Raw genomic sequence first — 128984 nt, forward strand, 5'->3', positions numbered from 1 at the left:
CTAATGCTACAGACATTGCCCAGTTAAGAAACACTGCAGGACTGAGGCTCTAGCTCAGTATTACAGTGCTTGGTTAGTATGCACAAGGCTCTGGATTAAATCCAGCACTCATTTTTTAAAAATAGAAACACAAATACTATGTATAAATATTTGCTTTTTTAAAAATTGATTTTTCCATGGGCTTTTTTTTGTCTTTTTTGTCATTTTTTCTTTTTTTTCTGGTGCTGGTATGGGGCTAAACTCAGGGCCTTGCTTACTCTCATACCCTTTCTCTCCCTCCTTCCCCTCCCCTCTCCTCACCTGTTTCCTTCCCCTTCCTCCCTTCCTCATTCTCTGTCTTTTTCTCCACCTTCTTACTTGGGCAGGTATACTACCACTTACTTGAGCCACACTTCCAGCCCAGGATTTTACTAGTTAATTGGAAATGGAGTATTTTGGACTTTTCTGCCCAGGCTAGTTTCTAACCTTGAATCCCTAAGGTCTCATTCTCCTTCTAAACTAGGACTACACACAAGAGCCATATATACCTGGCTCTTTCAGTTTAAAAAAAAAAACTATGCCACAAATTTTACAGCAAGGTTTTTATAGAGTGGAACCTTCTGTTATCCTTTTTTGTATTAATCTTCAAAATTCTGTTTATCTTAAAGGCTTTTGTTCCCATTGTAATGTTCATTATCTATCAATGTAACTTTGTCTTAAACTGTCATTCTCTTTAGAATTATATTCCTCTTCAGTACAAATTTTGGAACATAGTGATTAATCCTTGTATTCTGCTACACCAGTAGGCTCCTATTCAGATAATATGATAATTTTAAGAGCACACATTCTGTTAGATAACTTCCTCAACTTTTACTTCTTGAAACTTTCATATTTTCACAGAGCCTTTAATTCATAAAGGGGAATAAAATCAAGACATTTCTTTATAAGAAAAACGTACATATTCATATTCTTGGGCCCTGTAGTAAAGGTATTCAATGAGAATTGGAATTGGATGTAAGCTTTACTCTCCTGGTATTCATTGGAGATATGCAATGTGAATGTATATGCCAGATCACCATTCTCTGCCAGTGGTTACAATAACTTCATGTTCTATGAATCCACTGACCACCATCATCAAAAGATTTCCACTCGCAGGGTCAAATCGCATACTTCTCAATTAGGCTTCATCCTGACTGGCAACTTCTGAAGTAGCTCGAATGAAGAAAAAGTAATGGAGGAAAAAATGCATTAAATGTTTTTAAGCAACTGAAAATTCTAAATGCAAGCAGAGCAGGACTTGGTAGTGCTTGGCCCTTATGAACTGAAGATACAGAAAAACAGGTCAGAGAAAGTGAAAGTACTAAAATGCCAAAAGAAGTATGCCAAGGTTGGTACTACTATCAGTTTACATGATGCAATTGGTCAGCATGTCAAGTTGTTGCCAGTATGTCTTGCTGCGTTATAAACCAACTTAATGGTGCTTTCCCCATCAAATGAAAAGATAAAATAAAATTTTGTACAGAATAGATATAAGCTGGACATTAACGACTCACAACTATAATCATATCTCCTCAGGAGCCTGGGATCTAAGTATCCGGTTCAAAGCCAGCCCCCAGCAGGAAAAAGTCTGTAAGACTCCTATCTCCAATTTGAAAAAAAAAGCCAAAAGTGGAGCTATGACTTCAGTGGTAGAGCCTTAAGCAAAAATACTCAAAGGACCGTGCCAATGACCTGAGTTCAAGCTCCAGATTGCCGCCACTCCCCCCAAAATAAATAGATCTGTACATACAGACATGGCTGTTTTTATAGATTCACCAAGAAGCCAAGAAGTAAAATGTCTGCTTTAGTAACATACAGATTTAATTTGTTCCTTTAAAGAGAAAAATATTTTATAACCCTAGGTAGAAGTAAATAATACTAAATATTTGGTATTTACTATCTGAGGGGAGTGGGTTCACCAACAAGATATATTGAGCATAAAACAAAGCCAGGTGCTGGTGGATCATGCCTTTAATCCTAGCTACTCAGGAGGCTGAGATCTGAGTATCACAGTTCAGTTCAAGTCAGCCTGGGAACCAAAGTCCGTGAGACACTTTTTTTTTTGCCAGTTGTGGGCTTGAGCTCAGGCCCTGAGCACTGTCCTTGGACTTTCTCAAAGTTAGAGCTCTACCACTTGGGCCTCAGCACCATTTCTGGCTTTTTTTCTATGTATGTGGTACCAAGGAATCGAACCCAGGTCTTCGTGCATGCTAGGCAAGCACTCTACCACTAGGCCAAACTCCTGGCCCCAGTCCGTGAGACTTATCTCCAATTAGCCACCAGAAAACCAGAAGTGGCACTGTGGCTCAAGGGGTGGGGTGGTAACCTTGAGCTGAAGAGTTCAGGGACAGTGCCCAGGCCCAGCGTTCAAGCCCTCTAACCAACCAAAAACAAAACAAAACTCCAGGGCTGGGAATATGGCTTAGGTTAGAGTGCTTGCCTACCATGCATAAAGCCCTGGGTTCAATTCCTCAGTACTACATAAACAGAAAAAACCAGAAGTAGTGCTATGGCTGGAGTAGTAAGAGTGCTAGCCTAGAGCAAAAGAAGCTCAGAGACAAATGCTCAGGCCTGAGTTCAAGCCCTAGGACCAGCAAAAAAAAAAAAAAAAAACTAGCTACCCCAGGCTGGCTGCCACAGAGATGCCAATGGACTTCACACTGGTTCAGGGATCAAGGTAGTGGAAATTTCTAGGGCTCTTCATGAATTCTTTCACTTCCACTAGGTGTCCTGAAACAGTAGTGTGTTTTGCCAGTCCTTGGAACTCAACTTAGGGCCTGAGCACTGTCCTTGGGCTTTCTCAAGGCAAGAGCTCTACCACCTGAGCCACAGCACCACTTATGGCTTTTCTATATATGTGGTACTGAGGAATCGAACCCTGGGTCTCTGTGCATGCTAGGCAAGCACTCTACCTCTAGGCTAAACTCCCGGCCCCACAGTAGTATGTTTTTATTCATTGATATCTCCAATCCCAGTTATTACTTTGTGCTGACTCTCCTTGCCATGCCGCCAAATTTAAGATGACCTAAAGTCGAGGACAGGGAAGAAGTATTTTGTGAAATCAGGTATTTTTTTTTTTGCCAGTCCTGGGCTTGGGCTCAGGGCTTGAGCACTGTCCTTGGACTTTCTCAAGGCTAGCACTCTACCACTTGAGCCTCAGCACCACTTCCAGCTTTTTGCTATGTATGTGGTACAGAGGAATCAAACCCGGGTCTTCATGCATGCTAGGCCAGCACTCTATCACTAGGCCAAACTCCCGGCCACGAAATCAGGTATTTCTACAACCATACATTTCAAACAAGAATGGGCATGGCCTGCTAGTATGGCTGTGTACTATTGACACCACACATTTCCAAGGACTATGATTTCTATGAAATGTAGTCAAGGTTCTCATATCCCTTTTCTGTGGTACCTTAGCAGCCTTGGAGAGCCAATGGACCTTGAAGTGATAAAGCTTGTGTCTGACATGGTTGCAATGAACTCAACTAAAAAGTCAACTATGTTTATTTGTAGTTGAAGTTTATGTAGCAAGCAATGGCTGTCAGTCCCAAACGAAAATTGTAGCATCCCATCCCAACACCCAAACTCCTTTGGGAAAGTGGGAGATGTCAGTTGCTAACTTTTGTATGTGTATTCTAGTCTGGGGTCTTGTACTCAAGATCTGAGTGCTATCCCTGACCTATTGCTCAAGGCCAGCACTCTACTGCTTGAGCCAGAGCTCCAATTTTGGCCTTTCTTTTTTTGGGGGTGGAGTAGTTCTTTGGATATGAGTTTCATGGATTTGCCTACCAAAGGCCACCTTTGAAATTAGCCTGGCACTAGTGGCTCATGTCTGTAATCTTAGCTACTAAGGAAGCTGATATCTGAGGTTTGGGGTTTGAAAAAAAAAAAGAAGTATCTATCTAGAAGGCTGTCATCCCCATGCCAGTTTGTCCATGCTCTCTTCTTTTTTTTTGCCAGTCTTGGGCTTGGGCTCAGGGCCTGAGCACTGTCCTTGGACTTTCTCAAGGCTAGCACTCTATCACTTGAGCCTCAGCACCACTTCCGATTTTTTTCTATGTATGTGGTACCGAGGAATCAAACCCGGGTCTTTGTGCATGCTAGGCAAGCACTCTACCACTAGGCCAAACTCCCGGCCCCATGCTCTCTTCTTTAGGTGATTGCCTGTATGTCTATCCAGCTCCATCTTTATTATTCTCTGTGGCTGAATTTAGGGATTCGTATACGCTAAGCTGTGTTCTTATTATAATTAGGTGTTTTGGAAAGTAAGACTTTATTGGTCAAGTCCATTGTAATTGGTTGTTAATTCCAATCAGTTCTCATTTCTAGGATCCTTGGAAGGTTCCAAAACTAGAGGGGATAGGGAAGGGAAGAGGAAAGATGTTCTGAAGCAGTATTTTTTTATTTTATTTTCATATATTTTTATTGTAATTAATAGAAGGGTTACATGATATTTGTCAGATAGATGGTGCATTAATTCCCATACATTGATACCCTTTCACATGTCTTGGTCCCCATTTCCCTCCCCCCCACCCCCACCCCTCATCTTGTTTTCCCCCCTTTCCCTATCCAATTTCAAATAGCCAAATACAAATATATCCAATATATCAGGTAACAAAGTGAGATACTGTAACAATATGAGATAACCAAGGGACAGCAAAAGAGATGAGAGAGAACATAGTACCTTAAGAACAGCAATCATTCATTATATGGCTTATGGTTCTATATCCTAGAGATCCTTTCATTTAGCGTCCTACTATATGGCCTTTTGTATCAAGGTTTTGCTCTATTGCAAATCTCTGCTAGGAGAGCCCAAGGTTTCTACTGATTATGACAAATGAGGAAAACCATTGAGCCTAAGTTCCTTTGAGTCTGGCTGAAGCAGTACTTTTTTTTTTACTCTGGGCCTGGCAATGTCCCAGAGCACTTTAGCTCAAGGCTAGGACTCTATCACTTTGAACCACAGTGCCACTTCTGGTTTTCTGGTGACCATTAGAGGTAAGAGTCTCATAGACTTTCTGCCAGGCTGGCTTTGAACTACAATCCTCTGATCTCAGCCTCCTGAGTAGCTAGGATTACAGTTGAGAGCCACTGTTGTCCTGGTTGAAACAGTATCTATTTTGCATCTGCTTTCCACCTGTGAGGCCAAGATTCTATCCAGGGGCACTGAATCCTAAGTAACTTATTCTGTGATTGCTAAGAGGGGCCATGCTGCTTGCTTCCTGGGAAGTGGCAATCCCAGGGGACCTTCTAAAATTAAATCCATGCATCATTTAGATTTATTTTTAGCACCTGCTTTTGGTATGGGTATGGAGAGCAAGGCATGCCAAACAATGTGGATCTGTGTCTCAAGTGGTAGTCTTGAGCAAAAAAAGCTAACAAAAAGTATACAAGCACTGAGTTCAAGCCCTGGAACCCTGTGCACACATACAAAAAGAAAAGCTGAGAACTACCCACAAACCCCACACCAGGATCTTAATTTGACCTGGTTATGGCTGCTCCTTACCATGGGGTCCTATGCAAGTATTTTAAATGATGAATTCCGCATGTACAGTGGTCAAAAATAAGTTCCTAGATACATGAAATAAGGATGTTGCTATTGAGAAAAATATTTGGTGAATGACAAGCCAGACATCGGATTTAAAAAAAAAGAATATTACTATTCTGTTAGTGAGAGACTGTCCTAATCTCTTTGGGAAAAAGTCAACACTGGTATTACAGAGATGAAAGGTGAATGTTCTTATCCCTCTCAGTGTAAGTACAAAGTGGTATAACCACTTATGAAAATACCATTACTTAGTAAAGTTGAAGATAAATATATCCTTTGGCATCCCCTACCAAGTGATACTTGAGAATAATGTCCTTAACAATGGTTGTTCTAAGGACCTCAGGTTATACCCCAGCCCAAAAGTCAGCCAGCAAGTGGAAATTATAATTCCACTGTTGCGAGGCACAGAATGCTGGAGGAAACAACAGCCACACACTGTGCTGTGAAGGAGGGAACACGGTCAGAATGAGAAGTAGAAAAAGCAAAGCCTGGAAAGACCGATTTGACCTCTCCTACATAAACTTCCAGCTAAAGTGTGTGAGAATAGTACCACTCAAAGGCATGGCTACCATCCAAAGTATTACCTAGAAAAAAAAATCCTTCCATGGTAGGGAAGCACATGTCATAGGTAAGAAAATGAACATGAGAAGTTAACAGCTACAGCAAGTAAGAAAGATAGGAGGTTTGCCAGTCTCCACAAAAGCTGGAGCACAAACTTGTCCCGAAAGCTTTACTGAAAGACAAAAGAGCTGCATAAGCTTAAAGGAAATCTGTACAGATTTAAGCCAAGTAACTGCTACTCCTGGTTAAGTTTGAAGAATTCCTGCTTCAGTCTTTCTAGTTAAATATGTAGGGGCTCCTTTTACGAAATAATGCCTTAAAGGAAAGCTGCAGCTTTTAACTTGAAAATCAATTGCTTGCTGAGCACTATGGTTATGCAAATGAGAAGCTGAGTCATTGCCCTTCAGATTAAACCCCGCAGCTCCCAAGCCTGGCAGGCCGAGGCCTAGTAAAAGATTCGTTAGGGGGTAAAAGATTTTCTTTAGTGCTTAAAATGATGAATCTGTGCTGTACAGCTGGGGACATAGCTCAGTGGCACAAAGTGGATCTAGCATCCACGAAGCCCTGAGTTCAGTTCTCAGTACCAAAAAAAAGTTAAATATAAAAGGCAAGTTATTCAAATGACTGAATATGGTGATATATTTTTCCTCCCCAAATGCATCCTATGTAGGTATGTGTTACAATGAAACAGAATGTTCTGTTGTTACTCTTGGTGCCCAGAGCTCACACAATCTTTCTGGCTCAGCAGCTAGCAGAGACCACTAGGGCTGTATCCCTGTAGCAGGCAAAGGCCTACTTTGGGTTGTAGCTCAGCAACCATGCATGGCTGTATTGTAGCTCCACGGCCAAAGCTGCTGACCTACCTTGGGTTTAAGAGTTGTAACAATGAAGTCCAGGACAGCAAAGGATGGATGTGACACCTTTTTATTTTCAGAAAAAGAACAATCAGCTCTTCTTCAGGTGTGTGTGTGTGTGTGTGTGTGTGTGTGTGTGTGTGTGTGTGTCCACCCCCACCCCACCCCTACTCCCAGACCTAAAACCCTGAGCTGTATACTCTGCCTACTTGCTCCTGTTAGTGTTTTGGAAGATAGCACTTTATTAGGCTGGTCCCAATTGGAAATGAATGGGAGGGTAGTTTGCACCTGGTTTCTGTCTGCTAGGCAATGCTGTCCCTGGGAACCTGGGTGTTGTCCCTGCACTTTTGTGCTCAAGGCTAGCACTCTACCACATGAGTCACAGCATCACTACTGGCTTTTTCTGTTTATGTGGCACTAAGGAATCGAACCCAGGGCTTCATGTGTGTTAGGCAAGCACTCTACCACTAAGCCATATTCCAAACCCCATTCTACCTCTTGAACCACAGCTCCACTTCTGGCTTTTTGGTGGGTAACTGGAGATAAGAGTCCAAAGGACATTCCTGTCCAGGCTGGCTTCAAACCACAATCTTCAGATCTCAGCCTCCTGAATAGAAGTACAGGTATGAACCACTAGGGCCAGCCACAAATGTTAATTTAAAGAAAATAAAAGTTATTTTAGAAGATAAAACATAAAAGTGTATCACAGGCCAGGAGTTTGGCCTAGTGGTAGAGTGCTTGCCTAGCATGCACAAAGACCCAGGTTTGATTCCTCAGTACCACATACATATAAAAAGCAAGAAGTGGTGCGGTGGCTGGAGTGGTAGAGTGCTAGCCTTGAGGAAAGCCTAAGAATTGTGCTTTGGTCCTGAGTTCAAGCCCTAGAACTGGCAAAAAAAGTCAGTGTATCACCACAAGAATGCAATAAATCCTATCAATAATTCTATATCAAATATATGAGCTGATATATTTAATATATTGACTTGAAAACCTACATTATTAAAATTAAAAATTCGGAGCGGGAGCCGGGCGTGGTGGCTCACACCTGTAATCCTAGCTACTCGGGAGGCTGATATCTGAGAATCAAGGTTTAAAGCCAGCCAGGGCACAAAAGGACCTGAGATTCTTATCTCCAATTAACCTCTAGAAACCAGTAAGTGGGGCTTGGCTCAAGAGTAGGGGGATAGCCTTGAGCTGAAGAGCTCAGGGACAGAGCCCAGGCCAACTTCAAGACCCATGACCCACAAAAAAATATTCGGGGTAGGGAGTTTGGCCTAGAGATAGTGTGCTTGCCTAGCATTCATGATGACCCAGGTTTGATTCCTCAGTACCACATACATAGAAAAGCCAGAAGTGGTGCTGTGGCTCAAGTGGTAGAGTGCAGGCCTTAAGGAAAGCCCAAGAACAGTGCTCAAGCCCTGAGTTCAAGCTTCAGGACTGGCAAAAAAAATTCACCCTAGGGCTGGTAGCTTGGCCTAGTGGTAGAGTACTTGCATAGCATGCACGGAGGCCCTGGTTTGATTCCTCCATGCCACATACATAGAAAAAGCCAGAAGTGGTGCTGGTGGCTCAAGAGGTAGAGTTTTAGCCTTGAGAATGCCCAAGGACAGTGCTCAGGCTCTGAGTTTAAGCCTCAAGACTGGCAAAAATAAAAAAAAATGTTCACCCTACAATGTGTACTCCCCCTTTGTTCTGGAACCTAGTACATTCCATTATTCTTTCTATTACATTGTTTTATTATTTAGACCCAGACATTTCAAGGTTGGCCTTTTCATTAAATATAGCTCACTGATATCTGAGCATCCCTTCAAACAAAGGATGGATTCTGCTCACACTCTCTTCAAGACAAGTCTCTATCCATGAGATAAGTATGTTCCTTTGCAAGTGCTTTGTGTGCCCAGAAGATTCATTTTTTCTAAGCATTTTTTTCTTACCCCAGGAAAGTTTCCTTTTCTTTTCTTTCTTTCTTTTTCCTTCCTTCCTTCCTTCATTTTTCTTTCTTTCTTTCTTTCATTCTTTCTTTCTTTCTGTTTTTAAAGCTATCTTTGCTCAAACTCTAAATATGCTAATCAGCTGGTCATACTGACAAGGTCAGGAGAGAACTATTCTTTTTTTTGCCAGTCCTGGGCTTGAGCTCAGGGCTGAGCACTGTCCTTGGACTTTCTCAAGGCTAGAGCTCTACCACTTGAGCCTCAGCACCATTTCCGGCTTTTTTCTATGTATGTGGTACCGAGGAATCGAACCTGGGTCTTTGTGCATGCAAGGCAAGCACTCTACCACTAGGCCAAACTCCCAACCCCGAGAACTATTCTTTTTTACTTTACTTTTTTCCCTGCTGTTTACTAAATGTTGCTGTTATACAAAGGTTAAAGCAAAGAAAGTAGTGTCTATGGGGTTTTTTTTGATTGGCTTATGGTCATTATATAGGAGGAACTTTTTGTGTCATTCCTGGGGCTTGGACTCAGGACCTAGGCCTTGTCCCTGATTTTTTGTTCTCAGGGCTCAGAGCTGTATCACTTGAGCCTCAGCTCCACTTTCATCTCTTTTTTGATGGTTAACTGAAGATAAGAATCTCATAGACTTCCCTTGCCTGGGCTGGCTTCAAATCTCAATCCTCAGATCTCAGCCTCTGGAGCAGCTAGGATTACAGGTATTAGTCACATGCACCTAGCTCATAGTTGCAAATAATGTATTTGGGCAGTATTCAACCTCCTTTATGCTCTTTCCCCCAACCCTTCCTGACACTTCCAACCCCCTATTAATCAATCATTAGCTTTTGTTGTTTCTCTCTGCTGCTCACATATATATTTGTACTGTACAAAGTTATTCTCTATGCATTCCATTCTCATGTCTTCCTCTTGAGTAGTGTCTCTAGCTGTCTGTACTTCCACTCAAGCTCTTTGTTCGCACAGTATTTGTCTGGGCTGGCTCCTGTTTTCCCATGCTTCATTTTCCTTGATGTATCAGGCCTCAAGAGTCTTTGGTTGCTTTCTTGCTTTGTACATGTGTAAGTCATTTTCATTATCAGGACAAAATGCCTCAGACAAAGAGCTGAAGGGAAGAAAGATTTCTTCTGACTCACAGGATTGAAGGCTTGTCTGCTGGTTCTATTGCCTTTAGGCCTGAAGCATAGCAAAGCATAGAGGCAGAAGGACATGGTGTAGGAAAGCTGTCCATGTCACAGCAGCCAGGGAGCAGAGGCAGAGGTACTGAGGCATCCCTTTATGGCATGTCCCCAGTAATCTATTTTCTCCCACTAGATCATACCTCCTATTAGTCCGTTCAGCCATGAACATAATAGTGTCAAGCATGCATATGTATCTACACATATATACGCATGAGTCTAAGATCGTCTTTTGCATTTCCTTTCCTCTGAGTTCAAAACAATCACATCTCTAATCCTAGCTACTCGAGAGGCTGAGTGAGATCTGAGGACTATGGTTCAAACCCAACTCAGGCAGGAAATTCTGTGAGACTCTTATCTCCAATGAACTATCCAAAAGCTGGAAGTGGAACTGTGGCTCAAGTGGTAGAGTGCTAGCCTTGAGTGAAAAAAGCACAGGAAATGTCCAGGCCCTGAGTTCAAGCCCCCTCCCCACCACACACAAAATGTGCAGTACTGAAATAAACAGCATTTGAAGGTGATTATTTAGAGGGCCAGACACACCCATGTTGTGGTCCAGGACAGAAATAACCAGCTCTGTATCCATCAGCCAGCTCTCATCCTTCCTATCCCAGCTGTCTTTCTACTCTGGGCCTACAGAGCTGAGTATCCTATTTAAGGGAACAGCTTCCAAGTGGAAAAAAATATATATATATATAAATAAATAAAAACAAAAGTTTGGCTTGAGGTGTGTTCTCAGTGGTAGCATTCAGAAAGCTCTATGATCCGCCTACACCTGTGCACACAAGCACACATGCACACGCACACACACAATTAAATAAAAAATATTTAAAACTTTTTAAAGTTGAAAAACTCTAATATCTCCAGTAAGATATTAGAAAGCATATCCTCATGAAATACAATGTAATAGAACAAGAACATTCAGACAATAAGAAATTGGCCTAGAGTAATTTTAATTACAAGTAGAGCAAAGGAGGCTGAGAAACTGGAGAATGTCGAGCTTGAGGAGTCAGCCTGGGTTAGGTAGCAATAACTTGTACCAAAAAAAAGAATTAGGGCTGGGAGTTTGGCCTAGTGGTAGAGTGCTTGCCTAGCATGCACAAAGCCCTGGGTTCGATTCCTCCATGCTACATACATAGCAAAAGCTGGAAGTAGGGCTGTGGCTAAAGTGGCAGAGTACCAGCTTTGAGGAAAGTGCAATGACAATGCTCAGGCCTTGAGTTCAAGCCCCGGGACTAGAAAAAAAAAATTTAAAGAAGAAAGGCAAAGAAAAACACAGCAGAAAAAAAAGAGAAATTCATGTATTCTAGTATGAAAATACAATGGCAAGTAAAAAAGACTAAGTACCTGAAAATGGGGGCCTCTAAATAGTAGTTGAGGAATGGGATGTGTGAAGCATGGAGACTCCTGTTTGAAACTTGCTTTTGGAAAACAAAAGTAGATCATTGGGCCAGGCCCTGGTGTCTCACGCCTGTAATCCTAGTTACTCAGAAGGCTGAGATCTGAGGACTGTGATTTCAAAACCAGCCTGGGAAGCAAAATTCCTGAGGGTTCTATCTCCAATAAGAAGCCAGAAGTGGAGGTGTGTCTCAAGTGGTAGAGAGCCAGCTTTGAGTCACAAAGCTCAGATGCAGTATCCAGTCCCTGACTTCAAGCCCCAGGACCAAATTATACACATAAAAAAAGTGGAACATTAGGTAAAACCAGGTGCATCTGAACGTAAGTATTCTAAAGTGGCCCAGGAAAAGTGGTGCAAAGCAAACATTCTGGTAACCACAAAGCAGATCAAAAAAATAGAACTTTGCTACCTACTCAGGCCAATAAACCATGCCCTAGAGGTCAAATGTAATTCATTGAACTTCCCTCACCTTTGGGACAGTGACTGCCACATGGGCGGGTTCTACGGAAGGCCTTAAAGCTCCAAGTCCCTTTATACTGCAATGGAATTGTGCTGAGGAAAAGAAAGAAAAGAAGGGATGAATGAAGAGGGAGGGGACGAAGAAAAGAGAAAGAAAGAGAGAGAGAGAGAGAGAGAGAGAGAGAGAGAGAGAGAGAGAGAGAGAGAGAGAGAGAGAGAGAGAGAGAGCTTTTCTAATGAACCCCCTTCTTAGGCTGTTCAATATCATTGCTTCCTAACTCTCCCAAAAGAGCACAATGACTTTTATTTATTTATTTATTTTGCCAGTCCTGGGGCTTGAACTCAGGGCCTCGGCACTGTCCCTGGACTCCTTTTGCTCAAAGCTAGCACTCTAACACTTGAGCCCCAGAACCACTTCCAACATTTTTTAGTCATTAATTAGAGATAAGAGTCTCACAGATTTTCTTCCCCAGGCTGGCTTCCGTCAGCCATCCTCAAATCTCAGCCTCCTAAATAGCTAAGATAAGGCAAAATCTAATGGCACACAGCTTGATGGCTGCTTGTTTTTGTTGTTGTTTTTAATCAGAAAGCATAGAGTGGCTTTTATGGACTGTAAACTTGTATTATTCTCATTCTAAATGATTAAAATGGTAAAACTTGCAATTATACTTTTTTGTGTATGTGTCCTATGTACTGATGTATATAGAAACAAAAATATTAATGATACCTTTCATTTATAAGTGATCATTCTGGTGTTTTGTTTTGCTGGTCCTGGGGGCTTGAACTGTTGGCCTGGGCACTGTCCCTAAGCGTCTTTTTCCTCAAGGCTAGCACTCTACCCTTGAGCCACAATGCTATTTCTAGCTTTTCGGGATTAGTTTATTGTAAATAAGAGTCTCACGAACTTTTCTGGCCCGGCTGGCTTTGAACTGCAACCCTCGGACCTCAGCCTCCTGAGTAGCTAGGATTACAGATGTGACTATAAATCTATATGAAAATCTGTCATTTAGTATGGTCATTTAATTTTTTTTATTTTCTTGTCAGGGTGATGTACAAAGGGTTACAGTTGCATACATAAGGTAGTGAGTACATTTCATGTGGAATATTATTATGCCCTCCCAAATTTTTCTCCCAATTTCCCTCCTCCTAGTATGGTCATTTTTATACTAGGAAAAAGCAATTAAGCAGTTTCATGACAGACAAAAAAATAGAAAGAAAATAAAAATGGTAGCAGAATTGAATTAATGAATATAAACCAAAATGAGGCTAAATGAATCACAAAGACTGATCAAGAAAGAAAAGAGAGAGAAGGCTTAATGATATTAAGAACAACAAAATGTCACAGTAACTGCTGGCTGCCTTTCCAACATCAGTGATGTTATATCTGTAGATGGCAAAAACATTATGCTAAGTGAAGAAGCCAGACACAAAAGGTCACATGTTGCATGATTCCATTTATATGAAATAGTCAGAATAGGTAAATCCACAGAGACAGAATGAAGGTTGATAGTTTCCAGGGGGTGAGGGAAGAGAAGAGGGAAGAAGGGAAAAACTGCTTAATGGATTTTATTTTAGAATGATGGTAATATTTTCAAACTAGACAGAGGTGGTAGTGACACGAATTCAGAATATACTAAATGCCATAGAATTATTCAGTGTAAAATGGTGAATTCTTATGTTCTGTGAATTTCACCTCGAGAAATTAAAAAACAGATATGATTCTAGCTAAACAAGTAATATATCTAAAACCATGTATATGCACATCTGTACTCTAGATTTTCTTGAGACAATAAAGTACATTTTATAAATAGACTGGGCATTTAACATCAAGAATTGCTGTGAGCAGGGCATTTGATGATAGCCTCGTAAGCATCATTCAGGTCCCCTCCTCTAGGACTTCCCTCCATACCAGCCCAGTATCCAGCCTTAGCGAAGGGTCACCAGGATAGTTCTCTTCCGGCTAGGGCTGTCTTTGAACTTCATTCAGCCCTCAGCCTCCTGAGTAGCAAGGATTACAACTCTGAGCCACCAGAGTGCCTTGTTCAAGGGTTTTCCAAATGAAATCTTGGACTAGGTCCTGGGATCTATATTTTATCATCCGTGTGTGTCCACACATGTGCACAAGTACCAGGATTTGAACTCAGGGCCTCGAGCTTACGCTAAGCTTTTTCTGTTCAAGGATGGAGTTCTGCCAAATGAGACAAACTGTGACTTCTTTAGGATAGTTTGTACATTTTAATTATTAATTTTTTATTAAAGAATTTATTAACATTAATTTTCACATCATATTTCAAATGATGTATTTAACAAGCAAGTATTCAAGAGGGAATCTCTATATACAATCACTGGCACTTAGATTTCAGAACATAATTAAAATTAGGCTGAGGGTTTGTATGTCATAGATACATATTAATCTATGTAATAAAACATTATGTCTACAGAGTCATAAATTTTTATGTCTATGTAGTTGTGTTTATATTTCCATACCATGTCCATAGCATTGGGTACACAAATATTGAGTCCTTGCTCTTATACTGTTTGGATCTAATAGCCACATATTAAGGATACCACGCACTTTTTTTTTTTGGCCAGTTGTGGGCTTGAGCTCAGGGCCTGAGCACTGTCCTTGGACTTTCGCAAGGTTAGAACTCTACCACTTGAGCCTCAGCACCATTTCTGCCTTTTTTCTATGTATGTGGTACCGAGGAATTGAACCTGGGTCCTCGTGCATGCTAGGCAAGCACTTTAACCACTAGGCCAAACTCCCGGCCCCACCACACACTTTTTATATTATTAAATTTTTATTGTTATCATAAAGGTGATGTATAGAGAGGTTTCTATTTCATAAATCAGGTACCGAGGATAGTTTCTTAAGTATCCTCTTCTTGCTAGAGCTGGCACTCTGACAATCTGTAGTATATTTCACAATCTGCCATCAATATGCCTGAATGATGTGTGTATAAAGTAGAATCATTTCTCAAATAGTTCAGTGTTTGCCAGAAATACAGACATCTATAACAAATATAGAAATTGGCCAAACTCCTGTAAGGACTAAATCAAGGTTAGCTCAGAAGAGTATTGGGTAATCAAATTAAACAATAAATTATTTGTTCTATGAAAAAGCAAATACTCCTTTTCACTACCTACAACCCCAATAATACGCAACAAACATGAAATTCAAGTCTTGATGAAGTAATACTCCTGACTGATTTAAAGCTTAGGATCTTTTCTTTCTCTGAAAATACTTGTAGGTATACAAGTCAAACTAGTGTGGTTAACTTTTGTTGACCTGCTTAGAGGAAGCTCAGCTGTCACTTGAAACCTGCTTTAAGCCTCCAAATTTAACCCTCAAGTGGTTATGCAGTGGCCAAGAGCTGGTGGCGCATGCCTGTAATCCTAGCTGACTGCAGAGGCTGAGATCTGAGGATCCCAATTCAAAACCAGCAGAAGATAGTGAAATACAATTAACCAAAAAGCTGGAAGCAGAGGTGTGGCTCAAATGGTATTGTGTCAGCCTTCAGCAATAGGACTACAGCTATAGGACTGTGACTGTATTCTACCCACACCCCCCTACACACACCCCCCCACACACAATAGAAGTTTGTACTTGATTGATGTGACCTAATGATAGAACTCTTGCATGAGTCCTGTGTTTTCCCCCAGCAATAGAGGGGAGTGGGAGCCATTATATTCATAGCCTTTGGTGTGCCTTGAGATAATTCCTTTACTGAATGAGGAGCTGCTGTTCTCCTGGCCTTTACCCTATTGTCAAGCACAGTTCACAGGCACAAGTCTTAACAGAGATAATACTTCCCAGAGCAAAGGTGAGAACACTCTGTGTAGACAGGACAAGGGGTGCCCTTAAAAGCTTAGAAATATCAACAAGAGATAGCCTTTGAAGACCTAAAATATAAGTCCAACAAAGGATTCCAACAGAGAGATAAGGTAAAGGCTTTACAAAGCCTGAGGGCAAGGTTTGACTGTTACTTTTCCAGAGACATTAGAGATAAAAATCTCCAGAAAGAATAGGTCAATTTGGGGGCACTGGTGGCTCCTGCTTGTAATCCTAGCTACTCTGGAGGCTGAGCTCTGATGATCTGGGTTCAAAGCCAGCTTAGGCACCCCAGGCTTGGAAAGTCCCTGAGACTCTTATCTCCAATTATCACCAGAAGACTGGAAGTGGCACTGTGGCTTAAAGTAGGTAGAGCACTAGTCTTGAGCTGAAGAGCTCAGGGACAGAGTCCAGGCTCTGAGTTTAAGTCTGAAGACTGACACCCTCCCCTCCTACAAAAAAGAGAATAGGTCCATCAAAATATCTGATTCCTGTCATGTAGGGAAAAAAGAAAAAAAGTACCCTTTCATCAGCTTTGGAAGATGCTTGTCTGCTACATTGTATTCAGAAGTAAATCACTAAATCTGGCTCTCTCTCAAGGAAAGGGAAACATTTAGAAGAAAACTTTTGTGGATAGATTGAAAAACCACCAGAGCTTACTCTGGAGATGTTTATAAAATGCTCTTTTTGAACACAAGCCTGGGTTCAATCCTCAACACCACAAACAACAAACAAACAAAATGCCACATGTAAGAAACAAATTTCTAAATTTCATTTTCTCACAGGACCAGGAATGGGTTTTGTTTCTCTTGAGCAATCAGTTTTTTTATTTTGTAATTCTATGAATCAATGTATAAATTATGTTTTCCTTTTTACTCCACTGTCAAAAGCTCAAAATAAAAATTTGACTAGCCTTTGGCTATGTGTGTGTGGGGGAGGGGTATGTGTGTTGATATTAGAGATTGAACTCAGGACTTCATAGTCCTGATGGGCTCTCTTTATCCACTTGAAGCTGGTGCTGTAACACTTGGTTAATTTGGAGATAATATTCCCCAGAATCTTCTGACTGAACTGATTTCAAACATTTTCCAGTACTCCTCAGTAGCTAGGATTGCAGAAGTGAGCCACTGGTAATGGGGCAAGATAAACTAATTTTTTGATCTATCTATCTATCTATCTATCTATCTATATCTATATTCTTAAAGAACTCATACAATGAAGAAGTAAAAATACTCCAAATTTGCCATCTAGGAAAAAATATTACTAATATTTGAAGGAATACTTTTCTAAACTTTCCAGGCTATTTATTCCACAAATTTTTGCTAAGTCAATTTTTAAATGCTTATAATTTTAGCAGCTACTTGATACTCTACTGTACTATAATTATGATGCATGTTGTCACTATTCTCTGGAGAAATGCACTACTGAGGAATTTATTTTACATCTTGCTGGGACTTTTTTCCTTCACAAAAATGAGAGGTGGTGGCTGAAGCCATCCTTTACCTGGAATCTGGAAATGGGTTCATTATCAACTGCCATCTATGTCTCAAACTATGCTTTAATGTGGAAATCTTAAATTTGGACTGAGGAATTTGGTTCTGCCTTGTAAAGCAAAATGATGATCCTGTATCAAAATTTACTAAATAATTGAAATTAATGGATGGAATTTCCTTTATACTGAATTTTTTTGTCGGTGGTGTGACTTGAACTCAGAGTCTGGGCGCTGTCCCTGAGCTCTTCAGCAGAAGGCTACTGCCTTACCCCTGGAGCCACAGGGCCACTTCCCGTTTCCTAGTAATTAATTGGAGATAAGAATCTCACGGACTTTTTAGTGCCAGTGGTGGCTTTGAACCGTGATGCTCAGATGTCAGCCTCCTGAGTAGCTAGGATTACGGATGTGAGCCACGGCGCCGGCTATACTGAAATTTAATCTTGGGAATGCTATTGAAGTTTTGGCGCCTGCGATCAGTTTTGTGTATTCAAAAGTAATAAGACATGCTAAAGGATCGTCACATATTTTGATTATGAATCTGTTAAAACACTATATTTGGGAGCCAGGAGTTTGGCCTAGTGGTAGAATGCTTTGTCCTGGCATGCATGAAGACCCGGATTCGATTCCTTGGTATCCGGGTTCTACCTCGGTAGAAAAAAGCTGGAAGTGGTGCTGTGGCTCAAATGGTAGAGCTCTAGCCTTGAGAAAACCCAAGGACAGTGCTCAGGCCCTGAGGTCAAGCCCAGGGCTGGGGGGGGGAACCCAATATATTTCGTGACAGTCTGTGCTTTTCAGAAAAGCTCGGCCATGGGAGATCTGGTTGGAAACAGGGAATATTCCCAAGGTTACCGCCCTTCCCCCATCATATCGAGAAAAGTATCTTTCAACAAAGCTAGTTTGACGATTTTACGTGAAGATACAAATGAAGGAGAAGGCATGATACAGTCATTCCATTAATTTAAGTGCGGAGAACCAGTTCAGTGCAGATGAGTTCCTACACTTTAAAGGAGCTTCAGTCAGGTAAGTGCAGTGAGAACTCTGGCGGAGGCTTTGAACTTGGGGCTAGCATCAGAACCCAAGGCTCACATAGAGAGCCATTACACCCCCTACGTGGAAAATAGCTAAGTACTGCCCCTCTAGGGTCAAACCATTCATGCTCAATTCCAAAGAACAACAACCAAAACAAGAACACAACAAAGTGTTCCCGATTCTCTTCCTTCTCGAACATGGAATGTTTTCAAACTTTTCCAGTAGGATAAGAATGACTCCCTTTCACTACAGAGACAGCGCCTCCCTAAACTACAAATCCCAGTAGGCTGCGCGCGTAGCACAGTGGGAATTTCACGCTTCACAATGTGGTTTAACACTCGAATCCCCCCCAATCCGGGCCTGCAAGCGGTGGCCGTGCAGCCTTCTGGGATTTGTAGTTCCCTTCCCAGTCTCTTTCCTGGTTCGCGCAGACTCGTGGGGCCTCTGTCTGCCCTTCGGCCCTAAAAGAAGCCCAACCCAGCATTCAGTGCTCCCCACCCCCATCTCGCGGTTTTCCCTTGGGGGCAAACCTCCTCCTGTCACGTGGAAAAACTCCCATGCAGTGATTGGTTGTGGTGCATCAGGGGCGGAGCGCAAGGCCCTGCGAGGTTCCTTGCCCCTGGTCCGGCCGCTTGTTTGGCTGCTGCCGTCACCTCATGGCGACGCGGGTTGAGGAGGCAGCGCGGGGAAGAGGCGGCGGCGGTGAGGCGGCTGTGGAGGCCGGACGGGGTGGACGACGACGCAGCCCTCGGCAGAAGGTCGGTCAGAGGGATCCCTTCATATTGTGGAATCGGGAGGCTACGCGGGCTACCTTTTTCGGGGTCCACCTCCTCACTCTCCGGGGTTACCTCTAGCCGCGGGACGAACATCCGGCCCTTTTCCCTCCGGGGGGTGACGACACGGGGAGCAGGTGGGGGGGAGCGGCTGGGATGGATGGGGTGGGAAGGGATGATGGTTGGGGCTTGGGGATGCAAGGCAGTGGTGGGGGGGCTTGAAGGAGAGCAGTGTACACCAGCACTGAGGGGGTATGTGTGCAAAGCGGGGGTGCGCCAGGTGTGACAGCCACGTGCGGCCGGCCGGTGCCGCGGGGCCCGGCCGCCAGGTGTTCTCTCTCTGTGTGTCTCTCGTAGCCCCTGCGGTCATGATGCTCCCGGCGCTGGACGCCGCTGTCTGGGGCTCCCTGAGGTTCTAGGTGCGCCCACTTCGCATCCGGCAGGTGCGCAGGGTGCGCTGCGGGGTGCACCCTAGCTGTTGAGGCGAGGCTGTTGCGCAGTAAGATAACAGAGCGGGAGCCAGGACTGCGCTGCGCCCCCCTCCCCCCGCCCCTCTCTGCTCCCCTCCACTGCGCGGGCGGACAGGCGGTGAAGGCTGAGGGACTGGGTGTGGAGTGGGGGGCCCTTGGCCCTTAGGTACCTAGGCCCGGGTTCGTTCGTCTCTGGACACTGTGGGCCTTCGTTACACGTGGGGTCGGGGTAGGGGAGATGATGCTGGAGAATGTACTGTCCCTCACAGTCGGGAACTGCATCATCTATTAGCCTTCCCTGTCCTCCAACTCCTCACCTTTCTTTTCTTTTTTTCCTTTTTTTTTAATCCCCCCTCCTTTATAATTTGGTAAGCGGAAACTTGAGCACCACCCCGACTTGGCCTTTGGTCTTTCTTAATCTGGGTGGCAGGCTGGACGGTTCCCCTTGCCTTACTTGACTCTTGTCAAGGAGTTTTCAATGTCTCCCTGGATACAGGAAATCGAGACCTCTTTCAGAACGGGAGAATTCCACTTGTTCTGGAGCTCAGTGGGTGGAGTTTGCGAAAGATTGCACAAGGAATGGGGTACTGGGCTTTTGGAAAGCCCTGGGACAGAGATCCACAGGGAATGGGGCTAAGAAAGTGGAACCCCTGTCCTTTTTCCTTCCAAGTGAACATTAAGAGGTCTTGCCTGATCCCTCAGGGCTATTTCATATTACCTAATTATGTATTTGGCTAATCTTAGAAATCATTCCTGTATGAAATTACGAAATAATATTTTTCCTAATGCGATTCATGGACTTCAAAAGGGAACAAAGGTCTGGTTTACATTTGAACAAAGTGTCAAAGAATTGGCTTTTGGGGCCAGGCCTGTTTCTAAGGTCAGAGATTTTCATGTCTCTGCATGAGACGTTGTTACTATTCAGTTATCTCCCTCTCCTCACTCTCTCCCTTCTTCCTTCCTCCTTCCTCCTGTCCTCCTTACCTTTCTCTCCTAAAAGAAAGATCTAATACTTGTAAAACTCAAAAAGCCAGGGACCAAATGTACTTTAGGGATTCAACACTGTGGTTCTGGACACTTGTATTCCCTAAGGGTAGAAAGCCAATCTCAGTGTTTGATTTCATAGGTTCCCCAGGGGAGAACTCAGATAAAAGGCTATTGCAATTGAGGACATAAGTTCCCTTTTATGCCACTGGGATAAGGACAGAAAGTCATTGAATTAGGAACTGAGGTTTAATCAACTAGTATTTGAAACTACCCCATAGGAGGTAATGACCCTTGAAGGTACAGAGCTTTATTAGTATTGAGATATGAAGTCCTATGTATCTGTTGTCTTGTCTGGTTTATTTACCTTGTACTCCTTTTTTTATTTTCTCATGCTTTTTTGAGACTTTTTCACTTCGGCTGACTTTGATGTAGAATTGAAATGCACAGCTAAATGTCAGTTTTTGAATTTTCACTAAATAGCAGGATGTTGTATCTGCAAAACTCATTTTTGAGTTACTCTTTATGGCCTCAACCTCCATCCCTCCAACCCACACATGGAGCTTGAACTCAGGGACAAGGGAATTAGGACAAGGTGGGTTTGCTTGCTCACCTGGCTCTCTTCCACTTGAGCCATGCCTCCAGTCCAGATTTTTGTTGCTTAATTTGGAGATAGAGTCTCCCAAATTTGTCGGCCTGGGCTGGCTTCAAACCTCTAATCCTCCAGGTCTCACCTTCCTGGAGTGGCTAGGATTTATAGGCATGAGCCTCCAGTGACCAGGAGATCCTTATTATTATTTTTAATTTATTCTTGGTCACTACCTTGAGAAAATATTCCTAATTCTGACTTTTACCCTTTGTTTTTCAGGAAACAGAAATTAGATTTCTGAAATATTGAAGGGGATTAAAAGTGTGACAGTCATTGATTGAGTCTATTATGGGACTTGAAATGAGGAAAATTGGAGATGGGCTTTCTTCATCTTTGGTTGTTGTCTTGAGACAAGGCATCACTGTGTAGCCCAGTCTGACCTTGAACTTGGATTCTCTGGTCTCAGCCGCCTGAATCCTGGGATTGCTGGATTACAAACCTGTATCACCACACCTTGCTTTTTTGAAACAGGTTCTCTCCATGTTGTCCAAGCTGGCCTTGAACTCCTAGGCTCAAGGGCCTAGTCACTCTTGACCTGCTCAGTTAGTTGGCTTCATTTCCTAACTACATCCACTTGAATGGTCTCTTAAGGTAACTTGTTTTCCTAAAGGTAATATTACAGTACATTTTTTAGAGGTCTCTTGAGGGATTTCTACCACTGTGCTGGTATAGTAACTATAAGCTATATGTAGCTAAGTTGGTTAAAGTTAAATAAAAAGTAAGAATTCTGTTTGTCAATCATACTAGCCACATTTCAGCTATTCCAATAAACAGTATGGCTAGGTATCTGTATTAGAGCAGATCAAGAACATTTTCATTATTGCATATAGTTATATTGGACAGCATTGGTCTAAAAATAAAAATCGATCACTATATTATCAAGTATTTGGGGGGAATTTTTGTTTTAGAACATCAGGCACATTTATATTACTTTCTAAATTCCTGTGTAAAATTTATTTTCTAGGTTGATTTGTCCATCTGCTCTTGTGTGTGTGTGTGTGTGTGTATGTGTGTGTGTGTGTGTGTACACACTGGTGTTAGGGCTTGAATTCAGAGCCTGGGAATTTTCCCTGACCTTTCTTGTTCAAGGCTGGTGCCCTACCATTTGATCCACTGCACCACTCCCAGTTTTTTGGTGGTTAATTGGAGATAAGCGTCTCACGGACTTTCCTTCCCCTGACTGGCTTTAAACTGTGTTCTTTAGATGTCAGCCTCCTGAGTAGCCAGGATTACAGGTGTGAGCCACTCATGACCAATGTATATATAGGTTGAGTTTTAAGAAAAACAGCCCTATAATTTTAATTGATTTTTTTTGCCAGTCCTGGGCTTGAGCTCAGGGCCTGAGCACTGTCCTTGGACTTTCTCAAGGCTAGAGCTCTACCACTTGAGCCTCAGCACCACTTCCAGCTTTTTTCTATGTATGTGGTACCAAGGAATCGAACCCGGGTCTTCGTGCATGCAAGGCAAGCACTTTAACCACTAGGCCAAACTCCCGGCCCCTTAATTGATTTTTATGTGTGTGCATGCTGGTACTGGGGCTTGATCTCAGCTTTTGGGTCCTGTCCCTGAACTTTGTGCTTTGAACTTTTGTGCTCAAGGCTAGTGCTCTACCACTTGAGCCACAGCTCTACTTTTGGGGTTTTGGTGGTTAATTGGAGATAAGACTCTCATGGCCTTTTTGCCCAGACTGGCTTTGAACCATGGTCATCAAATCTCAGCCTCTGGGGGCATTCAGCTTTTTATTTAAGGGAAAAACATACTTCACATTTAAAAAGCAGTTTTTAGGTTCACAGAATAATTTAGCAAGAACTATAGAGTTTCCACATATCTCCACACATATTCCTTTCTTTTGTTTTCGTCTTGGACTAGCATGATAATTTTGTTGATGTTCTACAGGTAGCACTGGTGCCTTAGCGCTAAGCTTGGAGTTTACAGGGCTACTCTGCTGTTCTAACATGTATACCTTTTGGCAAGTGCATCATAATATATGTTCCACCTAGTCATCCCTCTTTTTCCCTGAAAGACTGGGCCTCCCAATTGGTTGCTTCTCTTTGTTTCTTTTTGAGATAAAAGTCTTGAAATGTGTCTTCCAAAAAGTAGCCTGCAATCTTTCTATTTCCACTTCATGAGTGTTATCATAGATTAGCTAGTACTGATCTTTCCCCTGAATCTATAGTTTTGGCTCCTAGAGTATCTTAAGATTGATTTTTTTTTGCTAGATTTTTTTTAGCTTGGGAATGTTAAAAACTATTTATTAATTATTTTTATTTTTGCTAGTCCTGGGCTTGAGTTCAGGGCCTGAGCACTGTCCTTGGGTTTTCTCAAGGCTAGAGCCCCACCACTTGAGCCACAGCAACACTTCCAGCTTTGTCTATGTGTGGTACAGAGGAATCTAAACCAGGTCTTCATGCATGCTAGGCAAGCACTCTACCACTAAGCAAAATTCTCAGCCCTAAACTTATTTTTAGTTCTCTATAAACCAATCAGAAGGATAAAATATATGATAATTAAGCTCAGCTTAAGAAAATTATACATTTAGTCCCCTGTAGCTTTTTATGGCACATTTGTACATACATTAATTTGCATCATTAGTCAGATGCTATGGAGAAAATTGGGCAACTGTCATTGCCCACATTTACTGATGACAAACTGCTCAGTAAGGTCAAGTGATTTGCCCAAGGGGTGAAGCTGAGTCTGGAACTCAGTACCCTTTCATCTACCATACAATAATAAGTAGTATAGCAGTGGTAAATAGTATAGATTTCAGAGTCAAGACTCTTGGCTGTCTGCCACTTAATAGCTGTGAAATCTTGGTCAAGCTTCTTAATATATAAGCATCAGTTGGGTTATACTGAAGGTGGAGATGATGCTAATGCTTATCACATTAGCATTGTTCTGATGAATAAGAATTGATGTGACATTAGGCATAGTGCAAAGCACATAAAATTTTACGTGGCTTGGAGGAGGGGAATACACGAGATATATCTGTCTTGCTTTTAGGGTGCCATTAATTTTTTTCCAGCTTTTTATATTCTCCCCTCTTTCCAGACTCTATGCTTGATATGATGAAGAAAAATCAGTCAGGATTGGCAAGAGTGCGGGGTAGGATGAAACTATTTTATTGAATTTTGTTTTTCTGTTTGTCAGTTTGTTGAATTTCAACATTTCTGCTATACATATTGATAAGTAGCAACATGATCTTGTGTTTACAACACTGTTTTCCAACTGAATTGCCAAGCTTTGATAAAATTTACTTTTTATTGGAATCAAACAACAAAAGTGATGAAAACAAATCAAATATAGCACATTCTTCTAACAATCTCATGGGTTCTTTTTACTATAATAAACCACATTCTTTTATTTAGTTATTTTGGAGGCAGTACTTGGTTTTGGACTCAGGGCCTCATGTTTGCTAGGAAAGCACTCTACTACTTGAGCCACAACTTCAGCCCTATCTATTGACTTACATATATATATATATATACATATGTGTGTGTGTGTGTGTGTGTAAATATATATATATATATATATATATATTGTTTGTCTGTCTCTTTGAGTTTTGTGTCTGTACCAGGGCTTGAAATCCACATCTCATTTTGCTTAGATTTTTTTTTTTGCTCAGTAACTGGCACTCCACCACTTGAGCCCATGCATCTAGTCCAGTTTGTATGGTGGTTATTTGGAACTAGAGGCTCTCAGATTTTCTTGTTTGGGGTAGCGTTGAACCTCAGTCTTTCAGTTCTCAGCCTCCTGAGTAGGTAGGATTATAGTCATGAGCCACCAGTTCCTAGCTTCCTCTCTCCCATCTTTTCATATTTCTTTTTTTTTGCCAGTCCTGGGCTTGAGCTTAGGGTCTGAGCACTGTCCTTGGAGTTTCTCAAGGCTAGAGCTCTACCACTTGAGCCTCAGCACCACTTCCGGCTTTTTTTTTATGTATGTGGTACCGAGGAATCGAACCTATCTCTTCGTGCATGCTAGGCAAGCATTCTACCACTAGGCCAAACTCCTGGCCCCCCATCTTTCCATATTTCTTGAGCATAGTAAAGGTCAGTAATATTCAGTGGGAGCAAACTTTGTGGTAGGTAAAAGGAGTAATAGTTTTTGGTAATGAAATTAGTCTGGGTTGGTGGTGGTGGTGACATTTGGTTGGTTGAACTTCACAAACTTAATACCTCTTGCTTCATTTACTGAGCCTTATAATATATGATTTATGAAGTCTGCTTTGCAGGTAGCTCCCTCCAAAGGTACCTGCAAATGAAATGTGAAAGGTAGAGTTTAAAGTGACATTTTGAAACTTCAAGACCACACAGCCTGGTTAACAAAGAGCGGAAATTGTGTGAGTAAGTAGGACACGTGAAAAGAAGGCCTGGTGTTGTTTTTAAAGGTACATGGGGATTGGTCTATGTGGAGCTGAGAGTGACTTCATAAAATTGGGACAATGGTGTTCCACTTAAGTAACCCATAAAATAGAGGACCATTTTTACATCTAGGAGTCTGTGGCTTGAAGATGCCATAGACAATGTAACCTAGGCCCTGCTCCTCTGGAAAATGGGTCAGGCCTAAGCATATATCAATTGCTTTGGTCATTAAAAGAATCAAACTTTGTGTTTTGTTTTGTTTGTTTGTTTTTGGCCTGTTGTGGGACTTGAAAGCTGGGCCTGGGTGTTGTCCATGAGCTCTTCAGCTCAAGGCTACTGTTCTGCCCCTGGAGCCACAGTGCTACTTCTTGTTTTCTAGTGGTTAATTGGAGGTAAGAGTCTCACAGACTTCAATGCCAAAGCTGGCTTTGAAACTGCGATCCTCAGATCTCAGCTTCCTGAATAGCTAGAATTACAGACATGAGCCACCGGTGTCTGGCTATCGAACTTCATTTTTATTTTTGTTGAAACTAGGATAGGTGTTTAGGCTAACTGCAGAGAATCATTGTGTTACAAGAGTTTTAAAGCTAGAAATTATTTGTAAGTGGAGTCCAGCAGTACCCATGGTTTTGTGTATTTATCTATTTTTGCTAGTCTTGGGGCTTGAACTCAGGGCTCAGTCACTGTCCTTGGACACTTTTTGCTCAAGGCTAGCTCTCTGCCGCTTGAACGACAGCACCACTTCCTGATTTTTCTGTATATGTGGTTTCAGGGAATTGAACCCAGGGCTTCATGTGTGCTAGGCGAGCACCCGACCACTAGGCTACGCTTCTTGCTCTGTTTTGTGTATTTACTTATTTTGATAATCTTTTTTTTGCCAGTCCTGGGTCTTCAACTCAGGTCCTGAGTACTGTCTGTGGGCTTTCTCAAGGCTAGGGATCTACCACTTGAGCCACAGCACCACTTCTGACTTTTCTATATATGTGGTACTGAGGAATTGAACCTGAGTCTTCATGCATGCTAGGCAAGCACTCTACCATTAAGCCAAACTCCTGGCCAATAATCTTTTTTTTTATGGTGCTGAGGACCAACTCCAGGGGTTTTGGACAATCTAGGAATGTTATAATGTTATGCCACAGAGCTATATCACCAGCCCTTTTTTTCCCTTAGGTTTTAAGCATTTTTATAGAAACTACTGTCGTATCCCAGCCCTTTTATTACTCTAGTTATTCTTAGATTGGGTCTCCTATTTTTCACTATAATGATACTTATGTTTATGTATGCCTCCCCTATAGCTGGGATTATAGGTGTAAGCCACTAAGCCTTGTCTTTTTTTTTTTTTGGAGACAAAGTTTTGCTTTGTAGCAGATGCTGGACTCATCTTTTCTTTTTTTTTTTCTTTTTTTTTTTTGGTTGGTTATAGGGCTTGAAATCTGGGCCTGTGCACTGTTCTAAGCTCTTCAGCTCAAGGCTAGTGCTCTACCACTTTGAGCCACCTCGCCACTTCCAGTTTCCTCGTGGTTTATTGGAGATAAGAGTCTTATGGACTTTCCTGCCTGTGCTGACTTTGAACCAGCATCCTCAGATCTCAGCCTCCTGAGTAGCTAGGATTACAGGCGTGAGTCATGGCTCCTGGCTGCAGGCTCATCATCTTATAAAGGCAAATAATGTACACAGTCTAATACAGATATTATCAGTAGGCACACAGCATTATTACCCACATCCATTAGAGAGATGAGTTTTTTTCAGGAAGCTGTGCCCTAACTACACCTTTTCTAAACCTTTTTGTACATTCTGGCTTCTTTACTAGTGCAGGAATTCGGGCTCTCTGGTCTGTTGTTAAGTACTGCATTGCCCCTCTTTTCTGCTTGTTAACTTGTTAGTGCTTTCTTCTGTGGTATTGATCCTCTTATTTACTGTGATGATTACCCTGGATCATTTAAAAAATTTTTCATTGTAATTATAAAGTTGATATACAGAGGGGTTAGAGGTTAGATAAGTCAACTGAAGAGTGCATTTCTCTTTTGGACAATGTCACTCTTCCTTCGTCTGGATCATTTTTGGTACCAACAGATAGTAAATTGGGCAACCCCAGAACTTATGTTACCTTCAATTTATTTATGTTTCTTTAAAAATTTTTTTTTGTCATGGCGATGTATAGAGAGGGGTTACAGTTACATTTGTAAAGGAGTGACTACATTACTTTTTGAACATTGTTACCCCTTCCTATGTTTTTCTCCCACTTTCCCTCTCCCCACAACCTTCAATTTATATATGTATCTATGCATGCCTGTGCATATCTTCTGTATTAACTTGTTGCTGTATAACGAGTCATCCCAAATCTAGAGGCTTAAGTCAACAAGCACCATGTTACAACCTTGTATTTATACACATAAGGAGTGTCTTAACAGGTGCTTCTCCTTTACAGTCTCTCATGGGCTACAGTCAAGGTGTCCAGTTGAGCCCTAGCCATTCCTGAAGGTCTGATAATGAGAGAATCTTCTTTTGAGCCTGCTCACAGTGCTGGTGGAAAGACTTCCTCATGAGAGGAATTAAGTTTCCAAGGCCTCCTTGAATTTCTAGCCATGTCACTTCACAGTCAACCTCTTTTCTAAGTAAACAGGGTCAGGAGTTTGGCCTAGTAGTAGAGTGCTTGCCAAGCATGTGCTATGACTCAGGTTCAATTCCTTGGTACCACATACATAGAAAAGCTGGAAGTGATGCTGTGGCTCAAGTGGTAGAGCACTAGCTTTGGGAAAGCCCAAGGACAATGCTCAGGCCCTGAGTTCAGTGCCTGGGCCTGACCTTTTTTGCTCAAGGTTAGCATTCTATGAGACACACCTCCATTACTGGCTAATTTTGGTGACTAATTAGAGTTGAGAGTCTTCATGGGCTTTCCCACCCAGGCTGGCTTCAACCACAATCCTCAGATCTCAGCCTCCTGAGTTGCTAGGATTATAGGCATGAGCTATCAATGTCTGGTTATATGCTTGTGTGTGTGCAATCGTGTGTACACACGCTGGTTCTGGGACTTGAGCAGGGCCTGAATTCTGTCCCTGAGCTATTTTGCACAATGCTAGCATTCTGCCACTTGAGCCACAACTCCATTTCCAATTTATTTTGGTGCTTAATTGGTGTCTCACCAGCTTTCCTACCCAAGCTGGCTTTGAACTGCAATCCTCAGATGTCAGCTTCCTAAGTAGCTAGTATTGCAGATGTGATTCATCAGCCCCTGGCAAAGTTCCATCACTTTTGTCACATTTATGCATAAGAAGCAAGTCATTATTTCTTAGCACACACTCAAGGGGAAGAGATTGCACAGATAGGACTATGGCAGGTGAGGATTTGTGGTGGCTATTTAATAGGCTGTCTATAGACCCTTGAACTCAATAGCTCCCAGTTTATAAAAGGGAAATAATCAAGCCTAAGGATGTAGCTCCATGATGGTTGATTAGCATTCATGAGTCCCTAGGTTCAACTGTCAACACTATATAAAGGTTTTGTTTGTTTGTTTTGTTTTGTTTGTTTGTTTTTAAATAAAGGGAACAGGAAAGCCAATGTAAATAGTTCGTGGAACATAGTGGCTTACACCTGTAATCATAGAATTTGGAACTTGGGTAGGAAGATCATGAGTTTGAGGCCAGCTAGCCTAAGCCTGAGCTACCCTGTCTCAAAAAAAAGTCAGATGAGGGCCAGGAATTTGGCTTAGTGGTAGAGTGTTTGCCTAGCATATATGAAGGCCTGGGTTTGATTCCTTGGTACCACATACATAGAAAAAGCTGAATGTGGTACTGCTACTCAAGAGCTAGATCTCTAGCTTTGAGAAAGCCCAAGGACAGCCGGTGCGGGTGAGGCCAGTGTCTCCCACCTATAACCCTAGCTGCTCTGGAGGTTGAGATCCAAGGATCAAGTTTCAAAGCAAGCCTGGGCACAAAAGGACCTGAAACTCTTATCTCCAAAGACTCTTATCTCCAAACGGGAAAGTTTTCTTATCTAGAAAACAGGAAGTGGGGTTTGGCTCAAGGGTAGGGTGGTAGCCTTGAGTGGAAGAGCTCAGGGACAGCACCCAAGTTCAAGCCGCATGACCTACCCACCAAAAAAAATTGCCCAACATCAGTACTCAGACCCTGAGTTCAAGCCCCAGGACAAACAAAAAAAATATCAGATGAATACAATGATGCACAAATAATATTGCTCATTAAAATCACGTACAGAGCTGGGTGCCTGTGGCACAGAGCTGGGTGCTTGTGGCTCACACCTGTAATCTTAGCTACGCAGAAGGCTGACACCTGAGGATCAAGGTTTGAAGCCAGCTGGGGCAGGGAAGTCTGAGAGACTCTATCTCCAGTTAATGATCAGAAAACTGGAAGTAGCACTGTGGCTCAAAGTGACAGAGTGCTAGCTTTGAACAGAAAATGCTCAGGGACAATGCCTATGCCCTGAGTTCAAACCCCACAACCACCCCCAGCCCCTACCAAAAAAATTGAATCATGTACAAATCAACCCCATCCTTGCTGGCTAATTTGATTACTACATCCCACTCACTAAAACATGACCTAGAAGAATGTGTGTGTGTGTGTGTGTGTATATGTGTGTATACACAGTCCTCTTATTTCTGTTTCCCTGAACCATGGGGGATAACAAGAATGCATCACCAACCTCAGCCGTCATTGGTTAAGATGGAGTATAATGAACTTTTTTTTTTGCCAGTTCTGGAGCTTGAACTCAGAGCCTGGGCTTCTTTTCCTATACCACTTGAGCCACAGTGCTACTTCCAGCTTTTGCTGTTTATGTAGTACTGAGAAATTGAACCCTGGGCTTCATGCATGCTACGCAAGCTACTAAGCCACATTCCAAGCCAAGCCACATTCCCAACCCCTCTGATGAATTTCTTGTCTTGGCTACCCTTGAACCACAATCCTCTGATCTCTACATCCCAAGCAGCTAAGATTATAGACTTGAGTCATTACACCCAGCTTCATTTCCTTCTTTATGCTTCCATGCGTCCTCATGATTTTATATGTTACATGCATGACTTTTATTAGAAAGGAGACAAGAAGATGCCTTTAAAAAAGTTTTAAAAGTGTTTCATTCCTTGAATGGTGATGGTGTTAAGCTTTCCTTGGCAAAATAAGATGAAAGATGGAAGAGCACCCATCTTATTTATGTGAACTGAGGAGCTAACCAGTGGTGTTCTGAGCCAGAGGAAGGGAAGTGGATCAGACTGCAGGTCACAGACATTGTGCCACTGTGCTTGAAGATAATGTAGCAAGTAGCTACTCTTTGGTGTAACTTTGAAAAATGATGTCCCCCTCTCTGGGCAGACATAATCCAAATCCAGGATGCACAATTTAGTCCGGACACTGTGAGTTAGATGTCAGATCCATTCTTTTTTTTTCTTTTTTGATCAAGCTGCGAATTTTATTTTTCACACAGGGGTTTATATGCCTCTTCAGAAGAGGCAAAAGGGGGTTGGGGTACTGCTCAGGGTAGGAGGTCAGGTGGAAGGATGTTTACATATCAATACAAGCAGGCATGAGTTGCTTAGTGACCTTAGGGCAAGGAACTATGCAGGCATATTCTTACACTAAGAATTCAGGTAAGGGGAGAATGTCTCCACATATCCTCCCTCAACCTTAAAATAAGTGAGGGGCGAGGATTTAGGCAATATCATGGTAGGCATTAATCTGAGAGGGGAGACAGAGGCCCTGATCCCTAGAAAGGAGGCCATGTGCAAGAAGCAAGACACACTGGCTGATGTGTCTGTCTTTCTGCTGAGGCCAAGCATCTTTTTGCGGGGGGAGGATTTTAATAGGTGCCAACCTCCGTGCTATCGGGCATGTCCCACAGGAGACCCCGAAACTGATGGCCATTTTAGGCCGTCTCCTTGCAGTCTTAGCTGGACCTCATGCAGATGCCTACCAGATCCATTCTTCAGCCAAGATCCTTTGTCCTTTTTCTGTGGGTTTATGCCTCAGAGAGATAACCCAGGTAGAATGACCTCAGATTCTGAATGTGAAAGGCCAAATTTGAGCTTGCTCATGCTGGACTCGCTTATCACCTTTCCACAGCTATACCCACTCCTGACCATGGACAGTCTTTATTAATGTGACCACTTCTTAGAAAAAGACACACCCATTATGTCTCCCCTGGCCAAAGAACAAAGATGGAGAAGGCAAGGCCTGGAAAATGAGTCTTTGGAGACCTCTTTAGGACTCTGACTTTTTTTTTGCCAGTCCTGGGCTTGAGCTCAGGGCCTGAGCACTGTTCTTGGAGTTTCTCAAGGCTAGAGCTCTGCCACTTGATCCTCAGCACCACTTCCGGTTTTTTTTCTATGTTTGTGGTACTGAGAAATTGAACCCAGGTCTTTGTGCATGCTAGACAAGCATTCTACCACTAGGCCATACTTCTTGTCAGGATTCTGACTTTCTTGTTCATACCTGGCCTTGAATAACAATCCTGACGTATCCCATATTGCTCCTTATCACCTATTCAGAGTTTTCCTGACTGAGTATTACCAGAACTTCTCTCCTACCCACCTCCTCTATCCAAAGGACAACTGGCAAATAGGCAGGCCAGTGGCCAGTGGCAGCATTGGTAGGGAGGCTTTGTTTCCTGGGCATTTGCTCTTTGCCAGGTGCAGCTGAGACTTTCATACTTGTTGTTAGTGGTTTGTCCTCAGCAGGCATTATTAGGCCTTATTTTCTGATAAGCATGAGGCTTGGCAATGGCAATAATTGGCTGTACAGCCAAAAGAACAGCAAGGCTGAGATTCTGAATTGGTTCAATTAGTTCACAGTGCTTCTGGCCACTCCCTCCTGCCTTGCCCTGTTCACAAAGCTTAGGACACAGGACCAAGGCAGTTGAGCTGCCAAGGCCTGGGTGAAGCATATAAATGCATTCCTTCCCATGGGCAGGCAGGCAGGTTCAGGTAGGGGCAATAAATACTGCCTTCTGAGTTTGCACTGGTGGCTCACACCTGTAATCCTAGCTACTCAGGAAGCTGAGATCTGAGGATCATAGTTCAAAGCCAGTACTGGGGCTTGAACTCAGGGCCTGGGCACAGTCCTTGGGCTTTCTCAAGGCTAGTGCTCTACCACTTGAGCACTTTTTTCTGTGTTATGTGGTACCAAGGACTTGAACCCAGAGCTTGTGTATACTAGGCAAGCACTCTACCACTAGGCCATACTCGCAGCTCCCATTTATTTATATAGTTGTTGTTGGCCAGTCCTGGGACTTGAACTCAGGAGGACCTGAGCACTGTCCTTGGGCCTTCTCAAGGCTAGAGCTCTACTACTTGAGCCACAGCACCTCTTCCAGCTTTTTTCTATGTATGTGATACCGAGGAATCAAACCTGGGTCTTCGTGCATGCTAAGCGAGCACTCTACCACTAGGCCAAATTTCTGACTCCCATTTATATATTTTTAACATCACCTGGGAATGTTGCAAAGAAAGATAAGAATTTAATCTGTGCTTCCTGTGTCCAAGAGTCATGACTGTGGGCATAGTATTGTATTCTTTAATGAATGGCATAATAGAAACAGTTATCTGCTTCTGTGTTCAGTCTGTTGCGATATGCCATTTAAGTTGAAGTAGATGAAGACAGTCTCGGCTTGCATAAATATGTGGTCTAAAGAGAGGATTATTTTAGCCTTTTTGTGTAATTGTGGAAGCTTTTTGATTTGACAGATCTGTGTTGTACATTCCTAGCCCCCGCCAACTTTATTCTTTTCTTTTTTCTTTTGCCAGTCCTGGGGCTTGAACTCAGAGCCTGCACACTGTCCTTGTACTTTTTCAAGGCTATCACTACTACTTGAGCTACAGCACCACTTCTGGCTTTAATCTTTGAAATCTAGGTAAAAATGCTGCTTTACTTCAATTGTCGTTCTTATTTGTGTTTCTTTCATTAAGAACGAGGTTGAAAATGTTCTTCCTATATTGGACATGATTAGGGTTTTTTTTTGCCTGTCTTGGGCCTTGAACTCAGTGACTGGGTACTGTCCTTCGGCTTTCTCAAGGGTAGAGCTCTACCACTTGAGCCACAGCACCATTTCTGGCTTTTTTCTATGTATGTGGTACGGAGGAATTGAACCCGGGTCTTTGTGCATGTTAGGCAAGCACTCTACAACTAGGCTAAACTCCCAGCCCCATGATTAATTTTTTTTTTGCCAGTCCTGGGCTTGAGCTCAGGGCCTGAGCACTGTCCTTGGACTTTCTCAAGGCTAGAGCTCTACCACTTGAGCCTCAGCACCACTTTCCGGCTTTTTTCTATGTATGTGCTACTGAGGAATCGAACCCGGGTCTTCGTGCATGCTAGGCAAGCACTTTAACCACTAGGCCAAACTCCCGGCCCCTCCATGATTAATTTTTAAATTGTGATCTACCTGTTAAGAAATGATTGAAAATTAGGTCTCTTGTCTTATTTGTAAGGGCTTCTTGTGGCCTCTGGGCCAGTCTGAAGTTTCAGTTACTTTTTAAATTTCATTTTATTTTTATTTTTTTGTCGGTTGTGGGGCTTGAACTTTGGTCTTGGGCTCTATCACTGAGCTCTTCAGCTCAAGACTAGCTCTCCACCACTTGAGCCACAGTGCCACTCATGGACTTTTATGCCCAGGCTGTTTTTGAACTATGATCTTCAGACCTCAGCCTCCTGAGTAGTTAGGATTACAGGTGTGAGCCACTGGCGCCTGGCTACCATTTTTAATATAATACATTTCCATGAATCAGTTTATGATCTTCTCTCTCTTTTTTTTTTTTTGCTGGCACTGGGACTTGAACTTCAAGCCTTTTGTCCGTGCCTGGCTTTCTACCACTTGAGTCACACCATCTGTCCAGCTTGCCTTTTTTTTTTTATTTGCCAGTCCTGGGCTTGAGCTCAGGGCTTGAACACTGTCCTTGGAATTTCTCAAGTCTAGCACTCTACAACATGAGCCTTAGCACCATTTCTGGCTTTTTGCTATGTATGTGGAGTACTGAGGAATCGAACCTGGGTCTTTGTGAATGCTAGGCAAGCACTGTACCACTAGGCCAAACTCCCGGCCCCAGCTTGCCTTTTGTACTAGTCCCGGGGCTTGAACTCAGGACCTGGGCATTGTCCCTAAGATGTTATACTCAAGGGTAGCACTCTGATCACTTGAGCCACAGCTCTACTTTCAGCTTTTTGGTGGTCCATTCAAGATAAATATCTGAGGGACTTTGCTGCCAGGCTTTGAACCATGATCCTCAGCCTCCTGAGTAAGCTAGGATTCATTAACAAAAAAAAAAATTTCCCTTAAAGGATTATTTTTTTTCCTCCAGACAATGTGAGGAATGCTTGTAATTCCAGCATTTGGCAGTTAGATTTTGAGATCAAGGCCAGACTTGGCTATATAAGACCCTCTCAGAAAAGTAGAACAAAATTATAAATAAATCAAAATATTTTCAGGCACATTATTTTAAAAAATGAAAAACATAATCGCTTTGTTGTTATGCCAGAGATGGATGCCAGGGCTTCATGCATGATGAGCTAGGTAAAGGTTTTACCACTTGGCCTGTGAAAAGCAATGTTGCCTTATTTGTGTGCCAGTAGTACCAGGGCGTGAACTCAGAGCTTCATGCTTTTGTTTGGCTGTTTTTGCTTTAGGCTGATGCTTTTGCACTTGAGCCATGTATCCACTTCAGCTTTTTTGCTTGTTAATTGGTAATAAGAGTGAGATTTATGGCCGGGAGTTTGGCCTAGTGGTAGAGTGCTTGCCTAGCATGCACGAAGACCCGGGTTCGATTCCTTGCTACCACATACATAGAAAAAAGCTGGAAGTGGTGCTGAGCTCAAGTGGTAGAGCTCTAGCCTTGAGAAATACCAAAGACAGTGCTCAGGCCCTGAGCTCAAGCCCAGGACTGGCAAAAAAAAAAAAGAGTGAGGGGGCCGGGAGTTTGGCCTAGTGGTTAAAGTGCTTGCCTAGCATGCATGAAGACCCGGGTTCGATTCCTCAGTACCACATACATAGAAAAAAGCCGGAAGTGGTGCTGAGGCTCAAGTGGTAGAGCTCTAGCCTTGAGAAAGTCCAAGGACAGTGCTCAGGCCCTGAGCTCAAGCCCAGGACTGGCAAAAAAAAAAAGAGTGAGATTTACCTGTCTGATCTGGCTTCAAACCTTAATTCTCAGGTGTGTGTATGTGTGTGTGTGTGTTGGGACTTGAAATCTGGGTTTGTCTACTCTAGCTGGCTTTGAACCTCTTATCTTCAGATGTCAGTCCCCTGAGTGTCACGAACCTGGACTAATGCCTGGCCAAAGAAACCTATCTGTAATCTTTCTCCCTTCAGGAAAAAAGTTCTCGAAATATTAGAATTGTAATTAATTATAATTTGTGAAGTGTATGTATACACACACACACTTGTAACAATAACCTTGTTAAAATATTTTGAAATTGTATGTAGATTGTAAGTATATGAACTGAATGAATTTTTACAAAGTGAGCAGATCAAGAATTAGAATTTCATCAAACATCCCAGCAGGCCCTATCCCCAGTGATTACCATTCCTGATTACATAGACTACTTTGATATATAAATGGTTTCTTCCAGTGGTTACTATTAGCACAACTTTCCCACAAAGATAGATCTGAAATTTATCTGTGTTGCTGCATCTAGCAATAGTTTATTCTCAGCCAGGTGGGCGTGGTGGCTCACACCTGTAATCCTAGCTATTCAGGAGGCTGAGATATGAGGATCAAGGTTCAAAGCTAGCCTGGGCACAAAAGGACCTGGGACTCTTATCTCCAACTACCCTCTAGAAAATGGGAAGTGGGGCTTGACTCCATGGGTAGGGAGGTAGCCTTGAGCTGAAGAGCTCAGGGACAGTGAGCAGGCAGAGATCAAGCCCCGTGACCCACAAAAAAAAGTTCATTTTCATTGCTGGATAGTATGGACATAATACCATCTATCCATTCTTCTCTTGATAAAAATTTGAGTTGAATTCTTTAATACTTGTTTGTTAAACATGGCATTTGAATGTGCTATAAAACAGTGTTAATAAAATCTTTTAATAAAAAAAACCAGAGGAGAAAAATTGAATTGAAGGATTAGGAATATGGCCTAGTGGTAGAGTTCTTCCCTAGCATGCATGAGGCCCTGGGTTCAATTCCTTGGTACCACATACACAGAAAAAGCCAGAATTGGTGCTGTGGTTCAAGTGGTAGAACACTAGCTTTGGGAAAGCTCAAGGACAATGCCCAGGCCAAGTTGAAGCCCCAGGACTGACATCAAAGAAAGGGAGGGAGAGAGAGAGGTGTGGGGGAGGAGAAGGAGAAGGAGAGGGAGAGGAAAAGAAATTTTCATTGATTGCATTTTGGGGCCATTAGGAATACTGTTGCCTTATTTTTTAATTTAAATTCAGTGTTTTGGTGAGGGTGACGTAGAAGGGGGTTACAGTTACATACCTGAGGTAGTGAGTACATTTCTTGTTGAATATTGTTATCCCCTTCCACGTTTTTCTCCTATTTTCCCTCCCCCCCAATAGTATTGCTTTAAACATTCTTGGCCTTTGTATGCACACATGTACCCACTTGGGTAAATTCTTAGGAGTAGTGTTAACTGGGTTAGAAGGCATTCATATTACCAAAGGGTTTTTAGAGTGGCACTGCCAATTTGTTCTTCCAGAAAAGCAGAATGGCTTGATTTAAACATTCAACTGTAGATGGTAATGTTTGTTTCCTCTCCATCCTCTCTTCCTCTCATATGTTCAACATTTTTTTTTGCCAGTCCTGGGCTTGAGCTCAGGGCCTGAGCACTGTCCTTGGACTTTCTCAAGGCTAGAGCTCTACCACTTGAGCCTCAGCACCACTTCCGGCTTTTTTCTATGTATGTGGTACTGAGGAATCGAACCCGGGTCTTCATGCATGCTAGGCAAGCACTTTAACCACTAGGCCAAACTTCTGGCCCATGTTCAACATTTTTATTCAATTGAATGTGTTATAGCTTGAAATAATATCTGCTTTCCCAATGAGTAAATGAATACATAAATAATTTGGGGCCACAGGCCAGCAGCTCATGCCTGTAACCTTAGCTACTCAGGAGGCTCAGATCTAAGTATCATGGTTCAAAGCCAGCTTGGGAAGGAAAGTCCATGAGACACTTACCTTAGAAAAAACCATAATTGGTGTTGTGACTAAAGTGGTAGAGCCTTGAGCAAAAAAAGCTCAGAGACAGAGCCTATCCCCTGAGTTCAAGCCCAGGACTGGTAATCACACACAAAAAGAATAAGGTAGCATTAGATTCAAGGAACTCACACGTACACACATACACCCCCCCCACACTCATGTACATTGAAATAAAAGCAACTTGGGCTGGGACACACACACACCCTACACACATGTAGATTGAAATAAAGGCATCTTGGGCTGGGAGTTTGACCTAGTCGGAGAGTGCTTGCCTAGCGTGCATGAAGACCTGGGTTTGATTCCTTGGTGCCACGTACATAAAAAAGCCAAAAGTGGTGCTATGGCTCAAGTGATAGAGTGCTAGCCTTGAGGAAAGCCCAAGGGTAGTGATCAGGCCCTGACCTCAGTCCCCAGGACTGGCCAAAAAAAAAGGAAAAGAAGAAATAAAGGCATCTTTATCATGATACCATTTATAATATTCATGATTGGGTAAATTAAAATATCAATTCAAAATTTCTTTTTTTTTTCTTTTTTACCAGTCCTGTGGCTTGAACTCAGGGCCTGAGCTATGTACCTGAGCCTCTCTGTGCTCATAGCTAGAGCTCTACCACTTCTGACTTTTTCTGTTTATGTGGAACTGATGAATCAAACCCAGCCAGAGCTTCATTCATGCTAGGCAAAGTCCTCTACCACTTAGCAACATTCCTAGCCCTCAGTCTCAAAATTTCAGTGACTTGAGAGAAGAGTATTACTTGTTCCTTAGTAGTCCAGCTTGGGTTTTCTTTGTAAGCAGGGTAGTTTTTCTATGTGCTTTGGGACCCAGGTTACTATCATCTTTTGGCCTGCTATCTTACAAATATGTTATTGGCCTCTGCATTCAGCCATAGTAGGTAAGAGATGGTAGATGCTTCTAAGTATTCCAGTTAAGAAGTGACAGTTATCAACTCTGCTCACACTTCATTCTGTTTACATTCATGGATATCATGTATGGGACTCTCACCTAGACATTGGGACTAAGAAATGTCCTTGACTGGACATTTGTCCTGTAGGTGCCAGCTCCACAACATATTAGGGGAGCTAGCTTCTGGTGAAAAACTAGCTTTCTGTCTCTGCTGTCTTAAGCTCCTTGAGGATAAGACTAGAATGAGGGACAATTTAGCTTTGAAATGGTACTGATTATAGTAGTGATTTTTTTTGCCAGTCCTGGGGCTTGGACTTGTGGACTGGGCTCTATCCATGAGCTGCTTTTGCTCAAGACTTGCACTCTACCACTTGAGCCACAGCATCACTTGGGTCTTTTTCTGTGTATGTAGTATGGAGGAATTGAACCCATGGCTTCATGCATGCTAGGCAAGCATTGTACCACTAAGACACATTCCCACCTCCCACAACGAATTTTTGTAGAGAAATAAGACTACATTTATAGCTAAATAACATTGCTTGCCTCCTGGTACTGTTTAAAATTTTTTTGTGTCTGTTGGGGGAGCCCTGGGGCTTGTACTCTGGGCCTGGACGCTGCCCCTGAGCTCTTCAGCTCGAGGTTACCACCCTAACCTTTGAGCCACGGCCCCACTTCTCATTTTCTAGGGGTTAATTGGAAATAATAGTCTAAGGTTCTTTAGTGCCCGGGCTGGCTTTGAACCTTCATCCTCAGATCTCAGCCTCCTGAATAGCTAGGATTACAGGCATGAGCCACCTCAACTGGATTTTAATGTTATTTTTTGGTGGTGCTAGGGATGGAGCCTAAGGGCATGAACGCTAGACAAGTGTGTGTGTGTGCGTGTGCGTGTGCGTGCGTGCGTGTGCGCGCGCGTGCCTGTATCCATCCATCCATCCATCCATCTATTCCCAGCCTTATATTAACTTTATTACCCTTATACTAAGCAGTTAAGTCACCAATCAGTAAACTTAGAAACTTCCATAATTCCACACTACTAAGAAAGAAAGAAAAAAGCTGTTAAGCTGTGATGGACCGTTGGTTCTAAATATGGACTATATTTGATTTAACCCCCTCTTTCATCTTTTCTCTTCTTCCCCTTCTAGCTTGAAGTTGGCACAATGGAAGAAGCTGGAGTTTGTGGGCTAGGGGTAAAAGCGGATAGGATGTGTAACACTCAGTCAAATGATATACTTCAACATCAAGACTCCAGTTGTGGTGGCACGACTAACAAGCATTCACTGGAAGGAGATGGAGGCAGTGACTTTATAACAAAGAACAGGAATTTGGTAAGCCCAGCATACTGCGCACAGGAGTCAAGAGAAGAGATTCCTGGGCAGGAAGCTCGAACTGGTCCTCCTGATGGTCAGCAAGATTCAGAGTGCAGCAGAAACAAGGAGAAAACCTTAGGTAATAATCTCTGCGTACTAGTTGGAAATGTTCACATAGTGCTCATTTTACTCATTTTCTGCAGCACAGACCATGAACATGGTTAGTTTGGAGATGCTTAGCTAATGCACTTAACTATCTTTGATGCGGCCAATATGTGTATCTGTTTTGAATATGGATAGGAAGTGAAAACAGCAGAGTATTAAGCTTAGTTGATTTTCTCAATAACCAAGCATTATCTTCCTTCACAAAGTTTGGGTACAACCAGACAAGTGGTATTTGACTTGTCCTGTTTGTATCTGTACTATATTCTGATAAAAAAATATGTGAAAATTATTTGATCAGTTTGTTTAAAGACTAGGCACAGATTGGGAGCTGGTAGCTTATACCTGTAATCCTAGCTACTCAGGATCATGGTTTGAAGCCAGCCTGGGCAGAAAAGACCCCGTGAGACTCATATCTCCAGTTAACCGCTGAAAAACCAGAAGTGGCACCGTGGCTCAAGTGGTAGAGCATTGGCCTTAAGCACAAAGAGTTTCAGGAACAGTGGTTAGGCCCTGAGTTCAAGCCCCACAATCAATAACAACAACAAAAAGATCAGGCACAAAACATTAATGGCAAAATAGATATCTATAGTCAGAAAGTGGGTTAACTAGCTTTCCAAGAATAGTTCTTCACTCCTTATGTAATTTGTGATTTAGACCAAGATTGTAAAAAGTTGTTTGTTTGTTTTGTTTTTTTGCAACTTGGACTTAGACTCAGGACCTGAGCACTGTCCTTGGGTTTTTCTCAAGGCTAGAGCTAGCTCTACCACTTGAGCCACAGCACCACTTCTGGCTTTTTTCTATGTATGTAGTATTGAACCTGGGTCTTCGTGCATGCTAGGAAAGCACTCTTACCACTAGGCCAAACTCCCAGCCCCAGTATGTTAAGTCTAATGGAATTTGAAACCCTCCTACATTTTAGTCTTACTTTGCTACTCAGGTTTTTATGCTTATTAAATACCTAAGATTTATAGTGTATCATTTGCATACTTTTATATATGACTATAAATTGGAATTATCCTTATTAAATGAATTTTCTACTATCCTAGAAAATGAAAAAATTATAGAAATAGTAAAAGTGACTAATTTCTTATGCATAGGGCGTATTTCTTAAATTAGTATCCCTGATTATGTGTATAAAGCCAATATATTTTTAAAATGTAACATATAAGGGGCCGGGAGTTTGGCCTAGTGGTAGAGAAGTTGCCTAGCATGCATGAAGACCTGGGTTCGATTCCTTGGTACCACATACATAGAAAAAAGCCAGAAGTAGTGCTATGGCTCAAGTAGTAGAGCTCTAGCCTTGAGAAAGTCCAAGGACAGTTCTCAGGTCCTGAGCTTACTCAGGACTGGCCAAAAAAAAAAAGTAACACATAAGCCAAGCTTGGTGACTTATGTCTATAATCCTAGCTACTCAGGAAGTTGACACCTGGAGGATTGTGATTTGAAACCATTAAGCCGGCCTATAGGCAGAAATGTCTGCAAGACTGTTTCTAATAATTCAACAAAAGGCTGGGCTGGAAGCATGGCTCAAGTGGTAGCTTACCAGCTGAGCAAGCAAGCCAAGCATGAACATTAGGCTGAGTTCAGGTTCCAGGACTGGTACAACAAAATAAATTAAAAAACAAAACAACAACAATAAAAAAAAACAGCTGGGCGCTGTGGCTCATGCCTATAATCCTAGCTACTGAGGAGACTGAGATCTGAGAAGCGAGGTTCAAAGCTAGTCCAGGCCGTAAGGTCCGTAAGACTCTTATCTACAATTAACAACCAGAAAACCTGAAGTGGTGCTATGGCTCAAAGGGTAGGGTGGTAGCCTGGAGATGAAGAGCTTAGGGACAATGCCCAGGCCCAGAGTTCAAGTCCTACAACCAACAAACAACAACAACACAATGTTACATATGACTAAGCACTTTTACAGCTACGTATATTCAGGAGGATTGAAAATTTGTGTGCACAAAAGCTTATATAGGATAGTTTGTGAGAGTTTTATCCATAAAGTACCCCCAAAATGGAAGCAACATAAATATCTATTGGATAATGAGTGGATAAGTAATGTATGGTGTATCTACATGGTAGCATGTTAGCCACAACATGGAATGAAGCATTGATCCATCCTACACGAGTGAATACTATAAAATAAAGCAATCTGTAAAGTGAAAGAAGCCCGACACAAAAGTCCACACATTGTATGATTCCATTATATATGAAATGTCTAGAATTGGCTTCATGGAGAGAGTAGATTTATAGTTGCCAGAGCTAGGAGCATAGAGGAATGATGAGTATCTGCTAATGGGCAAGGGATTCTTTTGCCGGTGGTGAACATATTCTGAAATTAGAGAGTGATGATGGTTTTTAGACTTTGGGAATATATTAAATTATATATATTTTTTTTCCTAGAATGCTGGGGATAGGGCCGGGAGCGTGGCCTATTTGGTAGAATGCTTGCCTAGCATGCACAAAGTCCTGGGCTTGATTCCTTGGTATCACATACATAGAAAAAGCCTGAAGTGGTGCTGTGGCTCCAATGGTAGAGCTCTAGCCTTGAGAAAGCCCAAGGACAATGATCAGGCCCTGAGTTCAAGCCCCAAGACTGGAAAAAAAAATAGAATGCTGGGGATAAATGGCATACATTATATTAAGTAATAAAAGGAGCTGGATATTGGTGACTCACACCTATAACCCTACCTATTTGTGAGGCTGAGATCTGAGAGTCAAGGTTTAAAGTCAGCTCAGAAAGGAAAGTCCAAGAGACTCTTATCTCCAGATAACCACCCAAAAGTGGGAAGTAGATGGTGACTCAGTTGGTAGACCTCTCGATTTGAGTGAAAAAAAGCTAGGGAGCAGCTTTCAGGTCCTGATTACTACTGACACACATACACACAGACATACCACATGAATTAAATTTTAGCTAGGTGTGCTGTGGGCCTTTAGTCCCAGCTATGTGGGAGGCTGTAGAGCAAAGTCATCCGACCCAGGAGTTCAAGGCTGACTTGACAAGACAGTAAGGTCGTGTCTCTGAAGATTTTGTTTTATTTTTGGTCATGGAGCTTGAACTCAGAGCCTTGGCACTGTGCCTGAGCTTTTTGCTCAAGCATAGTGATCTACCACTTTGAGCCACAGTAACACTCCTGGTTTTCTGGTAGTTAACTGGAAATACGAATCTCATGGACTTTCCTGCCTGCATTGGCTTTGAATTGTGATCTTCAGATCTCAGCCTCTTGCTAGGATTACAAGCTTAAGCCACTGACACCCAGCTTTTCTGAAGATTTTTTAAAAGATGAATTGCATGTTATGTAATTCCCTCTCAAAGGTAAATGTCCTGGCTAGGAGCATGGCCTAGTGGTATAGTACTTGCCTAGCAAGCATGAAGTAGCATGCATGAAGCCCTGGGTTTGATTCCTTGGTACCACGTACACAGAAAAAGCCGGAAGTGGTGCTGTGGCTCAAGTGGTAGAGCTCTAGCCTTGAGAAAGTCCAAGGACAGTGCTCAGACCCTGAGTTCAAGCCCAGGAGTGGCAAAAAAGTAAATTCTCTAGCATCCTAAAAACCAAACAGAAAGTTTGAGGGTTTTTTTTTTTTTTTGCCAGTCCTGGGCTTGAGCTCAGGGCCTGAGCACTGTCCTTGGACTTTCTCAAGGCTAGAGCTCTACCGCTTGAGCTTTAGTTCCACTTCTGCCTTTTTTGTATGTATATGGTACCGAGGAATTGAACCCGGGCCTCATGCATGCTAGGCAAGCACTCTACCACTAGGCCAAACTCCCGGCCCCAGAAAGTTTAAGTTTTAAAGTTCATACTCCTCATCCCCACACCAATAGCAGCATATATACCAAATACCAAGACTGGCAAAAAATAAAAAAAAGCCACGCATGCTCAGGATGTGGAATTCAGTACTGTGCTGAAGATGTTTGGTTCATTTTTTTTTCTATAGCACCCAACTGATATGACTACTTTCAGCAAATTTGTAGTTTTACTTTATCATTTCAACTACGCTTGTTTATTTTTTTCAAGTCCTAGGGCTTGAACTCAGAACCTGAGCACAATCTCTGAGCTACTTTTGCTCAAGGCTAGCACTCTACCACTTGAGCCACAGCACCACTTCTGGCGTTTTCTGTTTATGTAGTACTGAGGAATGGAACAGGGCTTCACACATGTTAGGCAAGCACTCTACCATTAAGCCACATTCCCAGCCCAGCATATTTATTTATTTATTTGCCAGTCCTGGGGCTTGGACTCAGGACCTGAGCACTGTCCTTGGGCTTGCCTCAAGGGTAGCACTCTACCACTTGAGCCACAGCACCACTTCCAGCTTTTTCTGTGCATGTGGTACTGAGGAATAGAACTCAGGGCTTCATTCATGCTAGGCAAGCACTCTACCATTTGACCACTCTCCCAGCCCAGCATATTTATTTTTAACTTTGCTTTTTGGGCACCTTTTGCTTTTCTTCTCTTTGGTACTAGGACTTGAACTCAGAGCCTAGACACTGTCTTAGCTTTGTCAGCTTGAGATTGACACTCTACCATTTGAGCTACAGCTCCACTTCCAGCTTTAAGTGGTTAGTTGGAGATAAGAAATACATGGACTTCTCTGCCAGGGAAGGCTTTTAACCATGATTCTCAGATTTCAGCCTCCAGCATAGTTAGAATTACAGGTATGAGCTACTAGCATATGGCTCATCATTGCTTTTGGGGAGTCACATCTTCACAGAAGTAAGGCTAGGGAGACATTTAGCAGATTATATAGTGGCTTCAGCACAACTAATGATGAGGGATTGATAGAGGGTCTCTGCACCCACTAATGTGCAGAATACTTCTGGTGGAATTGATGTTTTTTGTCAGTTGTGGGACTTGAACTCTGGGCCTGGGCACTGTCCCTGAGCTCTTCAATTCAAGGCTACCACCCTACCCTTGAGCCACAGCCCTGCCTCTGATTTATTAGTGGTTTATTGGAGATGAAAATCTCAAGGACTTTAGTGTTGGGGCTGTCTTTGAACCACTATTCCCAGATCTCAGCCTCCTGAGTAGCTAGGATTAGAAATGTGAGCCACTGTGCTTGGCTTTGGATTAATAATTTTTGTTTTTGATTTTTTTTTTTGGTGGGGGCGGCTTGAGCTGTGGCCTGGGCACTGTCCCTGAGCTCTTCAGATCAAGGCTACTGCCCTATCCATGAGCCACAGCCCCACTTCCCATTTTCTAGTGATGATTAATTCGAGATAAGAGTCTCAGATTTGTATCCAGGCTGGCTTTGAACCAGATTCTCAGATCTCAGCCTCCTGAGTAGCTAGGATTACAAGCATGAGCCACCTGCTCCTGGCTTTGATTTTTCTTTTATGGTGCTATTCTTGGGATTTGAACTCAGGGTCTGGGAGCTTTCCCTGAGCTTTTGAGCTAAAGGCTAGTGTTCATAGTAAATCATCAGAATCTAGGGTATTTAGATTGTTCATAGGAAAGAATACTCTATCACCAGTATTTGTCAAATTATTCTCTGTCCTTTGTAATTTGCCCTTTGTAAACTTGGACATCAGTGTTTAGGCAAGGGAATTTTTAAGTCTTAAATGAGAGTTCTTAGAAATCAGTGAAGGAGTTAAGAAATTTGGGGTTAGGATGGGGAGCAGAAAGGGATGCCTGTGATAAGAATTTTTTTTCAAACTATACATTTTTTTTGCCAGTCCTGGGCTTAAGCTCAGGGCCTGAGCACTGTCCTTGGATTTTCCTCAAGGCTAGAGCTCTACCACTTGAGCCTCAGCACCACTTCCGGCTTTTTCTAAGTATGTGGTGGCAAGGAATCGAACCCGGGTCTTCGTGCATGCTAGGCAAGCATTCTACCACTAGGCCAAACTCCGGCCCCAAAACTATACATTTTTTATTAAAGAATTTATTAACATTGATTTTTACATCATATTTCAAATGACGTATTTAACAAACAAGTATTCAAGAAGGAATCTATATACAATCACTGGCACTTAGATTTCAGAACATAATTAAAATCAGGCTGAGGGTTTATATGTCATAGATACATATTAATCTATGTAATAAAACATTATGTGTATAGAGTCATAGTTTTTTTTTGCCAGTCCTGGGCTTGAGCTCAGGGCCTGAGCACTGCCCTTGGACTTTCTCAAGGCTAGAGCTCTACCACTTGAGCCTCAGCACCACTTCCGGCTTTTTTTGTATGTATGTGGTACCAAGGAATCGAACCCGGGTCTTCGTGCATGCTAGACAAGCACTTTAACCACTAGGCCAAACTCCCGGCCCAGAGTCATAGATTTTTATGTCTCTGTAGTTGTGTTTATATTTCCAATACCATGTCCATAGCATTGGGAATGCAAATATTGAGTCCTCGCTCTTGTACTGTTTTAATCTAATAGCCACATATTAAGGATACCGTGCACCTTTTGTTCCTTTGGTCTTGACTTGTCTCATTCAACATGTTTCGCTCTAGATTCATCCACTTCCCTGCAAATACCCTGGCTATGCAGAATTCCATTGTGTGTGTGTGTATCCATTCATCTGTAGTAGGGCATCTGGATTGTTTCCATCGCCTGGCTATTGAGAATAGTGCAGAGATGAACATAGCTGAGCAGATGTCCTTATCATATCCTGGGTTATGATGTTCAGGATAGATGCCCAGGGGTGGTTTGGCGGGATCATAGGGAAGGTCTATTTTTAGTTATTTAAGATACCTCCAAATTGCTTTCCAGAGTGGCTGAACTAGTTTACAATCCCACCATCAGTGGAGTAAGGTTCCTTTTCCTCCACAACTCTGCCAGCATCTGTCATTGTCTGAGTCGTGATCAAAATTTTAAAATAGTTTTCTTTTTCTTACCCTCCTCTCTTATTTTTCTTCTTTTTTGGGGATGAGGATCAAACTCTGGGCAGGCTAGTCAAGTACTCTACCATTGAGCTGTACCCTCAGTACCCCAAATAGCTTTCTTTTACCTTTTTGATCATACTGGGGTTTAAACTTAAGGTCTTATGCTTGGCAGGCAAGTACTGTAATAATGAGCCATTCCTCTAGCCCTACTTTAGTAATTGGGCTGGTAAATAGGGTATATCTAGGTCTCTTTTACTCTGGATTTAGGAACATGAGAAGTGTTGGTAGAATTTACAAGTTAGATTTGATCTCATTCTTCTTCTGGGACTTACTTCTAATCTTGTTACTCATCAGGAAAAGAAGTTTTGTTACTGATGCAAGCCCTAAACACCCTTTCAACCCCAGAGGAGAAGCTGGCGGCTCTCTGTAAGAAATATGCTGATCTTGTGAGTATTAAATCAAGGGTATGAAGGCCACATTAAATATGGCAGAATGTGTGTATGCTTGATAAACTTTTGCATATATAATTTTGATATAGCTTTAAAATGTAAAATTAATATTTGATTCCAAAACTGAAGAATCTGAAGAAAAGAGTCTTTGGAGTTTTTTATTGGTTACATAATTAGGTTTTATAAGGTCATATGTAGACAACATAATAGTGCTAAGATATGCTATAGATTTGCTTTTTTACTCAAGGTTGTGGTCTCACTTTGTTGCTTACATTGGCTTCCGATTCTCTCCTGAATAGTTGGAGACCCAGGCTTGTGCCACCAGGTCTAACGTGACTGGCATAGATTTTCTTTTGTGTGTGTGTGTGTGTGTGTGTGTGTGTGTGTGTGTGTGTGTGTGTGTGCATGTGCATGCGTGCATGTGTGCATGTATATACATTAATCTGAGGGCTTGAACTCAGGGCCTGGGTTTTGTCACTGTGCACTTTTGCACAAGGCTATCATGGTGTCACAGTTCCACTTCTGACTTTTTTAGAGGGGTGGTTAATTAGAGATAAGAGTCTCATGAATTTTTCCTGCCCAGGCTGGCTTTGACCTCAGATCTCAGCCTCCTGAGTAGCTAGGATTACAGGCAGGAGCCTCCAGTACCCCAGATTCCCTAAGTTTTTTTGCTCAAGGCTATCATTTTACCACTTGAGCCACAATTCTATTTGTGGCTTTTTGAGGATAGTTAATGGGAGATGTGAGTCTCATGAACTTCCTGCCCAGGCTAGCTTCAAACTGCGATTTTCATATCTCAGCTTCCTGAGTAGTCAGGATTATAGGCATGAGCCTGTGCCCAACTCTGGCATAGATTTTCTAAAACTTAATTATAGAGTTCTTTCAAAGTAAGCATTTTAATTTCAGTGTGATGCCTTGAACATTAGAATCTGTTCTCTTGCTTGGCCTTTTTACTTATGATTGGCACTCTCACTTGAGCCATATCTGCCTCCCTACTTTTTTCTAGTTTTGAGATGGAGTAAATTGAATTTTTCTACCTGAGCTGTCCTCAAACCATTGTCCTACAGATTTGTATCCTAAGTAACTAAGATTATAGATGTGAGCCACAGATACTAGGCTGTATTCAACGTTTTCTTACAGGAATTCTAGAGTTAAAGATTGGTTATTTTGATTGAAATTATGAGTTAGATGAAATGATCTAATAAGACAATACTGTGTCTCAAAACACACACATATACACTATGTATTTTTTGCTGATCCTGGGCCTTGAACTCAGAACCTTGGCACTGTCTCTGAGTTTCTTTTGCTCAAGGCTAGCACTCTACCACTTGAGCCACTACACCACTTCCAGTTGGTTTGTTTGTTTTGTCCGTCAGGGGGTTTGAACTCTGGCCCTGGGCACTGTCTTCAGCTCAAGGCCACAACCCTACTCCTGGAGCCACATCCCCATTCCCAGATCTCAGCCTCCTGAGCAGCTAGGATTACAGGCTCCTGCCATTTGCACCCGGCAAGATTATATTTATTTAACATCTACTAATTGCTAGGCTATTTTTTTCTCTGCCAAAAAATTTACCTCATCATTTTGTCCTGTCCTGCATTTCTTTCAGATAGCATTAATTATCTGTGAAATTGTAAAAGTAATCTCAGTGTAGAAGCCATGCCCTCCTATTTAAATTAAAGAATGAGAACAGTTGAGCTGGGTGAGTTTTTTTATTTTTTTTCCCAGTCCTGGGCCTTGAGCTCAGGGCCTGAGCACTGTCCTTGGGCTTTCTCCAGGCTGGAGCTCTACCACTTGAGCCTCAGCACCACTTCTGGCTTTTTTTCTATGTATGTGATACCGAGGAATCAAACCCGGGTCTTTGTGCATGCTAGACAAGTACTCTACCACTAGGCCAAACTCCTGGCCCCCCTGGGTGAGAGTTTGAGGCCAGCTTGGGTTATGTTGTAAGACCCTGTTTCAATAATCCAAAATAACGGAACTATGGAAAAGGAACAGAACACTTTGAAGGAAAAGTTGTGGAAACTTTTACAATAAGTGGTTCAAATATAAATTAATTATTAGAATTATAATTTTTATGCATTTTCATCTCATAGAGCAGTTGCTTAATATTATAAACCATTACTTTTGTTTGCCAATGACTACCTCAAAGAAATGACTTATTACTCAACAAATGACAGTTAAGAAAATGATCCCCATCTGCACTGTTGAGCTGAGTCTCAGAAGTCTGGCACCTTCTACTATTTGGAGTAGGAACTTTAGTGGCCCAGACTCTTCTGGGCCACAGGTTACTGCAGTGATGGCAATAACTGTGTTTGCTAGCTTCAGGAAAGGAATGCTTCTATGAGCTATGGCTGTAGGCCAGTTCCTGTTGGTACAATTTGTATGAGAATCATGCAAGAAGAGGTGGGAAAAGGATAAGAACAGGAAAGGAATAAAAGGAGGAAAGGAGGAAGGGTGGGGAGAAGAAAAGGAAAGAAAGCAAAACTGTAAGCTGGGAGCTGGTGGCTGAAGCCTGTAACCCTGGCCACTTGGGAGCCTGAGACCTGAGGGTCACAGTTGAAAGGCAGCCCAGCCATGAAAGTTCATGAGATTCTTATCACCAGTGAACCACCAAAAAGAACTGGAGTTAAAGTCTTGGGCCAAAATCGCACAGAGACTGCACCCAAGTAATGAATTCAAGTCCTAGCAAAACAGTAACAGTATAGCTGCTTGATGCAGTACTTTAAGAACATTCATATTCCCTGAGTTTGAATTAAATTTTTTTTATTGTTATAAAGGTGATCAGGTAAAAAATGCATTTCTTTTTGGACAGTGTCACCCTTTCACTCACTCTTGAGAAAATGCATTGTTTTGGCCAGTCCTGGGGCTTGAACTCAGGACCCCGGCTACTGACCTTGAGCTTTCTCAAAGCTAGCATTCTACAACTTGAGCCACACAGCACCTCTTCTTTTCTTTTCTTTTCTTTTCTTTTCTATTCTTTTCTCTCCCTCCCTCCCTCCCTCCCTCTCTCCCTCTCTCCCTTCCTCCCTTCCTCCCTCCCTCCCTTCCTCCCTTCCCTCCCTCCCTCCCTCTCTCCCTTCCTCCTCCTCCTCCTTCTTCTTCTTCTTCCCCTCTCTCTCTCTCTCTCTCTCTCTCTCTCTCTCTCTCTCTCTCTCTCTCTCTCTCTCTCTCTCTCTCTCTCTCTCTCTCTCTCTCTTTCTCTCTCTTTCTGCCAGTCCTGATGCTTGAACTCAGTACCTGGACACTTTTTTTTTACTCAAAGCTAGCGCTCTGCCACTAAAATCACAACAGCACTTCTGGCTTTTTTCTGTGTATCACATGATACCTAGGAATCAAACCCAGTGCTTTGTGCATGCTAGGCGAGTACTCTACCACTAGGCTATGCTCCTGGCCCCTCTTCTGGCCTTTTCTATATATGTGGTAGTGAGGATTCAAACCCAAGGTTTGGTACATGCTTGGCCAAGCACTCTATCACTAGGCCACAGTCCTGGCCCTGAGGATCTGCAGTTTAAGAGCTGATGCTGCCAAGCCTTGCACTATACCTGTAGAAGCACGGGTTCTAAGATGTTTTTGTTTGACTCATGTGGTATCTGTCACTTTGCACCATTACTCTGGCTATTACACTGATGTATAGCGCTCCTCTGTGGTACTCAGATCAATGTGATTGGGGCCATTCATTGAGGAGATCTTGTTTCATGTTGACCAGGTCATATGGATTCAAGAAATCATGGCATTGGATGGGTGAATGCTATTAATATCCTATAACATTATTTCATATTGTTGTTCCTGCCATTCCGTAGTCAGTTTGTTTAGATTTATATTCTACTAGTAATTAATCATAAGTATGATTGCGTAGGTGTATTTCACTCTTATTATGTGGATTCTGGGGTTTGAACTCAGGGCCTCAGCGCCATTCCTGAGCTTTTGTGTTCAAGGCTAGTGCTCTACCACTTGAACCACAGCCCCACTTTCAGCTTTTTGGTGAACCTCAGATCTCAGCCTCCTGGATAATTGCGATTATAGGCACAAAAACCACTGGTACTCAGGTTGTTCTTTTCTTTCTGTTTGCTTTGTGGGTCATGAGGCTTGAACTCGACCTGGGTGCTGTCCCTGAGCTCTTCAACTCAAGGCTATCATCATACTCCTGGGCCTGGGCATTGTCCCTGAGCTCTTCAGCTCAAGGCTACTGCCCTACCCTTAAGCCAAGCTCCATTTCCTGTTTTCTAGAGATTAATTGGAGATAAGAGTCTCAGGTCCTTTTGTGCCCAGGCTGGCTTTGAACCTTGTTCCTCAGATCTTAGCCTCCTGAGTAGTTAGGATTACAGGCGTAAGCCACTGCACTCCCTCCCCCAACCCGGCTTCTTTCCCTTTTTTTAAACTGGACCTGGGGCTTGAACTCAGGGCCTGGGTGCTATCCCTGAGCCTCTTTGTGCTCAAGGGATTCATTATTCTACTTGAGCCACAGGTCTACTTCTGGCTTTTGGTGATTAATTGGAGATAGGAGTGTCATAGACTCTCTTGCCTCAGCTGGCTTCAAACCACAATCCTAAGATCTCAGTTTCCTGAGTAGCCAGGATTACAGATATATGCCAGGCTCTTACTATTATTTCTGATCCTGGGATATCAAAGAGCATTTCCTGCAGTTTATAGATGTGTTTAGAGAAGAATTGACATCTTCAGAATATCAATAGAATTTTTTTGTCAGTCAATAGAATTTTTTTTGTCAGTCATGTGGCTTGAACTCTGGGCCTAGGTGCTGTCCCTGAGCTCTTCTGCTTAAGGCTAGAGCTCCACCACTTTGAACAGCTCCCTTTCCAGTTTTCTGGTGGTTAATTGGAGATAGGGTGTCATGGACTTTTATGCCCTGGCTTGCTTTGAACCATGGTTCTCAGATCTTAGTCTCCTGAGTAATTAGAATTACGGGTATGAGCAACTGGTGCTTGGCTCAATAGACTTTTTTTTTGTTGGTCTTGGGGCTTGAACTCTGGGCTTGGGCACTGTCTCTGATCTCTTTCTGCCGAGGCTTGCTTTGAACCATGATCCTCAGATCTCAGTCTCCTGAGTAGCTAGGATTACAGTTGTGAGCCACCAGCGCCTGGCTAAATTTTTTTTTTATTTTTTGCTAGTCCTGGGGCTTGAACTCAGGGCCTGGGCACTGTCCTTAGATACTTTTTGCTCAAGGTTAGTGCCATGCCACTTGAGCCACAGTGCCACTTCTGGGTTTTTCTGTGTATATGGCTCTGAGGAATCAAACCCAGGGCTTTATGCATGCTAGGTCACGCTCCTGGCCCCTAGAACTTTTTTTAGAAGTGTTATACTACAGCTTGGCATACTAGCATTTTTGTAGTCCTAGCCATTAGGGAAGGCAGAGACAGGAGAATTATTTGAGCCATTATGTTTCCAGGGCAACATAGTGAGAAACCCTGTCTCCAAAAGAGAAAGGGAACACAAAAGTGTTACACTTATGGGAAATAATGGATTTAGTTCTTTATACACCATGCCCAACATGAGTTCTAAATGGATTAAATTCTTAAATGTTAAGCTTTCAAGTTCTTAAGATACCATTTAGATTGAAAATCAGTAATTTTCCAGTCCTGTCTCAATAAAAGGTTTCTTTCAATATGAAAAGAATTACCAGGGAAAGGATTGTACAAATTAACTTTATTGAATTTAGACTTTTCTTTTTTTGCCAGTCCTGGGCTTGAGTTCAGGGCCTGAGCACTGTCCTTGGACTTTCTCAAGGCTAGAGCTCTGCCACTTGAGCCTCATCACAATTTCTGGCTTTTTTCTATGTATGTGGTACTGAGGAATTGAACCCGGGTCTTTGTGCATACTAGGCAAGCACTCTACCACTAGGCCAGACTCCCAGCCCAGAATTTAGACTTTTCTTTAGCAGAAAATTCCTTAAGAAAGTTAGACCTGGGTGCAGTGGCTCATGCCTGTAATCCTAACTACTCAGGAGGCTGAGATATGAGGATCAAGGTTCAAAGCCAGCCTGGGCACTAAAAAGTCATGATACTTATCTCCAGTTAATCACCAACAAATCAAAAGTGCTATGGCTCAAGAGATAGGGTGGTGGCCTTGAGCTGAAGAGCGCAGGGACCACGCCCAGGCCCAGAGTTCAAGTCCCATGACGAACAACAACAAAAAAGAAAATTAGAACATATTACAAACTAGGGGAAATATTTCCAACAAATAAAATCAAGAGAAGTTTAGTGTCAAGAATACTTAAGGCAACACTACAAGTAGTATGGAAATGACAATGAAATGGAAAATTGGCAAGGGACATATAACAGACACTTCATAGAATTGGAAGGACACAGGAATAACTTAGCCTAATGACCCATGATCACAAGGGAGGTGTTTTATTATATTCAATGTGGTCTGGAGAATAAATTAACACCACAAGGAGATTCCTTAATGTCTATTATAGTGACATTACTTAAGAAATGTGATCTTGGGGCCGGGAGTTTGGCCTAGTGGTAGAGTGCTTGCCTAGCATGCACAAAGACCTGGGTTCGATTCCTCCGTACCACATACATAGAAAAAAGCTGGAAGTGGTGCTGAGGCTCAAGTGGTAGAGCTCTAGCCTTGAGAAAGTCTAAGGACAGTGCTCAGGCCCTGAGCTCAAGTCCAGGACTGGCAAAAAAAAAAAGAAAGAAATGTGATCTTATGTTTTGAGGAGGATGTGGCTTTGCCTGTTGTCCTACACATTGTTGTTGGGAATTATAACTTGCCAGCTATTATAGGATAAGTTTGGCAATACCATATGAACTGCACATTTAGAAATTATTTCCCGGCAACCTCATTTTTAGGTTTACAACCAAGAGAGATTCTGGAATGTTTATACCAGGAAACATGAGAATGTTCATACCACTGTAAGTAGTAACAAAACCTGGAGATGGTCCAAATGCCCATTAAAAGTGTTTTAAAATAAAGAATATATGGCAGAAGCCATATGTAGCTCACCATTCCTAAAATATGTACTTTCTTGGACATTAACTGAAAAAAAATGACAAGTCTTGCACATAGCTATATATCAGTAATATGAATCAGTCCTATCAATTTATATAAATGATAAAATATTTACTTAAAAGAAATAATCTCGAGCTAGGAGTAAGGCTTGGTGGTACAGTGCTTGTCTTGCATGCATGAAGCCCTGGGTTCGATTCCTCAGTACCACATACACAGACAAACCTGAAAGTGGCTCTGTGGCTCAAATGGCAGAGCGCTAGCCTTAAGGAAAGTGTCCAAGGACAGTACCCAGGCCATCAGTTTAAGCCCCAGGAGTGGCAAAAAAGAAAGGGCAACAATCTCAAGTTTTGCTGTATAAGACTCTGACCACATGAGGCTATTTGAAGTGAAAATGTATGTCAATTATTAGAGATGTTTAAATTTTCTGTGCCTTAGCTTCACTAGTTACAATAAAGTCACAAGTAAAACCAAAAAGGTGTGTGTGTGTATGTGTGTGCATGTGCATGCACGCACCCACATTGGTGGTCCTAGAGCTTGAACCCAGGACCCAGGTACTGTATCTTTGCTTTTTTTTTGCATAAAGATTAGTGCCTTTCCACTTGAGCCACAGTGTCACTTCTGGCTTTTTGGAGGTTAACTGGAGATAATAGTCTCACAGATTTTTTTGCCCAGGAAGACTTTGAACCATGATCCTCAGATCGCACCCTCCTGAGTAGGGAGGACTGCAGGTGTGAACCTCTGGCATCTGGCTTATTAGTGGGGTTTTTTTTTTGCCGGTCCAGGGGCTTGAACTCAAGGCCTGGGCACTGTCCCTGAACTTCTTTAGCTCAAGGCTAGCACTCTACCACTTGAGCCAAAGCTTTTTCTGTGTATGTGGTACTGAGGAATCGAACCCAGGGTTTCATGCATGCTAGGCAAGCACTCTACCACTAAGCCATATTCCCAGCCTGTTAGTATTTTTTTGCCAGTCCTGGGGCTTTCTCAAGACTAGAGCTTTACCACTTGATCCACAGAACCATCTCACAGACTTTGTACCCAGGCTGGCTTTGAACTATGATCCTCAGATCTCAGCCTCCTGAGTAGGATTACAGGTGTGAGCTACTGTGCCTGGCTCAAGCAATGATTCTGCAGGAATTTCAATGAAGATTTTTTGTCTTCTTTTTCTTTTTTGCCAGTCCTGGGGCTTAACTCAGGGCCTGAGTATTGTCCTTGGGCTTTCTCAAGGCTAGTACTCTTACCATTTGAGCCACAACACCACTTTTGCCTCTTTCTATGTATGTGGTAACAAGGAATTGAACCTGGATCTTCATGCATGTTAGGCAAGCACTCAACCACTAGGCCAAACTCCTGGCCCCTCTAAAATTTTAAGATAAGGTTTCACTGTGTAGCTCAGGCCTACCATGAATTCACCATGAATCTTCCTGCCATAGCTTCCTGAATGCTGGAATTCTACCTGTGTGCCACAACATTGAGCTTAGTAAAGGTGTGCTTACACATTGTCTGAAAGATACTTGTGTGCGTGTGTGTATGTGTATGCACGCACAGGAGCATGTACATGTTTGGGGGTTAGTACATGAGTTTAAAGTCAGGGCCTTTGGGCTTTCTAGGCAAGCTCTTGAAGTATACACCTCTAGCCTGCTTGCTATATTTTGATAGACCACAAGGTGGCACTCCTGTGCTTCAAGTTATGACTAAGCATCGTTTCCTTCTTCAGTACAGAAAGATCAGTATAGCTGCCATCTTAGCTATACTGTTGCTTTAACCTTGAAATAATCATTTGCTTTGAACTTACAATTACAGTTTTCACAAAGAACTTTTGAGTGCTGCTTACTAAGTTACAAATCAGTATTATAGTCCTTGAGTAGTATTTTAGGAAAATAAAACAATATTGTTCCCAAAACAACAGTTTTTTAAAGAAAATAATGAGCCATAAAGTACCAATAAATCTATGTTTTAGGTTGGGAGACATGGCTCAGTAATAGAGCAGTAACCTAGCAAGTGCAATGCCCTTAGTTCAAACCCCAGTACTGCAAAAAAAAATTCCATAATTTATATTTGGATTTCAGCCTGTCTTTTAACATGCAGAAAATCATCTAGACAGATGCTTGTTCCTCAGGAAGCAAGTTAGGACATATCTGGCCTTGGTACTGTACTAAGTTAGTGTTGGCTTTCAGCATTGGCAGAAGTCTCAGCGAGAACACATCAGTTCATTTTCAGAAGGGTAAATTAAGCCCAGAGTATGAGTAGTGTTGTCAGTGGGCCTTCAAAAACCTGTGGAACAGGAAGTGTCCCTTTCAAAACCCAGGATTATACCTGGAAGTTGGAGAGCTTACACTGCCTGGAAGGGGAAAAATAACCTGTGCTTATTAGCCTTTGGGGTAAGGCAGTGAATCAAGGACCCAAGGTCAACATGGAAGTCAGTGTGGCAGTTTTGAGGTTTAATTTGATTCTGAAAATCACAAAAGTATTGAAGGTCATTTTTTCCCATGCACCTTAAAGTTTCTTGCTTTTTTATTTCATCCAGAATACAGAGGAGGTTGGACGACATAAAACAGTTTAAATAAAACTACACTATTTGGCTTTTTGTTGTTATTTCTTGGTTTCTTTTCTTATTTTTCTTTGTTGGGGATTGAGTCTAGGGATTTGCTCATGCTAAGCAAATGCTTTTACTGCTGAGCTGTAGCCCAGGCCAGAATTTGGCACTTTAAAGACTATATAGCTCATACTGTAATTCATCCAGCTTTAACTCTCAGGTCTTTGCTATATGTCCTAAATATAAAGTTCTTAATTTTAGCTGGAGGAGAGCAGGAATGTCCAGAAGCAAATGAAAATTCTGCAGAAGAAGCAAGCCCAGATTGTGAAAGAGAAAGTTCACTTGCAGAGTGAACACAGCAAGGCTATCTTGGCAAGAAGCAAACTGGAGTCTCTCTGCAGGGAACTTCAACGACACAATAAGACTTTAAAGGTTAGTTGGTTGGTTTTTCTATTTTTGAAGAGGAACTTACTCAACTGGTTTTATAGCTACCTTACACCTATTTGAAATGAAGCCATGTCTCTGCTTGGGCTGGTGTATTATGTTTTTTCCTAAGTTGCACTACCCCATTAAAGAAACAGCCCCTTAGTTAGTTTCCTCATTCTTGGTTCCAGATAGTCTACATCCTGATGTTTATATCTGTTGGTCTCAAGAAGTTCAGAGTTGCCAGGTTTCTGCTGTGTATCAATAGAGCTCATAACCATGAACATAAAGCTGCGATGAAGTGAGAAACTAGTAAGGGGCTTGAGTCAGTGAGTCTGGGCAGGGAGAAATGCTGAGAGATAAAATTGCCTTTGTAGGGCTGGGAGTTTGGCCTAGTGGTAGAGTGCTTGCCTAGCATGCACGAAGACCCGGGTTCGATTCCTCGGTACCACATATGTAGAAACAAGCCAGAAGTGGTGCTGTGGCTCATGTGGTAGAGCCCTAACCTTGACAAAACCCCAAGGACAGTGCTCAGTCCTTGAGTTCAAGTCCCAGGACTGGGAAAAAAAATTGCCTTTGTCTCCTAGCCTACATCTAGCTCTTGGATGCTGAGTACTTTGATAATACAGCTATACTGTATTATAAAGGAGGAGTAGGCATATATCCTGAGTTCAGTTAGTATCCACAGGTAATGAGAAACAGAGAGAAGAACCATGAGAAGGAATCTGCCTTTAACAATGGGCCAAGCCTGCCTTCGAGTACACCAAGTAGCACTTTGAGGAGGTCCGTCCTTCTTTCTTTCTTTCTTTCTTTCTTGTCTTGGTACTTGAACTCAGGTCCTCGGCACTGTCTTTGGACAATTTTGCTCAAGGAAAGTGCTCTGCCACTTGAGCCACAGGGCCACTCCTGGCTTTTTCTGAGTATGTGGTACCAAGGAATCAAGTCTAGGGCTTCATGCATGCTAGGCAAGCACTCCACCTCTAGGCTACCCTCCTGGCCTGAGTTTTTCTTTTCTTTCTTCTTTTTCCTGTGCTGGTCCTGGGGCTTGAATTCAGGGCTTGGGCACTGTGCCTGAGCTTCTTTTGCTCAAAGCTACTGTTCTACCATTTGAACCGCAGCTCCATTTCTGGATTTTTTTAGTAGTTTAGTAAGTTTCACAGGCTTCCCTTTCAGCTGTCTGCAAACTGTTGTCAGCCTCCTGAGTAACTAGGATTACAGGCATGAGCCACCAATGCCCAGCTCTTTTTTACATTTTTTTGCCAGTCCTGGACTTGAGCTCAGGGCCTGAGCACTGTCCTTGGACTTTCTCAAGGCTAGAGCTCTACCACTTGAGCCTCAGCACCACTTCCGGCTTTTTTGTATGTATGTGGTACCAAGGAATCAAACCCGGGTCTTCGTGCATGCTAGGCAAGCACTTTAACCACTAGGCCAAACTCCCGGCCCTGACTCGGTATATTTAGCTCTTAATTAAAATAGATGGTATTTTTCCTTCACAAAACGTCATTTTGAGTGAGCACAGTGGCTCATGCCTGTAATCCTAGCTCCTCAGGAGGCTGAGATCTGAGGATCGTGGTAGAGTGTTTAGTCAAGCTGAAGAACTCAGGGACAACGCCCAGGCCCAGAGTTCAAGCCCCATGACTTGCAAAAAAAAGTCATTTTGAGTAGACACTAAAGGTCTTGACACACACAGATCCTAGCAAGAATTAATGTTAGGATTGTGTGTGTACATACCAGTCCTGGGGCTTGAACTGGTTGTTATCCCTGAACGTTTTTGCTCGAGACCAGGGCTCTACCACTTGAGACACAATTCCATTTTCAGCTTTTTGGTAGCTAATTGGAGATAAGAGTCTCAAAGACTTTCTTGCCCAGCTGGCTTCAAACTGTGATCATCAGATCTGAGCCGTCTGAGGAACTACAATTACAGTGTTGGACTACCGGTACTCAGCAGGGTTGTATTATTGATACATTTTTGTTTTTTGGAGTATTGTGTTTAAACTGAGGGCCTCAGGTTTGCTAGGCTGTGCTCTACCATGTGAGCCATACCATTCTTCTTTGACTTTTAGTTACTTTTCAAGTAAGGTCTTATGTTTTTGCCAGGGTTTGCCTGGGCCCATGATTCTACGCATGACCTTCTGCATCGCTGGGATGGAGTCTAGTTGATGGACTTTTCTGTATAGGCTTGCTTCCAACTTTAATCTTCTAGAACTCAGCCTTCTCAGTAGCCAGGATTACAGATGTTGAGCCGCGGGCACCCAGCTTTTTTTTTTTCTGGGTATGAGGCTTGACCTCTGGTTTTTGAATGGTTAACTGGAAATAAGAGCCTTATAAACGTCCTGCCTGGGCAGGCTTTGCACTGTAATCCTCAGATCTCAGCCTTCTGAGTAGGTAGGATTGCAGGTGTGAACCATTGACCCGCAGCTTTGTGAGCTCTGTCTTTCTCTTGCCTGTACAGTGAAATTAATCTGAGGAGGGGCTCTTGGGCCGATTTAAAGTAATGTTCTATGTGCTCAGTGAAGAGGGGGTTGATAGCATGAAGAAGCTTTAGATAGTTGTATCACCCTTGCAATGATATAAGCAAGATGGTTTGTGTCACTTGTTTTTATTTTTAAGTTTTTTTGTGTGTGCCATGCCTGGGCTTGAACTCAGAGCCTGGGTACTGTCCCTAATCTTTCTTGCTCAAGACTAACACTAAACCACTTAAGCCACACCTCCACTTCAGGATTTTTTGATGCTTAATTGGAGATCAGTGTGTGCTGAACTTTCCTGCTTGGGCTGGCTTTGAACCTTAGATCTCAGCCTCCTGAGTCACTAGAATTATAAGCATGAACTACCAGCAACCGATGTTGTGTCTCTTAACTGTTTGGGAAAAGTGGCTGGCTTTTTTGTGGTACTAGGGTTTAAACTTAGGACTTTCATGGTGCTGGGTTTGTGCCATCTGTGCCACAGCTCCAGCCCTGTTTTGTTGTTTGTTCAGATTGCAGACGTGATCCACCAGCACCCAGCTTTTTGCTAGTTCTTTTTTTTTTTGCCAGTCCCGGGCTTGAACTCTGGGCCTGAGCACTGTTCTTGGGTTTTCTCAAGGCTAGAACCCTACCATTTGAACCACAGCATCACTTCTGGCTTTTTCTATGTATGTGGTACAGAGGAATCAAACCTGGGTCTTCGTGCATGCTAGGCAAGCAGCACTCTACTCTAGGCCAAACTCCTGGCCCATGGCTTGCTTTTAAATGGGAACCTTTTAGTCATAAGGAAAAGGAACTAAAGCTCAGAAACAATATGTCAGGACAGCAATAGCGAAACCTGCATTACAGCTGCTGCTTCTGTGAGTATCTTGTCTATAGATCTTCACTATTAACAGAGATTATTTTGGGAATTAAGGAAGAAAATATACAGCAGGCCCGAGAGGAAGAAGAACGCCGCAAAGAAGCAACAGCCCATTTCCAGATTACTCTAAATGAAATCCAGACCCAGCTGGAACAACATGACATACACAATGCCAAACTCCGACAGGAGAACATCGAACTGGGGGAGAAGCTGAAGAAGCTCATCGAGCAGTATGCACTGAGGGAAGAGGTAACAACTCTCTATTGGTTTAGGCATCTGTGCATCTAGCAAAACCCTCTTCATTTACTACCACAGTAAAACTACTGCCACAGGACCTTTTAGAACATAAGGGAAGTTACTAGAAAAAAAAATGACCAAGAGGATTAGTTAGAATGATCGTTTAATGCCCTGCAAGTCTATAGATTAGGCTAGATGACATTATTTCTAGCAGACTTGTTATGAACTGTATTTCTTCCACATGATACTGTAGGATGACATTTTGCACATATATCTGATACCCTGTATCAAACCCAGGGTTTTCTGCATGCTAGGAAAGCATTCTGCCACTAGGCCACCCTCCCGACCCCTCACCTTACTTGTTACAAAAGAATTTTGCTTATTCTCCTGATGCTTCACTTTTGCTTGTTTTAGTGGTGCTGGGAATGGAATCCACGGCTATCTTGCACTTCCTGAGCATGCGCACTACCATTGACCTCCAACCCTACAATTCTTTTTATTGTATGTGTGCCAGTATTGACGTTTGACCTCGAGGCCTTACACTTGGCTTTTTTGCTCACGGCTGCTGCTCTACTGCTTGAGGCCGTGCCTCCACTTGTGGCTTTTTGCTGATTAGTTAGATTTGTCAGTCTGAATTGGCTTTTAGCTGCAATTTTCAAAGCTCAGATTTTCAGATCTTAGTAGTTGGGATTATAGGCATAAGTACCGGCACCAAGCTCTTAGTGTGTTTTGGCTCCTTAAATTATCCATACATGTTTATTATAGAGATATATGCATATATGTGATATATATTATGTATACATGTGCATATAGAATACATATAATATATAATTATGCACACACACACTTAGAACATTATTCTAACTGTGGGACCAAGTAAGAGGTTGAAGGAAGGGGGGAAAGGGAAAGGAAAGGTGAAGGGTGAATAATTTATTCAAATACATGGTAACTATGTATGAAATTTGTATAAAAATCTCAATGCAGGGGCCCGGAGTTTGGCCTAGTGTTAGGGTGCTTGCCTAGCATGCACGAAGACCCGGGTTCGACTCCTTGGTACCATATACATAGAAAAAGCTGGAAGTGGTGAAGTGGCTCAAGTGGCAGAGTGCTAGCCTTGAGAAAAGCCCAAGGACAGTGCTCAAGCCCCACGACTAGCAAAAAGAAACAAAACAAAAAAAGATCTCAGTGCAGCTGGATGTGGTGGCTCATACCTGTAATCCTAGCTACTCCGAGGCTGAGATCTGAGGATCATGGTCCAAAGCCAGCCTGGGCACAAAAGGACCTGAGACTCTTCTCCAGTTAGCCTCTATAAAAGGAAGTGTGGTTTGGCTCAAGGGTAAGGCAGTAGCCTTGAGCTAAAGAGCTCAGGGTCAACGCCAAGGGCCAGAGTTCAAGCCCCGTGACCCACACACAAAAAAATATCAATGCAAGCTGTTGATCAATAGGGGATTGGGGTGAAAAAGAGAAAGCGATAGAGAAGGATATTCTGAACAACACATAATAGATGTATATCTGAAATACCATAATGAGCCCCTTGGTGGTCATTAATACATACTAAAAAAAAACCCAATAGTAAATGATAAGAGAGTAAAACAGGATCAGACGGGGAGTGAGCATCACCAAGAGAGGAAGACTAAGGAAAATGTTGGAGATGAATACGGTCCACATAGTTTGTGTGTATGACAATGGATAAATGGAACCTGTTGGAATTGCTTTAAAAAGGAGGAGTGGCATGGCAAGAGATGGTAGGGTGAGAGTGGAAAGGTCACTGTGAAACCTCCATTGAATAACTTGCTACTTGCTAATAGGAAACAATTTCAGCAAAATGATAGCTTTAAAAAAGAGAATAGGCTAAGTGTGGTGGCTCATGTGTAATTCTAGCTTTTCATGAGGCTGAGATCTGAGGATATCAGTTCAAAGGCAGCCCAGGCACTAAAGAACATAAAGAATGTGAGGCATTTACCTCAAATTAACCACTAGAAAACAGGAAATGGGGTTGAGTCTCTAGGGGTAGGGCGGTAGCCTTGAGGTAAGGAGCTCAGGGACAGCTCCCAGGTCCAGAGTTCAGACCCCATAACCCCCCCCCAAAAAAAGAATAATTTGTTTTCTTTTTTTTGCCAGTCCTGGGCTTGAGCTCAGGGCCTGAGCACTGTCCTTGGACTTTTTCAAGGCTAGAGCTCTACCACTTGAGCCTCAGCACCACTTCCAGCGTTTTTGTATGTATGTGGTACCAAGGAATTGAACCCGGGTCTTCGCGCATGCTAGGCAAGCACTTTAACCACTAGGCCAAACTCCCGGCCCCAAGAATAATTTGTTTTCTGTGCAGATCCTGGGGCTTGCACTCAGGGCCTGGCACTCTCCCTGTGCATCTTTGCTCAAGGCTAGTTCTGTGTCCCTTTAGCCACAGCTCCATTGGAGCTTTTTGTTTTCACTTAGAGATAAAAAGAATCTCACACATACTCCTGCCCAGGCTGACTTCAAACTAAAGTCCTCAGAGCTCAGCCTCCTTAGTAGCTAGTTTTACAGGCTTCTGCCATTGACGCCCAGCTAAGAGCCCTTTCCCCCCTCCTCTTTCTTTCTTGCACTCTGCTACTTGAGCCACAGCACCACTTCCAGCTTTTTGTGTTTATGTGGTTTTGAGGAATCGAACCCAGGGCTTCATGCATGCCAAGCAAGCACTCTACCATGAGGTCACGCTCCAGGCCCTCCCTGAGCTCAAGGATAGCTCTACTTCTCTCTCTCTCTCTCTCTCTCTCTCTCTCTCTCTCTCTCTCTCTCTCTCTCTCTCTCTCTCTCTCTCTCTCTCTCTCTCTCTGTCTCTCTCTGTCTCTCTCTCTCTGTCTCTGTCTCTCTCTGTCTCTGTCTCTGTCTCTCTCTCTCTCTCTCTCTCTCTCTCTCTCTCTCTCTCTCTCTCTCTCTCTCTCTCTCTCTCTCTCCTCTCTCTCCCTCTCTCTCCCTCTCTTTCCCCCTCTCTCCCCCTCTCCCCCTCCCCCTGCCTCTCTTTGGTGGTTAGTCGATAAGAGTGTCATAGACTTTCTGGGCTAGCTTTAAACCACAATCTTTAGCTGTCAATCTCCTGAGTAGTTAGGATTACAGACATGAGCCACTGGCACCCAGCTTCTTTGAGAAAGTGTGTTTTGATTATTTTTGTGTACATGTGAGGATTTTGTAGGGAAATACAATATTTTGCCAGATGTCTAATACATGCCAAGTGCCAAACATGGTTCCACCATTACATTCATAGTAGAATCACAGTTCTGCCAAGCGGGTGTGATCAGATGCATATACTTAGGTTCAGCAAATTACAAGTTTGTCCAGAGCCACACACCAGAAGTGCCCTAACCCCTTCCATTCATATCACATACTGCCACCAACTGAAAACTTTGGAGTATCTCAAGGGTAGAAGAAAGAAATGGATGTCCATGTTATATGAATTTAATGACTTGATCTTCCTTTCTTTTTTTTTGTGGGTCATGGGGTTTGAACTTTGCCTGGGCACTGTCCCTCAGCTCTTCAGCTCTAGGCTACCACCCAATCATTGAGCCAAGCCCCACTTGCAGTTTTCTAGAGGTTAATTGGAGATGAGTCTCAGATCCTTTGTGACCAGGCTGGCTTTGAACCTTGATCCTCAGATCTCAGCCTCCTGAGTAGCTAGGATTACAGGCGTGAGCCACCCAGCCTGGTTCTTTCTTTGTTTTGATGTAGTTTGAGTCTTATCTTCAGCCTTGAGCAGAACTGGGATTGCAAAGCTAGTGATGGAGATTGCCCAGTTTTGATAATTGGCAACGGGGCATGGCTCCTGCAGCTGAGGGTGCAGAAAGCCCTGTACTCTTAGCTGCGCTGGTGTTATTAACAAGAAAGTAGAGCAAGCAAAAGGTTGTAACTGCAGTTTCTTTTGCACTGTGTGCTACTTTGTTCATGGAGTGATGGAAGGAATTTTGCTTTTCCTGTAGCATATTGATAAAGTATTCAAACATAAGGAGCTCCAGCAACAGCTTGTGGATGCCAAACTTCAGCAGACAACGCAGCTGATAAAAGAAGCTGATGAAAAACATCAGAGAGAGAGAGAGTTTGTAAGTTTTCTTTAAAAAATGTGGTTAAAAAATCATAAGCCAAACGATAAAACATTTAAACTTACTCTACAACCAGTGTTATTGCTGGGACATGCTACTTGTTTACTTACTTTATTTTATTATTATTATTTTTTCGCCAGTCCCGAGGCTTGAACTCTGGACTTGGATGCTGTCCTTGAGCCAATTTGTGCTCAAGGCTAGAACTCTACCAGTTAAACCACAATACCACTTGTTTTTTTTTTCCTGAGTAGTTTATGGAAGGTATGAGTCTCACAGACTTTTCTGCCAGGCTGCCTTCAAATCCCAGTCCTCAGATCTCAGCTTCCTGAGTAGCTAGGATTACAGGTTCGAGCCACTGGCTCCTGGCTTTTTTTTCCTCCTCCAGAAAACATTTGGCTTGTTTCTTTTGTTTTTGCTGATGCTAGGGTTAACTTTTTTGTGTGTCTGCAGGTCTTGGGACTTGAGTTCAAGGTCTGTGCACTGTCCCTGAGCGCTCAAGGCCAGTGCTCTATTACTTGAGCCACAGCTCTGTTTCTGACATTTTGCTAGGTAATTGGAGATAAGAGTCTCATACACTTTCCTGCCTAGGCTGAATCATGATCCTCAGGTTTCAGCTTCCTAAGTAGCTAGGATTATAGCCTTAAGCCACTATCACCTAGCATTGGACAGAATTTTTTTTGCCAGTCCTGGGGCTTGAGCTCAGGGCCTAGACACTGTCCCTGAGTCTCTTTTGTTCAAGGCTAGTGTTCTACCACTTTTGTCCCATCATTCCTTCCCACTTTTTCTGTGTTGTGGTACTGAGAAATTGAATCTGGGGCTTCATGCATGTTAAGCAAGCACTCTAACATTGAACCACATTCCTGGCCCCTGAACATATTTTTTTTTAATTTATTTTATTTTTTGTGTTGGGGTAATGTATAGAGGAATTACAGCATCGTGTATTGGGTGCATTACTTTTTGTACATTGATACATCATCTCATGTTTTTGTTCCTGTTTTCTTCCCCCCCACCCCCTTGAACATAATTTTTAACAGATTTTTTTGGGGCCAGTCCTGGGGCTTGATCTCAGGGCCTGGGCATTGTCCTTGGACACTTTTTGCTCAAGGCTGGCATTCTGCCACTTGAGCCACAGTGCTACTTCCGACTTTTTCTGTGTGTGTGATTCCACGTTATCAAACCCAGGGCTTCATGCATGCTAGACCACACTCTCGACCCTTAACAGAATTTTCGTTAAACTAAAGGCTAACTATTGGTCTCAGATTATATGTTCTAATTATATTGCCAGTTGATAATTATAAATTCAATGGCATCTTTTTGTCTATAGATATTCACTATATGGAAATTCTGCTTTATGCACTTGTTTAATACAAACCAGTATCAGAACTGAGAAATGATTGTAATTGTGGACTCTTCCATCCAGCACTCACCCAAGCAGCCCATGACCCAGATGGTTATGGTGTGAATGAAGACTTGCTTCTGTACTGATCTCATATCATCAACGTGGCATGCTGTTCCAGTCTAAGATTTAGAGACATATTTTTTACAAAATGTCATCCTTCCACATAAGTTCAAAGTGTGATCCAGCGCTCAACTGTTATTTCTCAAGTTGGAGTATAAATTTTGCACACAGTCACACGTGTTTTAGGCATGTGGTTTTTTAGTTTCAGTAGAAAATCTTCAGAGTTCTTTGGGTTGTATGTGATACTGTATTTCAAAGCCTCAGTTTCACAATTGCCTAGTGTGTAATTTATTGTCTTGAAAACCTCAGTGCATAAATGAAAGGTCCTATTCTTTCTTCCTATGCTTTTTTGTTGTTATTGTTTTGGTTGTAGGGCTTGAACTCAGGGCTTGGGCACTGTTTCTGAACTCTTGCTCAAGAATAGTACTTTACCACATTGGGCCACAGCAGTTCCACGTACTGGCTTTTGGATGCTTAATTGGAGTTTCACAGACTTTCCAGCCTGGGCAGGCTTTGAGTCATGGTCCTCAGATCTCAGCCTTCTGAGTAGCTAGGATTCCAGGCGTGAGCCACCAGGGCCTGCCTGCCTTTTTTTTTTTTTGCCAGTCCTGGGCTTGGGCTCAGCGCCTGAGCACTGTCCTTGGACTTTCTCAAGGCTTAGCACTCTACCACTTGAGCCTCAGCACCACTTCCAGCTTTTTTCAATCTATGTGGTACCGAGGAATCGAACCCGGGTCTTTGTGCATGCTAGGCACGACTCTCCTACTAGGCCAAACTCCCGGCCCCTGCCTTTTTTTTTTAAAACAAAGTAAACAGAAAAATGTTTCTTGGATTTCATTGCTTTGCCTTTTGCTTTTACCTTTTATTTTGCTTTTGGTCTAGACTGTTTTTCCATCATGTGAAAGATGTTGAGACTCCTAGCTATGGTTTTTGCTCATATTACACATGCAATTATTTTCTCTTAAAACATAACGATTTAATCCTGAATGTTGTCAGTCTTTTTAGGCCTTCTGTGTACTTTTCCTACTTAAGCAGTAAGACTATTGAGTGTTGTTTTAAGTTTTCAAGGGAGAGACGGAAGATACTGGTAGCTGGAGCATCTAGCCAACTGTATGGTCATTTGATGTTGTTTTGTCAATTTTTTTCTGTTCTCTAGCTCTTAAAAGAAGCAACAGAATCAAGGCACAAATATGAACAGATGAAACAGCAAGAAGTACAACTGAAGCAACAGGTAAATGAAAGCAAGTGATAGAATTCATAAGAAAAACCTATGATTTTGAGTGTCCTCTGATGTGGTTTTGCCTGTTCCAAACCAGAGCTGACTGAGATGAAGGAAGAGATCACATTTCCTCTTCCATGTGTGTGTGTACGCGTGCTCACACATTTGTGTTCTGGATTTGGGGATGTGCTTTTCTTTTTTTGCCAGTCCTGGGGCTTGAATTCAGTGCCTGAGCTCTGTCCTTGGTCTTTCTCAAGGCTGCTGCTCTACCACTTGAGCCACAACACCACTTCCGGCTTTTTCTATGTATGTGGTAGGGAGGATTCAAACCCAGGGTTTCATGCGTGGTAGGCGAGCACTTTCCCACTAGGCCACGCTTCCAGCCCTTCTCTGAACTTTTTATTTTCTCAAAGCTAGAGCTTTATCCAGGTGCAGTAGCTCATGCATGTAATCCTAGCTACTCAGGAGGCTGAGATCTGCGGATCAAGGTTCAAAGCCAGCCTGGGCACAAAAGGACCTGAGACTCTTATCTCCAATTAACCTCTAGAAAATGGGAAGTGGGGCTTGGCTCGAGGGTAGGGTGGTAGCCTTGACTTGAAGAGCTCAGGGACAGTGCCCAGGCCTAGTTACTGCCCCATGACTCACAAAATAATAAATAAAGCTAGAGCTCTACCAATTGACTCACAGTTCTATTCCTGGCTTTTGTTTTATTTTTGTATTTATATAATGATTATTTATTTATTTTGGTTAATTGGAAGCAACAGTCTTTCAGATTGCCCTGCCTGAGCTTACTTCAAACTGCAGTCCTCCAATTTCAGCCTCTTGAGTAGCGAAGATTATCAGGCTTGAACCACTCACACCTGGCCTGATTTCTCTTGTCTTTGCTAACTTGAGTCTGGTGGAGGTGTGGCTCACATGGTAGAGCCATGAGCATGCAAACTAAGTAAGCAGAAGGTCCCGAGTTCAAATCCTGTAGTCAAAAAGTAGTAATTTCTCTGGCTCTGCTTCCTCATTCTGTAAATAATGTAATATGACATTAGATGATCTCTAAGGAGTTCCCTCTTGGTCTAAAATGAAGTTTTTCAGCCCCCTCCCCTGAGGCCTCTGGGCTCGAAGCTTTCCTTCATCTACCACACTGTACTTTGCTCTTATCCTTCTCTATGGGGGAGAAAAAAAATTGACTGTGCTTTATGTTCGGCTCACATTGGGGATTTTGAGTTTGACGACAAATTTCTTGAATCTCAGAAGGAGTTTAAAGAAATAGTGGTGCCCCTTTTTGTTCCTTTAGTACTGAAGATTGAAGTCAAAGGTAAACACTTGCTGGGCAACTTCTCTACCACTTAGCTATTCCCTAGCCTAGAAAATGGATGTTTCTATTTTCTTTTATCCTTTGCTCTAACTCTACTCCCACTGAATTCTTTTTCCCCAGCCCTTCCAATTCTTTGGCTTCTGTTTCATTGTCCTGCCAGCATTTACGGAAGAGATATCTTGATAGCAAGTTAAGAATTATGTGGGTGGTATGTTAAAAGAATGATCATTTCCCAGAAATGTTTCCCACACTTGGGATCAATGCAATGATGGTACAGCCAGATTGCTCTCATCCCCCCAACAGTTTTTATATGTAAGATGAGACGGTTTACAAAGCATTAGAAATATATGAAATTGGCCAGGAGTTTGTCCTAGTGGTTGAGTGCTCTCCTAACATGCACGAAGACCTGGGTTCAATTCCTCGGTACCACATACATAGAAAAAGCTGGAATTGATGCTGTGGCTCAAGTGGTAGAGTTCTCGTCTTGGGAAAGCCCAAGGATAGTACCCCACCTAATCCTTTTTGCCCAAGGCTAGTGCTCTATCACTTTGAGCCATAGTATCACTTTCAGTTTTCTAGACTTGCTTGCCCAGGCTGTCTTTGAACTGAGATTCTCAGATCTTAATGTCCTGAGTTCCTAGGATTACACGTGTGAGCGCCAGCACCCAGCAAATGTTTAACATTTATATCTACATCTATGTATAAAATGCCAGTCCTGGGGCTTGAATTCAGGGCCTGGGCAAGTCCTTGAGCTTCTTTTGCTCAAAGCCATTGTTCTACCTATTGAGTCACAGCTCCACTTCCAGCCTTTTGGTAGTTAATGGACTCTCCCAGACTTACCTCCCCCGCCTGGCTTCTTACTGCAGTCCTCACATCTGAGCCTCCTGCATAGCTGGATTACAGGCATGAGCCACTGGCACCCAACAGATACCTACATTTATACACATTGTAATGCTATTAGTGTGTGTATTAATATTTATGTGGGGACATGAATGCAAACATACAGGTACAGGAGCTTAAACTCAGGACCCTTCTCTTGCTTAGCGGTTTTGTCCAAGGCTAAAACTCTTCCACTTGAGCCACAGCTCAATTTCTGGCTTTTTGATGGTTGGTCAGAAATGAGAGTCTCATAGCATTTTCTAGCCAAGTTCGCTTTGAACCTGAATCCTCAAATCACAGCTTCCCGAGTAGCTAAGATTACAGGTATGAGTCACCAGTACCTGACATCAGAGTTACATATTTCTGTAAGTTAAAATTTTAGTCATCTTTATTTGGTATCCAAGCATTGGCTGTGGGTTTACTTGTGTTCTTATCACTTAAATCAAGTATGTCATCTTTAAAAGTTTTTTTTTTAAGTTTAAGAATTGGTATTTTTTGTGTTTCTGTGCTGATACTGGATATGAACTCAGGGCCTCATGCTCTTGCTTAGTTACATTTTTTTAACTTAAGGCTGGTGTTCCACCATTTGAGCCACACGTCCACTTCCTAATATTTGCTAAATAATTAGAGATAAGAATCCCTTGGAAGCCAGTACGTGGCTGACACCTGTAATCCTAGCTACTTAGGAGGCTGAGATCTGAGGGTCATGGTTAAAAACCAGCCTCTGCACGAAAAGTCTGTGAGATTCTTATCTCCAATTAATCACCAGAAAACCAGAAATGGCACTGTAGTGGCTCAAGTAGTAGGACGGTAGCCCAGGCCTAGAGTTCGAGTCCCACGACTGACAAAAAGAAAAAAAATCCCTTGGATTTTGCCAGGCAGGCACTGGTGTCTCACGCCTGTAATCCTAGCTACTCAGGAGGCTGACATTTGAGGATCCCAATTCAATCAGCCAAGGCAGGAAAGTCCATGAGATTCTTATCTCCAGGGGTTATCAGAAAACTGGAAGTGGTGCTGTGCCTCAAGTGGTAGAATGCTAGCCTTGAGTGAAAGAGCTCAGGGACAGCACCCAGACACTAAGTTCAAGCCCCATGACCAAATAAACAAAAAAGAATCCCCTGGTTTGTCTTCCTATGCTTCCAATTGGAATCTTCAGGTCTCAGCCTCCTCAATAGCTAGGATCACAGGAGTGGAGTCTGGCAGGAATTTGCATGTTTATCTAGAACTTAGTATTGATTTCCTTTCTTTTTTCTTTTTCTTTATAGCTTTCTCTTTATATGGATAAATTTGAAGAATTCCAGACTACTATGGCAAAAAGCAATGAACTATTTACAACTTTCAGGCAAGAAATGGAAAAGGTATTTGCATATTTTTAAGGAATTTTATAGAAAAGTGAATTTATATAGCATATTTCAAACATAATCAGTATTACTTTTAAGATTTGTATTGTGATTACTGTCTTCATTTGATCTTTTTTTTTGGCCAGTCCTGGGTCTTGAACTCAAGGCTTGAGCACTGTCCTTGGGCTTTCTCAAGGATAGAGCTCTACCACTTGAGCCACAGCGCCACTTCCAGCTTTTTTCTATGTATGTGGTACTGAGGAATCGATCCAGGTCTTCGTGCATGCTAGGCAAGCACTCTACCACTAAGCCAAACTCCCGGCCCTTATTTGATTGTTTATAATTTTTCAGAGACTTATTTTGCCCTCAGTGTACCCCAAGTAACTAAGCGTGCACACAGTTATTGCCATTGGAACAAAGATTTCTCCCTCTCCCTGTCCCTCTGTCATGAGTTTTGAACTCAGGGTCTGAGTACTGTCCATAAGACCTGAGCTTACCTGAGCAAGGCTAGCACTCTACCACTTTCAGTCACATGTCCACGTCTGGTTTTCTGATGGTTAATTAGATATGAGTCTCACTGACTTTCCTGCTCAGGCTGGCTCTGAAGTATAATCCTTAGATCTCAGCTTCCTAAGTATCTAAGATTGCAGGTGTGAGCTCGCAGTGCCTGGCCTCTTTTTTTTCCCTCTTAAACCCACAGAAGTCTTTGACCTCTAACCAAACTTAATTTTTTGGCTTCTATTGTATCTTCCTGCATGCATTAAGAAAAGATATGTCTTAGATACAAAGCTTAGAATCAAAATGTCTACTCCTAGGTAGGTGCAAGCCTCAGTTTGCCAGGTAGCTAGGACAACAGGTGCATGCTGCTCCACCCATCTAAAATGGGAGGTTTTAGTAAAATGTTGAAGCGTAGTAGGGCATGACACTTAGTTTTCTAAGAGTTCAGTAGATATCAGCCATGACTATTATTTGAAAGGATGGAAAAGAATTTTCCACTCCAACACACCTGGTAAAAAAGCAGGAGTAGCGATCTTAATCTCTGACAAAATTAACTTCTCAGTAAAATCAGATAAAGATGGCCACTACATATTTGTAAAGGTCACAATCTATACCCAGAATATTACAGTTATAAACATTTACTCCCCCAACATGGGGGCATCCAGATTCGTCAAGCAAACTCTTAGAATTACAGAACAAGATAGACTCAAACACAATCATAATGGGAGACTTCAATATGCCACTCTCACCAAATAACAGGTAAATTCAACAAAAGATAAGTAAATACAACATCGGCTTAAACGATACCATAGCCCAGCTGGAATTAACAGATATATACAGTCTTCCATCCAACGGTGAAACTTTTATACATTTTTCTCAGCAGCACATGCAACATACTCCAAAATAGATCATATAATAGTTCATACAGAAAACTTAAGCAGATACAGGAGGACTGATATAATCCCATGCATTATATCTGATCACAGTGCAGTCAGACTAGTTCTGAACAACACAGTAAAAGTCAAAAAACATTCAAACACTTGGAAGCTGAATAACTCCTAGGTTACAGAACAGATCAAAGAAGAAATTCAAAACTTTCTTGAATGTAATGACAGTCAAGATACATCACAAAGGAACTTATGGGACACAGGAAAGGCAGTTCTAGGGGGCAAATTTATCACACTAGGAGCCCATATTAAAAAGACAGAAGAGGAGAATATAAATAACCTAAAGAAGAAATTGAAGCACCTAGAGCAGCAAGAAAAAGTTAATTCTAAAACAACTAGAAGGACAGAAATAACAAAAATAAAATCAGAAATATCAGAGATTGAAATAAGATCCACTATACACAAAATGAACAAGTCAGAAAGTTGCTTCTTTGAGTCAACAAAATTGACAGACCCCCTAGCAAGATTAATCAAAAAAAGGGGAGATCAAATAAACAAGATTAGGGACCCCACAGGAACAATCACGACCAATATTCAAGAAATTCAGTCCACTATGAATGAGTACTACCAGGGCCTATATTCAAAGAAACAAGAAAATCTAGTAGAAACGGATAACTTCTTAAATAAATATAGTCTACCCGCATTGAACAATGATTAGGTAAACAAGTTGAACAAACCAATTTCATACAATGAAATTGGGGAAGCAATCAGGGAAATGCCAACCAAAAAGAGCCCAGGTCCAGACGGTTTCACTGCAGAATTCTACAAGATGCTTAAAGATGGAATAACACCTATACTCTTGAAACTCTTCTGAGAAATAGAAGCAGAGGGAGCAATACCAAACTCATTTTATGAAGCTAATATTACACTCATCCCCAAACCAGGGAAAGACCTAATTTTAATTATGTTCTAAAATCTAAGTACCAGTGATTATATATAGAGATTCCCTTCTTGAATACTTGTTTGTTAAGCATGTCATTTGAAATATGATGTAAAAAGCAGTTAATAAATTCTTTAATAAAAAAATAAGAACTAGGGAAGGGGGGAAAACCAAGACAGGTGGGAGGTGTGGGGGGAGGAGGGAAATGGGTACCAAGACATGTGAAAGGGTATCAATGTATGTGAATTAATGCACCTTCTATCTGGCAAATATCATGTAACCCTTTTACTAATTACAATAAAAAAATAAGAACATCAATGTATATGAAGTAATGCACCTTCTATCTGGTGAATATACTGTAAACCTTCTCTTAATTAAAATAAAAATGTATGAAAAAATAAGAGAAAAAAATGACCTGCCCTTCATAAAATAGGAGTGTTTCAGATAGTATTTGGCACATTAACATATGCTCAATTACCATGAGCTGAACGGTGCTCAAATTACTTCCTTGAGGTATTTTTAGACCTAGTAATCTGGAGAATTCCATGAGCAGCAAATTTGTTCTGCCTGTCATTCCCTTTCGTTGAGGATCCAATCAAAGGGAGACTGTTAAGCACATTGAAGTGTTAGCTACACTCCAGTTCATGCTTACTGTTGAGGTAGAATATAATTCAAGACAAGAACTCGCCAAATTTGCTGTCTTAGGGAATCCTGTGGACTGAGAAGACAGAAAAGAACGGTGGGTTAGCACCTTAGCGCTTTTCCAGAAGCTTTCTCCATGGCCTTTGTCCTTATTTAGCTTTACCATACCACAGTGCCCTGACTTGGATCAGAACTCAAGTGCAGTCAGCAGTGAGTAAAGGAATGTTGGGAACCTAGTGAATTGACAGGCATCCATCAGTCTTAGTCCAAATTTCTATCAAATTAGGTTATTGTAGCAGAGACCCAGGAATGCTTCCCTCTTTTTTTTTCTGGTCCTAGGGCTTGAACTCAGGACGTATGCACTGTCCCTGAGCTGCTGTTGCTCAAAGGTAGCACTCTACTACTTGAGCCACAGCACTACTTCTGGCTTTTTCTGTTTATGTGGTACTGAGGAATTGAACCCAGGGCTTCATGTATTCCAGGCAAACACTTTTCCCCTAAGCCACCTTCCTAGCCCTGTTTCCCAAATGCTTTACCACTTGAGCCACAGCACCACTTCTGGCATATATATATATATATATTGCTGCGAAATCGAACCCTGGCCTTCGTGCATGCTAGGCAAGCACTCTTACTACTAGTCCAAACTCCCCACCTGTGTTTTCCTAATTTTTGAACACACTTTATCTTTAGCAAAATCTGAGTAGAACAGTCTTGAGAGTTCTGAGGATAATCAATGTTTAGGTGTTTACTACTTTCTTTCTCCCTGGAATCTTCTAAATCATGTTGCCTCTGAGCTTTAAAGTCATGGTTTGGGAGTTGTGGTAATACAAATTCTTAATCTTTTTTTTTTTTTTGCCAGTCCTGGGCTTGAGCTCAGGGCCTGAGCACTTGGAATTTCTCAAGGCTAGAGCTCTACCACTTGAGCCTCAGCACCACTTCCAGCTTTTTTCTATGTATGTGGTACCGAGGAATCGAACCCGGGTCTTCATGCATGCTAGACAAGCACTTTAACCACTAGGCCAAACTCCCCGCCCCATAATTCTTAATCTTTTGTAGGACTGAAACTCTGTCCTTTCTAGAATATGAGGAATTCAGTTGACAGAATGCACACGTACGGACCTTTTTTTTCCTACAGCTTGTTCTTCCCAGGTGGAAAAGCAGCACTCCAGCCGTAAAGAGAGCTATGCGCATACTTCTGTCTCGGAACACATTAATCTTTTTTTTCCTCATGAAACCATCACCTGGGTTCTATCCTAGGAGCTTCTGTTTTTTTTGTTGGTCCACGGGGCTTGAACTCAGGGCCTGGGTGCTGTCCCTGAGCTCTATATGCTCAAGTGTAGTACTCTGACACCTTGAACCACAGTGCTATTTCCAGTTTTGAATGGTTAGAGAAAAGTGTTTCACAGACTTCCCAACCAGGCTGTCATTGAACCGTGATCCACAATCCCAGCCTCTTTTTTTTTTTTTTGCCAGTCCTGGGCTTGAGCTCAGGGCCTGAGCACTGTCGTTGGGCTTTCTCAAGGCTAGAGCTCTGCCACTTGAGCCTCAGCACCACTTTCAGCTTTTTTCTATGTATGTGGTACCAAGGAATGAACCCAGTTCTTCGTGCATGCTAGGCAAGCACTCTACCACTAGGCCAAACTCCCAGCCCAGATCCCAGCCTCTTAAGTAGTTAGGTTCACAGGAGTTTCTGAGATAAGCTCTGCTACCAAAAGAAAGGACAGCTACTTAGAAAACACACAAAGCTATCAGGGGGGACAAGAAGTAGAGATAATATATGCAGGTTTGAATTTAAATTTGTGACTGTGTTTATTTACAGATGACAAAGAAAATTAAAAAGTTGGAAAAAGAAACAATAATATGGCGTACCAAGTGGGAAAATAATAATAAAGCACTTCTGCAAATGGCTGAAGAGGTGAGCCAGTTTCCAGGGCTAATGTATGTTCTTCATTAATGGGGATTCATCACATTCAGGTGTCTGTCAGGACAGGGGCCACGTGCTGGGGCATTACTGTGATAATTGCTGAGTAGACTGCTGTCTTTCCTGGCAGTAAGGTGGAGGTGGAAGAAGAGCTTGGGGAGTTCTCCTAGGTTTGCATTGGAGACCTATCTTCTCTAGAAGCAATTTCTTTCTTTTTTTTTTTTGTGGGTCATGGGGCTTGAATTTGGCCTGGCCACTGTCCCTGAGCTCTTCAGCTCAAGGCTACTGTCCTACCCTTGAGCCAAGCCCCACTACCCATTTTCTAGAGATTAATTGGAGATTAGAGTCTCAGGTGCTTTTGTGCCTGGGCTGGCTTTGAACCTTGATCCTCAGATCTCACCCTCCTGAGTAGCTAGGATTACATGCGTGAGCCACTGTGCCCAGCTAAAAGTAACTTCTTAACCTTTCAGTTTGAACCCAAATCACATTCCAAGATGAAATTTCTAGGCCCCAGCTAGAGGCTTTCACTCGCTAGGTCTAGGGTAGATCAGGACCCCTTTTCTAATAAGCATGTGGTTGATGGCCTTAAGTGCAGGCCTCACATCTTAGCACAAGCACTGTTTAGATTTCCCAGTGAATACAAAAGCCAGTACTGCTAATGCCAGCTTTTCCACCTTAATGTGGTCTTTTCGCAAAAGCAGTAAAAATGCTTTCGTTGGGCCAGTTTTATAATATGACATGTGGCCAGGCACCCGTGGCTCATGCCTGTGAGCATCCTAGCTACTCAGGAGGCTGAGATCTGAGGATCTTGGTTCAAAGCCAGCCCAAGTACTAAAGTCCATGAGACTCTTATCTCCAATGAACCCCCAGGAAGTGGCACTGTGGTTCAAGGGGTAGGGCGGTAGCCTTGAGCTGAAGATATCAGGGACAGTGGCCAGGCCGAATTCAAGTCTCATGACCCACAAAAAAAATATGTATTAAATGACATGTATTGTTTGCAGTCACCAAATTTTACATCTCCTGAAATTTAACAAGACTAATTTATGTAAAATAAAGTAAATCATTGGAGCATAAGAATCTTGGTTAAAACTGGTAGTAGAGAAAGCTGTAGAACTGAGTCATGTTTTGAGTCCTGGAGGTTTTTTTTTTTACCTAGATTCTGATAAATGTCTTGACTTTATTTATTGCCTGTTCTTGGGCTTTTTCAAGGGAAGGGCTATCCCACTTAAGTCACAGCACCATTTTTAGCTTTTTATGTGTATGTGATACCAAGGAATTGAACCTGGTCTTCATGTGCATGCTAGGAAATCACTCTGCCATTAGGCCAAACTCCCGGTCCTTTGACTTTATTCTTTTTTTTGCCAGTCCAAGGTCTTGAACTCAAGGCCTGAGCACTGTGCTTGGGTTCTCTCAAGGCTAGCGCTCTACCATTTGAGCCTTTGCACCACTTTTGGTTTTTCCTGTGTATGTGGTACCAAGGAATTGAACCCAGGTGTTTGTGCATGCTAGGCAATGACTTTATTCTTTTGTGCTGGTCCTAGGGCTTGAACTCAGGGCCTGGACACTGTCCCTGAGCTGCTTTTGCTTCAACCCACTACTATACTTATGGCTTTGTGGTAGCTCATTGGAGAGGAGTCTCAGACTTCCCTCACCAAGCTGGCTGTGCACCTGACCTTGACTTTTTAATAGTTCTTCAATATGTGTGTTTTAGAAAGTGGATTTTTGTCAGGTTTTACAGATAAGGCAAAGGAAATTTAGTTACCATAGAATAGTGTTAGGGTAAATTGCTTTCCTATACTTAAATGTGTATATATGTAGTGAAAGCTACCTTGCCATACTGTTAAGTGTCTGAAGCAACTGAACATGTTCTGTAGGTGGCAAGACAGATGAATTTCCAATTTGCTCCGCTCATTTGTTTTGCATGTGCATAATAACCTCAATCGTACTTTATAACAAGGTTACTGAAATATTATTTTTTCCTTCAACAGAAAACTGTCCGTGATAAAGAGTACAAGGCCTTTCAAATAAAGCTGGAAAGGCTAGAGAAGCTGTGCAGGGCTCTTCAGACCGAAAGAAATGAGCTCAATGAGAAGGTAGAAGTTCTGAAAGAGCAGGCCTCTGCCAAAGGGACTGATGGGGACTTGGTGTCACCTGCACTGCCACCGTGCACTGTCCTGGATTCTCACAAGGAGCTGAACACTTCCCCAGGGGCTGCCGGAGTGAGCCTGGAGGCCAAGGCTGCTAGCGAGAGTGCTGCACCGAAGCTGCTGTCGCCAGCCTCTGCCCCAGGCATTGAGTCCGTTGACTAAGGTGAAGTGTGATCACTGTACTGAGAGATATATTTTGTGTATAACTTTCTGTTAGTAGTAACTATTGGTTTTGTGGTGAAAATTTTCTTACTTTTTCTACCATATCTGTATTTTCTTAGAACTACTGGACTTATGTGGTACAGGAGGCTGCTTAGCAGTTTGAATAGTTTTAATCTATAAATTTCCCTCAGCTATGTTGCACATCTGCCTCATTTTCCCCTTCGTTGGGAGTGCATGTGGTCACCGCCTTGTCCGTTCTCTTCCCAGCTCCCTGCATATAAGGTTCCCAATTAAAACATCACGCAGCAGGGCTGACCATTGCAAAGGATTCTGTTCCTGTGATAGTTCCCTGATGTAAAAACAATACGAATCTAAAAGCATCATAGTATTCAAGGAAGGCTGATTAGTTGTCTAAGAGCCATCTGAATGTTGAGGAAAAATCACCCCTCAGTGTTGGCCTAGAAACAAGCATATTCAGATTAATGCTGAGATAATATTTATGTAACTTGATGAACTGAGATGGCTATAAGCCTTCACTGCCAAGTTTGGCACTTGTGAACAAAATCCTATATATTGCCAAGAACACTGGACAATAAGCTTCATGTAATATGTGGCTGAAAACAGAAATGCCTTGATTTCTGGCTAGAACCCATGTGGAATTTGGGCCACTTGATGCTCAGTTTAGATAATGTGGTGTGATTTACTTAGGTTCAATTCCAGTTTGAGTACATAGCCTCCACTTCCATAGAAAGCTAATTCTCTGAAGTATTTGGTCTGCAGATCCTTTTCCAGTGAAGGGTAGTAAATTATCATGTAGCTTTTATTAGGCAGAAGTCTGCCATTGTCTTCTGCCTGTGTATTGGTATTCAGCTGTTGTGTTGCAACAATCAGGGGCTGTGTAACAAGCTCATTGGGGGTGTAGAGGGCTTTTCGAGTAGGTGTGAGGCCTTGGGCTCTATCCCCAACACACACCAGCAAAGAACTGGACACTTGCTGATTCACAATTCAAATTCTCTCTGAAATGGATTTCATTTACAAACCAGAAACACTGGAACTAGCATTTTCATGTTGGGAAAACTTGGCAGAGTGTGACCTGTAACTTATGCTTTCAGTCTCATTTCTTGATGTTGATTTTTTTTCTTTTGAAGAGAAATTCAAGTATTGTCAACTTCTCTATCCGTGGAATTGGGGACGATGTGAAATTTGCCTTTTTCTTCCTTCAGTGTTTAAGGCTACACTGATGGCAGTGTCTTTACTGTCTCTGGTATTTGTATTGCGAAACTATGGAATAAAAAAGGTCCTACTAGGATTGTGTTAACACATTTCACTGAGAAAACTATCAAACTGACACTTGTTAAATTGCTTACTAGACTGAATAAACTTGTTCTCTTATATTTGTAAACTCCTGTCACATTCATGGTCTAAACTGCGTTGAAAGAACTGAAAATTATCCTATAGAAATTATGCTATAGTAAATAGTGCCTGACGTGGAGGAAGTTTATTCTAAGTTTCCACCATCAGTCATGTATGTGAATTAAGGGGTAAGGCAGTGGAGAAAAAAAAATCTACAAAGTAGATCATCTCAAAATGAGTCAGAAGCAAACAACTCCAACAGCCTTGTGGAAATAAATATACCCTACCCCTTTGGCTACTAAGTGGTATTGTTGACTCAGATTTCCCCTAGGGGAAATGGAGGTATAGTATCAAATATTATCTACCTTGAAATTAGTACTAATGATCATGTTTCATGAGAACTGCTGGATGTACAGCTGTTAACATTTTGTCAAATCATGTGTGTAGCCCACCACACTTCTTTGTGGTGCTTGTCCTGTGTGGAAGACTGTAAATCTTGGACCTGTCTCATATTTTCAAGGGCGTTATAAAGCAATGTGATTTAACAGTACTTGGCCTGCTGCTTTTGGCTTATGTGTATTTTTAGCTAGATGCTGTCGTGGTGTTTTAAAGGCTATGGATTCTGTTTGGGATGCATTCAGAATCTCTTCCCATTACCCTGTGAACAAAAAAAATGGGACCCTCCCTGACAAAGAACATCCTCCCCTAAAGTAATCAGTCACCAGCCTCGTGTTGTGGCTTTGTAGCACGCCCTGTATTTATCATATTCTATAACACTGTAATGCTAATGACTTAGACTGGCCCAGAAAAGGTTTCAATGTTGAATTCACTTAAATTGCACCACCATACAATCTTGATGTATATTATTTATAGTGGCAGTAGACATCCAAGGTGTAGAGAAAACTTGGGTCTTGGATAATGGACCGTTTCATCCTCAGACTTGTAGTACATTTCTTGGTCTTGAGACCAGTATTTTTTAGTTATGTATGCAACTGCCTTTATTACACCTGGTTATCACAATTCAATTCTCAGGTGTTGCAGAAAAATCTACCTCTTTCAGACTGTAGATGGAAATAACTGTGAAAAAATGATGCAGATTATCTTCTAGTTTGTGCTAAACACACTGCTTTATTTTTACAGCCCACGTCTTTCATGAGGATACGAATTGTTAAGAGGCAGTCTTGTTTTGCTTTTCAAAGACATTTTGTAGAGATTTTTCACTAATGTGAATCTGATTTTATCTACTCAATTCTGTATAGATTAAGTAAATATGTATGAGAAATTTACCAGCTTCTGTGTATTCTTTTGGTTATTCATGTGGCCTTCATTGTAGAATAGCAAAGGCAATTTTATCCATTCCTACATTAGAGGGGATACAGGCATGCGCACGCACGCACACACACACACACACACACACGCACGCACGCACGCACGCACCCCTCCCCCCAGCTTCTGAATGAATGCAACAGAATTTATTTTAAAACTTTATTTCTGCAAAGCCAATCAAGAAGTGTCGGAAGGAAAAAGTGAAAAAAGTTATCTTGCATATTTGGGAACTTGAGCAAGCACTTAAGTTTGGGAAAATGAGGACTTAAAACATCTGAATCAAAAGGCAGTACCCTGCAACTTGTACTTTAAAACGATGATGTTTTCCTTTAAGCAACATTCCTTTTTTTCCCTAATAGCTACAAATATGATACAGTACGCAACAGCTCACTTGAAAGTGCTAGAATCAAGAGGGTAAAGAACGCCATAAGCCATCCCACTTACATTTTCTACTATACAATGCCTTTTGGCGCTTGACAAATCAAGCATTCTTGTAAGCATTACATTCAACAGAAACATATTTTGCTTTGGGGTTTAAGATCCTTGTCCCTGCAGTTCCGATGTTGTGACATCTGCCTCTTCATCATTGTAAATGTTTTCAGCCTGGAGATAACAACAAACCAAATAAAGGCACAGGTAAAACTCCCAAGGTGTTCCCCAAATCACCTAAGAATGGAATTTTCATCTGTCAATCTAGATTTTACAATTCATGTCAATGTGTCTCAGTGTTGGAAATTAAACATGACATGTTCATAATCTATTGACTACTTTGTTTTGTTGTTGTTGCATCTTCTAGACTTCAAGGAAGGAAAAAGGCTCAAATGAAGTTATCTATCAATATGTAATTGCACATACATACCCGTACCCATGAGTGATTCAGAGAAAGGTGCTCATTGTATTTCAGGCATCACTTACAGGAAGTGACATGAAAGGCTTAGTTTTAACTCAGCACCTTAGAAGTATCAAGTATTTACTGCTTGAACCTTGCCATTTCCTTCTTGTATTCTTCTCGCCTATGGCACAACAGAGACACTGAAGACAGAGCAGTGATGCCAAGATGCCAGTGGACAGCAGGGCACAATGAAATTTTGAGCACATAAGATAGGTTGTGCATCTGTCTACATAGATGTGCAAAGATTTTCCCCACTGGACTGGTGCTGCATGCAGCACAGTAGACAAAGCACCTGTATGTAGCAGAGCTCAAATCTTTACTTTCCTTGATAGAAATGTTTAATAGGAATTGCATGCTATCCCAGCTCACCATTTGCCATATCTGCATGATGTTATCCTCTGACACAGAGCAGATGACCCAAGGCTCATTGGGGTTCCAGCTGAAGTCAGAAATCTTGGCAGTGTGTCCTCCGTGAATGAACTGTGGAGAAAGTCTTGGTTTCAAATCCTCTCCTGTTTAATCCTGATACACATTTTTAATGGTATCTTGGTCACTTTTTCTGGAGGGGGAGAACTGCCCACAGTTTAGGTCAGGTGATTCTGACTCCTGAAATCCCTAATTCCATTATTTTGTAAACCTCAAACACTTGGCACATGAAAGTACTGTTTCTTTTTAACAAGAACAAAACATACTGTTTTAATTTGGAAATTGACTCTTTTGTGTACACTGTTAAGGAGCTTTAACTCAGTCTGGGTTTAGTCTTTGAGAGCATCTTTTGGCTACTACCTGAGCCACAGCTCCACTTCCGTTTTTGTAAATTTGGTACTTTATTGGAGAAGTCTTATGGACTCTTTTACCTCAGGTGGCTACAAAACAACTCTTAACATCCCAGACTCCTGAGCAGCTAGGATTACAGGTGTGAGCGCCGGGCTCCTGACTTGAGAAAGCCCGAGGTCAGAGCTCAGGCCCTGAGTTCAAGCACCAGAACAGGCAAAAAAAAAAAAAAAAAAAAAAAAGAATGGAAGGCTAAAGATTTGGCATAAAATGTCTAGGACTTACTCTGCTTACCCCTTAGGACTTGTGAGTGAAGCACAAGTGTACCCAAAATTAATATTATCATCAGAGCAATATAAAATGAGTGATGAATAACTGGAGAAGACAAATGTTGAATGCAGAATAAAGACAAAGAATTATTGCTAAACTTGTCAATGTCTCATACAAAAATGATGTGGACTTTTAAAGCAGGTTATTAAAATGCTTTCCACAAATTATGTATTGCTAATTAATTGAAGAACAATGCCAACTTTTCTCACTGACAAAGGCCTTCAGGAAATATCACAACTAGAACTAATAAGATAGCAATAATTACTAAATTAAACAGTTTTGATAAATGTGAAGGCCAATCACAGTAACACTGAGGACATTCATCTTGAAATCACCTGTACAAGTACAAATAGAAACTTTTCTAGCAAGAGGATTTAAACCCAAGGTCTCATGCCTTTTCAGTTGGCATTCTACTATTTGACTCATGGCTCTAGCTCAGCTTTTTTTTGCTGATGTTTTAAGAAATGGACTCTTGCAAGGTTTTTTTTTTGCTTTAGTTGGCTTTAAACCCAGATTCTCTGGTTCTCAGCCTCCTGAACACCTAGGGTATTACAGGCAAGAACGGCTGGCTCCTGGGTTGACACTTTATAATCTCAGTATTTCATGTTAAATAAGAGCTAAGGATATACCAGGAGTTCCGGGGGTCCATCCTCTGCATCTTCTGCGGATTGCTCTTCTCCAATTTTGCTATTAACAAAGAACATAATGCTTTTGTTATGGAATCTTAAAGCATATGAAGGTACATTAAAGCAGTACCAGGCCAAAAAGTTCATCTTACAACACAGATGTGCACTCTCTAAAAACAACTTATTTTTATATGATAATCAAATTAGGTTTACAATATTACTTGGTGAGAAGGTAGGATGCCTACTTTCTGGATATGGTTAAGAGCTATTCATAACTAAACTGCAGAATGGAAAATTGTTTTTCACAATAAAAATCAACTCAAAATTCCTTCAGTATTTTACATCAGGTGTTTATTAGAATTAAAAAGCTAAATACATGAGTGACACTAATCAGGCAAGATGCACTATACTTATCACATACTTGTTGAAATGAAACCCTTCTGTTCAACTACTTAAAAGACAATACGCCTTTTGCATTTCAGGAGTGAAATATTATACACCAGTAACATGGATATAAAAAAAAGCCTTTTCTTCTTTGGTGGAGGTGAAGTTTAAACTTATGCCTCACTATTTACTTAAAGCAGGCACTCTAGCACTTGAGCCACTTCAACAGGCCCCAGTGAATAGTTTTTTTGTTTTGCAACGTGTAAGCAGGAGAAAAGTGTTTTGGGGGCTTTTTGATGCTAGGATTTGAACTGTGGCCTCACATATGCTAGGCATAGTCTCCTATTATTCAGCCCCAAATTAAAGGATTGTTTTTCAAACAATCTCACACTGAGACCTGAGCAACTTATTTCTTTCTGTGGAAAGTGTATCTACTACAATCATCAGGATGTAACACACATACCAAAAGCTTCATATCTAAATTATCAAAATTCACATCACAGAAATGTATTTCATGTCCATCTCTCATACTCACAAAAAAGGCTCTTTATGAAGGTACTTAAATGTCAATATTAGATTTCATGAAATTGGATTAAGGTAATGTGCTTTCCTAGTTTATAAACTATCACATAATCTACCACACTAGCATATTTATACAGTATCTTGCCCTGAGAGTCTACGTTACCTTAAATCCCACACATTCAGGCGGCGATCAGTACCACTTGAAGCCAGAATGGTTTCATTATGTGGAGACCAGTGGACCTAATGGCACAAATTTTGAAATCACAGGTTAAAAAATTCTCTGTTCACAGGTTTGTAGCTACTGCTCTAATCGATAGATACTTTATTTCACATTCTGTAACCACCTCTCAGTATAGTTTTCATTATCCCAGTATTTCAAGAATTCTTGGAGGGCCTACCACCCTAGCACGTGCCTAGTAAGGTCATACTGCTCATTATGACACCCTCAACGGGGGATACCAATCTATCTATTAAGCCCAGAAGCTCTACTTTCACCGAACTCTGCCCTAACTCATTCAAAGTTTACAAAGCCATGTACAAGTTATTTTTCATTACTGACACACCTAACTGAAGAATCCTTGAATTTAGCAGGTTCTGCAAAAGTAGAATTACTTTTGGACGAAGGGCCTCTCAGAAAGCTCTTAACATTTCCCACTCTCTTACTTATATTGCAGAATCAAGAGCCTTAAGAAACGAGTATCTCAGCTGGGAGTTTCGCCTAATGGTGGAGTGCTTTCCTAGCATGCACAAAGACCCGAGATTCCTCAGTACCACATATATAAAGCCGGAAATGGTACTGTGGCTCAAGTGGTAGAGCTCTAGCCTTGAAAAAGCCCAAGGACAGTGCTCAGGCCCTGAGTATAAGCCCCAGGACTGGTTAAAAACAAAGAGTATCTTATGCTCATAATATAAAAGGAAACATTAAAACACAGACACCAGAACGTTGTCACATACCTGGAAAATCTCATCCTTATGCGATTCAAAGGTATGGAGTTTTAACTTTAAGTTACGCAGGTCCCACAAAGCTACAGTCTACAGATGGGGAGAGGAATGATTTTTGTAACTTAAGACATTTTACATATCCAATCAAAACACAAAACAACTGGGTTTTTGTAAAAGATAGAATAGGCAAAAAAAAAAACAAAAAAACTGAAACCTTATCCGCAGAGCCAGTTGCTAGAATGAATTCACTGTAGGGATTGAATGAAAGGCAGTTGACCTCAGCAGTGTGCGCATCCACCAAGTGGCTTGGCTTAGAGGTGGTGTTAGACCTAGTGTCCCATCTAAAAAACAAAGATACAAGGCACACAGCACTCAAAGAGCATGTAGATACTCCCCACCTTCTCACACATTCATGTTTCTGGATCAGAGCAATTCTGCTCTGCTGAAGATTCTGCTATGCTCACCTTTCTGCAAAAACCTCAACTATACAGCTGTCAATTTTGACTTAGACCACGGATAGTATCCCACACATTGAGATAATAAACAAGTGCTATAATTTTTGGTCCCGAAATTCTTAGATCCTGTCCAAATAATTTCAAGCATACACAATACATAGAATAGACTTTGTAGAGAACAAGATGACAATTTGATACCCACAACTAGATTCCTTGGTACCACACACAGAGCCAGGAGTGGTGCTTTGGCTTAAGTGGTAGATTATTAGCTTTGAGAAAGCTCAAGGACAGTGCCCAGGCACAGAGTTCAAGCCCGAGAACAGGCAAAAACAACAAACGGTTTATTCAGATAGCAGTTGTGTTATGTGTGAAAGTGTCACGTTGGTTCCTGCCCAGGATGGCCTTGAGATCCTCGGAGCTCAGCCTCCAGAGTATCTAAGGTTACAGGCATGGACCCCTTGCATTCAGCCTGCATAACTTCTTTGAAGAGCAGTCAGAGTGAGACTGATTGGAACTAGTATAAACATGTGTGGAAAAATAACAAATCCCTCATTGTATAATTAATGTAAGCCAATTAAGTATAGAGTTTTTTTTGCCAGTTCTGGGCTTGAGCTCAGGGCCTGAGCACTGTCCTTGGACTTTCTCAAGGCTAGAGCTCTACCACTTGAGCCTCAGCACCACTTCCGGCTTTTTTCTATGTATGTGGTACCGAGGAATCGAACCCGGGTCTTCATGCATGCTAGGCAAACACCTTAACCACTAGGCCAAACTCCTGGCCCCTAGAGTTTTTTTTAAAAAGGAATCAAACCAGTCTACATTACAATCATCCCACCGAACTTTCCACCTTACATCATAAGTTTCTGATCATCAGCAACAGATCCAAACAGTGACTCATGCAGCAGGTGCCAGGCCACATCCTCGACCACAGCAGAGTGGCCAGTAAAGATGGCCTTGGCATCCACAATTTTGCCTTCCTTTGGTCCTGCATTTATATCCCACAGGCAGACAGTCTGAGGAGAAGAGGGGGACAAAGAACATGAAACAATATAAACCATCAACTTCCATGATAGGCAATTCATTAAGTAAGGAAACTAAACTGGTGGTGGGGGAGAGACTGGCTATATTAGCATGAAAGGGACATTTATTTTGAGTTGAAGTCTCCCTCTAAACACATTCAAGTATTCAGAACTCAGCCACATAGCACAATAAATCAAGAACATCAGAATTCACTTAAAAAATCACACCAGATTTGAATAAAAACTAAAACATGGCTGTTACGAATATGCCTTTGAACAAACTTCTCAATGGCAAAAAAAAACCCCAAAACTGCAGACACCAGCAAATATAGCCAGAAAGTCCTACAAGGTCAAATCTTGGAGTTTGTAGACAAATCCCAAATGGTGTGATCTTTGGAACAACAGAAGAGTTCAAGGAGAGTACTTCAGGCCTCAGAGATCACAGAAGGACACATCATGAAGCTTTGTGATCAAACTTCGCTTCTGATGTGCAATAAAGTATTAAAATATTAATACTATAATTCTAAATTCATTGTATATGTATTGGCTTCATCTTTTTTGTCAGTCATAGGGCTTGAACTGTGAGCCTGGGCACTGTCCCTGAGCTCTTCAGCAAAAAGCCCTACCCCTTGAGCCACAGCGCCACTTCCAGTTTTCTAGTGACTAATTGAAGATAAGAGTCTCATGTACTTTTGTTTTGCACAGGCTTCAGAACTCAGCCTCCTGAGAAGCTAAGATTATAGGTGTGCCTAGCATGCACAAGACCTCGGTATCACACACCAGAAAAAGCCAGAAGTGGTGCTGTGCCCCAAGTGGTAGGGTTATAGCCTTGAGAAAACCCAAGGACAGTGCTTAGACCCTGAGCTCAAGCTCAGGAATGGCAGGGGGAAAAAAAGGAAGGCTTTTGCCCACCTCCTCTCTATTCTTTTCATTTATCCAGGCCAGTGGCTCACACCTGTAATCCTAATCAGGAGGCTGACATTTGAGGATCACGGTCAGCCCGGGTACTAAGTTCGTGAGACTCATCTCCAATTAATCACCAGAAAACCAAAGTGGGGCTGTGGCTCAAGGGGTAAGGGAGTAGCCTTGAGCTGAAGAGCTCAGGGACAGTGCCCAGGCCGAGTTCAAGCCCCATGTCCGACAAGAGGAAAAAAAAGAAAAGAAAAATTTTCATTTATATAATGCTCCTTAAGTGCACAGCTGCCCTGTGACACCTGAAGTTTCAGGAGTTGAGAGCAGGTAAAAATAACATGGTTCTCACATGGTCATCGGATGCACTTAGGAGATGTCCGCTCAAATTAGAGTTCCAGGAAAGACCATAGCCTTCCTTCTGGTGACCTCTTAGTCTAAGATCAGGATTACACTCTCCACTTGGGTCTAAGAGAAAAAGAAATACATTATGTTTGTTAAAATTGGTAAGAGTAATTTTGCACTCCATTAAGTGAACTTAACGGACATTATACATAAACGAGGACCTTGGTCTGATCCACAATAGCTTTGAAAAGCTGTCCTCTACAGTTGATTTTATATTATATACACAGTGTAAAGTGAATCTCATGACTATTACATATTTTCCTTAGAAAACCTTTCACTATTTCCATACTGAAATGCTAAAACTATAGCCCTAGGGCACCTTTCTAAAACAGCAGATCTGACCACTCAGCTGTAGTATGTTTCTAGGGCAGCATGTAACCATAAATGACCCATGCCTAGTGCCTGATAATGTGACCTTCAGAAAGCTTTTTAAGTCACTGACAAAACTGTATACATGCCCAGAGCAATGGGATATGCTGTAGCAACTTGTTAAGACTTGCAGAACTGTTTAGCAAGAAATCACAATATATCTAGCATCATTGTTGGATGCTGAGTTTTTATTACCACAGCCGGTCATAGAACAGGATGTGTCTGTGACCAAGACCTCCATAAAAACTCCAGTTTCTCAGACTCAAAACAGGATCTTCTGGGCACACATTCAACACATGTTCCTGTGCTTTGCTGGTATAGAAAAAAACGTGTCCTATGTGTCCCAAGAGAGGAAGGCTTTGGAAGCCAATGCCTGACCTCTTTAGTGGGTTATCCACTTAGATCTTTTTAATCCTGTTATGCTCTGGACCTTTTCTTGTAGTAACGCTCCCTGTGATAACCGGTTGTTAGGGCCTTCTGGCAAATCACTGACCTGCATGATATCTATGGGACTTCCCAAACAGTCTGCAAACCTATAAATGACTTTTAAAGGGCAGGGATGTAACTCAAGTGTTACAGGGCTTGTCTAGCATTTATGAGTCTGGGGATTAAATTCCAAAATCCCGGGGAAAAAAAAGATCTTAAAAGCATTGCCATTTTAAAGGTTTTAAAAAACACTCCCGTAATGAATGGTCTAATGGTCTGCTAACTTCATTATTACATACCTGGCTTAGCAGGATGCTTCGTATAGTCAAAAACCAACACATCAGAAGATGGAGTTTTCGTAGCAATGATGTGAGGATTCTGCGGCATGTAACGAGCACGGTTCACTTCTCCTTCATGGTTAATCTTAATCTCGCATTCAATTTTTCCTGTCACAGAACCAAAGCCACCAAACTCTAATATGAGGGTAGAGAAAGAAACATATAAAGTTCAGATTAAAACTCACAAGTCACTCTGTTTACTCAATCCAACAGAATTTATACTTATAGACTGTAACACAAATTTAAAGAAAGGAGAAAAAAAACAATGTGGGTCACCTGCCACTTGGAATCAATTTATTCTCAAAACCCATCTGCATGGGGCCAAGAGTTTGGCCTAGTGGTAGCGTGCTTGCCTAGCATGCACGAAGACCCGGGTTCGATTCCTCGGTATCACATACATAGAAAAAAGCCGAAAATGGTGCTGAGTCTCAAGTGGTAGAGCTCTAGCCTTGAGAAAGTCCAAGGACAGTGCTCAGGCCCTGAGCTTAAGCCCAGGACTGGCAAAGAAAAACACAAAAAAACCTATTTGCACTGGAAAATACATTATTAATTCAGTTATTTACAGCAATTAAAATAGCCTTTTATAGTTGTGAAGGATGGTTATTCATATATACATTTCAAATAACCAGTGCATGATCCTGATCTCACACCCCAGTCCTATTTTGGTGGCTCACACTTGTAATCCTAGCTACTCAGGAGACCAACCTTGATCCCAAGGTTTAAAACTTGTGGCTACCTTGAGCAAGAAAATCCATGAGACTCATCTCCTCCTATTGACTACCAAAAAAGCGAGAGAGAGGTAGGGCTGTGGCTTAAGGGATACAGTGCTTTGAGTAAAAAAGCTCAGGTAGCCAGGTGCGAATGGATCACACCTGCAATACCAACTAATCAGAAAGCTGAGACCTTAGGATCAAAGTTCAAAGCATGTCTGGGCAGGAAAATCTGAGACTCGTCATCTCCAATTAACTGCTCAAAAGCTGGAAGTAGTGCTGTTGGCTAAAAGTCGTAGAGGACTAGCCTTGAGCACAAAAACTCAGGGGAGCCAGGCGTGGTGGCTAATGCCTGTGATCCTAGCTACTCAGGAGGCTGAGATCTGAGGATCGCACTTTGTTTCAAAGCCAGCCTGGGAACCAAAGTCTGTGAGACTTATCTCCAAATAATCACCAAAAAACTGGAAGTGACACTGTGGCTCAAGCGGTAGGGTCGTAGCCTTGAGCTGAAGAGCTCAGGGACAGTGCCCAGGCCCAGAGTTCAAGTCCCACAACCGACAAAAAAAAGCTTAGGGGAAATGCCCAGATATTGAGTTCAAAGCCCAGCACCTGCACACACACAAAAAATTTACATCTCAAACTATTCAGAGTTAATAGAGATTTAGTTGCTTAGCTCTTACATCTCTCACCACTACTGACCCATGGCCATTTCTTAGGAACATGGATCTCAAAATGTTTTCCACATCACTGATGGACTGATGAGTTTGTTTTGTACACTAGGAGCAAGAGACCATGATGTTCTAGTTTGCCAGGATTGCTCTGCACAAATATCAAGGCTGGTATCCACCAACTTTTATCATTGGGACCCTGAGTTTTGCTAGTCCTGGCTGCTGCCCAGCAGGATATGCCAAGCAGCTATCTAAGAAAGCCTTAGATCCACAAGAGGCACCTCCAATGGTCTCCCCGGGCAGATATACCACATATGTCCTTAGAGCTTGCTGCCAGAGAGAAAGCACATCTCGTGTGGCCTTGGATGAGACCATGCCAGACCTCCCTGGACTTGCAAATACTTGTTCCCGTTGCTTTTGTTTAGCAGTCTTTTAATAACACTTTAGCCACAAATATAATTTGTAATTGAAATGTTTGGAGTCCTACTAGCAAAAATCATCAGACTTTAGGTGGTCATGAGAATACTAAAATGGAAATATTTGACATTTTTAAAAAGTCAATTGCTTCCTAAATGAGTGCTTCTCCCCTGACAAACAAAACTATTAACTGAGTTTTTTTTTCTTTTTGTCAGTAACGAGGCTTGAACTCTGGGCCTGGGCACTGTCCCTGAGCTCCTCAGCTCAAGGCTATCACTCTACCCCTTGAGCCACAGTGCAACTTTCAGTTTTTCTGGTGGTTAATTGGAGATAAGCATCTCATGGACTTTTTTGCCTGGCCTGGCTTTGAACAATGATCCTCAGATCTTGGCCTCCTGAGTAACTAAGATTACAGGTATGAGCCACCATACCCAGAACTGAGTTTTTTCTATACATATACAAACATTACTTTTACCAAAATAGGCATTAGGATTATACATTCCAGTCACTAACTTAATATCTTGGACATCTTTACTCATTTATATCCATTTATTTCCCTCACATTTTTGTTGCTCATGTGCCAGTAAAGGGACTTGAAGTAAAACCCTCATGCTACTTCCTGGCCTTTTTCCTGACAGCTGGTACTCTAACACTTGAGTCATGCCTCTGGTTATGACTTTTTGCCGGTTAAGTGGACAAAATCTTCCTGATTCATCTGCGTAGGCTTTGAACTGTGATTCTCAGAAGATTACATGGGCACCCAGCAATTTTTCACATTCATATTTTTCCCCAGTATTTGGGCTTGAACTCTGGGCTAGGCACTGTCCCTGAGCCCCTTTTGTCAAGGGCTGGCACTCTACCACTTGAGCCACAGCTCCACCTCCTGCCTTTTCTGTGATGAACTGGAGATAAGAGTTGTACTACTTTCCTGCCCAGTCTGCGCTTTGGCTGAGATCCTCAGAATTCAGGCTCCTCAGTAGCTAGGATTACAGATGTGAGGCACCAACACCCAGCTGAGTAGTATGTCTTATCACTGTGCTTATCAATTTCTCATGAACACACATCAGTTTTACTGATTCCATTTTTTTTTGCTAGTCCTGGGGCTTGAACTAAAAGCCTAAACATTGGCCTACTTCTGGCTTTATGGTGGTTAATTAAGAGATAAGGGCCTCATGGACTTTCCTGCTCCTACACCTGACTTTGAATCAGGATCCTCAAATCTTAAGTCTCCCGGGAAGCTAGCATGAGCCACCTACACCTACATAATCTCATTATTTCAATCATATAAACAATATCAATGTGAAATCCTTGCACATGTGAGAAGCACTTTAGAAATTACACTATTGAGTCAAAAACTAATAGCATAAAATTTTAATAGTATATGCTTAAAAAAAGGCATATTCAGAAGTTTGGCCTAGTAGGAGAGTGCTTGCCTAGCATGCACTAAAAGCAAGGACAGTGCTCAATTTGAGTTCAAGCCACAGGACTGGCAAAAAAGGACATATTAATTTTGACAGCAAATTGGCAAATGTAGAATACCTACCACCCTTGTCACTGTCACAGTGAGAAGCATCAAACTGCGCATCATCATTAGGAATATGAACTCGAGCAACCACCAGATGATTCTGCTCATCAGATGTATGAGTTCCCAGCACCAGCCAGTGAAGTGCATAGTCCTTTCCTTCAGGCCTGTTTAAAGAAGAAAACAAGTGACACTAAGCCTACAGGAAATCTTCACTTGTTTACAATTTAGTCTATTCCCTCAAAATAATTAAAATGTATGAGGCAGGTATGTGCTGAGGATCAACCACAAACCTGCTCCCTATTATCTAAACAAAACTTCTGAATCATCACATGTCCAAAAGAAATATTCAAATCACAAGTGTAGAGTTTCTTTCTTCTTTTTCAAAGCTCCACACTCCTCTGCCTAAAATATGAATAGTACCTTTTCTAGAACAGCACTCTGGGGAAGGCAGACACACAAATCATTTATGTAAGAGTCCATCATTCATGCCTATACTTGGTATTTTGAATTCCCACCTAAAAACTTCTGCTCATGGTCTCATTTTAATATACTAGATATTCTAACATTCCTGCTATCTCTATTCTTTTTTTTTTTGCCAGTATTGGGGCCTGAACTCAGGGCCTGGGCAATGTCCTTGAGCCGTTTTTTGCTCAGGGCTAGTATTCTACTACCACTTGAGTTATAGCACCACTTCTGGCTTTTTCTGGGTATGTGGTACTGAGGAATCAAACCCAGAGCTTTGTGCACGCAAGGCAAGCACTCTACGATGAGGCTACACCTCTGACCCCATTTCTAATTAAGAGATAAGGTATAATGGAAATAAAGTGTGGTATCAAAAAACTGAGTTCAGCCAAGCACTGCTGGCTCACACCTGTAATCCTAGCTATTCAGGAGGCTGAGATCTGGCTCAAAGCCAGTTCTGGCATGAAAGTCTGTGAGACTCTTATCTCCAATTAACCACCAGAAACTGGAAGTGGCCCTGTGGCTCAAGGGGTAGGGTGGCAGCCTTGAGCTGAAGAGCTCAGAGACAACGCTCTGGCCCAGAGTTCAAGCCCCACAACTGACCAGAAAAAAAAGAGAAAAAATGAATTTAAGGGCCGGAAATGTGGCTTGGTGGTAGAGAGGTTGCCTCATATCCATGAAGCCCTAGGTTGGATTCCTCAGTACCAAATAAACAGGAAAAACCTAGAAGTGGCACTGTGTTTCAAGTGGTAAGAGTGCTAGCCTTGAGAGGGTGGGGGAGGGAAATGGGGACCATGTATGTGAAGTAATGCACCTTCTATCTGGTGAATATAATGTAACCCTTCTATGAATTACAATAAAAATATATGTATTAAAAAAAAGAGTAGAATGCTAGCCTTGAGCAAAAAAAAAGCCCGGGGACAGTGCCTAGGCCCTGAGTTCAAGCCCCAAAACTACAAAAAATGACAAGTATAAATAGCATAAACACAGGTAGTTTTACATTATGCCATCTATAGGTTATGAAATAGACTGTCTTTAAAAGCATTTTTGTTATCTTGCTCTGTGAAACTCACCTTGAAGCTGAAGTAATTGGTAGTCTTCTTGGTACTTTGGTCCAAACAATGATTTTACATTATCAACAATGCTTTCCCCTTTGTATAGTCTACAATTGTCACTTTCAACTATGCTCCATGGTCCTACCCCAATAAAGAAGCAATACTGAGAAGTATGACTCTAGGTTCAAAACACCAACAATTTAGGCCATTTGTCTGTTCTTAAATTCTTGTGTGCAAAAAGGATCAATTTTTTTAAAGGTTGGAGGCATGTAATTCTGTAACTTGCAAAATTAAACAATAGAATTTTTTCAAGTTCAGATTGGGCCTATCATAATACAGAACAGATAGCTCCAAAATCAGAATAACCATTTAAGAAACAGCAAGTTGTTTTGAGGAGAAAAAACAAAACTAACTAGTCTAAGGTTGATGCATTCACACTACTGGGCTGAGATTATGATGTGCCTATTAAAACAGATTAATATTAGCTGGGTGTTGGTGGTTCCTGTCTGTAATGTTAATTTCAAGTGGTTGAGATTTGAGAATCCTTGTTCAAAAGCCAGCCTGCTCAGAAAAGTCCATCCATGACATGCCCAATTGGGGGAAGAAAAAAATGCCCAAGTGGAGGTACAGCTCAAGTGATAGACCACCAGTCTTAAGTAAACAAAAAAAATCAAGGGTAGAAACCAGGAGCTCATGCCTGCAATTATAGCTACACAGGAAGCGCAGGTCTGAGGACCCAAGTTCAAGACTAGTCAAACAAGCAAGCCCGCAAGATACTCATCTTCAATCAACCATCAGAAAGCCAGAAGTGAGCTGGGCACAGAGGCTCATGCCTGTAATCCCAGCTATTTACTCAGGAAGCTGAGATCTGAGGATTCCGGTTCAAAGGCCCTAAAGAACGTGAGAATCTTATCTCCAATGTATCACTAGAAAATAGGAAGTGAGGCTATGGCTCAAGGCGTAGGTCAACAGCCTTGAGCTGAAGAGCTCAGACACAGGGCCCAGGCCCAGAGTTCAAGCCCCATGATCCACCAAAAAAGCAAGCCAGAAGTGGAGTTGCGGTTAAAGTGGTAGAGTGCCTTGAGCACAAATGCTTAGGCACAGCACACAGGCCCTAAATTCAAGCCCCAGCATAAGAATAAAAGGTAATTCTGAATGGGAATGTGACTCTCATGATACAAGCAGGCGACTCCATGTTCAAACCCTAGTACTATACAAACACACAAACACACACACACACACAAAGGTAATTCCACCTTAGTCTTATTCCTGACGGGGTGTGGGGGAAGGTATTCTACTCGGAATCGCGCTAACAGTTCCTAATAGTTTTAACAAGGCAGGCAATGTTCATGAGCTTATGTCAACATTGTTTTTTTTTTCTGGGGGGGGGGGACGGAGTCCTAGGGGTAGAACTCAGGATGGGAGGAAAACTATCCCTGAGGTATTTTCAACCCCTGCAGGGCTAGTATTCTATCTTTTGGGCCATAACTCCATTTTCAGCATTTTAGTGGTTAACTGGACTTCAGAGTCTCATAGATTTTTCTTGTCCAGAGTGGCTTCAAACTGTTACCTGAGTAGCTAAGATTACAAGCGTGAACCACTGGCACCACTTTTTTTTTAATACTTAGAAATCAGAAAAAATTGTTAAGAGAGAATAATGGCTTTAAGTGAAAAGATTTTAAACATTATCAAAAAATATTAGAAAAAAACCAGGAAAGGAGGTATACTACAAAACAATGTCAGAATTGATATCAATGGTTACGGGAGGGGAGAAAACCACAACAAAAACTTGTTTTCAGGCTGGGAGTTTGGCCTGCTAGAGTGCTTGGCCAGCATGCACGAAAATCCAGGTTCAATTCCTAGGTACCACATATATAGGGAAAAAAAAGCCAGAACTGGTGCTGAGGCTCAAGTGGTAGAGCTCTAGCTTTGACAAAGTCCAAGGACAGTGCTCAGGCCCTACGCTCAAAACCCAGCACTGGCAAACAAAACAAAACAAAACTTGTTTTCAGTGGAGTTAAGTAGTAAAACTCCAGGTAAAAGTGACAGTTTATCATAAAACTTTCCCAAGTAGCACTGTCTCAAGTAGACGACAGTATTAAAAAAGTCATCTAACCTAAATGCAATCATTCCACTTTGTGCTATTACTACTATGCATGGACTTCTTTCATTATAAATCCCAGCTTAGGGCTGGGAGCAGGACCTGGTAGTAGAGTGCCTGCCTAGCATGCACGAAACCCTAAAGGTCCCTGAATTCAAGCCCCAGTACTGGTATTAAGAACAAAATACCCCACAGCCCACTTTTTAAAACTATTCATAGGCAGACACGGTGGCACAAGCCTATAATGTTAGCTACTCAGGAGGCTAAGATGTGAGGATCAGTTCATAGCTAGCCGGGGCACTAAAGTCCACGAGACTCTTATCTCCAATTAACCGATAGAAAAGTGAAGTGGGGCTGTGGCTCAAAGAGTAGCCTTGAGCTAAAAAGCTCAGGGACAGCGCTAGGCCCAGAGTCCAAGCCCCACAACTAATCAAAAAATAATAATGAAAAATACAACTAGTCAACATATTTTCCTTTAATTCTAGAGATATAAAAGTTGCAGAAGCAATAATGGTAAAACGAGCTTATTCGGGTGGGCACTGGGGTGCATGCCTGCAATCCTATCTAGTCAGGAGATCTAAGATCTGAGGTTCAAAGCATATCTGCACAGACTAAATCCATGAAACTCATTTTTGTTGGTCATGGGGCTTGAACTGAGCCTGGGCACTGTGTCCCTGAGCTCTTCAGCTCAAGGCTACAACTCTAACCCTCGAGCCACAGTACCACTTTCAGTTTTCTGGTGGTTAATTGGACGTAAGAGTTTTATGGACTTTACAGTGCCCGGGCTGGCTTTGAGCCATGATTCTCAGATCTCAGCCTCCTAAGTAGCTAGGATTACAGGTGTGAGTCACTGTTGCCTAGCCCATAAGTTTTTTTATATATGAATCACATAATATAAAATTTAACTGATATATTCCTTGTTAAATTTCTAAGTATTAATAAATGCCTCAATATTGGAAATTTGCTGATAAACATGACACAAGTTGAAAATGCCACACCTGATCTCATGTGATTAGTCACAGCACAACTACACTAAAAATACTATTTAAAATTAACTTTTAGGGCTGGGAATGTGGCTTAGTGGTAGTGGTAGAGTGCTTGCCTAGCATGCATGAAGTTCTGGGTCTGATTCTTCACTACCACATAGAAAAACCTGGAAGTGTCACCTGGCTCAAGCTCAAGTGGTAAGTTCTAGCCTTGAACAAAAGCAGCTCACTGACTATGCCCAGATCAAGATAAGCCCCAGGACTGGCAAAAAAATATATATACTTTCAGGCTATGTGTAGACTTGGGTCCCAGTCCAGGATATCTTAAGTACATGCATATAGTATGCCAAAATAAAAAAAAGTTGCCAAACTTTGAATGCTTCTAGTTCCAATCATTTTATATAAGGAATACTTAAGTCTATTATATATTTAAAAATTAAAACATTATAGATAGCTTTTTCAAAAAGCAGTTTTCTTAAAAAAAAAAAAAATTTGTGGTCAGGAGCACAACCTAGTGGTAGAGTGCTTGCCTAGCATGCACAAAGTCCTGGATTTGATTCCTTGGTACCACATACACAGAAAAAGCTGGAAGTGGTGCTGTGGCTCAAGTGGCAGTGCCCTAACCTTGAGCAAAGTGTCCAAGGACAGTGTCCAGGCCCTGAGTGCAAGCCCCAGGACTGACAAGAACAAAAGAGTAGTTTTGTACAACTATGTAAAGATGATAAAAAGTAGTTTTCTTAAAAAGCCTACAACTTGTACAAATTATTTTTTAACAGACACGGGTGGGAGAATCAGCACATTTAGTCACCACTTTTGCCATCTTACTCTGCCAAATACACACTAACATGTGGGACCTTATTTAATTCCCTCAAATATAAGCAGTTGGCCACTACTATTATCTATTCACTACAGACCAGACAATTCAGAGACAGAAATGCTAAACAAGGGAGTTTGGCCTAGTGGTAGAATTCTTGCATAGCATACATGAAAGACCTGGACACCACATACATAGAAAAAGCCGGAAGTGGTGATGTGGCTCAAGTGGTAGAGCTCTAGCCTTGGGAAAGCCCACGGACAGTGCTCAGGCCCTGAGCTTAAGCCCAGGACTGGCAAAAAAAAAAGCTCAACAACTTGCCTTAGCTCATACAGTTAACAGGATTAGGACTTAAGGCTAAGTCTCTGACCTTGAAATCCCTTCTCTTTGCTATTACACTAATTTAAAAGATCCAAAGAGCTTGAAATTTGTTCTAGTGGAAGAGCATTTACCTAACATGCACAAAGACTCATGTTCAAAAAAAAAAAGCTGAAAGCAGTGCTGTGGGTCAAGTGGTAGATCTCTAGCCTTGAGAAAGCCCAAGGACAGTGCTCAGGCCCTGAGTTCAAGGCCCAGGACTGGAAAAAAATGCCTAGGAGCTTACCTCAAGTGTAAAAACATGCCAAAAAACAAAACACCTACTCAAAAGCAATTACTTCTGGCTTATTCTTTGATGGTGAAATGGAGATACAAGTTTCAAGGACTTTCCTAACTAGGTTGGCAGCTTCAAACTATGATCCTCAGATTTCAGGCACCTTAGCAGTTAGGATTATAGGCATGAGCCACCAAGCACCCAGAAAATCAACTGACCAGCAAAAAGCTAGAAATGGAGGTGTGGGTCCACTGGTAGCGCACTGGGAGAAGAACAGGACTAGGTGAAGAGTACAAAGCCCCAGTTTAAACTGTAGTAGTGATGCGTGTGCATATGTGCATGTAGGTACAGTCATTACCCACAGGAGTCCATTATTTACCACTCCCCGATTCTTTCCGTGCCCGTACATCTAGATTTTTCTAGAACAGCTTTGTGCAGTGGCAGTTATCATACCCACTGAGGTTTATATGAGAAGTCAATGTTCACATATGAAATCTGGTCATCATGCATCATTTTATGTAACATTAGCTCTTATTTTTTGTAACATCACACATCTGCCTTATGTGAGTATGATTTAATCTTTAAATTGTAGGTTCCACAACATGCAACTTCCATATATGTCGATATTAGAAAAGGTGCAAGTTTGAGAAAGGTGGGTAGCCTGATGAAGTGCTGTCTTCCTTCTAGAGAGAACTGGTTTTGGTTGGCTAAGTTAGTTTTTGTACATGGCTAAACCCAAGCAATCACTTACCAGTTGCCGCATGATTTTGGTTACAGTACCAACCTCTCAACGTTATGAATACGAACCTCAAATTCCTCACTGGAAAATCAACGATGATGGGGCCGGGAGTTTGGCCTAGTGGTTAAAGGCTTGCCTAGCATGCATGAAGACCCAGGTTCGATTCCTCGGTACCACATACATAGAAAAAAGCCGGAAGTGGTGCTGAGGCTCAAGTGGTACAGCTCTAGCCTTGAGAAAGTCCAAGGACAGTGCCCAGGCCCTGAGCTCAAGCCCAGGATTGGCAAAAAAAAAATCAACGATGATTAAAATGTACCTACATCACAGTAGAATTAAACCACATAACCGTCATAGAACTCCTCAGATGTCAAGATCTGTTCTAAATGTGCAATTGATGTCAACAATTACCAAATATAAATTTATTTTTGTGTTAGTACTAGGAAGCTTGAACTCGGAGGCTCTCGCCCTCGCTTGGACTTTTCTGCTCAAGGCTGGCACACTACCACTTAAGCCACAGCTCCACTTCTGGCTTTTTGCTGATTAATTAGAGATAATCTCTAGGATTTTTTTCCTCCGAAGCTTTAACTGTGATCTGGAGATCTCAGCCTCTCCAGCAGTAGGACTGTAGGCGTTGAGTCACACACACAACTGATACAGACCAATAGTGTTTCCTTAAAGATGAACAGCAATTGTGAACTGTAAACAAATAGCACTTTTATTTTGTTGTCAACTGTTGCCAAATTATTTTCCTTTTACTATTAAAACATTCATGGAAATAGGGGTGTGGTCCCAGTGGTAGAGCTCCAGCTTTGAGTTAAAAAAAGAAGCCAGGCAAGAGTGCAAAGCCCTGAGTTCAAACCCCAGTACTGGAAGGCAAGAATGTAGGTGTGTGTGCACGCATGCATGCATGCACACACCCCAAAACAAAAAGGGAAAACAAAAAGCATTCATTTGGGGTATCATTTACATTTGTGTTCATTTTACAAGAATTTGTCAAGCTCTTAAGCTTTTTATGTGTTTTACCTTTCTCAATGTATTTTTCCTGTAAAGTTTTATTTTTTTGCCAGTCCTGGGCTTCTGCTCAGGGCCTGAGCACTACTGTCCTCGGACTTTCTCAAGGCTAGTGCTCTACCACTTGAGCCTCAGCACCACTTCCGGCTTTTTTCTATGTATGTGGTAACTGAGGAATCGATCCTGGGTCTTCGTGCATGCTAGGCAAGCACTCTACCACTAGGCCAAACTCCTGGCCCCTCCAGTAAAGTTTTAATGAAACACGTTCGGTCTAGTATCCAGAGATGCAGCTCTGCACTTAAATCCAAATACTTTCCAATATATTCAGTATTTCCTCCTACAACCATCAGGAATCTAATGATTTTTTTTTCTTTTTAATGCCACACTTACATGTAAGAAATCTCATACATCACGGTAAGTTTTGAAGATGAAAACCGCAGGCCCCCTTATCTAAGGGCTGAATCCATTGTTATATGTAAAAAAAAAAGTCAAAATTTAAAACGACAGCTAAATTTATGCAAAATAAGTTGTCAGAAACCCTTACTTAGTCACTTCAGGAAGCCACTGAACAGTAAGACTGGGCCACTGAAGAGCATGGGTCATAACCAGGTCATACAGAAACGGTGTATTCTTCTTCCAGATTTTATATTCTTCATTGATGACACGCTCCTCCACGGTATCTTCAAACACTGAAAATTTGGAGAAAGCCCACACAATTAAATAGCTGAGAGGGATCAAGGTCCGAATCCGTACTCAGGTACTGGAGGTCACCTCGAAATAGCCACACCTATTCCTTCATTTTACTTATAATATGGACACGGATAAAACTAACTGGTCTTTGAGAACATGGAGAGAATACAAGGCACCAGGAAGCTTCTATTTTTCACTTCTGGGATCACTGTCTCCTGTGTAAAAGGAATTGGGATTATTTCTTAACATGGAAAATTTGTTTGGCCTGTTAGAGCCGTCTGCACCTGTTCTAAAATGACGACCTGTGCGTAAAGGGGCTGCACAACCCACTAGGAAAAGGCAAATCCACGTGCAGCTGAAATCCGTAGGTCTGCTTCCTCCATTCCCTCCCCCACCCCCCACCAGGAGAGGCCTCAGCTTGCACGACGCCAGCGTCGGCAGCCATAGGCTGGCAGGATCCAGAACCCCACCCCCCCCGCCCCCCCGCTCCTGGACAAGGGCCGCGACCCCGAAGCGGATGACGAGCGCGCGCACGCGCGCGCGGAAAAAGCCGCCGTGATCCTTTTTCAGCAGTGACCGCCTCCGCCCTGGGGCCGAGGGCGCTGGAGAGAACCCAAGCTGCCGAAGGGAGGGGTGGGGGGGAGGGGGGCCTACCCTGGGCCCCGCGCCCGGCTCCGGAAGTGCTCGGGGCCCACTGCAAGGCGGCCCTGTCCGGCGCAGGCCCCTCGAGGCGCGCGCCCAGCCTCGCGCCCAGCCCCGCCCCCTCCTCCTCACGCCAATTCGCGCCTTTCAGCGGCGCGTGCCGCGGCCTCCTGCGCCCGCTGCCCCCCACAGCCCCGGCGCGCGCCACCAGGATGGGCCTCTTACTCTCTTTACTCGCCATCTTGCGTCGTGTTGTTTGCCCCTCGTTGCCGCCTCGGACTGTTTTCGCTAGCCGAGAGCAGCGCGATTACTGGCGTTCTTCCGTTTCCCAGGAGCGTCACACACTCCCAGCTGTGGAAGCCGGAGCTCTGTCCCGTCTGGGTGCTCCCCAGACGCTGCGTCCTTCCCTGTTGCCTCCTCCCCGGTCGCGAGTACCGAGGTCTAAGGCGCTCTCCTCTCTCTCCCTCTCTCTCCAAACTTGGAACGAGACTTTTCAACCCGCGCCTCAGCCCGCCCAGGCAGCTGAGCGCAGGCGCAGCCGTCCTGGGAAAAATGAGAGGCGGTGGAGAGGCGGGCCTGGGAGTCAACGACTCAGCCGTTTCCACCAATCGTAAGCAACCGGCGGGCTTTACGCACGGCTTGGGGGCGGGGTTTGGGAAGGATGGGTGGGACGGTCCGCGGCCGGAAGTTAGCAAGGCGCAGGCGCGAGGATTCGCCTGGCGCTCCCAGGGCTGGCCGCGGGGGTGGATGGGGGCGCGCGGGGGTGGGGCGGATGGAGACTCGCTGTGTGCAGGCTGCGCGGGGGCCGTGAGCCCCAAGGCCGGCCAGCCCTGGGGCCCACGGGGCGTGGTTGCTCGAAGCAGCCCAGCAACAGCGGTGGGGGTTGAAGGGGGCAGGGAAACTGCTGCAGCTTAGCCAAGCAAAATCTCTGAGAGAGGAAAATGGTGACTGTTTTCGAGAGATTACACTGTCCTCTCTCCATGTCATGACCAAGTCTCCCCGAAAATCACCGACGCACAATTCTCTGTCCTCACGTTCCTCCCCCCACCCCCCAAAAAAGGTTCCCATCCAGAGGCTGGTCAGAGCGGAGGCGATGTTGGTTTGGGGCCCAGGGGATCTTTTGGAGAGACCGTGGGCGTTTTCTATCTTGAGAAGCTGCCTGCCTCCGTATTAGGCTAAACTAGCAGCCTGTGGTAGCTGAGGCTTCCAGAGTCAGAAAGCCTAAAGTCGATTTCAATTCCATTTCCCTTTGTTTCCATATTTGAGTGTTTCAAATGTTGGGTTTCGGCCCTGGTGCTTTAGGGGATTTTGCTACTGCTCAAGCATTTCTGTCTCGGTTCCGGGCCCAGACCCCTGCTGAGTCATTCTTTATGTTTTTCCACCTACTGGCAGTTCCTGGGTGATCTCGCCCCAAGCTGGGCTAGCTGTGGGTAGCCCCACACCTGGACTGACCAAGAAGCTGTTGGAGTGTGTGTGGGTGAAGAGAAACGGGGCTGTGAGACTAAAAGGGAAATGAAGAGAAGAAAAGGCCCAGAACTGAGGGGAGGCGGCCCACGTGCCTATGAGCAGAGAGAATGGCAATCTGCATTCACAAAGAGAGGCACCCCTTGCAAGTGCACCCCCGGAAACATTTACTGTCTTGATTGGTTTCTAAAAGTATGTTCGTGCTCAAATGCAATCGGGCGGAAGCCGATGTGATGCCCGCTTCTCTGACCGAGAAAACAAATCCAAGGACTCCAGTCGTGGCAGAACCAGTCATATTCCCTTATATAGAAATTCACTGTCTTAGTGTCTCTGGTTTTCTATAAGGTACAATTCGTTATTACAATGTCCTCTCTCCATGTCAGGTCCAGGAATCTTGTTAGTGACTAATGGCCAGGCGATAGCTTGGAGAAGGAAAGAGAGTTAAGTTAGAAAGGTGTCCCAATTAGCTCCCTCCTGTTAGAGAATCCTGATAGGTAAACATTGTCTAAAAGGAGCCTGATAGTAAATACGTTTGGTTGTTGGGGGGAGGGACAACCTAGCCATTGTCCAGTAAAGCTATACACACCGAAATTTGAACTTCATATACTTTGTACGGGTCACAAAATAATTTTTCTATTTTTTTTCCAGCCACTTGAAAATTAAAAAAAAAAATCATGCTCTCCTCAAAGCCCACACAAAAACACGCGGTGGGTAACGCGTAACCAAAGGACTACTATTGGTTTAGTGCTGTAGTAGAACAATTCTCTTTGTATAGTTTTGCTTCAATGAGAACTTTATATGCTCAGCAAGAAGAGGCTTGGTAAATAATTTTCTGTCTCCCTTTAATGTAACTTACTTACTTTTGAGAAGTATAATTTCGAAAATGTATCAAATGTATAAAACACTTGAGGGAAAAAAAATCTTCCTAGGGGTTGGGGATTTAGCCCAGTAGAAGAATGTTTGCTTGGCAAGTGTAAGGCCCTGAGTTCAGTTCTCAGCTCTGTAGCAAGAGAAAGAGAAAAGGAAAAAAAATCTTCCCAGACAACATGACTTTAATATATTTATTAATATTAATATTTTATATTGTAGCTCATTGAGGATCAGAGTAGACAGTACCCACAGATATTTTAGAAGTTTCTGAGACTGGCACCCATTTTCATGCACTTCCCATAAGGTGCTTTTGGCATAAAAATATAATATCATTTTTCTCTTTTGAACTGATTAGCTTTTGATTTAGTTTTGTTTTGCTTGTCTTCCCAAACTCCTAGCTGTATGTTTAGTCTTTGTTTTTGGCACTCTTTCTGTTTGTCTCCTTGTTTCTCCTGTATTAATTGAGTTAGGTAAAATCAGTGCACACAGAAGGCATGGATTATCTTAGTTAAGTGAGGCCTTCTGAAGGGGGTCCACCAAACACAAGACCCTGAGAAAGAGAGGTAAGGCAGAGGGAGAGTGAGAAAAAAATAGGCTTTTTTAAAGGTACCTTTCCCCAAGATTGCTTACCCCATTACCGCATAGTTGCCATAGCATTAACCACCACTTTCTGCAAGTTTCTCTGTTTTGCAAACTAGTAGACAGGTATATAAGCTGAAGCAAGTTAAGCAAAACAAGTGCTGACCTTTATGCCTTGCTGCATTCTGGTATTTTATTTCATTTTTAAGTGTAGATTAATCTCTTCAATGTATTTCATCATTGTATTTAATCACAACCTGAAGTTTGAAAAACATTAGGATATGTTTTAAACCTTTAGCTGTTCTTACCTCTTTTTTTTTTTGCCAGTCCTGGGGCTTGAACTTAGGGCCGAGGCACTTTTTGCTCAAGGCTAGCGCCCTCTACCACTAGGTCAAACTCCCGGCCCTTCCTAACTACTCTTTATAAAATAGCAGCATATCCTCATCTGCCTCCACAGGTTAATAGTTTTCTATCCCTTGAATTTATTTATTTATTTTTTTTGAATTTATTTATTTTTGTTCATAGCACACAACCACCACTTGACAAATGTTTTGAGCATAGGCTTCCTTTATATAAGACTAAATTCCACAGTGAAATCTTTGTTTTGTTACATCCTCAACAGCTGGAGCAGTGTTTAACAGATGTGGAAGCTAAGGCAGAGTGATTTTAAGTTTCTTGCTAAGGTCACATAGGTAGGGAGGCCTTGGAATTACAGTTTCAATTCAGTCTTTGGGCAGTATGACTCAGTGTTAAAGCACTTGCCTAACAAGCACAGGACCCTGAGTTCACACTCTCAGTACCACCAAAAACTGTCCATATCCTGTTCACAACAAAGTGTTTACTAAAAAGAGTGGGTGAGAAGCCTAATACTGGGACACAGCTGCAGAGTGTTTGTTAGTAATCACTTTACTCCAGCTCTGGGGTAAATATGTTAGCTATGCAAAAAAAATTTTTTTTGAAGTACCTACCAAGTGCTGGGCCAGTGTTCTCAGAACTAGAGATATTTGGATGAACAAGATATATAGAGATCCTATTGTTTCATCTTTATCTGTTTTACTCCTTTGAAAAACAATCCTCCTATGCAGGAAAATCTACAAATTAATCAACAAACAAAAATATAATGAGTGTTAATTTGATTTCGGTCTCAACTGTTTTCATCCAAATCATTACGAGTAGATAAAAATGTTAAAATATTAATAGCCATTGCCGGTACTGGTTTATCTTAATATTTTCATATTTTAAAATGTTCTCCATGGATACATATTTTTTTGCCAGTTGTGGGGCTTGAACTCAGGGCCTGAGCACTTTCCTTGGACTTTTGTCAAAGGTAGAGCTCTACCACTTGAGCCACAGCACTAATTCCAGCTTTTTTCTATGTATGTGGTACCAAGAAATCAAACCCAGGTCTTCGTGCATGCGAGGCAAGCACTCTACCACTAGGCCAAACTCCTGGCTCCTACATAATATCTTTGTAAACAAAAAAATGCCATACATTTTAGAAAAAAATAAAGAAATGGTGCAGAATAATATAAATGAGAAGAGTTGCATTAGTGTGATAGATTGAATACTATTTAATGAATCAGTGCAAGAGGGAGTTGAAAGAAGATTCTTATAATAGGAAACACACTGTGGTTGTTTGAATTTATACTTTTCACTTTTTATTTTATTAGGTAAAGTGAAGTGATTCATATTTATACAAGCATTAATATTTAACTATTGTTGGATGTCCCTCTGGATTCTATAGAGCCAAGCAAAGACTTTCTCCCTTGTACTGTTAATGTTAAGCAACAAGCCCTTCACATTGGTGACAATGAATAAAGGAAATGACCTAAACCAGACTCACTGGGGCTTAGATTTTGACTCACTGGGGCATAGTAAATAAGCATTTGTCAAATGAAAAATAATGAATAAGAAACTTCTGGGGGCCGGGAGCATGGCCTAGTGGTAGAGTGCATGCTTACTGGGCATGCACAAAGCTCTGGGTTCAATTCCTCGTTACCACAGACAGGGGAAAAAAGCGAGATGCAGTGCTGTAGCTCAAGTAGCATAGTGCTAGTCTTGCGCAAAAGTGCTCAAGGACAATGGCCCTGAGTTCAAGTTCCAGCACTGGCAAATAAAAAGGACACTTCTAAAGACACTTCTGGGCTTGTCTGAACCTATAAGCAGTGATTAGAAGGCATTACGTGTAAAATATTCTTCTAGTTTTACTTTTTAAATCACAAGTAATAATTGCATGCTAGATTAAAAATATGATATTTCAATAAGTGCTTTATTGTGGAATGATTAAAGCAAATTAACATCTATTATCAGATACATTTTTGTAAACAAAACTTTTTAAATCTCAGCAATTTTTAAATATGTAGTGAATCATTTTTGTTTTTATGTACAATAGATCAGTAAAACTCATTTCTCTTGTTTTAAACTATTCAACCTTTAAAAACTACTGCTCTGAACTGTCTAACCTATGCACAGCCTCTACAGTAATTCTTTGTTTTCAGTGCTGGGAATTGTACCCACAGATTTGAACAATGTAGACAAATCTTCTACCACTAAATAAAGCTTAACCCACAGTCCCAATGCATTTATTTTGTTTGTTGGTTGGTAGTCTTCAGGAAGAAACTCAAGTCCTGAAGATTGCTGTGCAAAGGCTCTTCCACTTAAGCTACACCCACAGCCCTGACATTTCTACTTTGTTTTTGAGATAGGGTCTAGATAACTTTGTCCCAGCTGGCCTTGAACTGAGAATTCCCCTACCTCTACCTCCAGAATTGCTAGAATTCCAGACATGAACCACAGTTGCTCCAGTACATTCTTATTTAGTTAACGAACTCTTCTAAAGTTCACTGTAGTTAAAGTTCGTTGTCACTGTTGGACACTATCCTATTTCTCCAGGAAACAGTGTGCTATATTTCTTTTGGGTGAACTACTCTTCTCCACCCAGTTACAGTTTGAGAAGACTGTCCATCAGGATGTCCTGCTCTGTACCAGCCAAAAGGTAAGCACTTGACCCAAGCAGTCCACACCCTTTCTAGAATATGAATGCATTCAGGGCAATGTGAACCATTGCTTCCTGCTCTCTGCTAAAGCTCCTTTGGGTCTGTGGGTTCCAGAGATTCACGATTTTCCTTCCCTAATACCATTTATTGCTTACTACCAAAGAGCTCTGCTATTTGCCTAGCCTTAGTCTCTTCCCTTTCCAAGTCTTGAATTCAACCACAGATTTCTGCGTAGGGAACAGCACCAGTGTAGTTGGAGAAGATATGTACATAAGAATGCTAAAAATGTGTGGGGCAATGGTGGCTCACACCTGTAATCCTAGCTTCTTCAGGAGGCTGAGCTCTGAAATAGCCATTCAAAGCTTGCCCAGGCACTAAAGTATGTGAGACACTTATCTCCAATTAACCACCGGAAAACAGGAAGTGGCACTGTAGCTCAAGTGGTACAGGGTTAGCCTTGAGCTGTAGAGCTCAGGGACAGTGCCCAGGCCCAGAGTTCAAGCCCCATAACCCTCCCCACACAAAAGAATCCTAAAAATGTGCTCTTAGCTAGTGCCAGTGGTGGCTTACCCCTGTAACCCTAGTCACTCAGTGGCTGAGAGGTGAGGATCGTGGTTCAAAGCCTGCCCAGGCAGAAAACTACATGAGACTCTTGTCTCCAGTTAACCAGTGAAAAGCACAAAATGGTAGAGCTCCAGCCTTGAGCAAAAAAGCCAAACAAAAGCACGAGGCCCTGAGTTCAAGTCCTGTTATAGGCAGATACACACCATTGCGCGCGCGCGCGCACACACACACACACACACACACACACATCCACGTAGACCACCTTAGTGCCTAATCTTTTTTTGTGTTAGTACTAAGCTTGAACCCAGAGCCTGGGTGCTGACCCTAAGCTGTTTTGCCCATGGCTAGTGCTCTACCACTTGAACTATAGCTCCATTTCTGGCTTTTTGAGTAGTTTTTTAGATAAGAGTCTTATGGACTTTCCTGCCTGTGATCCTTAACTTTCAGCTTGCTGAGTAGCCACCAGCATCCAATTTCTTAATATTCTGTTGAGTTATGCATATATAAAAACATTGTGATTTGTTCTAATGGAAACATTTAATCCCTAAAGAGTCAGGACAATGAAATAATGAGCCCTGACCTTAAATCTACATTAAATACTATTTAGTACAGTATAGGAACTAATGTTACTTTTCTGGGGAGTGACTGTTAACTCTAGTTATTTTTGCTGTTATATTAATTGTTCTATTTTAATCAAGAAAGAACAGACTTGTGCTATGTACCACTCCATTCCCTTTATAGAAAGGAATGTATAACTATATATTTAGATTGCTTACAGCAATGGCTTTTAAATATTTCTTGGCTGCAACTTGCAGTAACACATACATTTTACATCTAGCTAGCTAGCTAGCTGATACTGAAATAAATTTCCTACCAAGTAGGTCCTCTCTTTGCTCTGTGTATAACATGCTCTGCTCTGATCTATTATATCTATTTCAATTTTTAAACAATGCGAGTCATGACCCTCTAATTTAATTACACCAATGGCTTACACTGGTGGTTTGACAAATGTCTCTAGAAGAACTCCAGATGAAATGTGTGCCAAACAGGCTAATTTATCACATGTAATAAGAAAAATGCACAAAAAAGGGATTTTTCTCACTTTTCCCTCACATAAATATAAAAATTTAGACCAGGTAGTGGTGGTTCATGCCTATAACCCTAGCTACACAAGAGGTCATGATCTGAGGATCCTGGCACCAAGACAGTCAGGGGAGGAAAGTCCATGAGACACTTATTTCCAATAAACTAACCCCAGAAAGTCGGAAGTGGAATTGTTGTTCAAATGGTAGAATGCTGTCTTTGAGCGAAATAAGCTAAGGGATAGCACCCAGGATCTGAGTTTTCAAGCATTAGGACTAGCAAAAAAAAATTAAATTGACATTCCATAGTGTATTTCTAGGGGGCTGGATGAAAAGATAGAAACTTATCACCCAAAATGATGGAAATGTTTTAAAACTTTATTATCATAGTGATGTATAGAGGGGTTACAGCTAAATTCATTAGGTAGTGAGTACATTACTTTTTCATTTTAATAGGTAGTTATTTATTTATTTGCCAGTCTGGTCTTTGTGTATGCTAGGCAAGCACTCTACCACTAGGCCAAACTCCCTGCCCTACATTATTTCTTAAACATTGTTACCCCTTCCCATGCTTTACTCCCACTTTCCTTTCCTCCCAAGTTGTACAGTTCATTTTCAACATTTTATCTTTTGAATATCGCTGTTACACTGGTTCATCCTTTGTCCTTTGTCTCATCACCTTGCTTTTCCCTTCCCTTCCCTGATTCAAATAAATACAATACAGTAGGTACCAAAGTCAGGTACAGCAACGACAGAGAATAAACCATAAGGGAAAGAAAAGAGAAAAAGAAAAAGGAGTCAAGAAATAACTTCATATAGTACATTGAAAACAACAACCACAAGAATAAATCTCTCGTGGGGCAGCGAGTTTGGCCTAGTGGTAGAGTGCTTGCCTTGCATGCACGAACACCCCGGGTTCAATTACTCCAGTACCTCATACATAGAAAAAAAGCCAGAAGTGGTGCTGAGGCTCAAGGGGTAGAGCTCTAGCCTTGAGAAAGTCCAAGAACAGTGCTCAGGCCCTGAGCTCAAGCGCAGGACTGGCAAAAAAAAAAAAAGTATAAATCGTGTCTCTATCCTGGAGTTCATGCTGGGAAATTTTTTACATGTATATCTTTTATAGTTAAAAAAGTCTAGCATGATATAGTTATTTATATTAAGGAGGTGATACATTTTCTAAAAGTTATGATTTATAGAAAATAATAAAAATGCACACAATTGGAATATCCAATTATACAGTATTAGTTGCATAAGTTATAGATTATTCATAGCCTGTACTATACAAACATGAAAACTAATTGTGTAAGGTATAGCTAAGTGGTTCTCAAAACCAGGGGCAATTCTGTCCCCTACAGAAGATTTGGCAATATCTGGCAACATTTTTACCTGTTATAACTAGAGGAGAGGTGTTACCTGATACCCTGTGGTAGAGGCCAGGGAGGATACTAAACATCTTTTAACCTATAGGATAGCCTCCAACAACAGCAATAAAAATAATCCCCAAATAGCAATATTGTTCAGCTTAAGGTATCCTTGTCTAGACAAATGCCTGCACCTACAGATAAGCTTTAGCTCATTCTTCATATCTATAGTCTGTTTTGTGTATGCTGGTACTGCGATTTGAACCCAGGACCTTATTAGGCCTTATACATATTTACTAGGCAGGAGTTCTACCCCTTGAGCCATGACTCCATCCACCTCCCCCCTTTTAATTGCTGTCCTGGGGCTTGAACTCGGGGCCTGGGTGCTGCCACTGAGCTCTTTTTTTGGCTCATGGCTAGCACTCTAACTTTTGAGCCACAGCTCCACTTCTGGCATTTTGGGGGGCTTTCCTGCCTAGGCTAGCTTTGATCTGATCCTCAGATATCAGCCTCTTGAGTAGCTAGGATTATAGGCGGGAAACACCAGTGCACATCTATGCCCTCTTTTTAAATGCAGGGTGCCACTATGTAGCCCAGGCTGATGCTCTTGTCTTAGCCTCTCAAGTGCTAGAATTATAGGCCACCACATCCAGATTTTGTAGCATTAAAAAAAGTCTCTATCTTATATTTGGAGTATAGCTATTTATTTGTTAAATTGTTATTTAAAATATATGCAGAAAATTATTTGAGTGGTGATCTCATAAAAACTAAAAGAATGAGGGAAGCAAAAGTATAGAGACATGCAGATAAAAGAAAAGCATCAGTTATTTTTACAGGGAGCTCCAAAATGGAATGTCCATGCAGATAGGCCTGAGTAGAAAGAAGCACCTTGAATGGCTTGGCTATTGGATAAAGGCTTGCTTTGGGTTGTAATTTGACTTTCATCAACCAAGAATAATGCCCAGGAAATTGACATAGCTGCAAGCTATTTATCTATGGCTAAGAGTAGAGCCCTGAGTTCAAACCCCAGTAGCAGAGAGGGAGAGGGGGAGTGAAAGAATAAGTTGAATGCTACATAGGAACACAAAGAAAAATTGCTGATTTTAAAGTTGTGAAGATTTAAGAGTTTTCCTTTAGTTGTGCAAGAATTCAAGATAATTTTTTGCCAGTCCTGGGCTTGAGCTCAGGGCCTAAGCACTACCCTTGGACTTTCTCAAGGCTAGAGCTCTACCACTTGAGCCTCAGCACCATTTCCGACTTTTTTTCTATGTATGTGGTACCGAGGAATTGAATCCAGGTCCTCGTGCATGCTAGGCAAGCACTCTACCACTAGGCCAAACTCCCGGCCCTCAAGATAAATTTTTAAAAAATTTGAGAATTTAAGGTGTTTTAAGCGTTGAGTAAGCAAGCAGGACATTTATAGAGGTGCACATTAGGGTTGTTAATATGATTAGGCTGTATTTGCTAATTGGGGCTTATGGATGTTAGACTTATACGTTTCCATGTACTGGGAAGTAGGAATAACTGATTACAGTTCCAGAGTCCTTGAAAAAGACATTCCTATGTTGTAAAATTGGCAAGAGTCTGGGAGAAGGTTTACATCCCAAATGCAGAAAATGCTTTCATAATTATAAGTTCTCTTAAGTGAATACTCTAAGAAAGGGAGGAGACTGTATTTATAATGAAACTCGTTGAAGTTTAGTCCAGCTGAGAGGAATGTTTAGACCATCCTCCTCATTATTTTCATATCTACAATCTACTCTCAACCCAACAATTGTACTAATTGTTTTAAAACATAACAAATCATTTTACTCTGTTCAAAAGTTTCTTATGATATTCTCTTTGCTTAGAACAATTTTTTCTAGACTGGAATACAGTTTATTGATTCCCCCCCCCCAGGTCGAAAGCATGTATGTGCTTACTGGAGTTGAACCTAGGACCTCATTTTCTTGATTTTCTGTGTGTGTGTGTGTGTGTGTGTGTGTGTGTGTGCGCGCGTGTGTGCGCGTGCGCGTGCGCGAGGGCGCATGTGCAGGTGCTTATGTGCACTTAAGCGTGGGGTTTAAACTCAGGGCCTGAGCTCTTTTTGCTCAAGGCTAGCATTGTACCTCTTGAGTTACAGCTCCATTTCTAGCTTTTTGGTAGTTAACTAGAGATAAGAATCTCATGGACTTTCCTGCCATGGCTGGATTTTAACTACAATCCTGGTTTCTCAGCCTCATGAGTAGCTGTGCTTATAAGTGTGAGCTACCAGAGTCTGGCTTTGGACTACAGACTCTTATTTGGCTATTTCTGATTATGGCTGGTGTGAGCTACAGCTCCACTTCCAGTTTTTTGATGGTTAGTTGGAAATAGTTTCACATAGTTTTCTACCTGAGCTAGCTTGAAACTTGATGCTTATATCTCATTTGCCTAAGTAGGTAGACGCACAGGCGTGAGCCACCAGCACTAGGCTTTAAAACTCTTTATTATAGGGGATATATATATATATATGATTCATTTCATTATACATACATCTTGTGTCCTATAATTGTTGATAAATATTTGTTAAATTGTTATATCAGAAAAAAATTGATGGTCTGTAATTATTGAAATGGAAAGTTTTCATATATATATATATATATATATATATTTGCCAGTCCTGGGCTTGAGCTCAGGGCCTGAGCACTGTCCTTGGAATTTCTCAAGGCTAGAGCTCTACCACTTGAGCCTCAGCACCACTTCTGGATTTTTTTCTATATATGTGGTACTGAGGAATTGAACCCAGGTTCTTTGTGCATGCAAGGCAAGCACTCTACCACTAGGCCAAACTCCTGGCCCCTCCATTGTATATTTAACAAAACAGAAAAGACCACATCAAACTAAAATGGTGAAAAGAAGATAGACTCAGCAATATATGGACATAATTCATTATGAATATGGGGAAAGGACCTGAATAAACAATTTTGCAATAGAGGTGTGCAAATAGCCAACAAGGATATGAAGAGGAAAATACAAACCAGTGCTAGTGGCTCATGCCTGTAACCCTAGATATTCAGAAGGCTGAGATCTGAGCATTGCAGTTCAAAGCTAGCTCAGGTAGGAAAGTCTGTGAGACTATTAACTCTAACAGAACTTCTAGCCAGAAGTGTACTGTGGCTCAAGTGGTAGTGCACTAGCCTTGAGCAAAAGAAGCTCAAGGATAGTGCTAAGGCCCTGAGTTCCAGTATCAGGACCAGCACACAAAAAAGAGGAAAATACAAATCTAACTACATTGAGAAGCATCTTCACATACAGAGGAATAGCTGTAATAAAAAAGACAATAGGCTGGTTATGGTAGAACATAGTTGCAATCCTAACGTTTGGGAGGAACCGGCAGGGCATATAAACCCTATCTCAAAATAAAAACTAAAAGACTAAAAAGTATTAGTGAGGATAAGGAGGAACAAAGAACCCTCACACACTGTTGTGGGAATGTGCAGTGGTGGTGGAAAATTTGGAAAACAGCTTATCAGTTCCTCAAAAAGTTCAGATTTGGAATTATTTTATAAATCTACATTTCTACTCCTTGGTAGAATTCTCCCATGAGAAATGAAAACATAAAAAGTTCACAGAAAAAAGTCATATGTAAATGCATACAGTAGCAGTGTTCACAAGAGCTAAGACTTATAAGCTATCCAGGTGTTCATCAATTAATACAGAAATAAAATGAGCCAGGAGTATAACCTAGTGCTAGAGTGCTTGCCTAGTATGCACGGAGTCCTGGGTTTGTTTCCTTGGTACCACATACACAGAAAAAGCCAGAAGTAGTGCTACGGCTCAAGTAGTAGAGCACTACCCTTAAGAAAGCCCAAGGACAGTGCTTAGGCACTGAATTCAGATCCCAGGACTGGTAAAAAAAACAAACAGAAATAAAATGAAGCATATCATACAATGCAGTGTTACTTTGCAATAAAAATAAATTATCAAGATCCATTTCATCATGAATAATTTACACTAAGTCAGGTACCAGTGTACCAGGTACACATGCAATCCTAGCTACTCTGGAGGCTGAGATCTGAGGATGGAAGTTTGGAGACAGCCAGAATGTCAAAGTCCCTGACTCTTACCTCCAGTTAAGCAGCAAAAATCTAGTAGCAGATTTGTGGCCCAAGTATGTACAGCATCAACCTGGAGCAGAAAAGCCCCGTGGCTCACACCTGTAATCCTAGCTACTCAGGAGGCTGAGATCTGAGGATCACAGTTCAAAGCTAGCCCAGGCACTAAACTCCGTAAGACTCTTATCTCTGATTAACCACTAGAAAACTGGAAGTGGCCCTGAGGCTTAGGGTTAGGGTGGTAGCCTTGAGCTGAAGAGCTCAGGGACAGTGCCCAGGCCCAGAGTTCAAGCCCTATGACCGACAAAGAAGAAAAAAGAAAAGCTAAAATACAGCATACATGCAGATTCAAATCTTAGTGCCAGAACACACACACACACACACACACACACACACACACATACATGTGCACAAACAAGCACACATACACACGCTACACTACATTACAGTTAAAGAAGCCAGATACAAGAAATAGCCAGAATAGGCAAATCTATAGACACAAAATAGTGATTGCCTAGGGCTGGGAGGTTTTAGAGAGAATAGCAGTGACTGTTGCTGGTTTGTTCAGGTTCTTTTTAGGGGGAATGAAATGGTTCTAAAATTAGATTGTAAATATACTAAAAACTAGTCACTGGTACACTTTAAATGGGTGAATTGTGTAGTATGTGAATTACAGCTCAGTAAAGCTAAAAAAAAAAGCAACACTGTATCCACTCCCTGGAATGTACTGAGCTCAGATAAATTTGGAATGTTTAGCGGTTCAGCTTGTACCTGGTTTCCAAAAACATTCGTTGTGAAACCCCTGATTGATGAATTGCAGCTGTACCAGGCGGGATGTGACTTGGCACTTTTTCCCAGACAGAGACAATGTACTGAGTATAGTACACACGTAGCTGCTCAATCTGGGGGGGGGGGTGGGCATCAGGTTTAAACCAACTGTGGCACTGAGCATGCTCTGTGTGGGGGAGGGTCCAGGAAGCTGCACCTGATCCCAAGGCCAGACCCCCCTGGAGGCCTGTGTGTTTGACTTTCAGTGCATTGATTTACTTCAAATCTTGAAGCGATACGAATGTGTGTGTGTGTGTGTGTGTGTGTGTGTGTGTGTGTGTCCAATCACTAAGTGTAAAACGATATTACATTTGGTTAAGTGATTCTCTTTGGGTGACAGGATTATGATGGTTTCTTTGTATTTCCGATTTTTCTGTGTACGTGTGTGTTTGTGTATGTGTATGAAATAATATTTCGATATCTTTAGAAAAAGCTTTATGTTGATGATTCCATTCTCTGCTCCTGGGCATCAAGAGATGTTTGGTGAAGCTGAAACCCCATGCAGAGAAGTCAGCAGCGGCCCATTCTCCCAGCATCCCTGAGAACAGTCGCAGCTCCTTCCTAGGGAAGCTCCACCCCCTTCTCCCCTGCCACCACCGCACTCCATTTTTACTGCGCAAGTGCAAGAACAGCCTTGGATGCTGGAGAGGTGGGACTTTAACTGTTTTGGGTTCAGACACTGAGGCGGCGGAGGTTAAATGCTGCCTATGAGAGGGAGTGCCAGGGGCAGTCCAGGTGGCTGGTACCCAGAAACAGAAGTCCCCTTCATCCAGCAGGAAGTAGAATTTTAGTTTAGCCCTGTTCCTCCCAACAGGGAAAGCCTCAAGTTACAGCTTGTTTGTGGCCAGATACCACCAAGAGAGCGCCTTGGCCACTGTCGAATAATCCTTCTTTCTCCACATATAACCTACGTCCTTTGTTTAAACGTGGTTTTTAAAAAATCTTTTTAACATAAGTAGTATAGAAAAAAAGATTTAGCTATAATATGACTACAATATCAAACCTTGAAATATTTCCTTAGTAGGCCCTTAGAGCATTCAACATGCATATATTAAATTGTGTTTTCTTTCTCGAGGTCAGATTGTTAAAGATTGCTAAAGTATACCTTTTATAAAAGTTCTGATTCTGTAAATGTAGACTAGTTCCCACTTCTAGCCACAGGAGGGAGCACAAATACATTAGTCAAGTGACGTTTAATGTAGAAGCTTGGGACAAATTCACTTGAGTTTAAAAAAAAGACTGGACAGTGTTATACTCTGGTTAGTATGGTGCAGCATTTCTATGATGACAGTTCTGATGGTGGAACTATTCTATGTGTGTGTTGTCTAGCATATCAACCACTAGCCACATGTGGATATCAAACCAATGAAATACAGCTAATGCAAATGACGAAATAAGGTTTCCAGTTTAATGAACCTAATTATAAATCTAAATAACCACAGGTCTACCACGCTAAACAGCATTAGATTTTATAGGAAGGTTGGTTTTTCTAATACCTTACGAAATTGGCATTGAAATGACTAACGATTAAGAGATGAAGGAAATTGAAATTGATTGAGGCACCACTGGCTTTTGTACTTGGTCACACATATCTCATTTAGCAGTCACCATGCACTTGAGAAGTGAACAAAGAAGCAGAGAGATGAAGTAAGTTCTCAAGTCATTGAGATTGTTATTGACTAGTTAGACCCATCCAACATTTAAGAAGAACCTAAAATGCCGATGAGTATACCAGCTTGTAATAGAAACCAGTGCTTGATATGGGGGCTTTTTAGCTTATGTGTCACTCTGGCCTGTGTTTTGGATCTATCTGAGGATGATAATGAATTTTAGCACATTGTATTCTCAGAGTTTGAGAGGAATTTAAAAAATTAACCCTTATGATTCTCTCTGATGTATGAGATTCTCTAATCAATATGAGCTCTGATCTAAGCCGGGGGTAGTTGATTCCATTTTTTTTTGCTTTTTTTAAAATATATTTTTATTGTAATTAATAGAAGGGTTACATGATATTTGCCAGATAAATGGTGCATTAATTCCCATACATTGATACCCTTTCACATGTCTTGGTCCCCATTTCCCTTCCTCCCTCCCCCACCTCTCATCTTGTTTTCCCCCTTTCCCTATCCAATTTCAGATAACCAAATACAAATATATCCAATATATCAGGTAACAAAGTGAGATAGTGTAACAATATGAGATAACCAAGGGACAGTAGAAGTGATGAGAGATAACATAGTTGATTCCATTTTTTTTGCCAGCTTGGGGGCTTGAACTCAGAGCCTGAGCAGTGTCCTTGGACTTTCTGAAGGCTAGAGCTCAACCACTTGAGCCACAGCACCACTTACAGCTTTTTCTATGTATGTGGTACTGAGGAATCGAACCCAGGTCTTCATACATGCTAGGCAAACACTCTACCACTAGGCCAAACTCCCGGCCTCAATTGATTCCATTTTTATTTATTTTTTTATTTTTATTTTTTATTTTTTTTGCCAGTCCTGGGCTTGAGCTCAGGGCTTGAGCATTGTCCTTGGACTTTCTCAAGGCTAGAGCTCTACCACTTGAGCCTCAGCACCACTTCCAGCTTTTTTCTATGTATGTGGTACCGAGGAATCGAACCCGGGTCTTCATGCATGCTAGGCAAGCACTTTAACCACTAGGCCAAACTCCCGGCCTGGGCTTGTTCCCTTAAGTAGATGGTTTGTCTTTTCAAAGCTATAATTTCCTCATTTCTCAAACAATGTTTTTTAGCCTAAGACATCTCTATGAACTATTTCATATTTCACTGATTCTGAAATCCCTCATCCCCATTTTAACATCTCTGAATTTGGGTTACATCTGCTAGGCAATGGAATGCCACTGTATACTTAGCAGCTTGCTTGCTTTCTTTCCTTTCTTTCTTTCTTTCTTTCTTTCTTTCTTTCTTTCTTTCTTTCTTTCTTTCTTTCTTTCTTTCTTTCTTTCTTTCGACAGTCCTAGGGCTTGAACTCAGGGCCTGAGCACTGTTCTTGTGCTTTCCTCAAGGCTAGCACTCTACCACTTGAGCCCACAGCACCACTTCCAGCTTTTTCTATGCACTTGGTACCGAGGAATTGAACCTGGGTATTCATATATGCCAGGCAAGCACTCTACCACTAGTCCAAACTCCTGGCTCACTTTCTTATTTTTTATATAAAAATGGAATATCATAAAGTCATGGAATTTTATACCAGATTAAATACAACCTGTGCAATTTAAGAATATCAGTAGAGAGGCTGTTCATTGGTAGAGTGCTATCCTTAGCCTATATGAGGACCTGAATTTGAGCCTCACTAGGAGAAAAACAAGAATATCAGTAAAAATCTTTCTTTCTTTTTTTTACCAGTCCTGGGGCTTGAACTCAGGGTCTGAGCACTATCCTCGGGCTTTCCTCAAGGCTAGATCTCTACCACTTGAGCCACCCCACCACTTTTGGCTTTTCCTGTGTATGAGGAAACGAGGATCGAACCCAGGGCTTTGTGAAGACTAGGCAAGCACTCTACCAGTAGGCTGTGCTCCCAGCTCCAGTAAAAAAATCTTTTTTTGGGAGTGAGCCATGGTGCTTGAACAGCCTGGGCACTGTCCCTGAGATCTTCAGCTCAAGGCTACCGACCTACCCTTATCTAATCCCCACTTCCTGTTTTCTGGAGGTTAATTTGAGAAAAGATTCTCATGGGTCTTTTAGTGCTCGGGCTAGGTTTGAGCCTTGATCCTCAGGTCTCAGCCTCCTGAGTAGCTAAGATTATAGGCATGAGGTACTGCGTCCACCTAAAAACTCTTTATTTTTATTATTTCATCTTATTTTATTTTTTGTGCTAATCTTGGGGCACGAACTTAGGGCCTAGGTGCTGTCCCTTCAGTTTTCATGCTCAAGGCTAGTACTCCACTACTTTGAGTCATAGTTACATTTCTGGTTTTTTTTCATTTCTTATTTTTTGATAGTTAATTGGATACAAAAGTCTCATGGACTCCCCTGCCTGGGCTGGCTTTGAAACATGATACTTAGGCCTCAATCTCCTGAGTAGGTAGGATTACAGGTATGAGGCACCAAATGCATGGATCTCTTATTTTTATTTTAATGTATACTTAAACATTCTTTCACAGGTGGGCCAGGAGAATAGCCTACCTAATTGTAGAGTGATTTCCTAGCATGCACCGAGCCCCCTGTGTACCACATACTCAGAAAAAGCCAGAAGTAGTGCTGTGGCTCAAGTGGCAGAGCACTAGCCTTGAGGAAAAAGTCTCCAAGGACAGTGCCCAGGCCCTGAGTTCAAGCTTCAGGACTGGCAACAACAACAAAATTCTTCCAGCGCAAAAAGTGTAATTTAGAATATTAAATTGTATATGTCATGATCAGAGCTTCCTCAAATAGCTTAGGCATGATATACAACTCATAAACTACAAATTTCCATTGTGGCAGAGTTCAGAATTCATTTTGGGCAAAGTTAAGGATGATGGTGTAGGGTGTGTGTGCGTGTGCGTGTGTTGGTACTAGGTCTTTAACTCAGGCCCTTTCACTCAGCTTTTTTTTCTTTTTCTTTTTTTTCTTTTTTTTGCCAGTCCTGGGCTTAAGCTCAGGGCCTGAGCACTGTCCTTGGATTTTTCTGAAGGCTAGAACTCTACCACTTGAGCCTCAGCACCACTTCCGGCTTTTTCTAGGTATGTGGTACCAAGGAATTGAACCCGGGTTTTGGTGCATGCTAGACAAGCACTCTACCACTAGGCCAAACTCCCAGCCCCACTCAGCTTTTTTGATCAAGGATAACATTCTACCATTTGAGCCACACTTCCACTGATGACTTTTTGCTGGTTAATTGGAGATAAGTTTATTGGGCTTTTCTTCTCAGGCTGGCTTCTAACTCTGATCTTCAGATCTCAACCTCCTGAGTAGTTAGGATTAGGCACATGAGTTGTCAACACACATCTAGTGGTGTAGTTTTTGTCTTGAGAATTTCTTGTCTTCTTTCTGTCCCCCCTTCTCTTCCTCTTTTTTTCCCTCAGCTCCCATACATTCCCCTTCTCTCCCTTGTCAAGTACTAGTAATGGAACTTAGAGCTTTGCGCATGTTAGGCAAACTACCACTGAGCTACCTCCCCCTCAGGGTTTAGTCCTATTGCTACTGTGCTGGGAGTGCGATCTTGTGGGAGCTGATAGGTCTGCAGGTCTGAGTGCTATCCAGTGCCACCTAAGGGAGTATTCAGATAAGTGGCACTGTGTGGGAGCTGCCATAGTGCCTGGCCACTGGGTCTAACCTTCAGAGCTTCAAAACAGCCTTACACTTTGCCCCCGTAATGTCTCTTGGTGCTAGCATTAATCTAGAATTGGACATGGAAGAAAATTCTGGGAAACAGTTCAGTCTGGCTTAATTGATGCAATACAAAGCCACTACATGCTATGCAATGAATGGGGAGTTGGAACGGAAGGAAGAAAAAAACATTTTCAGCTATCATAGTCTAAGCCTTTCACTTTTTCAAATTTAAATATCTGGCCATGTGGACGTGCTGCTGCCTGTACCTTTCCTGAAGTCTCAGTAGCTTGTGGCAAACCATCCTCATCAAGACAGGAAACACAACTCAGTTCCACCTTATATGACCTCCCTTTCTTCTCTCTGTCTGTCTGTCTGCCTACCTGCCTGACTCTATTTCATCTCTCTTTGTCTCACATACACATGCACACCCAATTTACAGAAAGATCTTATGTACCAGGGATGTTCTAGGAACTGGTGATCCATCATGTGGATAAACCTGTCCACCTTTTATGGTTCCTACATTCTAGTAGGGTGTTTCAGACAAAGCAAAGATGCCTGTTAGCATGGCAGATGTTTGGAAGGGCCTTGGAATAAAGCAAGTGAGAAAGCAAGAGGATAGTGGGCCCAAGTAAGAGAAAGAACTGGGCTTCCTTCCTTCCTTCCTTCCTTCCTTCCTTCCTTCCTTCCTTCCTTCCTTCCTTCCTTCCTTGAAAGTTTTAGCAGGTATTAATTTCACTGTATAACAAGGCTAAAGCATGGTGAAAGAGAAAATTTTCATGTTCCCCATGCAATGGGAGATAAAGATTCCAAGGAATTTTCATGGATGCTCAGACAAGGCCTCACTGAAAAGGTTGAACAGATATCTGGAGGATGGGAGGGAGGGAGCCACAAGGCTATCTGAGACACCATGTTCCAGGCCCAGTGAACCGTAACAAAGTTCCAAAGACAAGGCTAGACAAGTGGGAGAATTTGCTTTGTTCTTATAGGATGGGAGCATAGCAGCTGGGTGAACTTGGTGGGGGACAAGGTCAAAAATGTAGGTGGAATCTCTTGTGCAGGGCTCTAAGAACCATAATCCTTCATTCTGTGTTTAATGGGCCATGACTGCGTAATGGATTTTTTACTTTCATTTTTTTTTACTGTACTGGGGATTCAAACCAGGGTCTTCTGCATGTTAGGCAAGTGCTTTGCCACTGAGTTTCATCTTTATCCATTATAAAATATATGTTTTGCCTATCAGCCTAGCTACGCAGGAGGCTGTGATCTGAGGATCGGGATTTGAAGCTAGCTTGTGTAGGAATGTCTATGAGACTCTTATCTCCAATTAATAAGCAAAAAGTGGAATTGTGGCTCAAATGGTAGAGCACTAACCTTGAGCAGGAACAACACCCAGTCCCAGGAATGGCACAAACAATTGTTTGAGCTAGACGCTAGTGGTTAATGCCTCAGGATGCTGAGATCTGAGGGTTATATTTCAAAGTCAGCCTGGGCAGAAAAATCTATGAGATTCCTATCTCCCAACTAGCCAGCAAAAACCAGAAGTGGAAGTATGGCTCAAAGGGTAGAATGCCATTCCTGAGGAGAAAAAAAGCTGAAAAAAAACATCATGAAACTCTGAATCCCTGAATTCAAGTCCCATTTCTGGCAAACGCTGGTGAGCATATGTTGGTTTCCAGTAGTGTCTTACTGTGTGGCCCTGGCTGGCCTCTGACTCAGGATCCTCATACCTACCTTTGGGATTACCTTTGGATTCAACCAGCTTGAGTGCATAGTGGTATTTTTTTCCCTAGTCCTGGGCTTGAACTCAGGGGCTGAGCACTGCCCGTGGACTTTCTCAAGGCTAGAGCTCTACCACTTGAGCTGCAGCACCACTTCTGGCTTTTTTCTATGTATGTGGTACCGAGGAATCGAACCCAGGTCTTTGATCATGCTAGGCAAGCACTCTGCCACTAGGCCGAACTCCCGGCCGTACCAAGGACTTTTTGCTCAACATATTCTGTCTTTTCTTGCTTTCTTTGCTTTTTAAAAAAATTTCTATCTACCAGATTCACTCTTCTTGTTTCTCTTTTCTCTCCCTTTCATTTAGATTAAAATTGATGCTGTAGATTGTGATTGCATTTGTTCCCCTAAAATTAGATAGCATTATTTTATCTTTGCAAGGTTTCCTTCTCAGCCTGGTAAGAGATGGTAGGTGAGTTGCTTAGGTATTTTTATGTTTTTTTTAATTCATATTTATTTGCTAGTCCTGGGGCTGAAATCGGGGCCTGGGCTCTGTCCCTAAGCCTCTCTGGGGTCAAGACTAGTGCTCTACCACTTGAGCCACATCCCCACTTGTAATTTTTTCTGTGTTTGTGGTACTGAGCAATCAAACACTGGGCTTCATGTATGCTCGACAAACATTCTACCACTAAGCCCCATTCCCAGCTCTGCTTATGTATTTTTAAAAGGAGTGACTAGCAAATCCCTATCAGGGCTTGGACTATGCTCAGCTGTCCCTAAACATTTCACTCACTCTCTTCAGCCTAGTCCTCGTCTTACAGGTCCCTATAAATAGCATGAACCTCCTGGTGTGACACCCCAAACCTGACGCAAGGTTTCTTATGTATATTCCCATAAAATGTATGAGTAAATGTATTTATGAGAAACCAGCATACAAATCCATCTGGAGGGAACTTTCCTAGTATAACTGGCCTATATTCATCATCACTGTCAATATTGAAGAAGACCAAGAAGCCCAGGTATGATGGTACATATCTATGATCCCAGTGCTAAGGAGGCTGGGGCAGGAGAGTTCCAGGTAGGTGTGGGCTAAAGGGAGAGACCTTGTCTCAAACCACTAAACAAGGCCCAAAGGAAACTGAGGTACTGTTTTAGTTGAAAGAAGATTGAAGAGATATGAACTAATGCCATGTGTACTCTTGGGTTGGGAAAAGTTCCAGAAAGGGCACCATTGGGACAATTTGAATAGGAACTACATATTGGATGATACCAATGCTAACATTTTCAGTATTATACCAACACCGAATTTCCTGATTCTTGTGATTGTACTGTGGTTATGTGAAGGGATATTCTTGGGATGTGTGCTCAAGTATTTAGATGGTAAAGGGGCAGGGTAAACTTATTTCCTTATGGATTAACACCATCTGTTTATTTTTTAACACCATCTGTTTATAGCTATCTACATCTTTCTGTGAGTTTAGTGATAGAGCAAATATGATAAAATGTTAGCAATCCAGTTTAGGTAAAGAAAATTTTATGCTATTTTTGTAAATTTTCTGAAGCTTGAAATGATTTCACAATTAGAAGTTTTTCAGCCCCAACTACTCAGGAGAGAGAGGTCAGTAGGGTTGTGGTTTAAGGCTGTCCTGGAGAAAAGTTATCAGCACTCCGTCTCAGTAAGCTGGGTATGGAGGCACATAACTCTGACTTCTTAGGAGGACATGGGTAGGATAGTGGTCTGAGGCCAGCCTTAGGTGGAAACAGAGATCCTATTTGAAAAGTCACTAAAGAAAGAAAAAAATTGAGAATATCTGCCTAGCACGTATAAGGTCCAGAGAACTAATGTCAATACTTTCAAATAACAACACCCCCTCCCTGCCCCTTTTCAGGTTAGGAGTGTGGCCTACTGATAGAGTGCTTGTTTAGAATGCAGGAGGCTCTGAATTTAATCTCCAGCAAGACCAAAAGAAAATCTGGATGTGGTGGTATATTTCTGTAATTCCAACATTTAAGAGGTTGAGGTGGGAGAATCATGAGTTAAGCTAGTCTAGACTATATAGAGACACCCTGGTTTTGTTTTTTTTGTCTTTGTTTTTAAAGGCACATCTTTTTCAAAAAACAAATGGCTGCAATTCCCTTCCAAATGAAGAGAGCAGCTATTGGAATCATTCTTTAAAACATATCTCCTTTGTTGTCTAAGGCCATACTTACTACCCAGTACCTGCCTGATCTTGTCAGATATCTCCTTTGCTTTCCAAATAAATAAAGAGTTATCAAATAATCATCTTTCTGAAAAAAACTAGGGGGAAAGTAAATGATTTACTTTTTGATTGCTTTGAACTTCCAGTTCCCATTTGCATCTTAAGTCCACTGGCTCTGTTGGAGTGGGCAATTAATAAGGAACAAACAGTTATAAGTTCAAATGACTAACCATCCGGTTTATCTTTAATTGCCTGAACAGAGAGAAATGTTCAAGGAAAAATGACTTTATGTAAGAAGAACATGTTATTAATAAATGAAATACGTCCACCCACAGGCATGCATTTTATGTGAGTTTACAGCATTAGAAGTTAGTTTAGGAATTTGAATACGTTAATACTCTGTTGAATCCAAACCTTGGCTTACATTGGAATTAATTATGGAACAGTTCAAAATGCTGATACTTTGGGTCCTTTCCCCCATATTTAGACTTAATAGGTCTGCAATGTGCCATGAGACCTTTAAAGGGATTTTAGAGGATTCTAACATGTAGCTAAGGAGACGAACTGGTCTAGAGTCCTTTTCTTCCTTTGTAGGTAGTCATAGTAACAACTTAAGAGATGTTACTGTAGTGTTGATACATGATTATTATTTTTCACTTTACAGCCCAGCTTTTAAACATAATTGTTTCCCTAATATTCACCAAAGATAGTCAATGAATTTTTCAGTGTTACTTTTTTTTTTTTTGGCCAGTCCTGGGGCTTGAACTCAGGGCGTGGTCACTGTCTTTGAACACTTCATGCATGCTAGGTGAGCACTCTACAACTAGGCTATGCTCCAGGCCTCAGTGTTACTTTTGACAAGAATTATGATAATTTCATTGATTGAAATAATTGAGAATGGTCACGAAGAACAGAGATGCTGCCAAGTATTGATGTCTTATATCTGCAAGTCTAACTACTCTGGAGGCTGAGATCTGAAGATCATGGCTTAAAGCTATCCTGGACAGGAAAGCCCATGAGACTACTATTTCCAATTAACCAGCAAAAAGCTGGAAATGGAGGTGTGGTTCCAGTGGTAGAGTGCTGACCTTAAGCAAAAAGTAAAGGGATAATACCTAGGACCTGAGTTCAAGTGCTCGTACTGACATGTGTGCACATATCAGTGTGCACTCACACCCCCAAACAAGCAAATCACTACTGGAGGTGATTTAAACTATAACTCATACTAGGAATGCAGCATCTTGGGAAGGTGATAGAATCAATAAAATCCCAACTTAGCTCACATTTGCAACGTTATTCATTATTTTCCATGCATATATTCAGTTAGCACATACCATTTATTGTAGAGACTTCTTTTTGCCATTAATAGCCTTGGCATTCTGGTCAAAAGTTACTTGGCAGCTGGGCATGGTGGGCACATCTGTAATCCTAGCACTCAGAAGGCTGAGGAAGGAGGATCATGAGTTTGAGTTTAATTTGGACTACGTCATGAGTTTCAGGTCAACCTGAGCTACAGGCTTTGATCCAAAAAGAAATCAATGTGACACAGATGTGTGGATTTGTTTTTGGAATATCAGTTCTGTTTCATTGGTTTGCTTCTTTTTTTTTTCCAGCATCAGATGCATATATTTGCACTGAGCTGGCAAAATATTTCCTATTTTCTTTCTGAAGCTCCAACTACTTTCTGTTTGCATTCTAAAACACATTTTCATTACCATATATCAGTTGCAGTAGTGGGCAATGTGATTTCTACACATATGTATATAGATAGAGATACAGACGATATGTCCCCATCAAACTCACCCTCTTCCATGTCTCTTTTTCATTCGCCTACTCTCTTCTTTTTTTAATTTGTGCCAGTCCTGGGACTTGAACTAAGATCCTGTGTAGTGTTATTAAGCACTTTTGTCCAAGGCTAGTGCTCTACCATTTGAGACACAGCTCCAATTCTTGCTTTTTGCTAGTTTACTGGAGATAAGAGTCTCACAGACTTTCCTGCCCAGGCTGGCTTCAAACTGTGATCCTCAGATCCCGGCCTCCTCCTGAGTAGCTAGGATTGCAAGCGTGAGCCACCAGCACCTTGCTCCCTACCCATTTCTTTTTTTTTGCCAGTCTTGGGGCTTGAACTCATGGTCTGGGTACTATTCCTGAACTTCTTTTGCTCAAAGCTTGTATTCTCCCAACCACTTGAGCCACAGGGCCACTTCCAGCCTTTTCTGTTTACGTGTACTGAGGAATTGAACCCAGGGCTTCATCCATGCTAGGCCACATTCTCAGCCCTACCACTTCTTAAAACATTGAGCTATTTTCATACATGTGTATAAAGTACTTCAATAGTGTTTGCTCACTTTCAATATTCAACATTCAACAGCTATTGGAGCTTCCCTTCCTGCTGGTTCTTGCCCCCCAACATATTATTTTCTTGTGATACCATTGGTTTCAGTTTCTGTCCTTATTCTGTAGTCTTGATTACTGGAGCTTAAAGTGAGATCAAAATTCTTCAACATACCCCATAAGGCCCTATATAGCTTGTTCTGTCTTTCCAGCCTTGCCTTCCAGGTCCCTCCTTTTCACTCTCTTGCCACATTGGCCTCTTCCTTTAATATCCATACTTCCTCCTAGCGAATGATTTTTGCAAATGCTACTCCCTGCCTCTTTTTTTGCCTGGGAACCTATTTGTGTATGTTACTGATCTCAACCCAAGGGATCCTTCTTCAGGTAAGCTTTCCATGCCCCTCCTGACCATGTCCCCTGCCCTCTGCCAAGCTCTCATGGTGCATGCCCTGATGTGACTAAAAATCAGACTTCTCTTCCAGATGGTAAATCCCAGGAAGGAGAACACTCTGATTTTCTTCTCTATTGTCTTCCTGATTGTGTCTTGTATAAGAATATGTTAAATGAATGAATGGTTTAGCAAATTGGGCCTGTTCTACTAGAATAGGTCATATGCCAGTCATAGGCCGGGCCTTAACTACTTTGGTGGTGAATGTACTGAAATTGTATTTAGGATTTAACATCTGTATTCATTAGTGACATTGTCTGGGATTTTCTATTTTTCAAGCCTACAGCAGCCATGATTGTTCTGAGACTGAAACCATAGTAGTTGTTATAAACAGAATTTAATAGTATCTTTGAGTAGAAAAGGCTAACATGAGAATACTAAGGTATCATGTCTAAGTAAATAAAAGGGAGAGGTTGAAATTATTAAAACTTTAGAAACTTAGAGAGGAAGGGGTGTCTGAATTTCAGACCTTGAGATCAGGGGCGCTTTCCACACAGGGAAGGAACAACATCTGCCAAGGTATAAAAAGCAGATTGGGAAGAACAAGTTCTTCTCCAGAGTGTTACTCTCACTCTCTAGCACCCTCTACTGGCAGAATCTGATAAGGAGCAGCTGGTAACGCAGAAATATTTGCAGACATCAAATAACATCAGAGGCTAGAGCACTGGTTTGAGGCCTGGAGACAATGTCACAGAGAAATAACTTAATATTTCCCTACATTTATCATAAATGATTAAAATTTATATAATCTAACACTTATTACCTGGATAGTTTTCGATGGGTTTCTACTCTGTTTACTCACCTATTAGGAGACCAACAATATTTTGACTACTTTATAGTTATTACTATTATTTGAAACTTCAAAATACATTTCTTTTTTTGTGGGTCATGGGGCTTGAAGTCGGCCTGGGTGCTGTCCCTGAGCTCTTCAGCTCAAGGCTATGGCCCTTCCCCTGGGTCTGGGTGTTGTCCCTGAGCTCTTCAGCTCAAGGCTTCTGCCCTACCCTTGAGCCAAGTCCCACTTCCCATTTTCTAGAGGTTAACTGGAGATAGTCTCTGGTCCTTTTGTGTCTGGGCTGGTTTTGGACCTTGATCCTCAGATCTCAGCCTCCTGAGTAGCTAGGATTACAGGTGTGAGCCACCTCACCCGGCCTCCAAACACATTTTTTTTTAAATCAAAGAATTTATTAACATTGACTTTTACATCATATTTCAAATGTCATGTTTAACAAGCAAGTATTCAAGAAGGGAATCTCTATAGACAATCACTGGCAGTTAGGTTTTAGAATATAATTAAAATTAAGCGGAGAGTTTGTATGTCATTGATACATATTAATCTATGTAATAAAACATTATGTCTATAGAGTATATAGCCCATCAGAGTTTTTTATTATTAAAGAATTTATTAACATTGATTTTTACATCATATC

At 42.0% G+C, this 128984-nt stretch overlaps 2 protein-coding genes across 2 annotated transcripts; one reads left to right on the plus strand and one right to left on the minus strand.

Moving 5' to 3' along the window:
* Positions 1-18972: 18972 nt before the first annotated feature.
* Txlng (taxilin gamma) lies at positions 18973-81015 on the plus strand. Its single transcript, XM_090325784.1, has 10 exons — positions 18973-19074; positions 39730-40033; positions 47224-47315; positions 57089-57259; positions 60629-60823; positions 64765-64884; positions 67500-67574; positions 71016-71108; positions 75877-75972; positions 77967-81015. The coding sequence occupies exons 1-10, from the start codon at positions 18973-18975 to the stop codon at positions 78285-78287; spliced, it is 1569 nt and encodes a 522-aa protein (XP_090181910.1). The 3' UTR covers positions 78288-81015.
* Positions 81016-81111: 96 nt separating this feature from the next.
* Rbbp7 (RB binding protein 7, chromatin remodeling factor) lies at positions 81112-102293 on the minus strand. The gene is made up of 12 exons (XM_090326954.1): positions 101992-102293; positions 100979-101123; positions 92693-92838; positions 89316-89489; positions 88169-88284; positions 86741-86901; positions 85651-85777; positions 85449-85526; positions 84658-84734; positions 83592-83649; positions 82228-82338; positions 81112-81569 (listed from the first exon to the last, which is right to left on the minus strand). Exons 1-12 carry the CDS (start codon positions 102005-102007, stop codon positions 81501-81503), a joined length of 1278 nt encoding a protein of 425 aa, XP_090183080.1. The 5' UTR covers positions 102008-102293; the 3' UTR covers positions 81112-81500.
* Positions 102294-128984: the final 26691 nt, after the last annotated feature.

The sequence above is a fragment of the Megascapheus bottae genome, chromosome X (genome assembly GCF_031878675.1).
Source record: "Megascapheus bottae isolate mThoBot1 chromosome X, mThoBot2.hap1, whole genome shotgun sequence".
NCBI classification, from domain to species: domain Eukaryota; kingdom Metazoa; phylum Chordata; class Mammalia; order Rodentia; family Geomyidae; genus Megascapheus; species Megascapheus bottae.

What these genes read in the sequence shown, in the direction of transcription:
- Rbbp7 (XM_090326954.1), bottom strand. An exon ending in TGGCTTCCTGAAGTGACTAA is followed by an intron (nt 92,839 to 100,978) that starts GTAAGGGTTTCT and finishes TTCTTTAAACAG; the next exon opens with GCCTGAAGGAAAGGACTATG. An exon ending in CTGAATGTGTGGGATTTAAG is followed by an intron (nt 83,650 to 84,657) that starts GTAACGTAGACT and finishes CTTTGTTAATAG; the next exon opens with CAAAATTGGAGAAGAGCAAT.
- Txlng (XM_090325784.1), top strand. Translation starts at nt 18,973, where the DNA reads ATGGCGACGCGGGTTGAGGAGGCAGCGCGGGGAAGAGGCGGCGGCGGT. An exon ending in GTAAGAAATATGCTGATCTT is followed by an intron (nt 47,316 to 57,088) that starts GTGAGTATTAAA and finishes TCTTAATTTTAG; the next exon opens with CTGGAGGAGAGCAGGAATGT. An exon ending in AAGTACAACTGAAGCAACAG is followed by an intron (nt 67,575 to 71,015) that starts GTAAATGAAAGC and finishes TTTTCTTTATAG; the next exon opens with CTTTCTCTTTATATGGATAA.